Genomic DNA, 144,179 nt, shown 5'->3' on the forward strand with positions numbered 1-144,179 from the left:
AGAAAATCCGTGTACTTCTTTACACAGGAAAGGAAAATTTTGGAAATGTAATTATGCAGTGAGTTTTAGTGGCTTGAGGTAAATGAGATCAAATGATACTGTATGTGGCCTGCAAACTAAAATGGGACTAACACCCATCTAGACTGAAGTATTTCCCCCCTTAAAACAGTTTGCACAAGGAAGATTACCTCATTTCTAAATATGCAATCTCAAGAAACAGTCTACAAAATTTGTCTGTGGTAGTAAAGCATAATGAACTCTTGCAATTATTGTTTGTTGTTGTTTCCAAACTTAATATCAGAATGGCAAATCTTGCTAGAATGAAAAGATAAAACACCCTAAATAAATACAAATACAAGTTAGGTCCTGGAGTCACAATATACATTACAAAGTAAAAGTACTCATCTCTCTTGATAGGAGGAAACCTTTCTGCAAACACTTGCAGTTTGAAGTAACTCCTGTGTAAATGTGACAATTTCACTCTGCAGCAAAAAAACATACCTGACGAGAGTTAACTTGAGCTTATTGGATAAAACCGATATAGTTTAACTTTGAGGACATAACTTGCAGTTGAAAAAAAGTTATAAATAGCAGTATATGTTGTTGCAACACTCAGGATATTGGAAAATGTCAAAAAAAAAAATCACAATGATATATTGTGAGTGAAGTATTCTGGTCATATTTTGTGGGGTGACTGGTGACTCCCACATCTAGTGAAAATACTTTGCATTAAGCAGTGATAATGAACCGTCGTGGTGTGTAATCAGAGTGGTGAACCACATATGAAGCTGTATTTGAATTATCCAGCTCTAGTCTCTTTTTACACAGTGTGACATCATTTTATCAACCCTATGTAGTGATGTGTACACCACAGATGGCTGCTGACCCAGGACAAAGCCTAGGCTTCATTCCACAGTGAATGAATTGCCACCAAGTGGCCATTAGTTGCTATTGTCATTGCTGTTATCCTGTCCTTTTTTTTTTTTTTTTGCCATATTATCAGTGGATTGCCACTTCAGTTGATTGTTAGTCAGACCATGTGACATGCACAGAGGTGATGGATAACTAAAAAGAGACACCCCAAGTGCTTCATTTAATCTTGAATCAGGGAGTTTAAAGGAACAGACAGAACAATGCAGAGTTTAAGGAAAAAATATTGACTGTAGAGTTAGCTTGAAGATAGTTTATAGAATTAAATTATACTGAATGTGGTCCATGAACTAAATATACCTTTACATGTCCATGAATATGCCTTTATGGAGCTTACAGTAACTAATGCAATCTGAGATCATACAGTGTTTGTGACTCAGTAACAAACGACATTAGAGTAACCTGACTTTCCCTGAATATCTTCACAGTGAGCTCATGACATCCCAAACCACCCAAATTGTTTGGCCTCAGTAATTCGTGTCTTTCAGTAAGATTAAAAAAAGGTGCCTAGTTAAACTTTCTGTGCATGAGACAAAAGTAGTTTATATAGCTTTGCATGGCAGAGCCTCTTAGAAATGATTAGCTCCTTTCAATCCACATTGCACCGGCCTGAGAACATTAACTCTTTGTAAAGGCAACTTGCCACATTTTAGTTTTATTATTTAGGCACATTTTAAACATTAGTCGCTTCTTATAGATCATTTTATTTTCAAAATTTTCTCTTTTTATATTTGAAGTTTAGCTTCAGCTTGCTTCCAGCTTGCGCCTCTTTCCTTCTTTCTCTCTCTCTCTCTCTCTCTCTTTTATAAATGAAAACAATACAGGGAAATTAACTTTTCCACTGTTCCGCCATTAATGTGTTCTGACCAATAGGATGTCGTGCATTTCCACCTCGCCCGCCTCCCGCCACGTCTAATTGGCCACCTTGGTCCTCCGTTACCTTTCATCCGCTTCTCTCTCCAGGGAATAAGGTAAGCTGAGTGCGGACGGAGGAAAAGGAAAGCTCATTACCAGAGGTTGCGAGACACGCCAGCTAACCATATACAGGTGAGCCGTCCTTGTTAGTTAGTTAGTGTAACTATCACTGATAAACGAAGAGGAAACCCACTGAAGACAACAAACCAAGAGTAAAGCTACAGTTTGAGGACCGCGAAGGAAGCGGGAATCGGCAGGTACGTTGAGGGTAGTTTAGGGTGGCAGCAGGTGCATCCAGTATCGCTGTGGCTGCTCAGTTTCGGTTGTCAGCTGTTAACCTGTTGGTTTATTAGTGAAAATGTTCGCAGAATACCTGTATGACAGTGACACCTTACAGTCAGACCTCTTGTTGCTGTTGTACAAGTTGTTTTTCGTGTCTGTGGGAAGTTAAAGTGTCCACGAATAAGCTACAGCTGGTCTCAGTTCAGTTTTATTACTGGGAGGTGAGGTCAGTAGTAGGATCTGGTGGTATTTAGCAAAGCCCATCTAGGCTGCTCATATCGCTACTTATTTATTTTGTAATACTTAATAAATGTATTATATATGTATGTGTGTGTGTGTGTAAATTAGATGTAATTCTTAATCTATACCCTTAACCTTTAAAATCGCATAGTTTTCCTTAGTTTGTAATATGATGAGGTTTTATATGCGTTAATGTTAGCAGCTTATTATTAATAGACATTATTATTACTGTTCATGAATGTTAGGTAACAGTGGGAGATAATAAGCAATATCTGAGTTGACAGCTGACTGATAAGCTTGTAATAGATACTGAGGACTGGATAGAAACAACCCTAAACCCTAACTACTGTTATCACCATATTAAATTGCTGTGTTGTACCTTACTTACTCATGCTTTGGTTGTTGGTTGAAACAAATCAAAACAACTAAAAAAACATAGTACTGTCCTGCTCTAACCTCACTTCATTGCCTTAAATTGATACCTAGCGCTCAATTATGCACAAGGAGGGAGGAGTGGGGGGGCTTTTTAGCTAATGAGTGGAGTATGTTTTATTTAAAGGGAAACTAGACACTGGTGTTTTGTGTTGGAGCTGAAACTGAGGCACTTAGGCTGTGAGGTTGGTCAGATGGTGGGAGCACACTGGCCTCTCTGTGTGCTGCTGTTGCCACTGCTGGAGGATGCCATGCTTGGGGCTGCTGACCTGGCTCAACCCCAGCTACGTCCACAGAGCCTGACCTGACAGCAGCACGCACTCAGATATTTGGGTATAATTATGTAGGCGTAATGCATGCAGAGAGATGAGGGACTTAGCCCAGAGGTGCTTGCATAAACACCTGTTGATCCCAATCGGCAGCTAGCATGTGGCAATACAAATATTTGGTAATGGTTGCATACAGGTGGCGGCTTGGACTGTAGCCTGAGTAAGTGTTGTTTGCAGGAAGTATAAAGAAGAAAGAAAGCCGGAAACCAAAGATGGAAGCAAATAGCAGAAGGGTAGCGTTATAAATGAGAGTAGGGTCACAAAGCCATGGGGTGTAAATGTAAACTTAGACTGGGTTTTGAAACCTGATCTCAGTCTTCCCCTTGCTCTCTCTCTCTCCCTCTCTCTTTCTCTCTCTCCCTCTTTTTTTTAGGGAAAAAAAGTAAAGTATGTAATGTTGTAGGAATTCAACCCTGCATGCGGTATGTTTCTGTTCGACCTGTAGGACATGGTCATTTTTATGTTTATTTTTTTTCCTCGAGCGGTGGAAAATTACTCACACTGCAGCTGAACGTATGTAGTTTTGGATGTTTAAATTCTTTTTGTGACCTTTTATACAACCAACCACTGCAAGGTTGAAGCGACTGGCTTGGCTCTGGGCGTGAGGTTATAGTTCACATAGGTTTCAGATTATTTCTGTAGAAACTGAGGTTTTTGTGGTTGATCCAGATGAAATGGGATTACACAGAAAATCTCATTAAATTTCAGAGACAAAGCAGCTGAAAGTAACAGAAATCTTTAACACATTACTTAACAGCGCAGTAATTAAACCATTATCAGCCTCACTTTGAACTTTGCACGAGGCATCATAGTGAAATAATGGCGTAAGATGTAGCAGGAAGGTCTCTAAGTTGTAATTAAATGAGAAGCCTGTTAGTTTCTGTTAGCCTTAAGTGGATTGTTTACATGATGGAAGTGCAGGCTTGATGTAATATACCTTTTGCTTTGAACCTGAATGATGTGAGACTGATGTGTGAATGGCATTGTTGGTTCCGGGAAGATAAATGTATACCGCTGTGAAAGAAAAAAGTGATATCATGAATGAGTCATAGAATTAGGTGTTAAGTTCACTGGCGTCTTTTGATGAACGAAAGGATTGACGCAGGCATGCTGTAATCAGCTATAAGAAAGAAGTTTAAGAGCATACTAAGTGGCGATTTTTTTCTAGGGGTTTTTGGTCAGTAGGAACTTAAATATCACCATATTTTTTGCGAGAAAAAAAGTACTCTGAGATTTTATTGGAAGTATGTCACAGGTAATACTGCAGATAAAATGTGTGTTTGATTTGTGCCATATCGAACAAATTCACATTTTCTCTCAGGGAGAATTTGATCCCTTACAACTGTGTTTCGTGACATGTTTTGGTAAGCTGAGGTGGCCCGGTGGTTTCTTTTGTTTCCATTTCAACATCCATGTCTTTGTGTTCACAATAACGCAAACCGGTACCAATTATTTGACAATTCCAGGGTGGCTGCTTTCACCCCGTATAGAGTGATTTGTTTATCACAGAAGGAAAGATTTGGGAAAAGTGTAATCTGTGCAGTATCTCAAATTGTAGCGGTCCACGTCTGGAACGTAGTGACCAAGTATAAAAGCAGTGTGTCATTCATTTTAAAAATAAAATGAATCAGAATGTGTTTGTTTGAGGTAAAAGCGAAAACATGTTTGCTGACCAAAGTCCTCAGACACAATGTTATCAAGATTTTAGGGGTAATAAAGTCAGACTTTATTACCTTACAAACTGGACCACTAAAGTCTGACTTTATTACCCAGACTTTATATCTGACCTTATATCATCCAGAAAGAGGTTAGTCTTTCTTAAAGCGTGGGCACATTGTCGTGTTGATACTGTAACATATTAATTAAACCCTAGTTAGAGCTGATGTTAGGTGTTATAATGTTTAGTGGTCCAGTTCGTAAGGCTGTTGAAAGTCGTGCCCTTGGGAAGGTCGGTGTGATAATTGAAGAGGATTTTAGCGTGCCTCTGTGTTTTGTATACGTATTCAGATATGCTCACTTGCACTGGAGTGACTTTGATGAGGTCCTGATGAGGAAATCATGGCAGATCAGTTGATTTTTCTTTTATAGTTGCCTAAAGTAAGAGCACACAAGAGGAAGAGAAAAACCTGCTTGTAGGCTGTATTCAAGCCCAAATTGCCCTACATGATTAATAAGTAATAAACTAAACAAGGGAAGTCTGTAGGTGTTGTTATTAAGTTGCACCAGACGAGCTGCAAATGGAACATTTAGATACCAAGGTTAGATGCATAACTGGTGTTGACTTTTTTTTTTAAAGCATGCTATTATATGATAGACACTTAGGTGAAAATGTCCTTTTGCCTTTAGATGGTTTCTGTGATGTTGGGCAATATGAGGAAACTTAAGGACTCTTCATCATCATATACCTAGTCATAGTTTTGGATACCCTTTCTCCTTGTTTTGTATTGAATCATTTCTTTAGTATAAAGGGTATAACAATGGTAAAAATGATGGCTGATCACATGTAAGTCTTTATTTTAAATCATCACTGTCTATATGCATGCATACATAAAGATGAAGATCGTCTGAGCGCCCTTCACTTTGACCGTCATCTTCTCTCTCCTCATGCATGGATGGCCTTCCAGACATTTGAGGGGGTCCTTCACGCTCCGTGTTTGAGAAACAGGCAAGGCTGTCCCCATCACCATCCAGCAGACTTAAACAGATGGAACCTTTTCAGCTCTTTTTGCTTGCTTTTTTTCCCCTCCTCGTTTCCTGTCTTTTACTCCAGGGCTCTGTTCTGCAGGCAATGACGGGGGCTTATTTACAATGGCTTTGACAACTCACTTGTCTGTAGTTGTGAGCTATGGTCAGATCCTCCTTCTTTTGTCAGAGGAGCAGAAAACCCGTTAAAGTCCTACATAATGGACGGACATGAAGAAGAAAAATGGCTGCCAGGGGTTATTACTGGCTAGGGCGAGACCCCCCTTTGGGGAAGCTGAAAAGTGTGTTCGGTTATGTGTGTGCATTCCTACTCTGGTGCTCTTACAGGACCACTCCTGCTCTATTGTTTGGACCTATAAGCCCCTCATTGTTATATGGTAGTGTCATATGTCATGAGTGCATTTTCCATGTGTATGGTAAAACATAGAGTAACCTACTTGTATGGGCAGCTTTTAAAAATACATCCTTAATCTTTTTTTTCTGCTTTTTTTAGGAGCTGTGTAGATAGAATTGCAGCAGCACATTAGATAAAGGTCTTTTACACTCACAAAGTATTTAAAGGTGCCCCGTGGGGTTATCTTTTATACAAACAAAATCAAGGGGCATTTTTTGTTGTTTCAAAGTTGTGTTGCAGATTTCTTCCTCTCTGTCTCTAGATCATTGCTGGATTTTTTTAAATGAAAACCCTGAACTTGTTGATAGATTGAACATAGTTGCATGCATGTGCATCATTTTTAGCATACATGAGACAAATAAACACTACAAAAGTGCTGACATGATGACACACAAGGGCAAAAACTTCACTGGGTACTTTTAATTATAAGACATCGTGTTATTGCCTTTTCGAAAGTATATCCCAGCAGAACCTGGACTGTAAAAATATATTTTCTATACCATATCTTTTTAAAATCTTTTCTTATCTTATTGATTTCTTGTTGCTTATCCAACAACAAATTCAGTGCCCTACACATTCCACTCTTTTTGAAATAACTTAAGATTTACATGTGATTAAATATGCAATTTTTGTTTCTTTCTGCATGATATAAAAGCAGATTATTCTGTAAATATTTGAACTGACCAATTTAAATTCTGCATAAATAGAGAAAATAATGCATTGCGTTATTTGTCAAGAACAATACATGCAGTAAATCCATCAGGACAAATCCAAATCCAGCACAGCGCTGGACTTAGATGCTGCACACTGATCACGGATTATTACTTTACAGTTGTAAAATCTCTAATGAATAACACTGGGGATTACGCTATTGCTTTTTTCACTGTGGTTTTCACAGCAGAGTATTCAGTAAAAGGCAGGAAGGCGCACAGTCTGTGGGGTGTGTGCTTGGGTCTGTGCCATGCCTGCAGGTCTGCTTTAGGGTCCTCTCAGGTTTCATAGCCCCTGATGAAAAGGTGTGGGTGAGGGGTTGTCAGTGAGACCTGAGCTGGCCAGGGATGCATTAATGTGGCTGTGATATTGACTAATAAAAGAGGCCTTTACAGCTGTCCGACATGGCTGGAACTAACCGCTTGATGTCTTTTTTGTGTGTGTGGTTGTCCAGTCAGTGCTGACATAGCTTCAGCACGTTGCACACGTCAAAATGATAAATTAGTGTGGGCTAAAGTGATTGTACAGTGGATTGTTTAGTTGACATTCTGCAATAGAATTATGATTTCAGTCATTTGTCATGCAAAAATAAGCCTCTCTGATGACAAAATTTATTGCTGTTCTCTGTTTCATGCCAGTGTGAAATGAATATCTTTTTTTTACGTTTAAAATACTCATGATTAAAGTAAAAATTAGTATAATCGTGAGCTGCCCTTCTGAAGTAATTTAAGACAGATTTCTTTTTGATTTTTCTCTGCCAGAAATGGTCCTGTTTAATATTACATGCAATCTGTCATATTCCTTTGGACCTTTCAGACTATTAATATGCCATCTGACTAGAACAGGCCAAGCCACAAGACAAATATTAAAAAAAATGCAACCAAGACCTATAGTTATTATGTAATAGTATATATAACAGCACTGTGAAAAAATACTGTTTTAAGTATTTTTCCATCTTGAATAGCTTTTTTTTTTTTTTTTTTTTTTTTTTTAGAAAAGACATTAATGTTAACCCCTGTAGTCACTTCAGTGTTTCTACATCACTCTATTTTTCTGTAGCAGGTTACAAAGTCCAAATTGAGTTGCACTGTTTTCTAGTGAAGTTTAATCTCTGTGTGATTTGTTTTAAAGTCTCCACACCGTCCTCCTCCTTCTCCTTACCCCCTTGTTCATCCCCCGCTTTGAGGTAGGAAACCTGCACTGCCACTAGCAACATGAGCCCATTGTGATCAGTACCCCTAAAATTAACCAAGGTGGTAAACTTGGTGCTGAGAAAGACTATAGAAATTAGGAATCGCTTGACTCCTGAGCATGATAATCAGCACTATTAGGTTACTGTATGTGTTTCAAAAGCAGGATAATTAGAAGTTAATACCAAGTATTTCACCTTGGCAGAGGCGTTGGTATAATGTGAGGCGTATGCAGAGGTGTGGGTGGCACTCTGTAATTATCAGGACATTAGACACACATTTGTTCTTTTGATACACCTTTGTCATGTGCTCTGTCAGTGAAACTACTTAGGCAAAGGTGGGACGAATGCAGAAAACTCAGTTCATGTCGCAACAAAGAAATACTGTACTCCAGATAAAATAATAACTCTGCTTTTAGTTGTTTCTTTTTCGTTATATAGTTCTCTGCAGCATAAAGAAAACTTTTCAGAGCAAAAGCGCTTAGCCAAGATTACTTAGTTTGAGAGACTTATCAGCCTGTTGAGGGAACAAATTCTTTGCTTGTGATTGCATTATGATGGGAAGATTTTGTCTTCTTCTTCTTCAGCCTACACACCAACTGAGTAGTGGCGTGATACTCTATACTGTGTGTGTTGTACTGAGGGAAACTGTCACTGCAAAAAGTCACTGTCATTTCAAAAAGATAAATGATCTACTTCAGGCACACATCAAAACTGAGGAAGTAAGTATCACTGGAAGTGTTTGGTACTGGTTTGTTTACTATGTGGTCATGAAAAAATATGTGGAGCATGCTTAAAGCTGGGAATTAAGAATTTAAAAAAAAATCTGTCATTAAGCTGCCCACTAGATTAAATGTACTTTGTGTGCATGTAGAGTGGAAAGATGATTAGCAGGGGTGAGGAGGTCAACTTACAGCTTGCTAGATCTGTTGCAATAAAGTGTAGTAGCATCTGATCATGGGTCAGCTTGAGCATTTTAGCTTCTGTTCTTTTTGTTAACTACCTTGAGAGATGTGATCAAACTACTTGTTTGTTTTGTGTGCTTGTAGGCATTTTCAGTTAGCAAATTAGTATTTTAGGAAGCAGAAAGTTTATTTAGTGTGGTGGCTAAATTGCTCTAATCTTGGTGTCTCTGTACCTGCAATGTTTATGCACGAAAGTACTTCTTTAGATAAACGGGAATTTAAAGTCAGACACCAGATGGTTTCTGACAAGTAACTGCCAAACAGTGAGGTGGTTTCCAGTCATGTTTATGTTCCAGGCACTTTATTCACTTGGTTACTATAGCAGATGAAATGCATCCTTCTCAAAAGGAAATCTGCTGGAAACCCTCAGTTGTTTTACACTTTAAGAGGAATGAGTAGGAGACATGAGTGTAAATAAAGAAGAAAGAGACTGAGTGACATTAGAGCCTGGGATGCCAAGGCTAACAAATTATAGAAATTAAAGGAATAGTAGATTACAGGGATTAAAACAAGTGATTATGAAAAGAATAAGTTATCAATTTTTCAGTTTAACTGCTTGCAGCTCTGCCCGTTAGTCAGGCTCTGGTAAGGGGCCTTCATCTCTCCTTGGCTTAATCCGGTTGTTCTATCAGGGTGGGTAATCCTGATAATTTGCACTCATTGAGCGAAAACAAAAATGTGGAGAATGCTGGCCAATTTAATTTGCTCGATTTCATCTGCCATTTGGAGGGTGTTAAACTGAGCGGGGAGGTCACAGTGGCCAAGTGGGTTCTAGATTAAACATTCAAATCTCCTTCCTCAAAAATATGCTTTGGATCAGAACTGTTGTTCAGTGTCAAGTTGGAGGCAGAGGGAGAAGTGCATATTTACTGTTTGCCCACACAGACTGCCTCTATCTGCCTTCCCGGTTGTTTTGCAATTCAAATCTCCTAATGCAACACTGAGCAAATTTCCCCTTGTTGTCCTTGATGAAGCTGCTGCTCTGTATCTGGACTGTCCTTTTCATGCATCTAAAAGCATAGTACCAGGTAAAAAGAGGGAGATTAGAGGCATGTCTGCTACTTTCATCATGGCACTTTAGATAGTGATCAAACAGTTTCTTATACGTTTTCCTTTTTTATCCTCATGTTTGTTTTCTCCTTGGTCTCCTTCCTTTCCAGACTTAATGTCAATGACATGCCCAGCAGCAAAAGCTCCATGCGTGAATGACTCCTGTTGTCAGTAAGCTTTTGCCACTGACTGCAGTGACTCTGCATTTATGTGCTCTTTGTGGAAAGGAATTCAACAAAAGCAGGACAAAAACATGTTATTCTACTGGCAGAGTTTGTTTGTTAAATATTTTTTTTTGTGCCTGTGACTGGATGTAGGCTTAGTTTAATGGACCAACACAAGCACAGGTGTGCATTCAGGGTGGGTGGAGCCTGTTAGGTAACCAAACTAGGGCTGCAGCTGAATATTTGAATGTTGAGGTTCGTTCATTGCATAAGTGCATGGATGGAAGTTTCAGGATTTGCGTGTTTCTTCTTCTTTTTTTTCCTTCTTTTTTTATACATGTGGAGGTACATGCAGTCTTAACTCTGATGCCTTGCTCTCATCACTCTGGCATGAAGCCACGATCGTTCTTCTTCACTTCATGTCATAGTTACAAACTTAGCGACTTTTCATAGCGCTTTAGAAGCAAAAAGCTATCAAAGGCCTTTCTCACCCCAGGCACGCCTCTCTCTTTTCCTTTGTACAATTTAGAAAGCTGCAACACCCAAAATAAGTGTGTGAAAGAAGAAAATTACAAGCATCCTGTTGCTTTTAACTTTCTCCCTGAGCGATAATTTCACTTGTCCATTTAGCCAAAATCACAGCACAGCCATTATCTTTATATAACATGTGTACAGCGATTTTTTTCTTTCCTTTTTTTTGTGAGATGACAACGCAGTAAAAAAAACATGTGACCCGAGCAGGAAACCCACATTTATATTTGTCAGCTGGACAAGCTTCAATAGAAGTGAATGGGGAAACGTGGTAAATATTTATTACTTGAGAAACTGCTGTTACAACAACTCGTGGGAACACTTCTTGTTTTGGTGTGTTTGATTGACAATTGACAATCTTCCAAACTTGAGTTACTGAGTGAGCAAAAACCTTTGTAGGAGTGTGCAGTGCCCTTCCTTGATGCTTGGATCTCAGCAATGAGGGAGTGTATTTACTGTTAGAGTCTGGAATGCAGGTTTTCCCTCAAAACCGGTCTCTGAAATGCTTCTGTTATTTTCTGTGTTCTACGACTGTCCATTCACTACTGATAATTGCCTCACATTATATAGGTACAAGGGAGCAGTAAGACCTGACCAGGAATGCCGTTGGTCATTTAGTACTGTAACCTGACTTTAGCCACTCCAGGAGGTTGAACAATTATGAGAGGGGAAAACGCCCATTTCTACTTATGTCCTCGGAGCGTCTCAAAGGTAATAGGATAGTGTGTTGATGTGAAAATTTACGATCTGTGTGGCAGCAGATGGATGGGGATGAGATTTTGGATTTTCCATGACTGCAGTAACAAACCTTATAAACCTGAGGCTAGACCCGTAGTACGTCACTGTGTTGCTACTAAATGGCTGACATGGTTCTTAGAAGAAGGGTTAGTAAATTCTGATTAATCAAATAACTAAATCTAAAGTGTGCTTGGTCTCTGCGCTAACAGTCATAATTGGTGCTTAGGCATCTTTGCAAATATTCGCCATTGGCACATTGTTAACCTGGCACTTCTGCTCATGCATATTCCCTCAGTAGAGGATTAAATATTTAACGTCATTATGTAATCAGTATTGAAACGAAAACTTTGTCCTTATGATATAACAAAGCTTCACTACAGGCCTGTTTTTCCTGTCTGGAGGTGTCATGAGAACTTTTGGATTGCAAATCGAAATTAAGTTGCGTTGAGCACAGTGGATAGGAAAAAGGGCAGTCCCTTTTCAACGTGTTTGTCTCAGAGTATGCCAGACATAGATGGTCTAAACGTATCTTTTAAATCAAATAGTGACCTCATTGCTTTGCTGAGGGCTCACAGTTCTGTGATCTTCTCTTATGCACTTTTGTATTCGACCAGGAAGTGTCCCGCAGGCTGTCTCTTATCAGATGTTCACGTACTATCTACACAGGCCAACAGGTGAGCTCACTGCCAGTTTGATAGTATGAGTAATATTTAGATACAGCAGTTTAATTAACAACTTTTGTAAGAACCGTGTAGAAATTGAGAATTTCTTCCAGTGGACACTAGAGCACAAGAGACGCCATTGCGAACTAACCATTAACATAACTGATAACTGAATTCTCAGAGTGGCCTGAGGTCGGGATGTGATCTGAAAGAAACGACAAGTAAAATTGGGGTTTTGTGTAATGATTATAACAGCCTGTTTGCTTTTACCTGCAGTACATGTTCTCGCTGCTTATCAAGCACATTCCTTGTGCTTCTGCCAAGCTCCCAATCCAGCCAATCAGCCTGCGATAACGCACTAAGTGCCATGTCACCATAAAGGGTCAGGTGTTTGCCCCGCTGATCAATATTGTCATGAGTGTAAAGTCAGCTATAAGAAAAGAATCTACTTACGTTTGCTAATTGGCACTACACGCACGTAGTAAAGCTGAGACTCATGGGAATGACCAGTATTTAGTTGTAAACCAAAGCACTGGATTTAACTTTAAGGTAATCATGGCAGTTCACTTGTAGTCATTTAAAGGTAGCCCAGCTAGTAGTTGATGAGACATTTTGCTGACATCATGATGACTTGAGCACAGTGTGTTAGAGATTAGATTTCATAATCAGGGTTTTTGCCCCAGTCCATTCAACAGAAGAAACTTACCCTTAATAATAACTATATGAAATAAGTAGTATTTCTAATGCTCAATCTTTTAAAGTTTAATTATAGAAGCAGATATGTGAGTTAGGCTGAGGCTACTACTACATCTGACATGTTCTGCAGTAAGGATTACTACAGGAATACACACCTAAATTAAAAGTAAGCTCCATGCTTTAAAATCAGAGTTAATTAGCTTCTTAATAACGACCAGGAAACGGGTTACACTGATTTCCATTGTAAACCCTCAGAGAGCGTTAGACTGCAGCTGCTTTTGAAAAACCTGAGAACCAGGTCATATCATGTAGCCTTTGTGCTATAGGGAAGCCCATTAACAGCTTTACCCTGGGTTTACCAGCATTAATGCATTTTATGAGTAGTGTATTATATACTGTCTAGGTGCAGATGCATAGCGTCTTGCATGAGCATTTCCAAATCCTCTGCACTATCTCTGTGATTATTTTTAGTTTTTGTTTTCTTGTTTACTTCTTTTATGTTGTTCATTAGTAACACATGTCCTCACGTGGTCTTTCCTGAAGATAGTATTTACTCTTATATTGGCATATATTCTTATTTGCTCTTTTTGGTTTGAAGTCGGTGTTCATACCTTGTCCATGACATTGATAGTGTAAGATTAGGGATTGGTCTTACAAGAACAATACATGCTCTGTAAAGTCACTTTCTCTCCAGGAAGTCTCCACCTCTGCGAATTCACGTCCTCATGGTGAAGCCACGTGGTGTTGTAGCCCCAGCAGCAATGCCACCATGTGTGATATCCAGTGTTTGTTATGTGTCTATAGTCAGACCACAGCTCGTTATGTAACATGGCAGAGATGGTCACTGCCACCAGGCGACACTGAGCTCACTGGTAGAGAATGTCAGCTGAAGACGTGAAAGTGGTCAGTAAAACGTGGCTACATTGTTACTGGATTTTTCGATACTCAATGTAAAGCTATTTAGGTTTCAGCATATGTGATCTTTTATATGTGTGTATATCATAAACAGAAGATGTAAGCATGCATGTCTTAATAATAGTTGTGGTGTATGTATTGGCACCAACAAATCTGGTTGTCAGAAGTGAGTGTTTGTGTTTGATTTTGGGATGGAGAAAACAAAGATGAAGGGAAACTGAGTCCCCCCCCCCCCTATTTTTCTACACTTTATAGATAGAAGTTAATAAATATAATAAATAATAATAAAAATAAAATAATTGGTACCCTGCTTGACGAGTTGAGCGACACGTAGTGCTTAAAGAAAAGACAGAGCTGAGCTGGATGAAGATCAAATGGAGCACATTATCCTCCCTGTTTAGACTGCTAACAGTGTCTTCAGTGACAGCTGAGAGATCAGGGCTGAGCTGTGAGGGCTGACACTCAGGACCCAAGAAGAATAGACAACTTTTTTATTTAAAGATAACTTTTTTCTGTAATGAAGGAGTCATTGAGACTTTCCCCACCTCTAACCAGGAAGTGGGTCATTTGTTATTGTGCTTTTTTGTGGTGTTTGTCTCAGCTTCCTGTAGGGACCAGTCTCTTCTTTCTCACTTGCTGTCGCCATGGCTCCTTTGTTGTTGATGGTATCACGCATTTACAATCACTTTTTATCTGCTGCCCTGCAGTGGTGTCTTCTGAATATTCTGAATATCTTCTGAATATTCTACAAATTAATTCCAAAATATTCAAAGTGGCATGCCCAAACAAAGATTGTCGTCTGCTTAACTGTGATGAAGGTAGGGTCATAATTGTTATTCAGCAACAACATGAAAGCATGCTAAAAGCATCCTGCCTTGTATCGGTGGTTCAGGCTGGTGATGGTGGTGTAATAGTGTGGGGGATATGTCCGTGCCACACAAGCGTTTTTTTAAACACCACAACCTACATTGAGTATTGTTGCTGACCATGTCCGTCCCTTCATTAGCATAATGCACACATCTTCTGATGGCTGCTTCTGGGAGGTTAATGTGTCATGTCAACTCAGATAATCTCAAACTGCTTTCTTGAACATGACAATGAGGTCACTGTACTGAAATGGTTTTTAACAGTCACCAGATCTCAATCCAATTGAACACCTTTACAGTGGAAATTGGATTCATGGATGTGCAGTTGACACATCTGGAGCAACTGTGTGATGTTGTCATATCAATATGGAGTAAAATCTCTGCAGAATGTTTCTGCCACCTTTTTGAATCAGTGTCATAAAGACTTAAGGAGATTCTGAAGAAAAAAGGTGGTCCGACCTGGTAGTAGCATAGGACACCTAATAAAGTCTGTATCTAAATGATCAGATTATCTTATCAGGCCACAGGCCAACATTTAGTTTATTGAGATATATTTGTAATTGGCTGTTTACTATCTTTTTACATCTGGATTTTGACCTAGGTCAGTATGTTCTCAGATTTTATTACACATACCAAAGACTGAAAAGGATATGGAGCCGAAATTATGAATTTGCACGGCCCATTTTTAGACTGAGGCTCCATGCAGACTCGCCTTCACACAAGTAAAACCCAATAGTCTGTAGGCTCTTACTATTCTAGTGCAGTGGAATTCCTACAGTATCCAGTTAAACTGACCATGACTAGATCACATTGCAAAGCCCTGGGGGGTCTTAAATACAAAAGTAATTGTCTTCTCAGAGGCCAGTTGAGAATAGTTTATCATTCTTAGAGGCCTGTACTCATTTTTGAGCCAAGTGCTGCGAGGCACGATGCAGTTCCTGGTTAATCATTGACCAGGAAGGATACAAAATAACTTTGGTGCATGTTATTAATATACGCTTATTGCCCTTGTTGGGTTTTCTGTGTGTCTCATCTTTGGCGTTTACGTAAGCACAGCTAAACTAAAGGGATGTTAGTAATTTGCATCTATGCAAACACAAAAGGAGTGTCATAGTTGCACAAACATGCATTCAGTGTTTGGCGTTGCAAACATATTGCTTTCTTTTTTTCTATACTTTCTTTTTGTTAAAACAACAACAACAACATGAAGTGGACTCAGTGTTGATATTGTCAAGTATTTAGGCCAGATCAGGGCAGGAATGCAGAGCTTATTAGAGTGTGACAGCTTGTCTTGGTCAGCTAGAGATTTTAGCCACTGATGTGAGCACTGCCCAGCAACAGTTTCACAGTTTCTCTCCGCAGCTCTCACTGTTTAATCATTGTGGTTCATACATATGTGTGTCTGACACACGCATACACAAAGAAGTACACTGCTGGTGCTAATGATAACACTGCATGGCAAGCCCCTTTCCTTTTCCCGCAACCAGCCGCTTTGCTCTGTCAGAGCTCAACATACATCCACTTCCACCTTTTCAAATACGGCTTCCTCCCTGCTTCTGTTTGATTGAGGACAATAGAATGATGCCCTGTTGGTCCTCTGGGAGGCTCTTGTCCAGAAGTGAAGTCATGTTTCTAACTTTTATTTTAATTTGAGCTTGTGTTGAGTCTCTTTTGCCTCCCTGGTAGTTAGGTTTTGTGGATTTCAGTGAAAGGGAATGTAGGTTAAAGCACTATGTTTCTATTTCACTGAGAGTAAGTGAAGAATATCACGGCTCGTAGGCTTGATGAAGGCCTTCATGAGCCAAAAAGTTCTTTGGCTTCTAATTTTGCACATTGAGTCAAAGCTTTGCTCTGTGAGTCTTGGTCTGCTTCTCATCAACTTAAATATCTGTCATTTCTATTTGCTGTGGTTGAACTTTTCTCAGACGGAGTGAATGTTCTGCTCTGCAGGAAGGCTCCGCTCAGTGCTGCAGCTGATATATATCCAAACACAGTGGGAGTTGTGGGCAGTAGTGTCCACATACAGCCCAGGATTGGTTTTCAAACTGCCAATCTGGTGTGCCTTTCTTTTTGTTTTTGTCAAAAGGATCACAAATGTGTAATTAGTATAATCACCAAAGTCAGAAGAAAAAAAAATGATGATAATAATAAGATGTAATGATTTACTGTTTGTGATGGAAAAATCTTTTTCACCAACAGCAAGACAGCAGAGCAGGAAAATCGCTTTCCGTAGTCCTTTATCACCCAAGTATCATACAAGCCGCCTGGACTTATTTTTGTAATTTTGTAATTTGCAAAATAATTAGGTGCTTATCGTTCAGGAGAATACTGCAGTGACTTCCTGCGTGTTAACTGCAGGCATATATAAAAGTGACTGTGTGATGTTTTAGTGGTGGTGAGAGAAACAGCCAATGTGGCAGGCATACTGGCGCTTTTACAGTCATTTAAAGAGCACTTCTAAAGTGGGGCCCACCACCAGGAGGGTCAACAGAAATCTTGACGTGTCTACAAAGGTTCAGAGGTTTTGTTGACTTTACCAAGATAAACCTTTTGAATATGGCTTAGCTATGAGCCATATCTGTTATAGAAAGCTGTTAAGTTCATGACAGTGTTAAATAGGACTAATTTGCGGTGGATTCTGGGTAAACTAAGTCCTTTTTCAAAGTTAAAAACTATGCAGACACATGTCATTACTCTGCTTTGAGGACTGTAGCAGAAAATGCTTGCCTTCTGGAAAAATGATACAGCTGCAGTGACATGGTGCTGGAAAAACACTTATTCAGTATTCTAATTAAGAGCAACAGTACCAACAATAGTTTGTGGGCTCATAACAGAAGCATTTGTTGCGGTCTGTCTGGGAGGGTGTCCATCAACCAACCTGTTGTCATTTTTCTCAGAAGATGTAGCAGGGCCAGCAGGATTAACCGTTTTAATAGTTTCTCCCTGCATATTTGTCTTTCTTTCTTTTGATCTTCTTGGCATCCTCTCTTTTTCTATTTCTGCCTTCTGAGAGTCATATCTGTTTCTCAGAGACTTGGTGGTCCAGTCTCGTGGCTTAATGGTGAAGGTCACGCTGGAACACGTAATCACCAATAAAAGACATTAAAAAAAGAAAGAATTTAACACCCCCCTCCCATACTTCATTCCTCCCTCTCTAGATCAGCCTAACCTCTCTTCCTCTCATTTGTTGGTTTTATGAATCCCGTCTTCCTAACAAATTAAAAACAAGCTCCTCCTGTGACCATTTCTTTTAAACATAAAAAAAATCTGCTTTTTGAATAGCCTGCAGTTCTTAATTTTTTTACTCTCCCCTCCATCTGCCATGATATAGTCCTTAGCTCAGTTGCCAGGCAGAAAGTGGTCATGAGCTTATCCTTGTTTATGCGTAACCTCAATATTTAAGGTCAACCCCTCTCATGGATTTCTTTTGTAATCACGTGTGGAAATTGCTTTAAGCTCAAATCTAGCTCAACAATTGACCATTCAACATACTTGAAGCCAACTTTGCTTGCCTGTTTGTTTTTTTAAGTGTTATTATAGTCAATTTTCTCAGTGATAATGCTACAGTTTTACATGCTAATGTTTCTTTCCTTCTCTCAGCATGATCATAAACAAAAGTTAGAGTACATTTACAACAGGTGGAGTCAGCCAGCAGTGAAATCACTAGAACATCGTGGATGTGGCTGACAGTAACAAAGATCCCGCATAGCGGAGCACTAGTGGTGCCAGCCTCAATAGAAAACAACAGTGAAAGCAACAAGGCTCTTTGTACAACACTACACAATCACGCAGGAGTTTTGAAAGATGAGGTTATTGTTGACTCGTGTGACTGACTGATCAGTGTCGTGTTTAAGTCTTCTTTTAATATTGTGCCTTTTGTGCCCATTTGGGGTTTAATAAAACTAACCTGTTAATTCAAAGTGTATTATTGACATGGTGAACATGCTTTACATTTGTAGGTTTAAAAAGAGGCCACTTATCTCAAACCAACACAAATACTGCAGTACTGCTGTGTGATACTTTTGTTTGTGTGATGCCCAGTTTATGAGTTTATTAAGAAATACAGAGGAGACTTGTAGAAATTGTGGAAAGAGGAAAATTAGGATGAAAGTGGGGGATAGCTGTTCTTTGTGACTGGTTTTTTTTTTTCCCTCTGGGGTGGAGGCTGGGAGGTCACCCATACACCCACCCGACCCACCACCATTATCCCCTCCCTCCTGCCTTGGCTAGTCTCCATGTGCCGGGCTCAGGGCCTTGGGAATGAATGCCGCCCGGGCTGTGCTCCGTCTTTGAAGCCAGCCAGGAATGCGAGGCCTCTTTTTTTTTCCTCCCCTCTCTCGCTCTCTGTTGTTTAGGCGGCCGGCAGCACTAGCAGCTATCTGCAGCAGTGAAATATTCCCTCCGCTGCGCTCATTGTGCATCGGAGAGCCGGACGTCATCGGCTAGCCAATCAGTGGTCCCCGCTAGGCAGCCTCGGGTCTCAGTGGGGGGAGAAGGAACCCGCTAGAAGTCTTCTCTCTAATATCTGGCTCTCCTGGTTACTTGGTCTGGTCCCTCTTTAGAAGCCGAACAATGTTCTGAATTAGAAACAAGCATGGAAATCAATTGGCAGATCTTTATTTCAGATTAAACTTAGGAAACACTCTCTTTTTCAGATGGAAATCAGGAAGGGCAGTGACTTTGACTCAGACTTCTGGTGAGTTTTTCTTTTTCCTTTCTTTCTGATGGTGTTCCCTAAAGTTTATACATTTTCAATCCAATCTGAACACAGTAGAGCTCCAGATTAGTTCCCTCTCCGTTTTGCTACTGTGACACTTGGTCTGTTTTTCTAACTTGTGTTCAGCTTTCCTGTTGTCATTGTTCACTTCTCTTGTCTCTTGTTGTTGTGGTTTGCGTGTGAGAGTATTTGTCTGGGCCGGTCACCCTCTGCCTTACCCTCCCTCCTTCTCTCCCCTCTGTACATTTTGTCACTGCCTGTCCCCTCCATCACTTCCACTTCAGCGCTCCCCTGTTTGGGAGCCTCTCTCTGTTCACAGTGGAAATAGGATGGCTAGAAAACACACACACACACAAAGGCACACGCAGAGTAACACACTACAGATCAGAAGGCCCTTCATAAACACATGGGATACCCCCCTTAATACTGTAGTTTAGCTGTGAATGGCTCCTGGGAGGTGGGTTTTGTGTATATGCAAAACGGCCACCTCGGATTATCTGTAATGCAGTTTTTTTAATACCAGGCAAAAAACCTGGAAACACTGGGAAAAAAATAAATTTTGAAAGCGACTGTAAGGAATTTCAAGTCATCATTGTGGTTTGTGAATGAAATAATTCCCGATTACACAGGAAACAAAATCAGTTAAGCAAAATCTGGTCGCTGGTGAGCCCTAAAACTGGGCTGGTTGGCTTGACTCTGTTATATTAGTAGCATTTGCTTTTGTGTATGCATGACAGGTGTGTGACTATAAACTTTGATGACATAGTGAAAGAAATGCATGCAGGTCATGGGAGAGTCGACTGTAACGCTCAAACGCCGCAGTCACTTGCGAGAGCTGGTTTTTCTATGAGAATGAACTGCAGTGACTATATGAACAAATATCCACTGCAGAACTTAAAATGCAGTAAATAAGTATATAAAATCTAAATTTGATTGTTTCTATTCAGTTCCTGATCAAACAGGAAACTGGCAGAATCTGTTTGTTAGCAGCACATCACTCACATAGGCACGTGGCCTCAACATTAAATAGTATATTGTATATACATGTCAGAACAGTTACCTTTAGAGTGGAGCAATTGCTCCACTCTAAAGGTTTCCATAATGTTCCATAATGTTCCATAAGGTTTCCATAATGTTGCAGATAAAAAGTGTCATTTGAAATGGTGTGACACTAGCGGTGCAAAGCATCTTCCAGTCACGGGGTCAGGTGGTGAACTTGATAAAATCTGAAAATTTTACATATTTGCAGATATTGCTTCTGAAACATTTAGATTTACATTGAAGGAGAGGATAGTGATCTTTTTTATAATTAAATAGTGCATTGATCATTGATTATTATGTTGCTCTTAACATATCATATTTTAGACAGTCATTTGACAAAACAAATACATAGATCAAATACTGCGGTGTGCAGTGAATAAGAGGAAAACAAATGTTTTTATGAGCCACTTGTGTATAACAATGCATTATACACCTGTCACATGACTAATCCTCAGGTGCTTCTGTTCTTCTATATGAAATTCCTGACATTTTTTCACGAGTGTGCTGCAACGTGCTCTGCTAGTCTCAGGGAACTTAATTAGAGGTCTTATTGATGCAAAACGGCAGACCCCTTCAACAGGTGGTTAACTGCACTGACCCACAAAACCAAGCTGGCGTGAACTGTAAGAACCCTAAAACAAAAAAAATGGCATGAAACTTGTCTTGCTCACATAATAGTATTAATTTTGAGTACATGTTGAGGCAGACAAAGGTGTAATTGTGTTAAAGGGACTGTACTTTAACTATCTAAACCTATTTGATTGATACTGTTTTATTTTGCTTTTGATTACAAAATACTATCTCACATGCATTAATAAGAAAAAAATATTAATGTTATTTGCCTGTAAGCCTAATGTGAACAACATGAACAAAGTCATTTGTACCATGTTTGTCCTGAAAAATTAAGCCTAAGTTGAGTTTTCAGGCCTGTGCTGTGTTTGTGTTTTCTTCCCCAGGAGCAGACTGTTTCATGGGGCTCTGACTGCAGAAAAAGAAGGCAGGAAAATGACCTAAATAGTAACCAACGTGACGGACAACCTGGTGCAGATGTGTTTGTGGTAATTTTCCCAGTTTCAACCACAAGGAAGACACATGCATCAGCGCTCATACACGTACACCATATCTACAGATTCTGCCCTTCCCTTCCTGCCATTCGCCCCAGTCCTCCATGGATTCCTACAACTTCCACTTTGAGAGAATGAGCAACGTGGATCTGCATCCTCTGAGCATGCCTGTCAGCCGGCTTTCCCCAGCCAAGTCCAGCAGTAGCATCGTCGACCAACTTGCACACCACCAACACGGCAAAGGAGACTCTGCCTATAGCTCCTTCTCTGGTGGTTCCACTGCCCCAGACTATCCATCTCCCTTTCTTCCAGAGGACCTTCAGCCAAACTCCTTCAGCCACTATGCTGATCTTAAGTATATAAAGTCCATTTACCATCCGACCCAGGTTCTGCAGTCTGACTCAAAGACCATGGACCAGCTCTATCGCTCAGTTGAATCTATCACCCAGGAGTACCGCAACAAAACTAACACTAATGTAAACCACCTTAACTACAATGGCAGTAACAGTGTCCATACCAACAACAAAGCACTCTCAAAAAGAGAGATGCATTTGGGGAATTCAGCCCAAAGTGCTGTCCCTCCTGTCCGTCCTCCTCCAGTTCCAGCACGCCTGGATAGTTTTATAGCTACTAAAAACTTTGAAAACATCCATCATAATAATGCTGAATTTCAGCTCCAGCAGCCTTATCAGAAGGCCAGACCCCAAGTTCGGCAGCACCATGATCTAAATGCCACAAAACCTGAGACAGCTAATGCTGATACAAGCAACTCGGACTTCACTTCTGACCCAGTATACCCAGTTTGGAGAGGCTCTCAACAGCAGCAGCCACAGGCACAGGTGCCACCAAACTACCGACCCCACTTCCAGCCTAATGATCAGACCAGGCTGCCTCTGAACCCAGAATACCTATCCATCAAAGAGAACAAAGCTGCCTCTGAGCAGCAGAAGTCAGCAAACAATCTAAGCCGATCTATTCCTCGAGGCACAAGTCAGCCTGACCACCTGCCAGCCAAAAAGCCCCCGAGCACTGGTGGATGTAATGGAGACCATTATAGCAAAGCTAGTAAGCGCCATCTTGAAAGTCAGCGCAAAAGGGCACATTCTGCTTACGACTGGCTTGGTTCAGAGCCAGCCCGAGCTGCCAACCCCTGGGGGAGTAATGATCAGAGTCTTATCAGCGGCAGCAGCATTCAGCACAAGGGTCAATACTACTTTGTCACTGGAGTGTGTAAGCTGTCTGAGTCTGGTTTGAAGACACACTCTCTTTCTGTTTGTGGTTCTGAGGCTGGAAGTGAAGTCTCTACTGTGTTGGAGACGCACAAGCTAAGAGAAAGATGCCACAGCACAATGGACAATTTGTTTAGACCTCTCCAAGAGACTTCTCGCTCTTTCAGTGGTACAATTCTAGATGAAAATGATGTTTTCACTTCTGTTACCCCAGGAAAAGATATGATCTCTGAGAGTCGGGAGCAACTTAAACCGTCCTTTAAGCTGACGCAGTCCTCACGAAGCTTCGATGCCTTAGAAGAAATCGACACAGTGCAGAATCGAGAAATTGGCCGCCACACTGCCAGCAACCCTATATTTTATTGTGGTCCCGAAAGAAGCTGCTCACAATCAGCCTCACCAACAATGGAGGATACATCACTGATTAGCAATGAGCAGTCCAACCACCACAAGAGAGACGATCATGCAAAGAGAGGGAAATGGCAGCCCTTAGGGGATGTTGCAAGTGAGAGGATAAACAAGGAAACAACCCCGCTTCTGTACCACCTCACTGGTGCCAGCAGAGCAGCATTACAGCCCAAGAATGAGCCTGGGATCAGTGTAAAAGGCAAGGAAACAGTCTTAAACAAAACAGGCCAAGGTGATGTGCCAGTAAATGACAGTGAGACACCTCCACAGGGTGACATTAGCAAGAATAATAGAGGTGATGATATTTCAGTTGCCTGTAACACCTTGGATGACTCATTTAAAAAGTACTACAAAGAGAAGCTGAAGGATGCTCAGTCAAAAGTTCTGAGGGAGACGTCATTTAAAAGGAGGGACCTGCAGCTGTCGTGGCCACACCGGATCAGGGAAAAGCCAGAGCTGAGACCTGGAGTGATTCATCGTTTCTCTTCATCACAGGACTCAGAGACTTCTAGCGACACGCTTACTCCTTCTGTCACTTCAGAAGGGATGGAGAAGGGGAGCATAAAAGAAGAAGACATCAGCGATCACATGGAGATTGGCAAAAAGCATGAAAATGAAAGTGGGAGGCCAACAAATGTTGCCCAGCCACAGGTGGCACGAATTGGAAGCAGAAAGAGACTGACTCCTGAGCAGAAGAAGATGTCTTACTCGGAGCCAGAGAAACTCAACCACCTCGGCGGTGGCCCACACCACTCAGCCTGCCGTTCATTTGGCAATGAAAGCGACGACCTGTTTTTGGATCAAAATGAGGGAGAGGAGCAGGTGCCGCAAGAAGAGCAGGGATTGGTTGAAGCACGGAGGAAGATGTTTGAGACAAGAGGTCGAGCTCTTTCAACCTCGAGCACCTCGAAGACAAACCTAAAACATCTGCGACATCAGGCTCTGGTGGATTACATGGAGCGTAAGACGGGCCATAAAGCGACCGAACCCCAGCAACCAACGTCTCAGATACCACCTCCACCCAGACAGAGGCACTCTCTTGGGGAGAAACCATTTGACTGGCCAGGTCCCAGGTCTCTATGGGGGAATTATGAAGCTAAAAATACAAAGAAGAAGCTTAACAGACCCCACTCTGCAGGCCGAATCCTCGATTCCTCCACCAGCTCGATCAGGTACAGCTGAGAAGCTTCTTTTGGTTCTGCCTTTGTAGTGTGTAGTGTGGATAAATCAAGCATTTAAAGTATTCTGTTTAATTTTCACAAAACAGGTATGCACAGTTCTTCTCAGCACAGTCCTGTTCAGGCCAATATAGTGGCCAGCAAAATCAGTCCAGATGGAGAGAGAGCCAAGGTCCTTCTCAGGGAAAGTCTGCATCAGCGGAGAGTCTCTTGGACCAGCCAGAACCACCCAGTTTCCTTAGGAACCGTTCCACATCCACACCGCACACACTTGAGGTAAAGTAGGCCAAATTAGTGGCAATATCATTAAAAAGCCCTTAGATGTATCCTTAATATGACATTCCTTACTAAAGTCACCTGTAGATTTCCTTTCACAGATATAGTTAATTAATTTAGAGTCTGTATTGCATTTAAAAAGCAGCAACGTAAATAATACAAAATTAAAATAAAAGCGAAATATTTCAGGTCATGTTCACTTGGCAGTGTAGTAATTTCTGACACCAGTACAAATTAAATTCAGTGTTTTTGTTCTTTTTTTGGGTCTGCAGGCAAATGAATATGAGGAGGATCTACTACCAGCTAATACTATGGAGACCAGCAGGTATGTACCAGTGCTGCAGATAATTTGGGACACTTTTATTGGGTTTTAGGTCAGAGAAGTATTAGGTCAGTGATGTGTGCACTGTGGTACAGACTATAAAGTTCAACTTGTTTCATTGTGGTGCTGGAAAGTCAACACCAACTTCCTCCAGCAAACCGACATTCCTTTCAAAAGATTTACACATGGACCGTAAAAGAAGAGTAATGGACTGAACCAGTTTCAATGAGTTAGCCTACTTCTTGAAATTATGTTGATTTCGACTTTGAGTCTCCTGTTTTGAACATTGATATTTTTATTTTCTAGAAATGATTCATGTTCAGGTAAAATAGTGGCACAGTGGCTAGGACTTTTGCGAGAGGTTCGAATCAGACATCCCCATGTCTGCGTGGGTTCTCTTTGGGTACTGCAGCTGGTAGGGTTAGGTTAATTGGTGATTCAAAATTACTTTAGGTGTGAATGGTTGCTCTTCTCTCTTTGTGTTGGCCCCTGCGGGGTACACGTCATTGCAAGGGTTTCTGCTCCAAAGTAACTTACAGTTGCCATGAATCTTTATGTCTGATTCTGTTCTTATTTTAGTTCTGAGAAGATTGCCATTAAGGAATCCTCGAGAAAGTCAGCTCCTGTGGACCATCACCAGGTCCGTGTACCGTCACAGAGGGGAAAATCCATGGAAGAGCTTGGGGTATCCCAGGTGACAAAGGTGTCAGCCCTGAGTAAAAGTTCTGAACAGCTGGATCATCTGCGGAGGTATTCGAGTGAGATGGGACGACCAGACTTTTCTGATGAAAGAGAAGCCCAGGGGCAGGAAAGAAGGAGGAAGAAACTAAGTGTTTCGGAGAAAACAGGAAAAGAGCCAGAGATTGTTGGTCAGAAGCACACTCAGGGACAGTCACAAAACCAAACCCAGAGGAAAGCCCTGTTGAAGGACAACTCAAAGGAGGATGCTACAGTCAGATCAAGGAACTCAAGTGGATCAATCTCCCCTATCTCCTCCTCTTCCCCTTCTCAGGCCAAGGTTCATCCTGTGAGTCCTGGATCTCATGGCCCTGTCACAGATGAATGCAGGTCTAGCAGATCGCCTAGTGAGACTTCCTCAAACCCACCGTCCACTGGAGGTGAAGAGATCACTGAGAGGGAGATTAAATCCACTGTGTCCACCCCCACTCAGACAAAGCTTCCTTTTGAAAACAGATCCAGGTAAGATTAGACCCCATGTTAAAATGTGCCATACCAGTTTCTTCCTCATTTGAATTAATCAGTAACAGGAAACATTACATCAAAAAAAGATTTTGCAAATTTCATCAGGTGTAAATCTTTATCATGATTTTTTTTGACTTCCAGCAGAGGCAGCACATCTTCTGTGACTGAATCAGAGAGGGAGCAGTCGGTGAATGAACCAAGCAGTAATGGCCAGCCACCTGATTCAAACCATGAGGTGTCTCTGAGCTGTGGCGTCACCACAGATCCTTTGCTCTGGATTCTGTCACCAGAAGAAGAGGTCAAAGAGGAAGTCAAGACTACACCTCTGACTGACAGTGTTTTTGACTCCACTAGTGCAGTCCCTCTAAAGCAGATGAGTGAAACCTCTGTGTCTCCCTGCACGTCGGTCTCCGACGAAGACATCAGTCATCAGGTGGATGAGGAGAAAGATCTGGTAATGGAAGATGAGAATGTGGGAGAAAACCAGGAGATGGAGGAAAGGGGAACACCAGAGGGAGAGACGGAGGGCCAGGAGACACCTGCTGAGAGACCTAAGTGGGAGGAGCTTGTAGAAGCAGTTGTCGGAGCCGACCAGACGTTAGCTAGAGTGCTCTACCCACTGACCAATCGTAAGACAGCACTCATGCTGATGGAGCAGCTGCTGTCGGAGGACACACTGCTCATGGAGGAGCACTACAAGAAGAAACAAGAGCAGAATGGAGCAGCAGAAAGGTAAATGTTCATGTGCCAGAAGAAAACACTTCAGGTAAACTCAGCAGTGGTAAACAAAGCAGATGGAATGACTATTTTTCAGTTTACACTCGTGGAAAATAGAAATTGTGCTGGAGGTCTTCTTCACTCCTGAAGAAGTAGTTAACGTAAAGAATGGATAATAACAGCCAAGCTAGAGTTTCCAATGGTGTGCAGCACTCAGGTAATTAGGATTTCTAGTTTGATGGGTTTCCATGAAATTTGACACTAGTTTAAACTGGCTAACGAACTGAGCTCCACTGGTGCTTCTGTTATCTTGTGTAACATCTCATGCACGGACACACCTGTATATTTGCTTACTGCTGTGCCTGCACTTCTATTTCTGCTAATGTAAGCACACTTCAGATACAAAGAGAATGTGCAGATGCATTTCAGAGTATTTAAATATGCAGAAAACATTTGGACTTTGCTCAGTTAACTCTGTGTTGCTGTTAAAATGTGGCCTGCCTGAAACAAACATGTCATTTGAGCATGTCTATATTGTGACAGCAGGAATCAAGTTGTTTTAACATAACCAAATTTCATTGCAGTGCTGAAACAGTGGAAGGGTCGGAAGCCTCTCCCTGTCCCCCTGCTCCCGACAGTGAGAAATCAGCAGACCTGCAAAGCAAAACTGACATCACAGAGAAGAAGGTAATCATCATTTTATGCAAATAGTGAGTAGTTTAGTTCAGCGTGCATTACAGAGCAAGTATAGCTTAATCGTTTTTTCAACATTAAAATTCCTCACGACAAGTAAGAAGAAATAATTCATTAGTTGAAAAACATTCAAGACATCCCTATGAGACCAAAGGTCTGTCTGCTTTATGGGTAAAAATACTCTGTATGTCTCAAATCACTGCTTTGTTAAATGAGTGAAAGCCAGACAGAATGAGCACTGCTTTTATGTGAACAGTTTGAACTGTGGCCTCATTCAGTTTTAATTTTTAAACCAGAGCCTCTGGTGATTTCATATTGATACCATCTGTAAGCTATTTGGCCTTAAGTGGACTATTCAAGCAGCAATAGTTCTGTCTCTTATCACATGATATGCCGTCTGCCTCTTATCAGTGTCTCCCTCTTGTCTAATGTTTGGCTTAGCAAGTAACTCCCCCCTGTTTCTTGCTGCCATGCACACTCACTGCTAGTACAGTGGTATGGTTCCACGGCAGCAAATGTAAAAAAACATATTTTTAACTGGTTTATATCCATCCTTTTTTCACCACATCTCATTTATCTAAAGCGTCTCAAACTCTTCTCTTTGTTCCTTTCAGCGTTTGTTGGCTTCGTACATCGAGGACCGTCTGCGCTCGTATGAAGAGACGCGTGGAGCCCTCCAGGTAGAGGTTCAGGAGAACACAGCCCGCGGGGAAGCGCTACAGGTGCTGGTCCGTGAGCGTTGTCTCCCTGTGGAACTGGAGAGGTACAACCTGTTCATAGGTGACCTGGAGCGGGTGGTCAGTCTGCTGCTGTGCCTGTCTGCTCGGCTGGCCAGGGTACAGAACGCCCTGAGCACCGTGGATGAGAACACTGATGCTGAGGAGAAGGTGGGGAACCAGAAACATTGACTCTGACTGACTGATTCTGCATGCCAACTATTGTGAAAATAACGCTGAATAATTAATTTAGTATTTTTAATTAGCGTTACATAATTGTTTACCAGGGATTGTTTTGAAAACTCTCCAAAATTCTCCAAGTTTCTGCAAAGAAAACCCACAATCACTCAATCCTTCTTGCCTTTGTTTTGACTCAGATTTGGATTTTCATGAACACATAACAGTCAGTCACATTACATAACACATATAATTTAATAAAAATTAAAAGCATTTTAGATCAAATGATCTGATAATAATTTTTTAATGAACTCTCTCAAATACACCAGCATGTGCTCAATGTATTTTGATGCCATTCACACGCTGATGCTGTTTACACATAAACACTAAATCATGTGAGTAAAAGCATACTGTCAGCGAGTGCTCCTGGGAGAAATGCTACGTCACTAAGCTTAAGGATCTCAATATACACTGTGGCTCATTAGGAGCTCCTGGCAAAAAGACCACGGAGAGCAAGTGTTAGAAGTGTGCAGCTGCTCCCATGCCCTCAGCTATACTCTTATTCTGTTTACTTTAGAACAGCAAACACGCCACTTGGGGGAAAGTTGAAGGGCAGCTGTAATGGAGTCAAGGTTTCTCACTTTGTGGAATTTAAAAAATGCTGCTGGGTTTATCTGGGCTTAATTGACACTTTTCAGCTTATCAAATGTTTGAAGATTAATTTGATTAATCGATAGGGGCTTCACTTAAAAGAGTTTTCATGTTGCTAATTTCTTCTCCTAAATAATTTCCGCGCTCTCTTAATTAATCATTAATCCAGTGGCCACGTCACAGGCGTAACACGAGTTCTGGCTGTGCTTTCTTGCGCTTTCTGAATAACCTGTTTCAGTGTTTCCAGCATAATTTTTTGTATGTTTGCATGGATGCATTAGACCTCCAGATTTTCCCCTGAAAAGACCCTTTGTTAGCCCTGTGCTCTGTAATAGCAGCGCTGAGCGTGCTGCATACTGAGGGCTTGTTAGAGGGCTCATTTGTTTTCTCGCTGTTATCAGCAACACTGGTATTTACACTGACTCATCGAAACTCCAACCCAGTTTCGATGACATTTGTAACTACCCTGCCCTCTGTTGACACAAGGAAACACTGCACCCTCTGTCCTGTAGCTGTTTGAAACATAATCGTGCAACTTTCACTCCTCTTTATTTCCTGTCACTTATAAAAACACCCCAAAATATGAGACAAAATGTCACATGATTGTTTTAGGGATTTATTTTGGTTATCAACATGTGTCTAATAGAGAGGAAATGTAGCCTTATAACTCTGTCACTTAGAATTGATCATTTTTTCTCTTTGCGTTTCCATGCAGCAATCTCTGGACAGTCGCCATCGTCTGCTATGCAAACAGAGGGAGGATGCCAAAGATCTGAAGGATAACTTGGATCGCAGAGAAAACCTCGTCTCCACCTTCCTGTCACGCCAGCTGTCCGCCGAACAGCTACAGGACTACCGGCGCTTCGTCCAGACCAAGGCGTCGCTGCTCATCCGGCAAAAGGACCTGGAGGAGAAGCAGAGGCTGGGAGAGGAGCAGCTGGAGGCCCTTACCGGCAGCCTGGATCTGTGAGGGGGAAATTTTGGATTTGCTTCGCTTACCTAAAATGAGGATGGCTTCTTCAAAATGAGACATGTAGAGACATGTTGGCTTTGTAGAGGTCCAGCTGGTCTCTGCAACCCTTTGCACTCTGTCATGACTGTTTTGGTCATTGAAAAGAGTTTAGCAGAGTTACACCAAGACCCACGATACCCCTCTTCTATTTGTTTATATAGGCAGTGCATGAGGTGAGCAGTAATGACTGAAGTTGCTTACCTTCCTGTCATCTGCTGAGACTCATAAATGCTCACTGACTCCGCCCACCACTGTTTCCAGGCTTGTCCCACTACGGTACATCTTTTACTTCGAACAGGAGTGAACTGTTTTTGTTTGGGGGGTTTTCTGTGTGCCTTGATGATAGCTGAAGCTGTGGAACATTTTCCATTAGAGCTGCTGTGGGGACACTTTTTTAGCAATGCAGAAACCCTCCCTTCACTTTTCATTAGTGCTTCAGCCCTGTATCTGCACCTGTGGAAACCTACTATAAGCTTTAAGATTGTATTTGAGCAGCGGGAGGACGCCAGTGAAAGAAAGCAGTCTGAAAGAGAGCGATGTACTGTATCATATCAGTAAAAATGTACAATAGATGTAGAAGATTTAATCTTTTTTTAATGTTCTTATTTTTAAATGTGTTTCAAATGAAGGCACTAAAAACCAAAAAAAAAAATAGGTGAATGGAAAAAAGCACTTTGTAAAAAAAAAAACCTAAATGCACATTTCTTCAAATCAGATTCAAGATCATTTCAAGTGGAAGCCTTACTCCATCCATTTAAACAATATTTCTTCCTGTTTCAGGTTCGTTTTAAATAGGAATGTTGAGGTGATCTTTTTTAAAAGGTACACGAGCGCATCAATCAGCATGAAAAATTGTGTACAAATTTTTTTCCAGTTAATTTCATTAAAGCCTTGATGATTTATACTGGAATAGTTCTTCATACGGAGGTGCTAAGCCTCATAAAAGCAGATTACACATAAGCAACAATTATATCACTGAGTACTTTGTTCCCCAATATCCTTTTGTCGCATAGCCGATTCTTGATACTTGAAATGCCTTTTGTTTTAAGTTTTTTAATGAGAAAAATTCGCAATCTTCAATTCAGGCGTCTTAGACTGGTTTCCTGTTCTCTACCTCCACAGAGTAGCCCCCTCTAGAAACACGTGATGCTTGTTTCATTTTACACACTTCTCTTAAGTTAAAGGCTGTTTCTGAAAGTACAAACACACTTTACCCGCACATCCACTCACCTTTAACTGCACCACTGTTTCCCCATTAAAATCTGTCAGCTAGTTTTCATAGTTTTATACATTTCTGTTCTCACAGAACCTTCAGTCCAACACTTTTGAGAGCTGTTTAATGTTGCTGTTCGTCACTGTGTGCGCGCGTGCTTGTGGTGTGTGTGTGTGTGGTTGAACAGAAAGACAGAACTCCTTTTGGTATTTGCCATGTTAACTTTCAGCAAAACTCCTGTGAAGGTGATTGAAATGTCATCGTCTCTCAGGAATCTACACCTGCTGGCTAATATATATATATATATATATATATATATATATATATATATATATATATATATATATATATATAAAAACACCCAGCACGCCCCTGCGGGCGGTTTATCCTTCAAGCTCGGGTCCTCTACCAGAGGCCTGGGAGCTTGAGGGTCCTGCGCAGTATCTTAGCTGTTCCCAGGACTGCGCTCTTCTGGACAGAGATCTCCGATGTTATTCCCGGGATCTGCTGGAGCCACTCGCCTAGCTTGGGAGTCACCGCACCTAGTGCTCCGATTACCACGGGGACCACCATATATATATATATATATATATATATATATATATATATATATATATATATATATATATATATATATATATATATAAGCAATACAGTGTGGATATATATATATATATATATATATATATATATATATCTATATCCACACTGTATTGCTTGTGGGTTATGTATGTTATATTTATGGAATAACGACCACAAAGACGCAGTGGCAGTCTCAAAAATTTAAAAAAGTAAATAAATTGTGATTAACAATAAATCAGTTTTTCTTAGTAACTACGTGCCCTTTTACCTTGGATAAATATTTCCATGTTTTTGTGGTAAACAGTTTTTCCACCTTGGCCACCACCCCTGAAACATTTCTCTGGAGATTTATGACTCTGACCGCTTCAGTTTGCTAAACAAACGTATGCTTGTTTTGGCCTTTGTGCTGACGCAAGGCTGGAGTGTTAGAGAGGCTGAATGCCGTTCCGTTCAGCCTGCTGGAATTCCTAAAGAATCCAAAAGACCGGCATTTTTGGAGAAACAGAAGACCCTTGGCTGCACGCGGATAAATGTTGGTTTTTGCTACTGTACGTGTGCGCGGTTTCCTGAGTCACTGCTTGTTTCTCTCTTTCAATCACAGCTGTGTTTAGCTGAAGGAAAAGGCGGGTTTGATCCAAAAACTGCAGATTTGTGACACTGATACATGGAGAATTTGTGTTAAAGCCAAGAGAAGCAAAGACATTTCAGTGAGTCCCGACTGCCAGCAGCAGACATTTGTAAACCCACCTCTTCTGGCATGTCTCACACCTGTTTTCTGTCAAGAGTTGTTGTTTTGTGCCTGTTTGGAGTTCCAAATTCCATCATGTTTGTAATATTGTGAATAAATTAAGCTCACACTCATTCCTCCTTTGTTTTTTTTCCCCTCAAAGCAAATAATGGCATATTTGTCTAGGATTTAAGGTTGGTGCTACCATTGCAGGATTCACTGTGGGAGACCAGTACAGACATAACATTTTATCTCATTATTTCACAAATGGGAGATCCTGTTTGGGCTTTCAAATCAGAGCTCGCCTCTGCCCTCTACAGGCAGATCAACACATTGTTTCTGAAAGTCCAAATTTTCCTAGCAGAGAACTTCCTGTGAGCCTGTTTTGTTCTTAATCTGCATTTTTTTAAATTAAAAAATGACATTGTGGAGATAATACATACATCATCTATGCATGTAAACTAAATATTTTTTAAAATACATTTTTTTATTAATGTGGACTACACTCGACACTTTATTTGTTGTTAGTAGCAGGTTGGCCCCCTGTTGCCTTTCAGAACTGCTTTAATTCTTTGTGGAATAATTTCAGCATGGTCAGCTATAATACTGTGCCAAAAATATCCCCCACACCTTTAAACCACCACTAGCAGCCTGAACCTTTGATACAAAGCAGGATTTATTCATGCTTTTATGGCCTTTACACCAACTTCTGATTACACTATCTGAATGAAATTGATGCTCATCGGACCACGTGGCATTTTTCCAGTGAGGCTGGGATTTGAAGCCTCAGTGTTTGTTTTTAGCTGATAACAGTGGCAACTGGTGTGACCTTCTTCTGCTATAATGCAGTTGCTTCAAGGCTGGACATACTGTGCATTCAGAGATGCTCTTCTCCATAACTGCCTTCCTATCAGCTCGAAGGCCATTCTCTAAACTATGGCATCAACAAGATATTTTCACCTAGTATTTTCTGTTAAATCACCTAAATCACTTATATCACCTTTCTTCGTCATTCTGATGCTCAGTTTGAACTTCAGCTGGTCTGCTTGATCATATCTAAATGCACTGAGGTTGTGTCGTGTATCTCACTTTGATTATATAATCGTGTTAACAAACAGATATAAGGTATACCAAATGACATGAAAGTCTGGACCAAAATCAATAGGAAGATTAACAGAAATATTATCCTATTTAACTGATGGAAAAAAGACTGTGTGGTCTCAAAGTAACACTAACTGATGCTGTCGTCCGCCTCTCGTGTCTTTCAGGCCTCGCTGCTCCCATTTGTTTAGTCAGTGGGATGCCTTCGAGGATGTCAGCACATGCTTATTAAGAGACACAAAATGAAATGAGCAAAGAAATGGTTGGTTTTGTTTTGGAAAGTGGCAGAGAAATCCCCAGGTGGACGAGAAGAGACGCCACGCAGCACTTGGAGTACTTTGCAAACCAACAAAAACAAAACAAAACAGATTCCCAGAGAAGCAGCGGTGTCATACAACTCAACTCTGAGCATCCTAAACAAGCGAGATCTTGTTTCCAAGACACTGATTGCATGGCAATTTGGTTTAGCATCATTACAGAGACAGTATAAAGATATACTCCAGACAGCAAACGGGAGGATATAGCATGGCGAAGCACAGCTGCAGCAGCAGTTCTGTCACAGCGCCAGATAATGAAGAGCTTTGCTGCTGATAATCACCGACTGTATCCACGGCAATGTGGGGAAACAGAAAACTCAAGCATATATTCCACAACCCCCCCTTTATGTAACCATATAACTGTGTTAAAATGACCAGAAGACACAGTGCCTGCAGGAGGTGAGGAGGATTCTTTATCAAAGTGGGTGACTCAGTGATGTCTCTGCCAGGAGCTCAGATTAGTGGTTTTAAAGCTTACTTTTCAACCTGAACTCTGAACCCTCTGCCCTTAGGAATGTCAGCACACCTTGTGTTGGCCTCCACCTTCTGGCAGTCATTACTCACCTCGGTTATGAAAACTAACAAAGGCTTGGTCTCAGTCTAACTAGGCTGCGGTAAAATGGTATATGGCTATGATTTATTGCCACTATATATTCCTGCTGAACAGTGTACAATATGAATGCCAGGCCTTTCTCAATATACTCAGTATCCACTTTATTAGGTACACCTGGTCCGCCATAAATGCTTTAATGATATCTATAAATACATTACGTTGACACCGTCACAGAGGTGTTCATTCATTTATATGTTTTAGCATTGAGGTCAGTATTACTGGACTGCTGAGAGGTGGTTCGATCTACAGAGCACCTTATAGACAGCTCTCAGCATAATGTTACATAACTATGATTTTACCAGGATTTACACATTTCCAACAATGCAATGAAAAAAGTCAAACATTATGGGCCATAATAAATATTGCAAGACTGCCGTGGTGCACTGCCTTACATTGTTAGGAATCATTACATAATGCAGAGAAATAAATGTGCACTTTATGTGACTAAGGGGGGTGTTGGCAGGTGTCATTTGTAATAATAATAATAATGATGGATTGCATTTATATAGCGCTTTTTGAGAACTTCAAAGCGCTGTACCATTCCAGTATTCATTCACTCTCACATTCACACACTGATGGAGGCAAGCTACAGTTGTAGCCACAGCTGCCCTGGGGCAGACTGACAGACTGAATTGTGTTGTTTTATTAAATTTACTGCTAAAATTACAGACATTAGAAATGTGGGTTGTGTGCAATACACCTACTAGAACTAGGCTGGACTCCCTATTTGCCTTTAGAGCTGCCTTGGTCTCCATGGCACAGATTCAACAAGGTGCTGGAAACATTGCTCACAGATTTTAGTTTATGTTGACACAATAGCATCACACACTTACTGCAGATTTAACAGCTGCACATCTATGATGTGAATTTCCTGATCTGCCACACCTCACAGGTGCTCTGTTGGATTGAAATCTAGTGAGTGGACACCAGTACAGTCAAGTCGTTGTCATGTTCATCAAACCAGTTTGAGATTATTTGAATTTTTTGACATGGTGCACTATCCCGCATCAGCCACAGCTGATGGCCGCCCCTCCCTCAGCCTGGTTCTGCTGGAGGTTCCTTCCTGTTAAAAGTTCGTTTTTCCTTCCCACTGTCGCCAAACCATTTGCTCATAGGGGGTCATATGATTGTTTTCGCTGTCATATTATTATAGAGTCTACCTTACAATATAAGGTAGGGTGAATAACCTATTAAAGCACACTTAAAGAAGTGTGATTATTACCTGGGAATACCTGGTAGTTTCTATGTAATAAGCAGGAAACAGAGCTGCAAAGTGGCCTGTTTCCATTTAATAACACATTGATAACCTATTAAAGCTAACTTAAAGAAATGTGGTAGTTTCTAAGAGGCCCAAAGTGTGCCAAGAAAATATCTCCTGCACCATTACATCATTACCACCAGCAGCCTCAACTGCTGATACAAGGCAGGATGGATCCATGCTTTCATGCTGTTTACACTGATCTTATTATCCAGTTTTGGTGAGCCCACACGCATTGTAGATAAGTTTCCTGTTCTTATCTGAAAAAGCGTCACACAGTGTGCTCTTCTGCTTTGATGTTTGACATGTCGTGCTTTCAGAGATGCTCCCCTGCATACTTTGGTTCTTAAGAGTGGTCATTTCAGTTACTGTTTCCTTCTCATCAGCTTGAAGCAGTCTGGCCATTCCCCTCTGACTTCTGGCATCAGTGAGATATTTTCACCCAGAGAACTGCTGCTCACTGGATGTTTTCTCTTTTTTTCCATTGCCATTCTCCATAAACATGGTAGTGTGGCTAAAATACCAGAAGATCAGGAGTTTTTTTTAATACTTGAAACATCCATAACCACGCTTTGTTCAAAGTCACTCGCATAAATCACCTTTCTACTCCATTCTGATGCTCCGTTTGAACCTTGGCAGGTCCTCTTGAACCGTGTCTACATGCCTAAAAACACTGAGTTGCAGCCAAATGATTGGCTAATTAGACATTTGTGTTAATGCTTGTTTACATTAAAAACATGTAAAAAGTTAACAAGGATTTGAACAGGATTTCCGTTATGAATTTGCTGTCAGATAGTGCTTTTTTTTCCTTTATGGTTTGCTACAGTAGTGCACTTTTAGGCTTGTAGCAGTATAACATTACTAGGACAACGTTTAATTATGGATTGCTCTGATTGCTCTCTATGGTACAGTTTAATCCTTAAACACTCATATGTTTATGTGCATTAACAGTTTGACATCAGCTCTATGTGCTGACTCTCCTAGCTCTCTGAACCCGTGTTGGGTTTCCTCCCCGCAGCAGCCACAGAAAAGAACATTTGCTTAATAAAGCCCAGAGGCTCTGAGATGAAACATCATCTTGACGTACAAACAATGTACGCTTCTGGGAAAGTGACATAACGAGACACGCAAGAAGCAGAGGGAGACGAGTCAAGGGCAGGCGAACGGCGGGATAGTGAGCTGGCCTACTATTTCTAAATGTTGCTATTTCTTACCGGTCTCTCCTGCCTCTCGTTTACCTCCAGTTTTCAGCACACACTGAGTTAAGTGTATGCAAAGCTCGTTCTGATCTTTCAGCCACGCACATTCAATGCCAGATGCTTACCTGGCTTAATCACAGCTGTCTCGACAAGTCAGGAGATGTAGCCAAGCCTGGAGAATTACTTGGCAAATACAGGGGCATTAATGATTTATGGAGCACCTGTGCGGCCTTAATGAATGATACAAGTTGTACCCCCCCCCCTTTTTTTTTTTTGTTGTAAATTTGATTATGTTACAGTGAAATCCAGAGTCGGCTTCCTTCGGGGGAATTTTTTAATGCTTTACAGCCTTTAATAATTAATCTATTTTAAAGTGAAGCAGTGAATAGCTTAGTCTTCTAAACCTGCCCTCAGAGGCACAAATATTTAAGTCTCTTCTTTCCAAAACAATTATATTTTTCTCTACTGGAAGTTTAATTCCCCTATAAATTAACACCTCCTCGTTTTTTTCCCCTGTTTGCGCATGCCTGCTTTGTGAGATCACTGCACTGCATTTCTTGCTCATAAATGAAAACACAGAGCAAGTCAAGTCTTGATCTCAGTAAATGAGTAACAGAATGTCTTTATTCTGCATTCACTTCCTGTCAGTATGTACGCTTTAGCTTGAAATCAAAAGAAGAATAAGAATGGGTACTTTGACAAAAACAAAAAAAGATCAACCAGATTAAAGTCTGTGGTTAAAAGAAAAACAGCCCGTTCGACATCACAGTGGAAGAGAATTCATGGCACGACTTATCGGACATGGAAGCTCGATTACATAAAGAGACACCTTAATTTTTTTAATGGCATGAACTGGAAAACTGGTCTAAACCACTACATTTATTTTCCCTGGAGGGTCTTGGGTCGATTTGTGGCTCTAGGTCCGATAGTGTATGCATTTTTCTAGGACCCTCCAGGGGTTAATTCTGGCTATAGTATTCATATAAAAAACATAAACAGAAGAAAAAACAAGGAAACCATCCTAACACTCCATGTGTGATATATAAACACAATATGAAATCATCTTAAATTTTACATACTATATACATACTACACCTCAACGGGTGTATTTAGAAGTTAAACACTTATTGAGACCTACTCCTTTTTTACAAAAAAAGAGGGTTATTCTCACCTTAAACAACAAAAATGAAGACAAGGCTTCATAAGAACACAATGAAACAACTCAATCACCGAGAGGAACATTTCCTATATTCATTCAGTTTGTTGTTTTTCAGCTGGTCTGTGAAGTTATGTAGTGATGTACTACTTTTTTCCACTTTGTCTGTACAATTGTTCCACATGCTAACTTCTGTGACTGTAATGCTGTGATATTATACATTAGTCCTTATTACCAGTTTGCTGAACACGCAGATTCCTCTCAGGTGATGATGCTTTGGTCTTAATTGAAATGACTCAGTAGAAAATTCTCTGTACAACTTTAAAGCTCAGTTCAATTGAAAACAGACAGACTAAAGGGGCCACACCTACAAAAGCCCACACTTGTGTGAGTAATAAGACGACTCACAGGAGCCACCATTGTCTGACATTCACCTCATGCAGGTAACGTCACACACAGCGTCTGCTGACCTCGAGGTTTTTTAAATCTTTTCTCTTTGATCTTAACCACTTAAATTGTGTTTCTATAGAATCCCTCCACATGTTTTTTGTATCATTATCTCCAATAATAACTGCAGAAAGTAGGCTAAAAATAAAAAAAGAGAGCATTAACCAAATCCTTTTAAGGTCATTGGTGTGTTTTCCGTCAGGGAAGAGCTTTGCTTTCACATAAAAACATCTGACATGGGCCTGTGCCTGAAGCCGGTGCCGCTGTCTTCTCCCTCTTCGATGGGGTCGTTGTTCAGGGAGTACAGGCCCGGCCGCTGCTTGTGCTTCTTTTTGTGGCCTGTCACGTTTGGTTGAAAGAGGCGGCTTATTGAATGCAGGCCCTTGGAGAGATCCGGGAACAAATCCAGCTCCTCTTTCTCATGCAGGGCCCTGTCCTCTGCCGGCTGGGGTTTGGGCTTACAAAGCATCTCTCTCACAGACTCAGAAACGTCTTTGTGGAGATAGTGGTAGGCCTTCTTGCCATAGTTGTCCCTGATGCTTATGTTGGCTTCGTACTCCTTCACCAGTATGCCAATGATATATTGCTTGTCATGCAATGCAGCAATGTGCAAAGGAGTGTATCCCCCGTGTGTTTTTGCATTGATGTCAACGTGAACCCCTCCTTGCCTGGCTTTTTCGATAATCTTCACAAGCATGTCGCTGTTCCCAGTTTTGGCTGCCCAGTGCAGAGCAGTGAACCCTGACATGAAGTCCTTCTTCTCGGCCAGCTGGTTGTCTCTGAGCAGCAGGCCGTAAGCCTGGCTCCAGTGGCCGGCGGCACAATTGACGAGCCACTGATGCTCTGAGTGCTCCAGGGGAAACATAGAGGGAATCCTGGTGTCTTTGTGCTCCTCTGATGCCTTGGTGCTCTTCGCTGCCCTCCTTAGTTGGGGTGAGCCGGTGCTGCTCTCCGCCGAAGGCATCCTTCTCTTGTCCCTGAAAGCATCCGTTTTTGGGTGTTCTTCGGGTTCATCTGGGTCAGGCTTAAGTTTGTTTCTCTTGTCCCTGAAAGCATCTGTTTTTAGTTGTTCTTCGGGTTCATCTGGGTCAGGCTTAAGTTTGTGGATCTCCACTTTAGTGGCGCTGGGGGGCATCCTCAGAGGCAAGGCATATGGCTTGGTCTTTACAGGCGCATTTGAGCAGTTAATTCCCTTTCTATCCTGCAGCTGGACATCAACATTCAGCGACCTTTTAAGTCGTACACTTGCAAATTTACTCCTTTGCAGTGCCATCTGTATGGGAGAAAGCAGTTCTGTGGGATGGTCACTACTTTCACTTGCCTCTTCCTGATCAGGTTCAGTAACAGCTGATTGAACACCTCCCTGATCCTCAGAGCTTCCAGCCTGCGCAGGTGGGCGCTGCTGCTCACCTGTCAGCGGGATCTTTTCATTTTCAGGCTTTTCCACATGGATCTTTGGACCTTCCAACAAATGCTGATAGGTTTTCCGCAGGACAACATACCGTTCGCCGTCGATTTCTTTCACAAACGCTACATTGTTGACAAAAGTCTTGAAAAGCTCCCTATTCCGTTCTCTTTCTTCGGGATCCGCGGTGTCCACCGACTCTCTGAACTTATCAACCAGGTCGGATTTCTTCACTCTTCCACCCTCCGCTACCAGCAAAGACAGGATGGATTCTTGTGTCAAAATCATTATTAAAGCTGTAAAAGAAAAAAGCGAAAGCTCCTTACAGCTGCGCGGTGTGTTACACCTTTATCCGTGTGACGGTACAGACCGCTTTACCTGGACGCTCCCTCTCCTCCCCACACCTGGAGGAGGCTCTTTCCGGGGAAAGTGAGGACGTGGACAATTTGAATAATGTATGTACATATTTTACTATGAGCAAAGTAGTTCAACATTCTTATGCTCAAAAATTTCGGTAAATCAACAAAGTAGACCTCAGTAAAATAAAACAAAAAGCATCACTTTGTTCCTATTCGTAGGCTACAAGTACATATAAATGATAAGGAGAAAATATTTGGTAATTAGGCTAAAAATGTTGGATTAGGCTCACATGAGGTGTTGAAATGTAGGTACTGTACTCACAAACATGAAATGTTTGTAATAAGGATTATACTTTATATGCAAGGGTTATACTTCAACACTGAAAATATTACACTTTAAATAATATTAATCATAATAATGATAATAAAGTAATAAAGTAATAAATAAATAAATAATAATAATATACAAACTAATGCAGCCACATTAAAAAAAGTAATTTCCCCCTTTTCAAGAAAAGCAAACAAACAAAATAAGTTGTTGTAAACAATGGTGACAATGGAATTTAAAGATTAAAAATAATAAATAAATAAATTAATAAATCATTGTGGTTACAATCTAGTTACATATATTTTATAATGAAATGTGGGCTCATTATTTCTTTTTTGTATTTTGAAAATGTCATATAGGTTATATAATCTGTTACCATCACTGACTGTAAATAAAAGATGGACATAGCAACGTGACCTCACCCATCTGATTGGAAGCATCATTGTTGTGGCTGTTGTGGCCATCCTATCTTGTTGACTGCATTGGGCTAATAAATTGCTGCAATTTTACTCCACAAAACTGAACCAAAGACTTCTTTGATAGTCTGTACCTCGCAGCGAGCCATAGTATTTGTCAGATAATTTCACCACATACGATTTGATATCGCCAGGTTAGTTTTGTTCCTATCTTATATATCTTATATCTTCATCATAATGTTGTTCCAGAATAAACATTACAACTGGTCAGTCATGTTGTGTGAGCATTCAGTTAGCATTAACCAAGAAGTTAACTAAAGCAATGAAAAACTATCCCAAGCAAACCAGGATGAGGAACCTAAATGTGGCTAACAGCAAACCTAACTTTATTATTTAATTGCATTAATTAATAAGGAAAACACTTGAAATGCTTAACATTTGTTTCAGAAGAGATTTTTATATAAACAAATGGATTTTTTTGTCCTTTCTCATCACAGTCATCAAGCTATGACATCACATCAGCATTGTGGACCAACATTATTATAATGATGCAGGAACACCACCAACATGGCCATACAACACATCACTATCACGGCAGACTGTGCCTGTCAATCAGACAGCCACACACCCAACTCCAGTACACTCTTAGAAGGGATGTGTTAAAATTGACACATCATGTGTTAAATTTTAACACATGTGCTGCATCAGATTAGGGACAACACATGATGTGTCAGTTTTAACACAATTAATGTGTCTGCTCCTTTAACACATCTTCTGTGTTAAAAAATGTAAACACAAAGATGTGTTATTTTGACACAAAGATGTGTTAAAATGTGTACATTTCAATTTTTTTTAAAAAAGGAGAAAAAAGATGGGTATATATTATACATTTATTGAATTCCATTTTTTATTTGGCATATTATAAATCATTACAAAATGAATGAACAACAGCTGTCAGAATCTTTTCAATTAAAATGCTTTAAATTCAATTTTAGCCAAAGCTATATCACAATTTTTACTTTACAAAATCAAACAAAATTCATATCTGACTAGCTTTCTATCTCTCTAGATCATTAAAATGTCAAAAAAATTTGAATAAAGGGCAATCATATATATGATTGCCCTTTTTTCAATTTTTCAATTTTTTCAATATATATATATAATGTTCTGATATAATCCAGACAATACATGAATTAAAATTTTTAAAGGTAACAATTGTCATCTTCAACAAATTGTCAACATTTAACAAATGTGCAGTTGCATGCAAACAGAAAAACATACATTTTGGCGAATATAGCATCCAGGTTATACAATTTTGTACCTTGGGTTTAAATACGAAAATCAAAAATTTCAGCCAATCAGTTCATATTGTCTGACCTTTCCACTGCATAGGCATAAAAATGGTCAGTCCTGATAAGCAGTGTATTTGACAAAGATGCCAAATGAGGTTTCTCACCTCTGTGAACAGAGACTCTACATTTTGGACAGGTGAACATTTTACTTGCATCCTTTAATCTGTGCAATCAGCTCCAGTACTTTGGTTTTCCTTTGGGTGGACAGCGGCAGGTCATAGACAAACTCAAAGAAGGTGAAGACGGAGCCAAGTGGTGCTGGATAGGACAAGTTACATACCCAGTACAGTTTGAAAAGCTTATCCACAGCACACGTCAGGCCATCATTCAGAGAAATGGTTACTCTGTCATTCTTAGCAACAATGATGTACTGCCTGGTTGCCCTCTTTAGATCACCGATGCATATCAGCTGGGGTTGGTGTGTTGTGGATGATGCTTCAGGATCACTGCAAAGCGATGCAATACTTGTTCCAGGCTTGGAGATGGGGAAGATAAAGATAGTATTCAGTGAGGTGTAGACAAATGCTTTCCTCAGGTAAATACCGTGAGAACTTTACTGAATACATACCAGTGCAAAAAAGGCTGCAACGACTGGCACCAACTGGTGGGAGTAGGTGTGTTAACACATGGCGGGGGGGGTTCTTGTTTCCAGGGCAGCTACTGATTTGAGCTTCGGAATGATACTGGCTTCCCATTTTCGCAAAAAGAGGTCCACCTTTCCTCCTGTAAGATTGCCAAACTCCAAGTCCAGCCTACGGAAATAAAAGAAGTGTTTAAGTTTAAAATGAAGCATTAAATACATTAAATCAAAAGTACATTCTGTCCATTTGGTAGCTGTATGGCTAAAATCAAACTTTACAGTATCACATTTCTGTTACCCATTCCACATCAAGCTTACCTACACAGTGAAACAACAATTTACTTGGAGTGGTATTTGAATACAAGTCCATTATTCCTTAATTTTAGCTATGATTTGGGTCCCATCAGACCCTGAGAAAAAATTAGGACTTTTTAGCTGATGTTCAACTTTCTAGCAGACAATTTCTTATGTTGTCTGTCTGCGGTTTGTCCTGTAGAGCTTTTTTGTTGAAAATAGTGCTGCTGAAAGCAGAGTTTCATACAGATTTAGGTGATTTTTTGTAGGGTTTTCACTTCCACGAGCAGCACTTTCTGCATTGTCATTTGATGTCCCTACTATTAGATAGTCATTTGGTGGTACGACTAAGATTTTGGACCATGTGAAAAGTGATGCTCATTGTAATCAGTGCGCAGGGAGTAATGATCAAACTCTGAAGTTATAAAACTTTCAAAATATTCACTAGGAGCTCATAAACATACCTCCAATGTATCGACTCCTGTTACATACTTTGTATGCAAAACACAACTGAGTGGAGAAGGAGTACATAAACCATTACCAGAGAACCAAGCAACTTACCAGACTTGGCATGTCCAAAAACCGTGGGTACTCTCAGAATATTCCAGGCTCTGAGACTGGTGTATGTTTCCTCCATGCCTGACATGATAATTGGAAGGTTCTCAGCTGAGGGCCGCAATAACTTGGGTGACCCACTCATCTGTGCTGCTGGTATTCCCATCCTCTCGCCTGAGCTTCTTGTCTTCACCACAGTCATCTGTCACTTTTCGCTTCTTATAATGTCTCTGCCCCTGGTCGAGATTCCGTCTAAGGTTGCGCAGTTTAGTCTCTAGGAATCCACAATGAGAGACTGGATCATAATAATGCTCCTGAGGAAGAAAGGACAGAGGTATATGGGTAACAGCTGAGCAATTTTAACTGAGAAAAAAAGCTCTAATAAATAATTAGATAAAGGTTAAACGATACACAGTAAGTGGGAACAAGTGCAATTTACAGTATGTAGTGGAATTTACATTATTAAAATGCTAAATTTACTTACAAATCCTTCCCCCTGTCCTGCCACTTAAGGGTGGAAAAGTGGTGAGGATGCTTTTTGCTACAGTTAGCTTCTCTGCACTAAGAGGGTAACTGGAAAACAAAGGTAAACTTTTTTACTTCTGTGCACTTCAACATTTTTAAAGGAAAACATTCAATGCAAAATTTTAACAAAGTACAGTAAAGTGCTATACTTACTAACCACACCTCTCCACCAAATCCCCAATGCAAGTCTTCACAAGGAGCCTCCTCGATGGCACCAACAGGTTTCATACTCCTTAAGAATCTGTGGGGCTTTCCTGAGTGACTTCAGGGGTTGACTTTGTTCTTCTGTGGTAATGGTAGACTGTGTAAAGGCAACACCAGACACTTTACCTCTCTGCAATAATCTTCAAAGTCATGACAGCAAATTTCCACAGAGCATAAAAGCACGAGTTTACTCAAAAAGCTGCAGCAGAAGAAGGCGGTTTCTTAACTACGTGATTATAACGCAATGACTAAAAGAAATTCTGAATAATAAATAAATTGATTTTATCTTCTAGTTGCTACTTGGTGAATAAATCTGATCCTGACTAATAGTGATGTCTGATGTCTGTGGCACTGCTGACAATAAGAATTTTTTTTTTTTTACAAATTTCTTTCTCATCTATAAAAGTGGTTACAAGGACTTTGACAGATTCTAAGTTGTCATATGTGTGCTGAAAAAATGAAACACATGGCTAAATAAGTAAGATAATTTGCATGGTCAAGTTGCTGTTGTTTGCTTTTTTAAATAACACTGACTATTACTTCCTCAGAAGTTCTGCATAAAAAAGAAACTATATCAGAGCATGTTTCCAGCAATAAGCCTTAAAAAAGAATGTGCACATACTTTAGTTAATCATACTAGATGCAAAAACTGCTTTAACTGCTTGAAAAAATAATCATCTCTGTCAATATGAGGTATATTTCATGTTAAAGTTACTCAGTCTTTATTCCTATTCTCTGCTAGTAAACGAATGGTCGCGGTGATAACTACATTTGCTATATTCAGAGCTAAGGACAATATTGTCATTTTACTCAACACTGCTACGGTTAGGTGCTGACTCTGGCGTTGCTCATAGACAACATAATGCCTGTCGGAGCCGCTAGCCAACTACCACACTGGTTCTAAGAGCAATTTCTGAATACTCTAATACATAAATAAAGTAAATAGATAAATACATGAATAAAGTAATACATAAAAATACTACCAAAACACATTAACTCTAATGGAGTATGGCACGAAATCCAAGAACTAATAATAAAATTAAGAGTAGGATATGTTAGCAAGACTGTTACATTAAGGTTAGCTAGGTATAGTTAAGCAGTAATTAACTTAAACTCTAAACTCCTACATAACTCCTATATTTTATATAAATTCACATTCTTCCAGAAACCCGGCATATTTTCAGTACATTAAGATAAACTGGTAAATGATACTTACTGTAAGGTCTGACAACATACTAGGCGACGTAACCTCCATCTTTGTCTCCTTTGTCTCAGTGGCGCGAAAGATAGCGCCCCCTTCCCGCCGCCGGTATGTCATGTTGCTGGGCAGAATTTGTTTCAATTTTAAGCATGTGTGTTCTTACTCATTTCATTTTCTACTTTTGCTTCAATTATATTCACATGTTACGGTCAAAATTAAGCCTGTTCTTTGTGGATACTTATGCTTATCCGGTTGTTCAGTCTGACGTCACTAGCCGTGTCTGGGTCTAAACTCCGCTGCAGGTCCATATATCAAACGATCACTATGGGATTACTGAGAGTTGAAAAACTGTCTAAAGTCTTTCATCTTTAATAAAATGATCAGCGTTCTGCTCTACCAGGTGTAACAATTGAGTTTAACATCCAGGCATCCATGAAAACGGAATTTATGACATTTAACGGAGTTAGAAGTTAGCAGGGAGTTAGCTCGCTAGCTTCTATCTAAATACAATATAGCATGTCCTGACTGCGGGGTTTTGGAAACAAATTAAAACGTACAGCTCTGCTATCACTTCCAGCATAAATGAAGACAGAAAACTAAACAGCAGTGACGTTTGTAGGGTTACTGAAGTTGGGCTAGCTGGTATATAATGATGTGCTACGTGACCGCTAGCGACACAGCTATGTTAGCATAATATAAACAAGCTAACTTTTTTTCCACTCGATAAAAGTTAATGTGAGTGTTCTCGGTGGTCAGGAACAAATGTAATCGCATGGCAGGATGCTGTAAAAGGACCAAACTTCAGCCAGGAGAACAACTGAGATAATCCATCCACAATACGAGGTTAGTCATTCATATACTGCTGCATGGGCTGGGCTGTAGTTACATCGTAAGGTTTTAAAAACTGAGCTTAAATAAATGATTAGCGGTAATAAAAGCCGAGGGAGGTCAACAGTGGTCGCTGACTGTTTTAGGAGCTTTTTGAGATCAAATAGAAGAAAATACATAACATTAAACATGTTAACAACACAAAAGCCATATTAAACGCAGACTACTTTAGACCCGGAAGTAGGATTCGTCGCGTCATCACTGAACAACCGGATTGTATAGCCATGGCCATTAATTGGTATGCCATACATATTGAGAAATAAAAAATTAATCCTCTTTCAGAATTTTAGTACACCATACACACCTTGGTCCACATTACATTATAAAATGTTTTATTTGTTGAAAGTAATGAGGAAAGGATTAAGGAAAACAAACAATAACTAAACATTTTATTTATTCAGTTAATATAGTTATAATACATTGTTAATCTACAATTTATTTCACTAAACACAGGGCCAGCATCAAATTACTGAGCTGCTAATTTTAGGTCCTGTTGTTAGATTCTGAAAATAACACACAAAATGTGTTAAACTGTGCAACACATCAAGTGTGTTAAGCGTTTTACACATTTTTTCAATGTTTACACATTTTCTTACACATGTTATGTTAAAATTTACACAAAATGTGTTAATAGTGTAACAACACATTTTTTGTGTCATTTTTTAACACATCCTTTCTAAGAGTGTATCCACATGGATGAGTTATGCATCTCCCCAATGAAGGGGGGCACTATCCATAGAGGCCAAAAGCCTTTTTGTACCAGCCTTTTAAAATGCCACTTAGTCACTTTAACTTCTTTTAATTCTTCCAGTATGTGCTCTTGAGATCCTCAAAGACGCAGTGCAACTCTTTCCGACCTTCCTTCTATTTCTCCTGATAAAGTTGGGCACTTTAACATCAACATTGTAATTAATACAGACTGACTTACTCATCGAGCAGGCTGCAAGTGGACATTAGAAGAACTGCAGTTTGTGGCATGTGCGAGCTTGACTTTTGAGTACTGGAGGTTTGCCACTTAGTTCTTTGGAAATCCTAATTATTGCAACGGTATCTTATAACTTAACCACTGCTCTTACTCATGATAGTAATACCATTCATTTATCTGGAATAAAGCCAGTTTGGTATACACACATACAAGATACAAATTCTATTTTTTTGCGTGACAGATAACAGAAAAATATTGAAAATCGCGACATCACGTGACGGATTGCTCCAACTCTCTGATTGGCTGATCTGCATTCTAGTAAACTCAATCTCTGACCTAATTAGCTTAATTTTAATATGAATGCCATGTTTTGACTGGCATCCAAATGATTAGGTATTTTTTTTAAATGATATCCATCTCTGACTGACACATATCTCTGCTGCTCGCTCCTGTCCTGGCTTGCAGAGTGTGCAACATGACATTCCTGCAGCGATTGAGAAAGCTGGCCATATTGAAAAAGTATATGTCACAACCAAAGATGTCAACTATACTTGGGATAGTTCACGCTCGACTTTAACTTAGGTATAAATATTTATTCTTATATCGCCTGGAAACTCTTTAGTGCTTAATAAAAACTACATAGCAACCATCTTTTGTAGTTCACTTTGATAATCAATATAATGAAAAGCTACTTAAAAATAGCTTTCTTCATGTGAAAACAGCAAAAATGTATAAAAATGTGGAATGTGCGTACGCATGCGCAAACAGTGCTCCGTCAAACAGCCGTTAAGTACCGACTCTCTCACCCTTTCCCTTATATATAATCAGTTTATAAAAAATAAGAAAATAACTGTTGTTCTTTTACACTAGTACCGTTTTAAAAGCAAATGAAAAACTGTAGCGTGTCTGAGCGAAGCAGAACCGAAGTAGCAGGGAGTCCTCTCGTCACCTAGCTTAGCGCCCTCCCTGCCCAGTTCAGCAGCTCCTCTCCGCCTTGTGTCCCTCTCTTCCTATCACTGTCAGCTCAGCTCAGTCAGTAGTTTAGCAGGCTAGTACGGAGACACAAGGGCTGCTCCCTTTCGCCTCTGCTCGGTCTGCTTCAGCACACCAACACCATACATTCCGCACCATGGCTGCCACGGACGTTGACGTGTTTTCGGTAAGCAAATGCTATCCGGAGCTCCTTGTTTTTTCCCCTCTCTGTTTTCTAGGAGCAGTAAACATTGCAAGTGCAGCTACGGGCACACTTGGCTGTGATTAGTAAAAGTGTGTGTTAGCTGCTGTCTATGTGTGGGTATGTATGTAGCTAAGCCTCCCCCGCTTTTGGAGCCTGGACTGTGGGCTCAGGCGAGATGGTGGGAGTGATTTCGGTGATGGTGACTGTGTTTTTCCCAGTTATGGGGAAATTAAGTACGCTACAGTAGCTGACTATTTTTAATGTCGTGCCGTGTAATGCATTTTTTTCTCTTCGGTTGCGTTTACACGCGTGGACGCGTTGCTGAAAATATGGGTGTAGCGTATGGAAACATTAAACTATTTACTGTTGAGATTGTTAGAAATTAAGGAAACAAACATTGCAACCGCCATGGAGAATCACAGTAAGGCATGTACACTGGCTAGCCAGTGGATAAAATTACCACTTGAAGACTCCTTTAGGTGTATTAATCGCAGTGATGAGTGATAAATACACTTGTGTTTTTCTTCCTTAGACTCAAAATGTTATGTTTACAGCCATGGGTATGTCAGTTCATGATACTGCTTTGTACAGTGGCACAGTAGCAGGCTGGGCAGAGTAGTATCAGTTGAGGGTGGAATGCATCCTGGATTACATCCATAGTAACATGCCATGTTGTCATTCAGGTGTGACTCTGTAGGTACAGTGAAGTGTCGCAAAACATACCTGAAAATTCTCTGTAAATTCCCACAAAGTCACATGACAAAGAATAGGTGAGTGTATGAATGATGTTAGTAATAATGGTGATGATGATGTTGTAGTAAAGTGGCAAATGAATGGGAGAAGGTGATTAACTTTTTTGGCAGATGCTTGAAAAGATCTCTGTGTTAGGCTGTAAGCAGAGCTGACTTGCAGGGATAAAGAGATTAAGGACACACTCCCGGCCACTCCTACCACTTATTGATGCAACACATGTCTGCGAAGAAAAGGAGAGGATCCAGAAATAAAGAGAGGATATTGCACTCCTCGCATTTCTTAAATTAGGAAGGTATCCAGGAATGGGGGCTCAGAGCCCAGTGGAAGTTTCCAAAATGTCTCATTTGGAATACGAAATTTAGAGGATTGATTGATTAATGAGAAAAATGCTGAGAATGCAGCGAAACAGGCCGGCGTTGGCAGCAACGCAGCTGTCTAACATCCTGAACTAAGTGAGACCACATTGAACAAACTGACCTGCTGGCCTGGCAGTTTGTGTAAAGGGAGTACTGTTTAATTACACCCAGCTATTGATAGAGATGTGTGCTTGGTTGGATTGTTTTTCCACGTCAGCCCCATCCGGTGGAGCCTGTAGCGCTGGGATAACTTTCTAGGCCGGATCCACATGAAGTGATCAATACAAGCCAACTGCCTAACAATGTGTGTCGTTCTCGATTATTGATTGCATTAGAGTGTGTAGCATAAAAATAATGATGTTCATTTTAATTTGGATGCAATTAAAAAAAAAAAGCAAAAAAAAAAGCCCGAGCACATTCAGGAGGCACAGTGCTTACTGACCCTGAAGAGTATTGTCTCTCCTGTGAGGACTGCATGCGTGAAATGAAATTAGCTCCATAAAGTGCTTAAAGCCAAGAGATGTGGAGTAAGGACTCAAGCAGGCGAGCAGGCAGGTCCTTGCTCTTTTAAAAGCTTATTTAACTTGTGCTTACAATGTCTTCATACAGCTGGTGCTCTAGTTGCACATGTATTTGTTAATGAAACATCCTGGAACAAGAAGGAACACGCCTGTATCACATTGTTTAGGTCAAAGTGTGGCTCAAGTTTACCGCCATCAGCGTTGTAAGCTGTATATAGAACTTGTGGGGCTTAAACGGCCTTCGGGCGAGCTTGTCAAACCTGGTGAATCGGATGAATCATGACATCCAAGCTGCAGCCTCAGCTGTGATGAGTCAATATCTGTCTCCCAATTCTTTATATACTGAGGTTAAATTTGCAAAATAATGTCAGCATAGGCTGAATGAGGATTACCATGTATGTAGCTCAGTTATTTTCTTAGATATCAGTGAAATGTAACAAAGTGTGGTCCACAATGAACAGCTGAACCGGATAGACTGGCGGCTAGACACGCTCCCATACCTACAGCCGATCTGATATATGAAACTGTACGCTGATATGTCTGGATGTAGAAAAAGATTCTCTGGCTAAGTTGTGCACCCTGCAGCACATGGAGCAGGGTGCACACCACAGCTGAGCAGGCAGCGTGGAGATGAGCAGTGTGTTCGTGTTTAGATGCTAACGGGTTAGTAAACCACTTTGCTGCGAAGTTATTTTCCTTTTCTAGTGTAACTCACATATTGTATTTGAGTAGCGGTTTAAACATTCGCAGGACAAGCGAAAGATCCCAAGTTCCATCCCAGGAGGAAACGCAAATGCCTTTGGGCTTGTGTCAGGAAGGATGTCCGGTGTTAAAACTCTGCCAAATTAAACGTGCGGAGCTACCCGCTGTGGTGATCCCTTGTGAATAGGGGAGCAGCAAAAAGTAGCTGTTGCATGTATACGTTATGATGTCCAGTACATCAATATTGTGATATTTATTCCTTAAAAATTCAAATTGGCATCAGCTCCAAACATCATGTTTTCTAAATCAAACTTTTGCTCTTCTCTATGGAATTTGCTCCAGATGAATATTTGTGTTCTTTAAAATTAAGTCAACCATCAGCTCATTAACCCAGAACTGATTTGGCCATTTTTGGCAAAGTGGACGGTAAAACAGAAGGTAGGGTCCCTCCAGTTTCATCAGTAAATACCAATAAGAAGGGCAGAAGAGAAAACTGCGTTAGGTAGATTCTTAAGTCAAAATCATATTTATGTATGGACTATGGACTGTGCAGTTGGTTGCTCCTTTTCCTTTTATATGACTAGCCAAATCAAGCTCTTACTTCATTCAAAATTAGCACACAAAGAAAATTACATATTTTACGTTCTGGAGTTTTTCTTCCCTGGGATCCACATTTTTGAATTAAATCAACTTTGAAGTATCAACCAGAAGTATTCAACATCGTGTTTGCTAGTTAGTATAAGATCTTAAAACAAGAAGGCTTATATTGTACTTAGCATGCATGGGTGAGAGTAAAGCTAATCCAATCTATTCCACTTTTACCTTTGACCTACAAAACATTGCTTTTGTGGCTGATAGGATAAGTTAAAAACAAAAACATACTTTCTTCTTTTCTAATGGTAAGGAACCCCCATAAAGATAAGTATGCTGTCCATCTGTCTTGTAAAATGGTTCCTGTCTCAACTTCCCATCTGTCACTCCTTTTTTTCCCTTTTGTCTTTCCTGTTCGGCATGGATGGTGTTACTACTGGTGAGGCTCATTAGTAATGTAAGCATGTTCATGAGCGTGGGGCAGGTTATAATAGCATAAAAGACAAGAGGAGGCACACGTCATTCAAATTTCAACCGTCAACATTTTTACCATTACAACATCGCTGCCAGCATGGGCAGCTGCTGAGAACCGGTGGAGCAGAAGTCTGTAGGTGTGGTTCGACCTGACAGTAACGCAAAAACACCTCACTCAGCATTTCATGCTTGTTGACGTGGAATAAGATGCAAAAATATTTGTAACGTAATTTATAAAGTACGTTATTGATTTCAAAAGTGTAACATGTTAGTACTGTGTACTGGCAGTTTGAAAGTAGAGTTACACTTTCATGAACTTACACATTGGACAGGAAACACCAGTCAGCAGCCACTTCAGCTAAAGAGTGATAAATGTGTGCGTGTGTGGGTTTGTCACTGAGGCTGTCCTGTGGTCTCCTCCCTTCACAGATGCTAAGTCAAATCAAACCCAAAGTGTGACAAGAAGCCCCCAAAATGTCATTTGCACTTTCATTACCTGCAAAAGCTTAATACAGTATATGCAGTTTGAATCACAATAAAAGTAATTTCATTTCATGCCACATTCAAGTGGATGAATTCTGTCTTTGCTAACAGACAAACTATATCTAAACAAATTTTACATCAAGATGTTAAAGTAGTAGTAGTAATGTGTGAAGTTTTCTTGCCCACAAACACACAAACACGAGCTGCAACTGTGTGTTTGTGCGTGGTTGCTGCTGTCTGTCAGGTGGAGGTTCACTGAGGCAGACACAAGCTGCAGACACCAGTCAGGCGGGGATGTAGGCCAGAAGGCTGGAAGACAGCTGAAAAGAAGATGGCTAGAGAGGGAGGGGCCGACTGATGGCCGGTGGCCGAGTGTTTCTGTGGACTGATGGGCACATGAAACAGAGCTTGGTTTTTGCCTGAGTTTATATCAGGTCAGATCCGAATCACATATTTATTAGAATGTTTGAAAAAATGATCTCACGGCTTGCTTGGTTAGAGCCCAGAAATTCACTGAATATCCACAGCTTTGTAGCACTGAGTTGCATTTCTAAAGAAAGAACTAGCTTGGATAAGAGCGGCAGACGAGCAGTATTTCGGTCCCTGATTAAGTGATCCCGTGCAGAGGTTCATTATTTTGTAGCTTAAACAATCATAACTAAACATGTGGCAGAATATACAATGAAAATGGTTACATGTTTCACTGACTTTAGGGTTGCAGTGCAGGATACACATACTACAGAACAAACTGAGATTAGAGCTTTTCTTTTAGTTTTTGCACAGGTTTTATTAAAAAACAAAACAAAAAAATGTATCACAACTCTTTTTGGGTGACCCAGTAGACCATGCAGATGTGACGGTGAGGACCTTGAAACTGATTACCTTTAATTACCTTTACTTGTGCCATTCTTTTTGTTTCACATCGGATTTTCATCTGCAACAATAATAAAAGGCTTTAGTAACTCGGCTAGTTTCAAGCGAGCAGCATTGTGACCTAGCCCATATTGTTTGTGGCTCATTTCACTTGGAGCCACCTGGGGCCTCTTCTGTGCAACCATTTCCTGGTGGCCTGGGAACTGTGTTGTCTCTTCACCCTGAGACAGTTAACCAGAAGCTTTTCATTCCTGACATACTTTGTGCCGCTGCTTTTCTCTTCTTCCGAGCTAGCTCGGGTGGGTTGGTGGACAGTCAGATACCTCATAGTTTCCCTAACTGTTCTTGTCTGTTGGTTATACATCCTGTATTTGCTGATGGGTGTTATTATGTTCTCGACATCAAATCTAAATGGACCAGAAAGCAAAAAAAACGGGCAGGTTTATTTTTAGATTTGTCATGTTGTTAAAGAAATCCAGTTGGCTTGAATTACATAGGGTGAAAAGAATGTATAGTGAACTAGGCAATCCTTTAATGCCTCCCTGAAAAATACCAAAGATGGAGAAATGTTTAACATAATATTATTTTTTGGCTGTACGTCACACTTTGCTTAAGTGAAATCTATCTTAAATCTATAATCTCTAAAATAAATCTATATTAACAATATAATGTGCAGTGTTTTGGCAGCTGAAATTAAAGTGCTTTATTTAACACATTTAGTTCTGCAACATCTTGCACTCATTGCAATGAATGAGTTTCTTATCAACTCTCAACTCTCTGTCTGAACTATTTCTGCACTGTTTTTCTTTTTGAGAAATGAAATGTCATTGCAGTCCATTTTTATTTTTCCAACTTCTTTGATTCGTTAAGTTTTTACTTAAAGTGGAGTACTTGCACATGGCTGGATAGCCATTTTACTGCACTAAGGACACTAAGGAAACTGAGTGCTTCCTCCTGCAGTCAGTCCAGTGCATACACTTACACATTCAGCCAGTCGAGTGACAGCTTGGGGAGTTTGTGTCCACGTCTGCAGTTCTGTGCTGTCTTCTCCTAAAAGATAACACTCTTGGTCAGGCCTGGGCGCTCATTTTGCAGCAGCCGTTCACGGGCTCCATCTGCTTCTTATGTGTCACTCACTTACACACAAAAATCATGCGCTACTGACAGCGTGATTAGGTTCAGTGTAGGAGGTCAACCCAAAATGATCTAGAGTGAGTCAGAATCCCTGTTGTTTTTCTGAATTTTTGTTTCACCATTGTGGTTTAGTAAGTTTGGAGGAATATCCACAGAAGCAGGTTTACAAGTAAAAAAAAACCCTCCTTAAGCTTAGCTATGCTCTAAATGTCTAGAAAAGTATTAAATAGGAACTGTGAGCTTGAAGAAGTACATTTACAAACTAAAGTACACATTTTCAGAGTTTAAAGTACAAAAATGTTTATGGAAAAGCAGCACGCAAGCCTTTATTTATAATTTCCTGGATAAATACAGGCTTATGTAAATTTTTAACTCCTATTTTAAAACCTACTCAGGAATCCAGAGTTTAGTTTCGCTTACAGGCACAATATCATAGTCTGCTCCCTTCCCTCTATCTCAGTGGTTCTTAACCTTTTTGGAGGTACCGAACCCCACCAGTTTCATATGCGCATTCACTGAACCCCTCTTTAGTGAAAAATAAAATAAGATTTTTTTCAAATTCAAGACATGCATATGTTTTTTACTGGTGCACAAAATGAGCCGTACATGTCACGGCGGAGGCTCTGCCGAACCCCTGAGACCGACTCACCGAACCCCTAGGGTTCAGTCGAACCCAGGTTAAGAACCACTGCTCTATCTGAACATCTCTACCCGGCTTCATTCATTCAGCAGGCTGACTACCAATGCTGACTAGCAGGCCGACTAATGTTGTTTGACAAGGTCTGAGTTTACAGCGAATAACAAAGAAAGAATGGCCACAGCCTCTTCCTCTCATTCATCTCAGTGAACCTGAAACCGACTCCTGCAAACGTTGCAGTTATTCATTGCTTTTTCCTTTCAAAGCGACTTACAATATACGTATTCAGACTTAAGAACAAGAGCTGTATAAACTGCTCGAACTGGAAATCGAGGATGATTATGGAGCTACAGTGCACACAACTGAAACCGGCCTTATCCCTTGTTTTAGCATACTAATATATTCAGTCTGTCATGCACCTATTACAATGCACAATTATTGTGTTATTGCTCCTTTCACATTTATAAATACAATGTTCATTAAGAAATTCAGAACGATATGTAATGAAGGGAGTTTCTGTCTGTTGTTGTGGGGTTTGCAGTGAAATTGATGTCTTTGTTTAAATAATATTCATATTATCAATGCATATAGGATATTTATTACTTTTAACACATGTTAGTGTAGTATAGTAATCTCCCCAATGTGCTGCAGCTCAGCTCAGTATTGCCTATCTCAGCTCATGTTGGATTACTCCAGCTGTGTTGCCTGACACATTAAGCCCTGTTTTCTCGTTCACCTCCCGAAACCCCTGAACACACACACACACACACACACACACACACACACACACACACACACACACACACTTTCCAGCCTGTATTATGCAGTTCAGTTAGGTTTAAAAGTCATCTTCTGTGTATTCGGAGCCTGCCTCCACCTCTCAGTTCTGTATTGTTGGCTGTGCTCTGCTCTCAGCTGCCTGTGCTTGGTGACTTCAGCTTTCAAGTATGCAGTCCTTCGTGGCTCAGCCAGATGAGATCGGGTGGCCCTATTCATCTCAAGGTGCTGGCCCTCTTGTACAGCTTTAACTCTCTTCTTTGGCTGAGATTGGTTAAATGAGCTAGATCAAATGTGAAAAAAGGTTACAACCCTCCTGATTTGTTGTTGTTGTTGTTTTTTTTTCTGGTGGTTTTTAGTTTGTCGTGCATTGCTAACTTTTGTGTTTTAGGTTAAATACTTCCGTGGCCGTTTCTTTGGACATCTGTGGGCATCTTACTTCACCTCAGCAGTGGGGAAAGAATTTAATCAGAAGTCAAAGCACTCGATTTACTGTTCGATCTATGTCACCGATGGTCATGAGCTTTGAGAAACGACTGAAAGAGCAAGATCACTGATACAACCTGCTGAAATATCCCTGTGATCCTAAACGGTGAGACGAGTCAGTTGAGCTGATTTAGCCTTCTCATAAGGATGCCCTGTGGGTGCTCCTTTTTTTAGAGGTGCACAATGCACCTCCAGCAGGGCGGAGGTTCGAAGTAGAGGGATTAAATCTCCCAGCTGCTCTTGAAGTGGCAGGGGATCCCACAGATCAAACCTGACGAAGGTGTTGCAGATAAGGCAGCCTGGGTGCCTCTTCTGTACCTGCTGTTATCATCCCACTATTAACGATATATTTCTATTATAGTGTGTAATAACTGATAAATTGATCATGAGCTTGTTTGGAGAATAGGTGGACTGGTGGAGTTCTGAAATGTCCACACTGGGGTTTTCTATAAAACAAGCTGCTAACTTGCATCTTGCATGTTTTCAAGTGCCTTATTCCATTTTCCATACAAATATAATCACTTCCTTCCTCTGTCTGTTAAAGCATGTCTTTCTTCTTTGTGCTTCTGAGTGATTATTCTTGAAGCTCATCCTCACTGCAGGCCCCGATTACCTAAATCATAATGTGATGGATTTTACATGTGCAGAATGAGCAGAAGGTCTTTGATGTTTCCACGCATTGGAATGTGAGCGCTTCAGTATCTGTGCCATCCTCTTCTGAATAATGACTCGGCCATGTGTTTTCCTGACATCCGCCACACTTCTGATGTTTTTTTTTTTTTGTGTGTGTCCTGTAGAATGAAGAGAAGCGTAACCTCAGTTTGGGTGGCCATGTTGGGTTTGACAGCCTCCCTGAGCAGCTGGTCAGCAAATCGGTCACGCAGGGTTTTTGTTTCAACATCCTATGTGTAGGTGAGTATCGGACAGAGAATGTGTAACTACTGTACATTTCTCCAGAGTCCCTCTGGCCCTCGTGTTGATTTACTTTGCACTGAGTGACATGTTTAGCTACAAAGATAAATAACAAACAGCAGCACTGTGTTGTATTTCTTGACATGAACGTAATACACTGGCTTACACTTCTGTTACAGCAATAAAAATCGATGTCTGAAAGCTGATGAAGTACTCCCAAGTGATGCTAACGCACTCTCTCTTTCTCCATCTCCCTCTCTGCTTCCGACCGTTCACAGGGGAGACTGGTATCGGAAAGTCGACGTTAATGAACACGCTCTTTAACACCATGTTTGAGAACGAAGAGGCGAGCCATTACCAGAACGGCGTGTATCTGCGGCCTCGAACATACGACCTGCAAGAAACCAACGTCCGCCTCAAACTGACCATTGTTGACACGGTTGGCTTCGGCGATCAGATCAACAAAGAGGATAGGTGAGCTAAGTGCACATACATACAGCCCAGAGTGCCTCACAAAGTATCCAGACCTGCTTGGTAACCAGCAACAAAAACTAACAATGATGATCACAAATATATCTCTGCATTATCCCATAAGCCAAAAGCAGAAGTAAAAAAAACGAATTTGTGATTTCCTTTGGTCTGTTGTAAAAGCAGATTTCCCTGTAAGTATTTCCCCAAAAATCGGCAAGCTCCAAAATGACATTGACACATTTTTAATGAAAAGATGCTTACGTAGGCAAACGAGTGACCCAGACACACAAACCACTGTCAGTCCAGACTTCTGCATCTTTTATGGTGTCTCCGAAGGCTGAAATTGAAGGAAGTTGGAGAAATAAAGAGGAAATTGTTGATTTGTTTATTTTAACATTCAGCTGTGGAATGAAGTGTACTTGTTGTGGCCTAGCCAGGAAGCAGCACTCTCACGCTCTTTGATAGCAGCTTTCTCCGTAGACCGTTTAAACCAACATGGCGAAGGACAGAGCCTGCAGCGGAGTGTAACGGCACACTGAGAGAGCTTCAAAAGGTCACAGTTTGTGCATTCCTCAGAGAAGATTGAAGATGGATGTGAAGTGAGAGGACAGATGACTGTAAACATGTTGCAAGCTGAGGGAATGGAATACATTTTTTTCCTGTTCTACTTATGTGTCACTTTTGAGTTGTAAAACATCAGTGAAGTGGCACATCCGGAGTTGAACAGTGGACAAGATGATGTAATTTTCAGTTATTTGTCATGTTTAGAAAAGATGGAAGTAGTGTATGGTGATGGTTAACAGGAAAAACTTGGAATTACTGGCTTTAGGTCAGAGAGTTTGTAGAAATCACATTCAAGCTCTTAGATTAAACGTAACAGGACTGTGTCACTATTTTCCATCTTTAGTGTTAAACTGCATCTTTCCAGAGCACACAAGGGAACTGCTTCCTATTAATTCTAAAAGAAACAAAACAGCTATGTCCTTGTAGCCCTGTTTTTTGGGCTTGTTTCTCAGAGTTCGTTGTTTTCTAAAGACAAAATGTCATCATTATCACTTTTACTTTTGCAGACGCATGTTAAACATGAGCATCTGGGTTGCATTTTGGTCACTCCGAGGCACTTTGAAGTCTATGTGACTGAATATGGATTCAGGAGGTGTTAAAGATGTTTGACACTGGTTGCAGTTGTTTTCAAGCCTTTCTACTATCCACAGCAAGAAAAACATACAGTGTTTGAGTTGGTTGTGCAGTGTCCAAATATAACAGCATGAGATAAACGAAGGAATTCGTCTGGAGACATCTGTTCAATACAAACAAATTTACTGAACATCTCATATGTAGATGATCAGAATTGTAGAGATATATAGCCAGAAAATGACAAGTGTTGATGTGAGAACCAGACTATGACTGTGTGACGTTATCTACTATGACTAATGAACCAACAGTTCGCTTAGTTTTTTATTTAAGCATGTGGCTTCCTTCTAATGGTTTTCTTCTCATCTTCCCAAATGAAACGAGTTAAAGCTGCAGACTCAAATAAACAAGTCTGGTGTGAATGTGATTCAAAACATCCCAATGAGGCTGGTCACCGGCTTTTGTGGTTAAAAGATTGAAAACAGCTTATAGAAACCAACTGTACTGGAGCAATAACCAACAGAAATGTGTTATTTTAATGCAATGTAAGTAACATTTTCTGACATTTAGCTGTATAGTCAAGTAGCTGTGAGCGAGTGGTGTAGCATTAAAGGCACTCCCCATCTCTCCTGTCCTTTCTCGCAAATGCTCGAGGAGAAAAGGCTGTAAAGACGACGATGTGTTACTTTGTGTTCGTGCCCTTCACTGATTTACTGGTGACACTTAAAGGCTCCGAAAGCGGTCACAGCTCTGTGACAGAGAGGACGCGTTGTTTTCTGCAGCCTCTTTGATTGGACCTTCCATAAGCTGAACACAAATTTCATGCAGCACTAAGCTGTGCAATTCTAAGCTGAGATCTTGGCATTGAATCAGATCACACAGTTACTGAAAACATATCTGTGTCTTTTCCTTTCCCTGTGAAAAGTCCCCTTTCCCTTTTCATATTCATTACCAGCGCATGAATAAGAAGACAAATATTTAGCTTTGACCCACAGACATAAATCCTAACGGTTTCTCTCTTCTCCCTTCCTCTCTCCACAGTTACAAACCCATTGTTGACTACATTGACACTCAGTTTGAAAACTATCTCCAGGAAGAGCTGAAGATCAAACGCTCGCTGTTTAACTACCACGACACCAGGATCCACATCTGCCTTTATTTCATTGCCCCGACAGGACACTCCCTCAAGTCCCTGGACCTCGTTACTATGAAAAAACTGGACAGCAAGGTACGCACATGTGACACACAAGCATGCATTTATATTTTCCCTCTGGAAAAATGCAAGTGTGTTTGAATAATATTAGTCTGAAGTCAGACTTCCCTTTCCGTGTGACTGGTTTGAATTTCACTGAAACGAGGGCATCCCTGATCTTCCTACCAGGGTGTGGACTCTGTGTCCCAAAAGAGAAGAGTAAAGTTGAAACAAAAATGTTCCAGTGACTATGCAAGTTTCCATTTCATCTTTTAGGATTTCAAGAAGAGTTCACATGGCAGTGTTTAGGCTGAACTTATTTGGCTATTTCTGTGGAAAAGGATTAATGGTTTGAACTGTAATAGTTGTGATTTGGGGAAAAGAGAACCTCTCCATGACTAGTTTTACACCTAAAAAGCCAGCATAGTGAAAAAATTTGATTTGGTGTTTTAAGGGAGAGGTTCTTATTTATAAAAAGATATTTATGTCAGTTTAAACTACTCTGCTTCCAATACATCAGCATCACAACCCTCTAATTCACTCTGAGATTGAGTTTGGTATATGTTTGCAGGTCAGCACACAGTCAATAGTCAGATTCAGGAACACATTGATTTGTGGCTCTTTCATTGTTGTTGTGAGTATTACTGCACAGATTATTGCTCCATGGATCTATGATTTGCTGTATGTGATGAGTGTATCTCACTGGAGATGCAGTCGTTGGGATTGCCTTCATTAAATAACAAATGGAAAAAAAATCTCATCAAAACAGCACTTGGGGCAAAGAAAGGGAAAGGGGCGGAGTCACTGTGGTGTACATAGTTAGACAAGCCAGATAAGTCAGTTTGGAGCCATTAAGTTGGAGCCATTTGTATTTATTATTTTATTATTTATATTTTCATTGTATTAAGTGGGCATTGCCTGTTTATTATCTGTTTATTTTGTCATTTTATTCCTGTTTTCACAGTTTAATAAAAGAAATTATTAAAAGCCAGGGAGGTGAGCTGTAAGACATTATGAAGCCGACAAAACCCAGAGGAGAGTGAATGACGGTGAAAGAGGAGATTTGTATTTTCAGCTCTGCAGGAGCTCGTTTAACTTTAAAGCTGTGAGGCAGTAAACTCACACAGGAGTTGTCACATTTCACTTACAAAGCTTTATGTGGAAGCCATAAGCCAATTTTTGTGAATTTGTATGAGATTATACCAAAACAATACACTGTAAGGTTCAGCAATCAAATTTTATTCGATCATTCAGATTGATCTGCAGTGGTTGCGATTAGTTTTTCAGTCTATTTAACTTCTAATAGCACTGCTGTAGAGCTGATGAAGTGGTAGCTTTGTCTCTGTTTGTTTCTGTTGGTGCAGTAATAATAAATCCAGAATAAAGCAGATGGTCAGCTTGTGACCAACCCTGCTGGCTTTCCCCTGCCAACAATCAAGCCATCTCTGCCAGAAGTCTCTCGATACTCTTCATAATAAAAACTAGATACCTCAGCCAAATGCCGCTCTACAGGGACACTTAATAGTTTTATGGCATCAGAAAAAGTGTATAAATAATTTATGCAACGGCTCTTAACTCAGTCCTCAGCTTTCAGGAACAAATTTGATTCAGTATATTAAACCCTTTCTTAAAAACCCAAGGGTTTATTCTTTTCTTTTCAAAGTACTTTTTTAATACAAAATTAAACCAGTGCTTCTGGTATTTTTACTAAAACTGTCCTTTAGGGATACAGGAGTTCTAACCTAACCTGTGAAGGAACCTATACGAACTTTAGAAAAGGACAGAAATCCAAATTTAGGACTCTCCTTGCTGTGAAACGATGGCGCTGACCACCAAGCCCGTGTGCTGTCTTGATGTGCCAACAGAACGATCAAAACCTGGCATGCTATGTTTGCCAACTGTCTCCTTATACCACCCAAATGAGCACAGTGAACACAGCCAAGCCATGGCCTCTGCTTTGACTCATCCAACTTACCTGAGCTAAATATACTGTAGCAGAGCAGCTACCACAGCCTAAACTTTATGTAGATCCATATGATTAACATTTTTTTTCTTTTGATGTAACAATCAGAGACATTTTATATATACACCTTTTAAGCATTTTTTTGCACACATTCACAAAGTGTTTCCGGATTAAACCGGAAGAAATGTAGGCTTTATTTTTTATCCTTAAAGATTTACACAATTCAGAACCCACCAGTGAGGCTGCGGGTGTTCACGATGAGTACCACTCTGATCTCAGTGGATCTGTCCCAGCAATTTTTCCACAATGTGCAGTGTGTTTGCTGTTGTATCTGAAAACAAGCCAGTGTTGAGTAACTGCAATGTAGAAGTGACACTGCTGTGTTTTACAGGGCAGATGGACTTTGTGTGTGCAGGGTTCTCTTTCTAGATAGATTTGGAGGCAACATTTAAGACCCTTGCAAACCAAACAATATTCAACCTTTGCACATTTATGAGATTTCTGTCTTATTTCATGTTTATGGGCTCTGGATATCTGGAGGGTGACCACAGAAAGTGCCTACTTTGTTTTGCATAAACCAAGACAATAAACCAAATAGCTTTAACAAAGTTATTTTATGTTTTTGCATTCAGTTTTTTATACCAGTTAGTTTTCAACAGATTACAGACGCGTTTACAGCCTGAAATCTAATTCTTAAACATGCAGAACCAAGAAAATTGCTTTAAAAAAACAAACAAAAAAAACCCCCCATCCCAGTAGCTGGAAATCGTTATGTTTTTTCATGGCTCGATAAATCAGGGCTATGTGTTTTTGATATCAAATTTAATGCAGAGACATATCCTTGTCAGAGAAAGCATCATTACATTGTGTGTAAATCTTAAGTTGTATCTGGAAATGAAACAGATAAATGAACAGATCTGTCCCCTCTGACAGAAAAACCAGGGAAAGAGACCAGAAACAGCTTTTCCCTCAGTCTGTGTATTTTTTTTCTGTCTAACCCAGACAATGGTGTTTTTCTTGTTAACGAATCAGCCCTCCCCACACAAGGCCCGTAAAGTAAAATGTGGTTTTTAGTAAATGAAGGCAGGAAGAGAGATAGGAGTCTGAAAGGAGTGTCGTTTGTTTTAAATGAAGGTTTTAAGTCTTTTTGTTAACGGATGGGAAACATTTCTACTTAACTTTATAAATTAAAGAATGTAAAAGAGTGAGTTTATTGAGGTTATTCGGCGAAAGGATTCATGCCTCCTGCTTAACTTTAAGAATACCTTTTTAATTTGTGATGTAATCCACTGTCACATGGCTGGGTTAGGTTCCATTTTGCTGTTTTTGGTTATACCGTTTTTCCTGTTTGTGGCAGATGAGATGTTTTCCAAAGTAAAAATAGAGGGAGAGGCTTGAAGCAGCATTACTGAAAGGACACATTACATGCTGGGGTTCTAAAAGTAATAAGGAGTCTGCTTCCTGACTCCTGTAGTGCTGTTTTTTCACATGAGCTTTGAACAGTGTTGGCACAATCAGGTCAGGGCATTGTCCGCTCCCTACATATAGCACACAGTGGTACTGAAAATACTCGGTTTGGTTCAAGAGAAGCTGCTGCCTGAGTAGACTGTGCATGGGACAGGACACGTCATGCTGCCCACTTACCATGAGACCATGCCTACGCTGTTCTCACATCAGTGCTGTGTGACGTTATCCACAGTCAGTGGCAGCTTGCAGGTTTGAGATCTTTTAAACCCTTATCTAAGTCTGTGAGACATTTGTTGTGTTCCTGCTTTTATTGCCATCAGGTATTATTTAGGCTTCCAAGGCGTGCTTGAAAACATCTTGCTAAACATCTATTTTTATATTTGTAGATTTATTGCGACTTTCCCAGAATCTTCTTATCCAGCAGCGTCCATAAATCAGATAAAAAAAAATCAGGAAATACTCCAGAGCGTCCCCAAGAGTCATCATGTGTTTATTTTTTCTTGAAAAAATAAACACATGATGATTCAAACTAATCTATTACGAGCGGCATGCAATAAGTAATTTATCATAGCAGTGTTATATCAATAAATAAATCCAGCCTTTAAAAAAGGTGAGTAATTGACTCCACAGCAGTGTTGTACATCAATTTCTTGTTCACCAAAGCCCAGAAATTACAGGAACTTCATTATGAAAACTGAGTTAAGCAGCTCATTATCCAGATAATTATGTAACACAAACGATAATAATGGGATCCATTCATATTAGGTGTTTTTATATTGTTGTGTAAGCGTTTTCATTATTAAGGCTCAGACTGTATCAGCGTGGTCTCACCTGCACACTCAGAGATATTTCCCTGTATAACATTAAATGACAAAGTGCCAAAAATATTGGGCTGTTTTTTCAGGGATTATCTTTCCTGTGAACTGCTTTAATGTGGTCACAGCTGGCGCTCCTGGTCCCTCAGAACAAACATTAACTGTTTGGGAATGATCTTTGGTCAGCTGGGAAAACTCAGTTGTGGGAAGCGAGCAAATATAACACCGAGATTAGTTAAATTAGTTTGTTATATTAGGGTTAAAACCTGATACTGGCCACCCCGCTGCAAATTAACGAGCCAACAAAGTATGATGAGATTCAAATTTGATTTTTAACAAGCTCTGACTCATACTCTAAGGCACGCTGTGGAATTGCTGTGTGGATCTGTGGGAGTCCTGCCATCTTCCCAGTTGGTGATCTGGGAAATGCAGCCGTACAGAGGAATGCAGACAAACTGTGCGTTTATTTCTTCACATCTGCTGCTGATTGTAGATGGAGCCGAGTTTGTTTTCATAATCACTGTTTGTTTTATTTATCAGTCGGGGTTCTGATTGGGCTTATTTGCTATTCAGTTAACTGTGCATGGTCTTATAGATGCGCTACACAGCTGTTTAAAACCTCAACATATTTAATGTAGCTTTAATTTTTTTTTAAGCAGTGTTTGCTCATGATGGTTAGATGGCAATTGCTGTAATCTGTCATGATCTGAAAACATTCAGGTGTTTCCTGTGCATCCTTTTGTTTTGTCATGTCAACGTTTAAACCAGGCTAAACCAAATGCTTCCATAATGTAACACAAAACGTCTTTGCATTATCATTTTTGGAAGACTCCACCACATTAGCAACAACAGTGCAGTGCACCGCATATTTAATAACTATCTCACTTTTTTTTTGTCATTATTTCCGCAGGTCAACATAATTCCCATCATTGCCAAAGCGGACACAATCTCCAAGAGCGAGCTTCATAAATTCAAAATAAAGATAATGAGCGAGCTGGTGAGCAACGGCGTCCAGATATATCAGTTCCCAACAGATGACGAAACTGTCAGTGAGATCAATGCCTCCATGAATGTAAGTAATATTTTTGGCACAAAAACATTTAAAAAGTCAAAACATTCTTTGTTTTAATGACGGTAACACATGCTTTGACTAAAACACCATAAATAAAGAGTCAGTGTTTCAATGCAGATGAATTACAGTCTCACAATTTTGACTGTATACTTTGTAAAATATTTATAATATTTGCAAACACTAGCTAACCGTGGGTATGTAGCTATATACAAGGATCATATGTCGTTGGACCCACTGATTGCACTGATTGGCACTTTTCTATTCTTCTTTTTAGTTCGTAACAAGAACTAAAAAGAAGTTCTGCACTAGTCTGCCTATGCAAGCATAACCATAACAGGCACTCTGAGTGCACAAACCTGTGCCATGGGAGCTCACTCTCTGGGCCTTATTTACTTTTAAGGGAGCAGTATTGTATTTTGTATATAAACTTAATGGAGGAGTAGGTAATTGAATTATAAATAACTGGGTATGAATAACTTCTGCGTATTATATAATATTTTACTGAAGTATACTTCTATATAACCAGTCAGCTCATTTTCTTTCTCTTCATAAAGCTTTCTTTAAAGATATAAGGTGAGAGGTCAAATGTTACATGATATTTGGATGCAAACTATTATGTGATATTTGGAATCCCCATATACAGTGGGATGCAAAAGTTTGGGCAACCTTGTTAATAGTCTTTATTTTCCTGTATAAATCGTTGGTTGTTACGATTAAAAAAAAAAAGTCAGTTAAATATATCACATAGGAGACACACACAGTGATATTTGAGAAGTGAAAAGAAGTTTATTGGATTTACAGAAAGTGTGCAATAATTGTTTAAACAAAATCAGACAGGTGCATAAATTTGGGCGCCACAAAAAAAGAAATGAAATCAATATTTAGTAGATCCGCCTTTTGCAGAAATTACAGCCTCTAAATGCTTCCTGTTGGTTCCAATGAGAGTCTGGATTGTGGTTGAAGGTCTTTTGGACCATTCCTCTTTACAAAACATCTCTCGTTTATTCAGGTTTGATGGCTTCCGAGCACGGACAGCTCTCTTTAACTCACACCACAGATTTTCAATAATATTCACGTCTGGGGACTGAGATGATCATTCCAGAACGTTGTACTTGTTCCTCTGCATGAATGCCTTAGTGGATTTTGAGCAGTGTTTCGGGTCACTGTCTTGTTGAAAGATCCAGCCCCGGTGCAGCTTCAGCTTTGTCTCTGATTCCTGGACATTGGTCTCCAGAATCTGCTGATACTGAGTGGAATCCATGTGTCCCTCAACTTTGACAAGATTCCCAGTCCCTGCACTGGCCACACAGCCCCACAGCATGATGGAACCACCACCATATTTTACTGTAGGTAGCAGGTGTTTTTCTTGGAATGCTGTGTTCTTTTTCCTCCATGCATAATGCCTTGTTATGCCCAAATAACTCAGTTTTTGTTTCATCAGTCCCCAGCACCTTATTCCAGAATGAAGTTGGCTTGTCCAAATGTGCTTTAGCAAACCTCAAGGGGCTCTGTTTGTGCTGTGGGCAGAGAAAAGGCTTCCTCTGCATCACTCTCACATACAGAATCTCCTTGTGTAAAGTGCGCCGAATGGTTGAACGATGCACAGTGACTCCATCTGCTGCAAGATGATGTTGTAGGTCTTTGGTGCTGGTCTGTGGGTTAACTCTGACTGTTCTCACCAGTGGTCGCTTCTGTCTGTCCGAGTTTTTCTTGGTCTGCCACTTCGAGCCTTAACTTGAACTGAGCCTGTGGTCTTCCATTTTCTCAATATGTTCCTAACTGTGGAAACAGACAGCTTACATCTCTGAGACAGCTTTCTGTATCCTTCCCCTAAACCATGATGGTGAACAATCTTTGTCTTCAGGTCATTTGAGAGTTGTTTTGAGACCCCCCGTGTTGCTACTCTTCAGAGGAAATTAAAAGAGGAGGGAAAGTTACAATTGACCCCCTTAAATACTCTTTCTCATTATTGGATTCACCTGTGTATGTAGGTCAGGGGTCACTGAGCTTCCCAAGCCAATTTGAGTTCCAATAATTAGTTCTAAAGGTTTTGGAATCAATAAAATGACAACAGTGCCCAAATTTATGCACCTGCCTGATTAAGTTAAAAAAATTATTGCACACTTTCTGTAAATCCAATAAACTTCATTTCACTTCTCAACTATCACTGTGTCTCCTATGTGATATATTTAACTGACAATTTTTTTTATTGTAACAACCAACGATTTATACAGGAAAATAAAGACTATTAACAAGGTTGCCCAAACTTTTGCATCCCACTGTATCAGTATCACTTGTCAATACAGACAAAGACAGTACATTTTAAGCGTAGTTTAAAAGATAAAAAGCATTTTATGAACGTTTGACCTTACTTGACCTTGAAGAAGAGGCCCAAAGTGACGTGATATTTAGATTCACCCTATATCATTACCTATACAAAATAATACAAACAGTAGCAGTAAGAAACATAATTTTAAATGGCTCTGTCTAGCATTATTATCACTTTGACCTTCACAACTCGACTCTACAGTCCTACAAAGTTTGATCAGAATTCATGCAAGACTTTTATATGCAAGTGTGTTTGCAGACAGAATGACAAAATTGAATGCACACACACGCAAGCGCTACCAAAAATGTAACCTCCTTGGTTTAGGTAAAAAATTTAAAAAGTGCATAAACTTTATGATATTACTCCAACTTAAGTTTCATCTTACAAGTAGGATTATAATTAAACGTATGCTACAGACCTTTGCTGAAGCATCAGGCACAAGTGCATTTTCATGATAATATCTGTCTATTTTTAGATCAGAATTTATTATGCCTCTCATGTATAATCATAATGTTTAAACACACACCCACGCATGTACAAAAATGGTGAACAAGACAGCATTTGGTTCTCCGAGGCACTGTCCTTGTACAGTATCCCAGTCTATTCATAGTTGGTTACATCAGCACCCACACTCGCCAGCTTGCTGGTTCCTCTGAGCTGTAACCAGCCAGCTGGTTTCAACTCGCCATCTAATTTTTGAGGTAGCGTGTCAGGCATGTTTCCCCTGCGATGCCTCCTCACTGTTGGTCTTAATGAAGCATAGTAGCTCCAAGAGCAATAATAAAGCGTGTGTGTTTAATCACTTCAACTAAATAGGTCTCCCATCTGAGCCGCAGTTGGGAGACCCATTTTGTTTTAAAACGTGAAACCGATCACTGGTGCAGCTCATATGTAAACATGGTTACGCTTTGCACTGGTGTGGTTTGGTTGTGAAGGATAAGAGAGCAGACAAACACAGTGAAACGGCTTATCCGTCCTGTTCGTTTTAGTACAGTTTACACCACAGCCTACTGAAAATTGACTTGTTCTGTGAAGAATAAAAAAAAAAATCTCCTTAGGGCAGTGTACCCTGGTCCCCTGCTTATTGCACCAGTAAGAACTTTTTTTTTGTAAAAACCTTTTTGACACTAACCTGTTTTTCTGTGCAGGCCCATCTGCCATTTGCTGTAGTCGGGAGTGTGGAAGAAGTCAAAGTGGGGAACAAAGCAGTGAGGGCCAGACAGTACCCCTGGGGTGTCGTTCAAGGTGAGAGATGCTGACAAGAAATTTAACCACAATATGTTGTGTTTGTATTTTACAATCAAATAGCTGGTTTATTAACCCTTTATTGATCATGGGCCCAACGGCGGGCCCATTTTACAGGTAAATTTGAAGGGCCGGTCAATAAAGGGTTAAAGGATCATTTCTTGTTTGATTAATTTTTCAGGACTACTACAAAAAGAAAGTGTTTTTTTTCTTGTAAAATACCACATATTATATATCCTCAGTTAGAGAAAATGGTTATACTCCATAAAGTACTAGTCACAACCGGCAATGTTTTTTTTTACGGTCCATTGTCCAGTGTTGGTGAGCCTGTGCAGATTAATATCTGACAGGAGTGGCACCCTGTGTGCTCTTCTGCTGCTTCAAGGTTTCAGGGTGTTCAGAGATGCTCTTCTGCATACCTTGGTTGTAGTGAATGATTATTAGTTTTGCCTTGCTATCAGTTCAAAGAAGTCTGGTCACTCCCCTCTGACTTCGGACATCAGCAAGGTCTTTTCTTCTAGAGCACTGCTAGTCATCAGATATTTCCTCTTTTTTGAACCATCAGTAGTTTCTGAATTACTCAGCACAACCACTCTGGCACCAAAAACCATGCCACATTCAAAGTTGCCTAAGTGACCTTTCTTCCCCTTTCTAATGCATCTTGACCTTGTCTCTTTACTTAAAAGTACTAAGTTGTAATTGGCTAATTAGGCATTTGCATTATTGAGCGTTTGAATAGGCGTACCTAATGTGTGACAGGTGACTGTTTGGGATATTGGCACAAACGCTGAACTGTTGTACAGTTGCTGTTATGCCGTTTTATAAGTTTGCTTGATTTTCTTGTTTTTGCTGTGCTGTGAATGTGGCTGAAATCGGTCATGTGGGATTTTTATCTTTTGTTTATTTTTATATATCTGAGGAAGTAGGTGACTCAGTGTCCTTGTGCCTGTGTTTGGGTGTTCATGTGGATGTTTTGCAATATTAAAAGTCATACCAGGCAGTAACTCTGTATTTGAGAAAGTAGAATGAGAAAAACAATAAAGCCAGTGGAAGAAAAGTAACCTGCAGGAATCATAAAAAATAATATATGACTGACAAAGCTCTGAATCATATGATTCATTTTTAAATAAAAAAAACAAACAAACTAGTAGCTGGACTCCCTATTTTATTTTTTTTTGTTCTTGTTTTTTTAATTTGTTTTTTGTTCGTTAAGGACGTTTTACTCAGTTAAGTATCCTTGGTGAAGGATGTTTCCTGCACGTGGCAGAGTGGCGAGTGCATCCCATAGTTTTCCTGTTTATTTTTACCCGTTAATGCAGAATGCCCTCCACAGCTGACAGTGTCACTTTATGCGGAGTGACACTAAAATGAAGTATGGAGATCGTTTTGACAGTGTCTCTGTGCGCACGCAGACAGTTTATCGTTAACGATGTCTCGTCTTTAGCTTCATGCATTGTGTTTGTAGGCGTGCAGAGCCTGGATGTATGCCTGGATATTGGCATGAATGCGTTGCCCGTGGAGACGTCGGGTTTCTTGGGAGTTTTTGTTTCCCACAGCTCATTCCTCTGTGTTTGTCAATGATGGTAAACAGTTTAATTTAATAATGTCACACACACACACACACACACACACACACACACACACACACACACACACAGATTTGCTGTGAGAATATTGCTGCTCATGTGGGAGTCATCCTCTCAGAGAACCTCGCTCACTCCCTTCCACTCTCCCTCCATCTCTCGCTTCCTTCCTTCCTTTTTCGTTTACTGCTCCCTCCCTCACCCATCCTCTCTTCCTCTCCTCTCTCCATTATCTAGTGGCCACTCATTCTCCAACCCTCAGAGGACACTGTGGTTATTTCTAAAGCCTGCTGCGTGTCTCCTGTGGGATGGATTCCTCTGGACTTATCAGTCACTGTGCTGCTCTAGTCCAGTCATCCGACAGACTGGTGCTTACTGCAAAAAAGTTTTGTCAGCCCTGCTGTAAGCTCATTTCTTTCCTGGTTGCTTTTCTTATTTTTTTTTTTACAAGTGTTCTTATATATTACACAACACACAATAATGTATTATAGTTGCAAGCAGGTATGTAGTATTTGTTTATTTTTGTATTTAGAAACAACTATAACTTGTGCAGTAGACTCTTGAAGCTTGTTGTTGTCTGCATGGTTATGTCTCATCCGTAAAGTCCATCAATGTCTGGCATCAAAAGTCTAAATTGATGGGATATAATAGAGCAAAGCTGCTTCCATTTTGACTCAGCCCTGCTTTCACACTGATTGCTCATCATTCATACAACACACTTGTCACAGTATCTGAGCACAGAGGTCTCTGTGTTTTATAACATGCAGCTAACTGAAGGGAGGCTCTCAATCTGTGGAAACAGTTTGTAGATGCCAGATGTCATATAGATGGGTTATGGTAACCTCTTAAAGAGTCATGAGAAATTTCCATGAGCTTGAAGAAAGACAGACGAGGGCTGTCTGCTGACTAAAAGAGCTATTCAGGGGGTCTTTGTGTGTGTGTGTATTTAATCTTCCCCAAGATCTCATTGTGCTGTTATCTCTGAACTCCAGACATCTGTGACACGTAGCAGACCTTCTCTGCAGCTTTCTATGTGTTACTATTCACACAGATAGAAAACGACACAAAATTAAGAATATTTTTCTGGCATCAAATTACACATCCCTAATCACATAAACAGTAAATCCTGAGAATGTGTAGATTTATGTAAGTTCAGAAACGTACATTTGTTCTTGATTTAAAAAAATGTATTATTCAGCATTAATCTACTCAGTAAAAGTATCACTAAAAGCTACTAAATAATCACATAGATCAAGTTTTTCGCAGACTTATTTTCTTCTGAGAATGTAATCCGTCCATTGATATTTCGTTGGTTTTAATATTTCAGCAGAAAGCAGAAATAAACAGTGACCCTGGATTTTTAAATTCAGAACTTCCACCAAACACGCCTGAAGACTCGTCACCACCCAAACAGCCTCACTGTACAAGGGCATTATTTGAACACAATTTATTAATGTTCTCTTATACAAACAAGTAAAAAGAAAGAAAGAAGAAGAGTCTAGACACGGCCCCAGAGGAAATGATCATGCACTGAAGTAATATGAGGTGAGATCACGTCTTTATACTGTAAAAGACAGCACTGCTGGTTCCCACATCCCTGCATGAAGTACGGCATGTACTTTACAACATGACTCGCTTTTATTACCATTTAAATATCGTAATAGTATATACACATAGTATGTATATAAGCCCACAGCAAGACAGTGAGAGATTAGCAAATTGTGAATATTTCCATCTGTCCATCTTAAAATTCTTGAAGAAAGCATAAATGACCCAGATCATTGTACATGTGCCCAAATTGTTTTGTATTTAAATGGTTATAACCCATTACTGTACTGTAATAAAATTAAAGGGTTAGGGTTAATGTTCCATGCCAATATTTTCTTGCCAGTGTGAAAAACTGTTGTCAATTTTTGTCAATATTTGCACAATAAGTCAGTGAGTTGACCTTGAAGACCTTGGTGGATGTAAGCCAGATTTTAATGGATTGTTAACATGACCCCACTCTACACCTCTACTAAGTTTTATCAGAATTGTTTCAAAACAGTTTGAGCTATGGTGTTTACAGATAGAATGACACTATCAAAATCCTACCTACCTCCTTGGCGCAGGGAATAAATATTTGGAAAGCAGTAAGGAATTCAAGGATTCAGCAGAGACTGAAGGATGTATATGATGAGGCAAAGCTTTCCCTAATCTGTAATATTTATCTTTGAAACTCCAAACATCTGGAAGCCTTTCCAAAGACTCACGGAGCTGTTAATCAACCCAGTAAAAACCGATCATTCTAGATTTTTAATTGCATGAATGTTTACTTTTGATAACTTTATTTGGAGCCACATCTCTCTTGCTTGCTTGCTTCTGTATTTCTGTGCATGTGTCTGTGTACCAGCAGAGCCATGTGCTTCTGTATCTTGAGGGCTCAGTGCTGCAGGCAGTTGGAGAGTTGGCCTTCATTCAGTCCTCACGGGGGTGTGGTGGTAGTGTGCAGAAGAGAGGCTATTAGATGCCAAATGAACAATAATTTTCTGTAGCCTGGATGCAGCCCCAGTAAACGGCTAGTTTCTTTTTTTTAAACCCATGTTTTTTCCACTAATGATGTGCGGTTAGCCAGCAAATTTGAGCAAAAAATACACGAGTGATTGAGTCATGCAGCTGAATGACTGCTGATTTTTGAAATTAATTTTGGTTTCAAAAGAATTTGTTAGTTTATTTTGTGTTTTGTCCAAGTCTAATAAAGGAATGCCTTCTTTTTTTTTTTTTAAAGTTACCCTTTGTTGTTTTGTTTAAATATTTATGTTGCATTGTTATATTTTAACGTCATCCTCTGCAGACTTTCACATCTGTGTCCACCTGGAAAAGCTAATTGCCATGCTAATTGTGCTTTTTGAATGCCACCACTGTTGTTTATTCATCCTTAGAGCTTCTGGTGGTATTTAAACATAATGCCTTTGTATTTTCTCACCACGGTGACCTTTCTTCACAAATCGGGTCTGAAGCAACCAAAGTAATCTTAAGGGGTTGCTGAGTTTTGCCAGTAGGTTGATGAACTTGACTTTCAACAAATTTTTTTAATGAGTTATGCTTTTATTTTTTTTAGTTTAGTCAAACATTCTATTAAGATATCCTTGGGATCTACTAATACTCCATTCATTGTTCTCCAAATCGTCTCCTGTTATTTAAAAGCAAAACAAAAAAAGCTTACTGAAGATGTTGTTCAAGTTAGTTTCCAATATAGACAAAAAGAGATCGAATGAACTCAGAAGGTATTAAAAGTTTTTATTTAATATACTGAAGTCTTGCCTTGCATGTTTGATCCGAACAAATGATGTTGCACACAAGTTAAACCCTTTTTGTTTTTATTTTATTTTAATAAGATTTCTCTCAGCAACAGCAGATCTGTAGCAAGCATTCTCGCTAGCTATAGTTGAATGGAAGATCATCGTTTTATGGTGGGAAACTGTCAGTATTAGCTAAAATACAAAACTCGCGTCAGAACTTCAGTAAATAATGGCAAATGGACTGCATTTATATAGCTGGTTTATAGTACTTCCTGATCTACAGTCCCCCAAAGTGCTTGTTTGACTTTTCTTTCTGCCTGTATTAGCTCTTTATGACTCACTTGTTTTACCTTAACTTTGAGATTGTTTTACTGTACAAAATGGTTCAGTCATCTTAGGGTTTCCTGCCATTACAGATCTTAGCTTTGGCCTCAAAATGAAACACATTTTATTATCAGAACAGTCCTTATTGTTTTGATGGGGTGAGGTGACCTGTGACTGAAGGCTTCAACAGAGTGGATGCCCAGGGCACCCATCATCCCCTCTCCCCTCCTCTGCTGTCAGTCTGTGAGGCAGGAAACACTTCCTGCCCTTTCGTCACCATGAAGGCATTTAAGTGTGAGACTCACTCAAACGTGAAACTAAAGTGAAAGTTCTCTCCAGTTGAACAAAGTGAGCACGAAAAGTGCAGAATATGAAGTCTGCTGGAAAAAAAAATTGATTTGGTTTAATTTAATCACTCAGGATGGCGTATATGTAGATGCCGAATTATCTGTTTCCTGTGGAGGCTTCACATTCCTGCTTTTAAGAGGAAGAGAGGCTGAGGGAGTGACAGATGGCATGTTAAAGTCATTTGAAAATGATGGCCAGGCACTGAATGAAGGCGTGAAGCAAGGACTGAAAACAACATTATTTGGACACCAGAAGAGTCTAATGTGGAGGGAATAACTAAAAGGGCCTCCTGAGTCTCTGCTGCTGTACTCATGGCGTTCTGTATTTGTCCTTTTAGTTGAGAACGAGAGCCACTGCGACTTTGTAAAGCTCAGAGAGATGCTGATCAGAGTCAACATGGAGGATCTGAGGGAGCAGACACATGCCCGCCATTATGAGCTGTACCGGCGCTGCAAGCTCGAGGAGATGGGTTTCAAAGATACAGATCCTGACAGCGAGCCATTCAGGTAGATGGTGGACACACCCAGTGCAACACAGACAATGCGTTTATTGAAAGGCTCACACAGTCAACCAACTGTCAACAGCAATGAAAGGAAACGATTATCTTTTGAAGACTGTGCCTAATCTTTCTTTGTTTCTGTTCTCTGTCCTGGCTTTACTGCTCTGCAGCCTTCAGGAGACGTATGAGGCTAAGAGGAAAGAGTTCTTGGGGGATCTGCAGCGCAAAGAGGAAGAAATGCGGCAAATGTTTGTCAACAAAGTAAAAGAGACGGAAGCAGAACTTAAAGACAAGGAGAGAGAGGTCAGTCTGGAAAAGCCGAGCTGTCGTTTATTTGATAGTCAATTGCACCTGACATGTCCACACATCAACTTCAGGTGCTTTTTTGTCAGAAGATCAGAAATATTGTGCACACAGTTTTGCATGGCATCTGTAAAACCTGTTGAGTTCAGCACATTTTAAGATATGACAAAGTGTCTGCACATGTGAATGACCGACTCTGTTTGTATTGGTTTATCCTAATCACTCATATCTGGCACCACTGTGAGAAAGTACCAAGACCCTCATCACACGATTTCCCTACAGTGAGGCTCAAAGTTATGACTCAGTGTCAGTTTAGGAAGCTGTGACTACACAGAAAGAAATGCACAGATCAAACACTTTAAATTATTGTTTGTAACTTGACTGTATGTCTGATCTAAGAAAGTTTGTCTTGGCATTTTTAAATTTTGTGCAGTTTCTACAGTTTACCACCAACTTTCTCAGTGTTGGAAAGAGATGAGTTTTCACCTCCCATCATAGTATTACGATTGAAATCTACAAAAGTGCATTATTTCCTTGTTGTACTTGAGGAGTGCATAAAATGTTGCTAAGGGCTCCCAGTAACCATAAAAGCCACACTTTAGGTCTTTAACACCTGCATTTAATAGTTTCTATTTTGTTTGAGTGTCTACTTGTCAACTATACAGGGCCCTCAAAAACACTTTGAGCAGCTCTGCAGTGCATCCAGTGTTATACATACCAAAGTGTTGCACACTGCAATAGCATATGATGGTGTGTTGTCGATCACAAGGGAAGCAGTGTATGACTAAACAGGGGGATTCCCTGTTTTTCACTGCACTTCATAATATGGTTATTTAACCTGCTCTTAGTAATATAACCATGCAAGACAAAATTATATACACTGAAAAAATATAGGAAAAGCCAATGTTCAGTTCAGTTTGAGTATAAAAATATTAGTCAGACAAACTCTTCCTAAACTGCCCTTTCTTCTAAAGTTTCGTCTCTCTTGTCCTCATCCCATTTGTCCGTCTCCACACTCGTCTTCTCCCCCTCAGTTGCACGAAAAGTTCGAGCAGCTGAAACGGATGCACCAGGAGGAGAAGAAGAAGGTGGAGGATAAGCGAGGATACCTGGAGGAGGAGATGAACGCCTTTAACAAGAGGAAGGCGGCAGCCGAGACACTGTCCTTATCTCAGCCCGTCAAGAAAGACAAGGACAAGAAAAAGTAAGGCAGTCCCTCTAAGTCACTCAATCGTGTCATTCTTCTCTCAGTAACAGGAAGCTGCTTCTTTTTTAAACCCTACTCCTTTCTTTAAGTAATCCTCTTGCCTTTCACTGTGTGCCTTCAGAACCTGAAATGATTTCCCCGCTGCTCTTGTCTCTTCTTGTTTTGCTGAGTAACACTGATACACGAGGTTAGCATTCTGCTAATTCCCTTGGATTTATGGAGCCTTGAATAGAGCGTGTTTTGCTGCTTTAGACCTGTTGTCGACCTGTCTCCAATACACAAGCATTTCAACCATTATAAAGGCCTGGCATGCGTTAAGGAAACTTCCTCTCCTTTTTGTCCTGCCCAAGCTTAACATTTCCTGTGCTTTCACTCTTTCCTTTCGCCTCGCTCTAATTATTCAGGATACTCAGTCAGGAGGTAGTGAAAACCTCAGAAAGGGCAAAACTGATGTTTCAATAGGGGTGTGCTCATCGTTGTTAAATCTTCCACTTTATACCTGATGCTTTCTTCTTAAGTACGGTATTGGACTGACATGCATAGCGATCTATAGCTCACCCATCACAGCAGGGATCAAGGTGCTGTGGTTGTTTCAAAGCCCAGTCAGCATTGTTTTGAAATTCCTTCGTTTAAAGCTGCATTCTAGGAGCCTTCAGCTTGTTTTGTCTTTAGACCAACTTGTTCACATACTGTTGATAAGAGGCTGCTTTTTTCTGGTTTAGTCTTGGTCAAGTACAACTTGACTGTAGAAGCTATAAAATGAGTTTGATCTTAGACCAACATTTTTGCTCAACCTCCATAAAACTCATGTAGTAAAACAGAAGTTTAGCTTGAAGTTTCTTGAAGCTGATAACGTTTTGAAATCCTTATTAGGAGCTACAAAATGCAAGTTCAGTACTTGGATTCAACTTTTATCTGCTCAGTTTTTCATGAAATGACCTGGTCACGAACAGTGTTGGTCAAGTTACTTGAAAAAAGTAATCAGTAACTAATTACTGATTACTTCCCCAAAAAGTAATCCCGTTACTTTACTGATTACTTATTTTCAAAAGTAATTAATTACTTAGTTACTTAGTTACTTTTTAAAAACACGATTTACAACCTGAATAGGTGATAAAGCGATAGATCTTTCAGCCCAATTCTACTTTTTCTACATAATCCATCATACAAAATGTAATCAAATGGAAAAGTCTCTTTTTTTAACTTGTTTTATCAGTTTTAATCTTTTAACTTTATGCATCAAGCAAAAATTTAATTATATGCAACATTCTCTGACTTGAATAAATTAGTTTAACATTTAAACCTATTTTCTACACATTCCAGCACATAAAATAAAATATTTTTTGTGTTTACACTCACTCTTTCAAATAGATGCAAGTAAAACACAGCAGAAAATAAATAAAGTCAAAGACTCAGCGGTCCTGTTGCTCTATTTTCACCTGTAAAGCAGGCCTGGGGGTAGGTGGAGGTTTACCCTGGTGCACGTGTGCCGCGGTCAGTTGAAGAATCCGCGAGTTTCTCTGTGTACGTCGTTGTGCACTCGGTGCTTGCTCGGAAGTTTAGGGGTTTTTTTCGCTGTAAAAAGAAGTTTTCTTCCCACGCACGATGGACGCTAATGTTTTTGTCACTTTTTATGGAATCAAACTCAAAGTAAGGTCAGTACTTCCACGCTTTAAACGCTGCGTGCTCATACTCTCTCCCACAATCGATATGTGAGCCATTGTTGATCTGCACACAGCTGTTGTAAGCGAGTGTGACGTTTGTGACGTCACTGTCATGAGACATTCTCGCAAAAAATCACGGTTTTAGTAACGCAGTAACGCAGCGTTCCTACCGGAAAGTAACGGTAATCTAATTACCGATTTTGCAATAGTAATCCCTTACTTTACTCGTTACTTGAAAAAAGTAATCAGATTACAGTAACGCGTTACAAGTAACGCGTTACTGCCCATCTCTGGTCACGAACCTTCTACCTGCCAGTCACTTGTCCTGTGAATATGGGGCACATATATCAACAAATAGCAGTAATTCCTGCACATTCATTCAGGATTTTGAGTTAAAGCTGAAAGTCTGCACTTTAATCTCATATTGATGATTTCAAGGCCATTTCAGACAGTCAAACGTGTACAATGTTCAGGTTTCACTTTACTTCAGTCTGTCGTGTAGCTCCTTTTCAGTTCTTTATCTGTGTTTTGTTTTGTTGGCTGGCGGTCCCTTACACACTGTATCACAATCAGAGCTGGCTTTGAGTGAAGCAAGCATCTCTGTGTGTATGCCAAGCTTTGGTCATAGGTGAACGGCAGTGAAGTCTTCATGGTCATTCCCACCAAGTTGACCAGGCATATGGCTCCATCTTGTGGCCGCTCACGTGCATTACTCTTGTTCCTGTTGCAGATCTTCCATTTTGTGCGTTTCCGAACATCATTTTTGGCCGTTTCACTCAGGACTGGTGTTCGAAGTAATCATCATACAGAGTGTAGTTTAAAAGGTTCACACCTCATTCACCAGCACACGCGCTACGATTTTATCTGAGCTTCCTAACTTCTTTGCTTCAGTGCTGCTTTTCTGATCCCTCTCTTTTATTTCACTTATTATTTCAGTAAAGTCGCTGTTTGTTCATTCGATTTATTTTGTTTATTGTTTGTCGTTGTTTTTCAGTTAATTTTTGGGCGCTGTATACCCTTCCTCACACGGCCATGGATTTGTCCTCCATCACCATAGCAGCGACAACATCTGTTTTTTGTTGGTTTGTTTGTTTTCGTTTGTTTGTTCCGACATTCCATCTTGATATTGTGCACACGGACCAAAGACACTGAGGATGATGATGATGATGATGATGATGATGATGGTGAAGCCACAGGGAAGAAAAGAGTGAAAGATGGTGCGAGATGATGAGCAAAAATATTCACGTTCCATCAGAGGCCATCTCATTTATTCAGGATCTTTGTTTGTTTGTTTTGCTTCCCCCCCTTTGGACACTTTTTAAAATAAATATGTATGTATATGCGTTTTGTTTTGCTTAATTGTGATTTAAATATTTTGTTGTTTTCTTTTTGTTTCTTCATTAACTATCCACACAAGAAATAAGAGCTTAAAACCATTCGAACCTTTGACTGTTTGGTACTACAACGTAACACCTGGGCAACATTTTTTAAACTCTTCAGCAAGTATTACAAAAATAATAAAAGAAGATATCAGTAAAGATTTTTGTCTTTAAATACATGATCTTTCTGAAAAATTGCCCAGATAAAATGTGTCGGTTAAACTTGGTTAAAGTTAAAGTCGGTTAAAGTTGTTTTTTTTGTTTTTTTTAATCAATTAAGCCCAAATAATATACTTAAATAGCAATAACTGAGTACCTGTGTACTGCATATTGCATACACATAGGTGCTGACAACCTAAACCTAATAATCTTAAGTGTTTTTTTTAAAGAAATGTATGCAATATTCTGGTGCTGTTTCAGTTTAACTCATTAAATGTATGTGAATATTTTCTAGAGCTTACCAAGCTTAATATGCAAAATGTACTAGTTTTTAAATCTGATATTGTTATAAGAAGCACATATGATTGTGTACATTGTCCGTAAGTGATTTAACTTTATTGTAAACGGTGAGTTGATCGTCTCGATGTGACTGTTATGACAGTGGACGCAAACACAAAGCCAGTATATCGACGTAAACCCAGGATTCAGGAAACTATTCAGCTTGATGTAGACGCGTTTACACTCAGATGTAGAAGAGAGCAGCTGTATTTACTGTGTGTCTTTTGGAAATAAATGCAACCCCCCCACCCCACACCCTTCCACTCCTGACTTTGATGCGTCTCTGCCATGATTTGTTTGTCTATATTTACCCAGCGTGGAGCTGAAAGTGAAGCACAGGCAAGTGAAGACTCTCATTCCCTCAGGTGTGCATTAAGACAACACACAGAGGCTGACGGCCCCTCGCTGTAACCAAACAGCTGTCAGCTTGAGGCAGCGTTTCCTGTGTAGCGATCTCTAACTGAAGAACAAAGTGCTGTGTGCTCGGCACACAATCCTCCCTGCTTTCACCATCGCTGCTCACCTCTGTTGGGTGTGGCTGTGTGTTTTTCAAAGGAGTGAGAGGTGGAAAGGTGTGTCCTTCCTTCACTTTGCATTTCAGCTTTTTCATCATTCCAGTATGAAAATATAAACTATGGTAACTGGGAACAGAGTGGCTTGAATTGACCCAATTCCTGTCCAGGACTATCTAAATGGAAGAAAAAAAAATGACAAACTATTAAAGTAAACTCACCCTACTAAACCCGTACGACCTGACGCCGGCCACATCCTACCCAGTTCCTTCCCCACTTCAGTTTAAGTTCTTTCATTGTTTAGAATTTCTCCAGATTTCTTTTCTGGACACTCCATCGGTAACTTCTTCGCCAAAGGGATCCCTGACCACCCGATTGATGTCATGCGCCATAAAAGGTGGATCTTCATCGACCTCAGTCATCAGTGCTGCTTTCTGTGAGCGTCTTCTGGGCCACCAACTGGGCTCATAAAAGTGAGCGGGATCTTTGTTCACTCCGTCCACCATTCTCTTTCAATAAATAACATTTTCTAATTGAATGCAACCTAATTTACAGAGGTGCTTGCTCGTATTGAATATGACCAAAATATCAGATAGATGAGGTATATAGTATTTTTACTGGACAAAACACTCACTTTGTGTGTTTTTTTTTTTTTTTTTGTTTTTCTATGCTAGACTGTGATGTCAGTGAAGGCAGAAATCCTAATATGGTCATGTCATGAATACAGATCTGGCTATGAGCCCAGGGGCATCCCCCTTTTTCCTGTTACCAGTGTTAACTAGCTGCTGTATGATATAACAGGTAAAGGTATAAGTGCATTTCTTTTCTAAATTTATATAACATGTATATAAATGCTATATTTATTATCAATGAAAAACTACACAAGACTATAATAATCTGTGAGATATTTTATTGGGTAATTGAGACTGTTTTCCATTTACTGTGAAGGATCTGCCAGCATTGGTATTATTCTGTCTACCACCTGCAGAGTTCACTGGACCTCATTCAGCCCTACAATATGTTCAGAGCTCTCTCTGTGCTGTAGTACACTAACACTGCCAACAAAGCTGCCTGCTAATCACCCTGAGAGCCTCCATGTACATACTTGGACTGAGACACAACATCAAAGCCAGTGACAGATAAGTGATAGCTGCTGAGATGCATGACGTATTTCAGGGGTTTGACTAGATAAGTTTTTTTTTTTAACCTACTTACGACTGATTGTGAGCTCAGATTTTGTGGATGGACAAACTACAAGCAAACTCCCTTGCGCACAGAGATTTCTCCAGATTCTCTAAATCCTTTGATAATATATACTGTAGGCGATGAAATATTTGCAATTTTATGTTGAGGAACATTATTCCACAGTTTGTAGATGCAGTTATATTAGCTATAAAATGTTTCACCACCTGTTTCTTTTTAGTGTCACTGACTTTTCCGATTTTTTGTTGACCCCCCCCATCCCAACTACTTGATCCTCGTATGCAGTAATTGACAAAACCTCTAAATATCAAGCAAAAATTGAGTAAAAACCAAAAACATTCAAAATATCAGGAAATGAATTTTTATTTGTTGAAATCATAGCTTTATTTCTATGGTAGACAATAAGATATAGCTGCCTCAGTATCTGAAGGAATGTGTTGCTTGGTTCAGATCGACTTGATGAATCAAAGCAGGCTTTACAAATGAGAAAATAACCTGTTCACATTAGAAGTCATGTTACTGAGACTGAACACAATTTGAGCCACCTAAACAAAAATAAATATATAAAAATCAAAGATCAGTCTCTCCAGCATTGGTAGAGCGGTGGAGGTAAAGTTCCTCAAGAGACGCTGCGTTCCCATCCATCAGCCTTCATCAGTTTACACATCAGAGGAAAGAATCCCATAGGTCAACCTCAGATTATCATACAGTACATAATTTAAAAAAATATTGCTAATTTATCACTGATGCTGCATCATCAATCAGATAATCTCATGCCGTCAAAAATCACCATTGTTTTATTATTCTGCTCTAGTGTTGAATCAATCTCCCAAAGGTACTCAGATATGATATGTAACAGCTGCATAATTTAAACCAACTCAGGCTGCAACTTAATTTAATAAAAACATTTGCATAATTAAGTCATGAAATAAAGCTTTTAAGTAAAAATGTAACTTTTCTAAATAAAAGGGTAAATAAACATTTAACAAAATTGGAAAACTTTAGTAGAGTTAAGATTAAAATAATAAAAAGAGGTTAAAAATATATAATTATTTGTATAAAAAAGAAAAAAAAGCTTTTTTTTAATATCAAAGTGCTATGTGGCTCGGGAGGGGGGGCACCGTCAAACTTGGAAAAGAAGCAAATAAACAGGCCTTAAAAAAAACAAAAAAAAAAACAAAAAAAAAAAACAACCCCAAAACAAACACCCCCCAAAAAATCTGGAGTTGATGTGAACCAAAAGAAGGTTGTAAAGTAAGGGGAAGAAGGCCTTTACAGGTAGAACAGTAACTTTGCACTAAAGAGAAACATTCAAATCTAATTTTGGTAACGTAAGTGATTCCCCACAGCTTCAGCTCAGCCGCCAAGAACAAGCCACAAGATCAGAATAAGACCCCCCAAAAAATCCTGACACCTTCAGAGTCAATGAGGACAAGTGCAAAGAAGAAACTAAAATAATACTAAATTTTACATTAGCCAAATCTTTTAGGAAAAACAAAATCTTGAAATGTTATGGTTAGCGAGGAGCATCTGGGTCCCACAATGTCCTTTTAGACGAAAGGTGGACGGTGTGAATAAAATGTCCTCCTAGTTGACAGCAGGGTGCAGTGGGGGGCACGACGAGATGTCCTCCTGCTCAAACGAATCATCGCGATTGCTCCCCTCTGCCCCGGGAGTCGCTTCCTCGTTATAGAGATTTCTGAATCCGTCGTAATACTCGTCCGAGTCCTCCTGGTCCCTCCCGGACTCTCGTAAGTGCCGCGTGGGGCTTTGGGCTCGCTCTTCCTCCTGGATCTGAGTGCTGTTGAAAATGTAGACTGCGTTGGTTGTCAGGGAGAACTCCAGGCTGTGCAGGTACTCGTCCACCACCTCTTTGCAATGGATGAACTCCGCACTGTCAACCTGGGAGATGGGAACAAGAAGAAGCATGATAATGTGTGTGAGATGAACAAGAAAAAGAAGAGACAAGCATGATGTAAATGATGGCCTACAGACTATATTGTTGATTCTACTTTAGTCTATTATACTTCAGATGGTCCCACTGCCAGAGTAGGAAAGTCTTTCTTGTGACTTTGGTGTGTTAGTGTGCTTTTAAATGGAAATTGCAACAGAACACAAACAATGAAGACACATAGTGTTTAAACAACATTTTGTTAGTTACTTCCTGTACAGGCTTGTTGCCAGGGTCACTGCTAATAAGTTACTTTTCTAATTAAAGATTTGACATGGCAGCAAATAAGAGTTCAATCCAATACTCTAGGACAGCGGTCCCCAACCCCCGGGCTGGTATCGGTCCGCGAGTCGTTTGGTACCGGGCCGCGAGAGTTGAGGCTTAGGTGTGAAATGTATGGTTTTCAGGGTTTTTATTGGTTTTCAGCGTTATTCTGTTATCATTTTTATCGTTAACTTTGTTTTCCTGGGTCTTTTCACGTGTGTTATGAATAAATATTTTTTCGGTACCGGTACTAGTTTTATTTTGTTGTATTTATCCACGACACCTTAAAGGCCGGTCCGTGAAAATATTGTTGGGCATAAACCGGTCCGTGGCACAAAAAAGGTTGGGGACCACTGCTCTAGGATTTAAAGCATCTCGAGGCTAAGCTTTTTGTGAATTGGTGGTATACAAATAGAAATACCTGACGTGCAACAGTTTCTACAATCAAATGTTTGTCATTATGGCTGTGTCCTATGGCCTCAGCTTTATTTCTTACGCATAGATGAGAAGCTGAGAGCACAGTGGACATCAGTGACTGACATGACATTGATTCGATCAGGGAAAAAAACCAAAACAAAAACAGGGTTGCAAAGCAGCTTGCAGATTTACAGCTATGGGCAAGCTTTTGGGATTTTTCCAGTTGGATTTTGAGAGACTGCTTTGCTACGACTCATGGAGTGCCTGGACTGAAAGTGCTAGATTTTCAACATATATTACATTTCTCTGCATGAGTTCAACAAACCTGTCAAAATACTGTCCAAGTTTTTGCCCATGTTTTCCATTATCACGTTTGCGGTAAAATCTACTTGAGCTAAAAATCAACCACTAATTGCAGAATACATGAAACTGTTGGTTGGGCTGTAGTATGTGTTAATCCCTGAATATCTTACGTTAAACATCTTAACGCGACCAGAGAAAGTAGTAGGCGCTTTTTCTTACTTGTGCTTTCTTCAGCAGATCTGTTAACATGGAGAACCAGTCGGGTGTGAGTGCCTCCAGCTCCAAAGTGATGATGGCCAAAGCCAATGTGGAGCCCTTGAACTGCCAAAGCTGGTGGCAAGCCATACAGTGTTGCACCTGCCTGGTCCACAACGCCACCTGGAGGCCGGGAGGTCTCTTCTGATTCCCCAGCCCAACGGGGGGGACACCGGGGTCCGTTGCAGGGTACCAGCCGACACCGGATCCGAGACCGATGGACGGAATGAGGTGGGGGTGGCTGGAGACGAGCATGGCGTGGAACTAGGATGGACCAACGGGGGGGGGGAAAGAACATAATCGAGACCAAAATGTTACCATAACGATGTCATTGTTATCTCATTGTCTGTCCACCCATTGCCCACTCCTAACCTGCTAGATTTATATCAAGTATACCAGTGCATTTAACTGCACATCATTCATCCCTTTTACACAAATTTCTCACCAACAAAGACGTGATCAATCTGCCGATTGATCATCCACTCTTCAAAGGTGAGTGTAGAGGTCCAAACCTGAAGCTCTAGCAGTGCAGGTTTTGCTAATGAAGCCCGCCAAACCCCCCTCCTCTTTGTCCGACTGCTTATTGTAATCTCGTTTGTATCGTATTGTACGTGCAGTGCTTTTCTGTGTTACCGTTTGTGGGAGGTAACTGACAAACCTGAGTTGGGGCTCAGTGGAAAAAGAAGGTGGTTTCAGTTTTTCCAAATAGCAACATAAACTAATTAATCTGCTTCACTTTTAAAACCAGTGAGTACAGGCTGAATAAGCTGGCTCAGTCTTTTGGTTTAGATGAACATCCTGAGAATCAAAAAAAGGAATGCATTCATCCAGCTTTTGTTTCAAACCCCGTCATTCATTTAGTCACATAGCGTTTGGTTCATCTGCTTTATTTCGTCTTTTACGCCGTAGCAAATATAAGCCATGGGATTTAAAGAAAGTGGGATGTTCCTGGAGCTGCAGATTCAGCGGTGTGGCGCTAAAGTCAATATAATTTCTTGAGTCCCCCCCTCACCACTACACTTCTTTCTGGAGTCCTTTTCAGGGTAATGTAGCAGTAAAGATGGTTTTTACCATCACACAGCTGATAGTGCTTCTCCAGGAGTTTCACATGGATGTTGAACGACGAGAGGTAACACGAAGAAAACTCTGTAAATCCTCTTATTTATTCATATCAAAGTGTCATGGTGGAGCGTCTGTGACAAATTAATCGATAGAGTCTATTGTTAGCCGTTTTGTAGACAACGGTAGAATACAGTTTTATTTAGTGAAGGGAAACTTCTTCAGGGCCGGGGGAATGTAATTGTGACATACTTAAAAGTATAGTTAAAGTATTTATTTGAATAGTACAAAGAGAGAAAATGTCTTTATTTTATTATAGTTTTTATTAATACATCATGTCTTTATTTTAAAAGTCTTGGATTTTGTAATACCTGAAAAGTCGAGCGCTAGGACAATAATAGAGCCACAATAAGAACTGCACTCGGTAAACCTGTGACATAAATATCAGCCTGGAGGGGAAGTGCCATTTTTTTCTTTTTCTTGTAAGTTTAGTGGGGATTCAGCCTGAATGTGCCAAGCTGCTTTTTGGGGGGGGGGACAGTTTATGGTTGGTGGCTTTAAGAAGCAGTCCTACACTGCTCTCAGAATCACAACGATGTTATTTATACATTTGTTGGGAATGTTGGTGGTCGTTGAGGTGTGGGTTGAGACAGAATCCATGAGAAGACAAAAATAAAAATATTTAACTTTTCTAAAAAGTCAGATGCATTTGAAAGTGTGCATCACGAGTCGTAGGTAAAACTCGTAAAGCATGTGGCTGAATTCAGTTTAACCATTTGTCAAGGCTGTATTCATAAAGCTTCCAGCTTCTGGCCTACAATCTGCTTTATTTCTATCACATGGATAAAGATTTTTCTTTAGAGCACCTTCACAGGCGAGACGTTTACCTCAGTCCCGTGAATTTTTGCTCTTTGACTTTCACTTAAAAGCATTATGAATACAGCCCGAGGCCCAACTGCACGAGGGGGGATCCAAATAATGTGTGTGTGTGTGTTTGTTGACAGCTCAGTGAGCGGTTACCTCCTCAGGCAATGACTTGGGAAGATTTAACAAGTAGTGCCACAGATCCAAGCCGTAAACACAACACGGAGATTTTGAGCGGTTACCCCAGATATAATTTTAGAGATCCTTGATCTTTATACCCTCCTGGCCGCTCATCTTTTAGGTCTCCACAGCGAGGCTGCAGGGTTAGTCAGAAGTGCCTTGGCCTGATATGCAACGTATGTTACTTTGCTTGCAGCTTGCACATGCAGCCTTCTGTGTTAGAGAAGCCTCATAATGCTTGACTTATTGCTTAAAAAACACAAAAACTTGATTTTGTCCACTATGGAGATCTGCAAGTCAAATCTTTAGATCACAAAGTGGCACTAAAGCTTTATTTTAATGTCAAGTTTAATTCTTTCATCTGTTTACTCTGCAATGGACAAATTTAATAGTCTATGAATCACTAAATGTCATCTTTGCCAATGAATTAGAAGGAAAGTGAGAAAAAAAAAAAGTCTGGATTAAATCTTTGGAGGATTTATTTAAAATCTGCATTTAAGAACCTGAAAAACAAAATATTTGGAATTTTTGCTCATTAAAAATAAAGAAATCAAATCTGATTTCTAAAACAGTGGCATGAAGAAAAACACAATCCAGCTTTCCAGATATGCTTTTAGTGAAATCCAGGATTTCTTTATCAACTGAATGGAGTTTGTTATATTAATATAGATAACTGTAGCCACATTGAGTCATATCAAATAAATGCACAATCACTACAAGGACCAATTCTTTTCTTTAGGGGGAGGTGAAGGTGTGAGGGTTTGTGAATGCCATCTTGAAGCAAACATGATGCAAGCATGACAGTTTTATGTGCGCTTTTGTACCACGTGTGTTTTTATGCAAGACCAGGAGCTGAATTCATGAAGCATTTCGAGTTCAGGTCCAGATTACAAAAAAGAAAGAAAAAAAAAAAAAAATTCTGTCTGCTTGTCAATCTGCTGAATTCTCTCTTACTATGTGAACGAAGTCGATGGGTGTTGCGGTGTACAAGTCCCAGTGCAGCTTGTCTAGAATGATCCTCTCCATGCGAAGAATCTCCGCTGTTGAAAAGTTGCATCCACTCTGCACAACCAGGCCTTTAACAGAGCCTATAACCTGTTAAACACACACAGACAAAAAGGGAAATTAATAAACAATGTTTTGAAAAATGCACTGAAGTCGGAGGTGTTTATTTTTTTATTTATTTCTATTTTTAAAAATCATTATTAGTGATCATGTGCAACAAACTTGTGATTTTGTCGCCTTTGCCTTGAAACTGCAATAAGTCGGAGTCAGTCTGCAATCAGTTTGCAACTGGTTGGCAACTACATACAGTTTGTATTAACATTGCAATTAACTGATAAATCGGTGAACATCCAATTCTGTTGCCATCTACTTGCTAAATTAAGTGTCCAGTCAGAACCTCAGTTTTGAAAATTCCATAAATAGTGACGTAGTTGCTGCCAGAATATTACCAGAATACATACAGTTAACTAGTCTCCTGCTGAAAAGAGATGTGTTGCAGAGGAGTTGCAGTAATTTTCGTAGACTGTATCAGATTGATTGCAAGGTTTTGGAAATCTGGACGTTTATAAATCAGTTTAACAGTCAGTCTGAGAGTGATTGCAGTGAGTCCGAGTCACACCATGATTGTCTGGAGACAGGTTGCCTCACATCAGGCAACCTGTGCAATCACCTTGCAATCCAATGTGGAGGGTGAGGATATCACACGCTCAAGTAGTTGTGTGAAAAAAAAAAAACCAAAAAAAAAACCCCAACCCAATAATCAGAGTACATAAATTCACTGCAGTCACCTGGCAACCACTGATTTCCCCCCCACAGTCGCAAGGAGGCTGCCCTCCAATTTTACTCTACTGTGACTGAGCCTTAAACTCTTGGTTTCCTTTTTGCATTGCAGCTTAAAGCTTGCTCTTACCTCATCTTCCTCGTTGATTTTGGCAGCCAGAACCAGTGAGGTAAAAGCGATGCATTTCAGGTACTTTGTTTGAGCCTATAAAACACAAAAGGATTTGTTTAGTTTGCCTCCATAAAGAAAGACCCGCGGAAATTAAATCAAACATCACAACTGATAACTTTTAAGTACATGATATGTTGCAACAGTAAAGATCTGCCTCGCTCTCACCTCTTTGTTCCTGCAGCACTGGATAAACTAACAGGGTGTGCATACAGAATATTAGCTGTGAAATGTGCGCAATGCAACTTTGAATTTTTGGTTGCATATGCAGTTTAATTTAGAACTACAGAATCTATTATTCTAAAGTGTAAACCTTAGTTACTGGGCAAATTAAGCTGTAAACCAAAACAAAAGCCGGACACCACCACCATCACGTGTTGTTGTCTACCTTCACAGTAGACAGCAGACGGTTGAGGACACACACTCCCAGTGCAAAGGTCTCTGGACAGAAACGAAACAGCCTGTTCATTTCTCCAAGCCAAAGGATCATTTCTTGGTGTTGGGATGAAGAGATGTCAGCGCCCTGAGCGGACAAAGGATAAAACAGATTAATGATTTACATGTGCAAAGAACTACATTTTAGATGAAAGAATAAAATGCAACCAGGCGCAAACCAGAACCTGTAAGGTTTTCTGCTGTGGTTATTGCTTTAAGAGGTACAATGACAGCAACATAAAAACCAGATGACAGGCTGCCTTTCTATAATACCAGCTGAACTACTTTGAGATGAAGAGATTTATTGGTTCCTGTCATAAGAATGGCTCCTTTTACTGACCGAATCAAAATTGATTTTCCTGTTGGCATCATTCCATTTTTTATATCATAAAAAAGGTTTGAGCTGCCTATAAAATGTCTGTGCTTTATAAACATTAAAAAACACCTTTACTCAAGTTGAAAATGCAAAAATGACACCCTACATTTATGCATCCCCTAACAACTATGGGCTCACCTGGATGCATCCATTCTTGAAGACTGGTACCTTCCAGAGGCGAGCCTCTCGGACCAGAGCGGCCTCCAGCAGGCCGTCCAGCCGACGGCTCTCCGCGGCTCCTGGGTTCTTCATCACATCCACAGCACAGGCCAGGCTGCACCCAGGGCACACACACCTGATGGTGGGGGGGAGGGTTGGGTGAGACAAGAAGCTATCACATTCTTTTTCTTCTATTAATTTAATTAATAGAAGAAAAATGATAGCAGCTTAGTAAAGTTCAGGGAGATGAAACGTTTCGTAGAAACAGCAATTTGAGCAGCTTCTTTAAATACAAACCAGTTTTGTGCAAAAATGTGATTTCCACGATCCACAGTAGAGATGAGTCAATCGATCCAAGTATCGACAGTAATGCTAGTATTGGTATTGGATTGATACTTGACCTTGTTTCTACCCCCCAAGTTCAATATATTTCTCCTATTAATCAGAAAGGACACATTTGTCTAAATGCCGCTATTTAATGCAGTATTTTCATAGGATATATAGGTTTTCCTAATAAAGACCTCAGCAGTGGGGTCACATAACATGTTTAATTACAACTATTAAATAACAAAATTTCCTGTTTTTCTGCTTCTACTTTAGAATTTGTTTTTTTAAAAATTGTTTCATAGTAAGAAAAAGAAAGTTTTATAATTAGAGGGAAGTCTGGGCAACAAGCTACCAGAGTTTAATCTGTAATTTTACACATTCATTTCTTACAGTTTAAACCCTGAGAGTCGTGTTTACAGATGGATTTCTTTTACTACAGGGGCATTTCTTCATCACGCAGAAAAACTGAGATGTACTTTTGAGATTGCCTACAGAAGGTTAAAGCATCAGTGTCGGTAACACTGGGCCTGCGCTCACTTGGTATTGGCTCGAAACCGAAATTTGCAGCGGCGATTTTTAGTCTGCTTTGGTAAACAATCTGCTCTACTCAGAAAAAGAAGCGAAGCAGGAAATGAACTGCGCGCTCAAGTCTGCTCGACAACAATAACGCCATTTCCCCAGACTTCCACACTGCTGACAAAATGCAAATTCAAAATCATTTGAAAGTATGGACTTTGTTCTGATGTGCAGTACGTGCAGCACAACGCAGACGGGCTCCAGGCGGGATAATGCCCCGCAGCTGCTCCTGCAGCCTCTTGCACAGTTGCTGCTGCTGCAAACAAAAACATTTGTTCCCGTTAACCCTCCGCTTTAGCTCTCGCACAGTCTTACCTCTGCGATTTTAAAAGCCGAGTGTCTCTCCGACGGCAGGTGCATTTATACGGCTTTTAAATTAATCCATATCCATCGAAAGCATCCAGAAAACAAACAACAGAGGATGATGCTGTTCGTGAAGTCAATCTCGGAAGAAAAACCAGGTCGGAAAGAATACACGGAGATCCACCGCATTATATACGAAGAGCAGATAAAAATTTTAAAAAGTAAAAAAGGCGCCGAGTACCGAAAAAGCTGAGGGAGGCTGTAAAATGAGAGCAAAATTTAAAATAAAAAAAAGGTGGGAATCGTAAAAAAATCTGGGAGGATTTGAAGGCAGGCTGTGTTTTGAACGACTAGACTCCGCCCACTGGCGTGACGTAACGCCGCCTGATAAACGGAAATGTGTTAGTGGGTCAGACATACGGGACCCGTCACACAAAATGGGCGAGCGAGCTCTGGAAATGGAAGATTTGTGCTGTGTGCAGCAAGAAAGTGATGGTGTTTGCTGAAATATAAGGAGCTGCTCTCGGTTTATCCTGTGTGGGAATCATTCCTGCACAGAGGCAGAAGGATGAACAGCAGCTGCCCTTTCTACCTGAAAAATATTTCCATTTGCGCAGGGTATTTGAGTCCCATCCATCCCTCTTCTCACTGCTGGGATGCTAGATTCCTGGTCCTGTCCCTTTTCTTTCCCCTCCCCTCCCCTCCCCTCCAAAGTCCTTTGATACAGCTCATTCCCCACAGGGCTGTGAGATCCTGCAGCCGCACAACTCTGTGGCTGTGTCTGATTTTACAATTGGACCTTTTCAGTTTGATGAGGTGGTTCAGGGACCTGTTTAAGATGCCTCCTAGGTGAGGTGTTTCAGGCATGTCCTACTGAGGACAGGCCTCAGGGAAGACCTCTCTCTTGGCAGACTGTGGGACACCTTGGTGTCCCCCCTCCTGGATGAGGTGGAGGAGGTGGCCAGCAAGATAAAGACAAGGAGGTCTCAGTGTGTGAAAATGGATAGATGGACCTTTTCAGGTAGATCTTTTGTATAGTTGTGGGATAGAAAGCACACGTGTAATATGTATGCCTGCAAGTAAGGGGAAATCTTTAGTTTGACAGTGGTGTGGCTGGAGAGTCTCAGGGCTGATTTGCAAGAGAAGGTTAGCAGTAAGATTAAAAGGGAAGGTTTATATTATGGTGGTGAGACCTGCTACGATGTATTGTTCGCCCACAACTGGTGCAAAACACTGCAGCTAGATTTTAATCTGATGCAACCAACCAGAGCATGTCATCCCAATTTTAGCTTCCCTTAACTGTCTTCCAGTTCATTTACTAATCTATTTAAAAAAAAATAATAATAATATGTCTTTAAGTCTCTTAGTGGTTGTGCCCCCTTTTATCTGTCTTAGATGGTGCACCCATATGTCTTGCCTTTTTGTCTCAGGTCAGGCAGAGGTGCTGAATATGGAGCTGCCAGGCAGGAGGAAAAGAGGAAGACCATAGAGAAGTGGCGAGAAGGAGGAGGACACTAGCGATTGGGTGAGATGGTTGACCCCTAAAGAGAGCAGCCAGATGAAGAAGAAGAGTTTTGTTAACCTTTCTCTCACTGACATCAAAGTTCACCTGAACAACAAACATTAAGTTTAGTGTGCAGCAGTCTTGATGTGGTAATTTCTTTGTGTTAAGTTTTCTTTGGTAATACTGTGGATAATGTACCGCTAAGACACTGTTTACCTTTAGGACTACTCCTGCATTCTTAATCTGTAAACCTGAAATCGTATCTGCCTGAAATTCTTTCCACAAGCCCGAAACCTGCAGTTCTCTGTAGCATTTAACATTTTGTGATGGCTGAAATGAATGTTAGTTCATGTACCACGGAGAGAAATGTGCATCTAGAATTGTAATTTCCCTCAATCGCATTACTCTGGCGAACTAGCTACAGGTTTTATATCAGCTCTGTAGACATGCGTAGTCTTACTGTTTGCTTTGAAGTTGTGTGCATAGAGGCAACGTGTTGGGGGTGGTCAACAGGGGCCATTAGCTGAGTTTAACACTGTTTAATCTGGTGCTGTCTGAGCTTATAGTTTAGCTGTTTTAGCCTAATGGAGGAGAGTCTGAAATTGCGATCTTAAACATAAACCACTTCTACGAACAGCATTGGCAGCAGTATTAGCTTGCCTATCAAGTATTAGCTTGATAGGCAGTGGACCACCATATAGTAGAGCTGAATTTGATCTCTCTGTATCAAAAACACAGAGCCCAGCCATCACTGGATTGTTTTTAAAGCCTATGCAACTTTTAATACACAAAAATACTATATATGGAAGATGGAAGCCTTATTTGGTATGCATCCAAATGAAAAGATGGCTTAGCCAATGATATTACAAATATATACATGCTTTAGTGTATACTGACTGCTATGCTATGCCTTTCAACATAAATACACTGCTCAAAAAATTAAAGGAACATTTATTCAAAGTACAGCATCAAGTCAGTTAAACTTCTGGCATATTGATCTGGGCAGTTAGTAGCAGAGGGGGTTGTTAGTTTCAGCTGCTTTAGTGTCAATGAAATTAACAACAGGTGCACTAAAGGGGCAACAAAGAGATAGCCACCAAAAACAGAAATGCTTTTAGACTTGGCGGCTGCTGACGTTTTTGTTGTGTTTTTTTCACTACTTTTGCATTTGACTAGGGTCAGTATCATTACTGGTAGTATGATGTGATCCTACAGAGATTGCACAGATAGTCCAGCTCCTCCAGGATGCCACGTCATTACGTGCCATTGCCAGAATGTTTGCTGTCTCCCAGCACAGTCTCAAGAGCATGGAGGAGATTCCAGGAGACAGGCAGTTACTCTATGAGAAGACCATGGAAGGCATTCCTTAACCCATCAGCACGCCTGATATCTGCTCTTTTGTGCAAGGAGGAACAGGATGACCTCTGCCCTCTACAGACTGATAATTTTCATTTCTGTCCAATGATGTGGCATCCTTTCTTTCCCGACCCAGTTCATATCCAGCATGGTAATTTTTTCCCCATTTTTTTTTTTTGAAAATGTTGTTTTATTTTTTGAGCAGTCTATTTAGGAATGCACTTGTATTTAAAACAAATTCAAGAGTTTGATTTAGATGCATAAAGGTGCTCAAGAATGTATATACACACACATATTATTACCGTATCATGCACCATAGCAGGAAAACATAGAAAAACAACAACTTGACTTTCTATGCAACTTGCGCGGATCTGCTGCATGCGATAGCCTGAATGCAGGTATCAAAATGCCACACATTCAAATGAAATTTCCTGTTACATAATTTTTTTGCCAACCTCAGAAAAACAAATGAAACCCCATCGTTGGTATTGCAACACCGCAGGATGTTGCAATCCATACTAAGTATTGCTCAATAAAGCATTTTTATTTTATTTTATTTTATTTTATTTTATTTTTTCTTTTTTTTTTAAATGACATCAGAAACAGCAGTATGCGACATTACGTGATGGCAGAGCTTCAGTTCATCCTTTGTCATTTTTTTTTTTTTTTTTAATAAATAGGACAGGGGGAATGAATGAGAGAGAGGGGGGGAGAGAAAGAAAGAAAACCAAAGGGGAGAAGAGACGGTGAGAAGGGGGGGGAAGAGAGACAAAAAAAAAAAAAAAACTCCTGGGTCACCTGTATGGAGAAAAAAAAAACAACAAACAAACAAACAAACAGAGGAGACAGCAAACAACAAAGAGCAACATAATAATAGAGAAAACAAAGCACCATCACAATAAACTAGCTAGTCATAGATATCAGTATTTACTAAGTAATAAACGATATTGTGCAGCACGCAAGATAGACAGCGCACAGTGTGCTTTGAGGCAGCAGCCAAGAAAGCTTTAGTCCGCGTCTGTGAATACCCATGTGTGCATACCTGTGTGGATCAGCATGCTTGCATTCCAAAGGTTTCTCCATGTAATGATCTGCTAGGGAGTGTGGGGGGGCCACAGCCCCGTCCTCCAGGGTGTGAAGCGGGTATGGAGGAGATCAAAACTCCAGACATCCAGAGGCCCCCAGAACACAAGAGACCATGGAAGACCAACAGAGGGGCAGCCGCGCCACTGTCCCAGTAAGAGCTGAGGAGAGTCCCAGATGAGGGCTCGCCCAGCAGCCGCGGAGCAGAAGTCAGGGGGAGTTGCAGTGACGCGCCCGTGAGCTCCGCCGGCCCCCAGCTGCGCCTGAGTGACCGAGCCCTAGGCCGAGAGGCCGGGGGCACCCCACCTCCAAAGGGGCCCGAGCGAGCCCCAGGCCCCAGGCCCCGACAAGCGGCCGCCAAGGAGTGAGCCGGTGTGTACCCGGACGCCCACCCCCAGACACAAAGAACCACCAACACACCGACACCTGAGGGAGTCCGCCACCGGCAGGGGAAGTGGTGGTGGGTGGAGATAGGCCTCCAAACCTTGGAGGGCCTGAGGTGTCCCCAGAGAGGTGGCGTCTGATACCCAACCTGACATATAGACACAGACATACAGGCACACACAGACACAAACATCCATTCCCACCCTCATGCTCTCATATGCACTCACTCCACACTCAACCAACGTGGAGACAGACATAAAGAGACGCTGTACACACAATCACACTCCCCAAGCGTACTCTACAAACCGGGTCTAGGTACCCTTGCCCCTGGAGGGGGGAATTGCACCCAGACCCAGGTGGTGTTTTTATTTTTACAGCAGGTTGTTTACCTCAGTCGCCCTCAGAATCTGCAGAATACTTGATTATAAGAATTCATGAAAGCTCACCTCTAGTTTTATCCGGTTATGATGAATCACACCTATGTGGGGCTTTTTACAGTAAAACAAGCACTTAATAAGAAACAAAAAATGTCTGAATAAATCAACACAAGGTTCTCAGAGTCTCTAGAAGTATAAAGATGTATGTTTTGTTTGTGTGACAGTAAGAAATCACACAGAAATGTGCTTCTTTTGTTTCCACCTTTGTCTTTAACCAGTAAAAACATGGGAGCATTCATCAATGTGTCACCACTGGCAGCAGAATTTGATTAATTGCACCCAAGATGCATTTCATACAGTCTCCCAACCATGGATGGATGATAAGACTATTATTTGGAGTGACTGTTTTCTGACCCTTTTGCTCCCATTTAGTCAGATCTGGGAGTGATGTCTCTGAACAGGAAGATTACCTTGTGTGGCCTTTAGAAAAGTGAAATTAAGATGCTGTGCAACAAAAACCACGACACCAAACACTGAAAACAGTAAAAGGTGTTTTTGTTGCTTGGTTCTTTAATCCAGCAGCCTGCTTTTGATATGAAACCCTGACAAGCAGTTTGAAGTAGTGCTTGCCCTCACATGAAGAAATAAAATACTTGCTATGTGCTTTAAGTTATTGTTTAAACGCACTTCAGCGTTTAACCAGCCACATGTCATTCTTTTTATTTGCTACTCTGTTGCTACGTTCAGCTGCCATAAAGGCAAACACCTGTGTTTAATGACAGGTTAAATTTAAAATCTGTTTTTTAGCCAATAACTAATGGTACTGTGAGAGGCTGTGCTGCAGTTATCTTTATTTAACACTTGTATCAGCAGCCTTTCTGCCTTCAGACTGATCTTCAAATGAAACTTTAATACATTTTTAACAGCTAACTGTTTAAATCATTTAGATACAACTACAATACAATTTGATGGAAAACACAAAATCCCCTATTTCACAAATTCTTTTATTTCAGCAGTTGAATAATGATACAATACCAACAACCAACAGCAACAGCTGGCATCAATCACCACCAATAACAACTGACGAACAGCAGAAACCAACAATAATAACAACTAACAATAAACAACCAGCAACCAACTACAACAACCAACCACTACAACTACCAATGACAACTACCAAAAATCACTACAAACACCAACCAACAGTCAATTACAGAGTCAGCCTTCCTGTTCTGTTTATTTAGTCTGTTGGTGTCTCCAGCTAGTTAAAGTAAAGTTTTAGTAAACTAAAACTAAACCCTAAAATCATGCTATTCTTATATACTTATATCTTTGTTGGTCTGCCAGTTTTCTCCTCCATCACATAAGCACACTCTCCCAAGATAGAGTCATAAAAGGAATATTTCAAACATGAGGTAAAATTACACTCACATTTAGAGAAAATCAAACAACACAACGGCTCTAGGAGAGAACACATTTGTGTCTCACAGTTTCCTGACTGCTTCTGTGCTTGTGGTTCCTGTCAGGAAAACCTCAGAAATGAAGCGTTAGACCTTCTCTGTCTATTTATACACCAGGCAAACCTTACCTTACATTAGTCAACAAACCACGGGCAGCAAGTGTTTGTATTCTCCTCTCAGTCGTCTCAAAGTTGACCAATGTGTCTGAACCAAGGTCAAGACAGGAATGTTGATAAGAAACAACAGTCACAGCAAGCAGCATATCTGCATGTTGACAGAGTGTAACTAGCAGAGTGAACACAGTATGTAGTGTATCAAGTCAGGTGTTTGTCTCATATATCTCTTGCTTGTCCTCATTCTCTGAATGTTTAAACTGAGACTAGTTTGAGTTTGTGCAAAGATCTAGAGGTTATGCACACATATATTCTGGGGGTGCACATATCAGTACTTTTTTATATCTCCCTCATATGGTGTAATTCTCTTTATTTACCCAATTATCTTCACTTCCTAGAATCTGAAAGCTACCATTCTTTTTCAGTGCTTCTCTTGATTGGACACTTTGTGTTTTATCATAGTTTTGCATGTAAAACTGGTCAAGGCAGCAAAATAAACCTCTGCACTACGCAGAAAATGATATTTAAAATCAGTTTTTCTTTTTATATGCAGTCATTTATGTTTGGCAGCATATCTCCTTTCTTGGACCTCCAGCATTGTTTCACATTAATTCATAGAGGACATAAGACTGGAGAAAGGTAAAAGAGCATGCATCAGCAAGAACAGATAGGACAGATTTAAGCATGGAGGAGGCTTGCAAAGAGGCTTGCAAATGCATACTAACTATAGGCTGGCTACAGCAGCGTAAATATCATAGGCTCTATATGAATCAGCTAAACTATCAGCTGATATGGGCTTGAACTCCTTTTTAACACTTGTTAAGTTACTAAAACATGATGCCTGACTGATTTTTTGCAAGGTTTGTTTCAAAAGGTTTGTTTCTTGTATTAGCCAAGTTAATATGTAAATTCAGGAATCGATGTCAAACTAATGAAGTTTAATTTCTTTTGTGCAAAATTCCTTTCCTTTACCCTTCATCGGTCACAGCTCAGTAAGCGAACAATGGAGCTTTAATCACTTCACATACAGTGGGGCAAAAAAGTATTTAGTCAGCCACCGATTGTGCAAGTTCCCCCACCTAAAATGATGACAGAGGTCAGTAATTTGCACCAGAGGTACACTTCAACTGTGAGAGACAGAATGTGAAAAAAAAAAATCCATGAATCCACATGGTAGGATTTGTAAAGAATTTATTGGTAAATCAGGGTGGAAAATAAGTATTTGGTCAATAACAAAAATACAACTCAATACTTTGTAACATAACCTTTGTTGGCAATAACAGAGGTCAAACGTTTACTATAGGTCTTTACCAGGTTTGCACACACAGTAGCTGGTATTTTGGCCCATTCCTCCATGCAGATCTTCTCGAGAGCAGTGATGTTTTGGAGCTGTCGCCGAGCAACACGGACTTTCAACTCCCGCCACAGATTTTCTATGGGGTTGAGGTCTGGAGACTGGCTAGGCCACTCCAGGACTTTCAAATGCTTCTTACGGAGCCACTCCTTTGTTGCCCGGGCGGTGTGTTTTGGATCATTGTCATGTTGGAAGACCCAGCCTCGTTTCATCTTCAAAGTTCTCACTGATGGAAGGAGGTTTTGGCTCAAAATCTCACGATACATGGCCCCATTCATTCTGTCCTTAACACGGATCAGTCGTCCTGTCCCCTTGGCAGAAAAACAGCCCCATAGCATGATGTTTCCACCCCCATGCTTCACAGTAGGTATGGTGTTCTTGGGATGCAACTCAGTATTCTTCTTCCTCCAAACACGACGAGTTGAGTTTATACCAAAAAGTTCTACTTTGGCTTCATCTGACCACATGACATTCTCCCAATCCTCTGCTGTATCATCCATGTGCTCTCTGGCAAACTTCAGACGGGCCTGGACATGCACTGGCTTCAGCAGCGGAACACGTCTGGCACTGCGGGATTTGATTCCCTGCCGTTGTAGTGTGTTACTGATGGTGACCTTTGTTACTTTGGTCCCAGCTCTCTGCAGGTCATTCACCAGGTCCCCCCGTGTGGTTCTGGGATCTTTGCTCACCGTTCTCATGATCATTTTGACCCCACGGGATGAGAGCTTGCGTGGAGCCCCAGATCGAGGGAGATTATCAGTGGTCTTGTATGTCTTCCATTTTCTGATGATTGCTCCCACAGTTGATTTTTTCACACCAAGCTGCTTGCCTATTGTAGATTCACTCTTCCCAGTCTGGTGCAGGTCTACAATACTTTTCCTGGTGTCCTTCGAAAGCTCTTTGGTCTTGGCCATGGCGGGGTTTGGAGTCTGACTGTTTGAGGCTGTGGACAGGTGTCTTTTATACAGATGATGAGTTCAAACAGGTGCCATTCATACAGGTAACGAGTGGGGGACAGAAAAGCTTCTTACAGAAGACGTTACAGGTCTGTGAGAGCCAGAGATTTTCCTTGTTTGAGGTGACCAAATACTTATTTTCCACCCTAATTTACGAATAAATTCTTTACAAATCCTACCATGTGAATTCATGGATTTTTTTTTCACATTCTGTCTCTCACAGTTGAAGTGTACCTCTGGTGCAAATTACTGACCTCTGTCATCATTTTAAGTGGGGGAACTTGCACAATCGGTGGCTGACTAAATACTTTTTTGCCCCACTGTAACTTGTGACACTCACTTGATTTCACAGTTTCAGACTGCTTGAACTTTTGCACTTTATTACTTTTTTTTAAAGACCTGTCTGGAAGGAGGTGTCTTTTTTTTTAACAGCCTGCATATAAAAGAGCCAATAATTTCTTTCGGGCATGTGAAAATCATTTCTAGATGGACTTTAAAAAATATCTGTGCTTATTTATTTTCCTGTTTCTTGCAACAGACTATAGATTCACTTCATAAATAAATAAATAAAATAGATTAGATTTACCCAATAATCCCAAATTGTCAAGTGACAATTTTTTTCCCCTAGACCACATCAGTATTTACCTTAGGCTATCTGAGTAACCCAGTAAAATATTTTTTTTGCCTTTAACACAGTTTTATTTAACGGAACGTATGTAATTATGCAGTGCTATAGTAAAATCACAAGGGAGTTAAGCCGGAGTGCTTGTACAAGAGTTGAAAACACTTACAGAGCCTCAGGGGTACGCTGGCTTCAGCTTCTTGGATCTTAAGTGGGAAGCAGAGGAGACTCTACATGTTTAGCTTGATGTTTCGGTGATGTTTGAGTGCTGTCTGCTCTGATCAGTTTAACAAGAATTTACAGTGCGTCTGCAGACCTCCTATGTCTCCTGTCTACCCTCGTAGGCGAAGAATGCTCCACACCACACCGTAAATCATTGTCAATGCCGAGCCATCTCTGTCCTGTCAGGAAGGCTTTGTGCACTTGGCTGAGCACATTATATGCCTAAAGTCACATCTGATCTCTGACTTTGATCACTGCTGGGGCCAAACTGAGATGGCTGATCTTTTTGAGGCCCCTCTAGAGCAACGTCACCTCCACATTACAGCTCACATAGGCATGCCCAGATTTTTGGGAATTCCCTTTTTGGACATAATGTACAAAAAAAAGTCCCCATAGATGACAGCTGTTATCAGACAGCGGCTGATAATGAGAAAATAATTGATCACTGATTATCAGATCTCATCCTGCAGTAGTTTCATACCATGAGTTTTAAGTATATAACCAGACTGTTGTTACTAAGGCCAATATTTTGTTCCAAAGTAAAATCTCTTAAAAACTAATGAATGCACGACCCAGACAGAGCCTCCAGAGGCTGAATTATACTGACCTTGGTGGTACTCTGATTTTTTTTTGCCTTTAAGTGAAGACATAAATGTCCTCTTGAGAATGAATTGCAAAACATTTTATAATCCCTTAACATTTAAAGTTCAGTACCTACAAATCTAATTACCTTCACGCTGGCCTCAACTGTTCTTTGAGATTAGTGATAAGCAGCGAACGTTAGCTTTCTAGCATGGTTCACAGTACCCCCTTCTAGTGCTGTCATCCTGGGCTTGTTGGTTTGCTGACATTATGTCTTCAACGTCATGTTTTATTTTATTCATTGCACTCATAAATGTTGAAGGGATAGGATTTTTCATGCTTTATTGATCCCACAAGGGAAACTATTGTCTTACAGCAGCAGGATAAAAAATAAAAACAGTGTATTCTAAAATAAGTAAAGTGCCACAGATGCATAGTAAGGGCCTTATACTATGAGATAGTGGAAAAATAGTCCTTTATATATACCACAGTGATAAAGAGTGAAGAAAATAAAACATAAATGTGAGGTAAAGTAAAAAAAGAGAGGAAAAAGTAATACTGAGATTGTGGAAGATAGGAATGGAAATCATATTAATAAAAACAAATTGTTTTTATCCACCTAGTGACCGAGGTGATCATTTGGTCCATATGAAGTCCATCTCAATGCCAAGAACTCAAGGTGTTATTGGTAGGACAGCAAGGTTAAAGCATATAAAATTTACAGAGACATAAAGGTGATAAAAGTATAAAATCTTCACATTTGAGAGGCTTAAACAAGAAAATATTTGATTTGTTTGTTATAATGTCGTCCACTTTTTTCCACCTGGGGCTGGGTATACCAGGGTGAGAGGCAGGGTATACTCTGGACAGGTCCCCAGTCTATTACAGGCCTCAGTCAGCTTTTTAACTAGCTTTTTAACCAACGTTAGTCTCATGTTTAATGGTTTGCTCATAAATGGACCCGGTTAATCCTTTGATGACATATTTTATGACTTATTATGAATATTGATGTCATATAAGTCCATAATCTCAACATCATTATATGTTCATTTCACTTTAATTGAAGTTATATGACATAACAAAAACAAGAGGCGTTAGTTAAATAAGATCTTCAAGAGGAAAAATGTGCATTAATGATGTTTAAACGCTAACATCTGACATTTTGCTCTGCTGCAGAATGTATTCAAAGTCTGACTGTACTATTAATCTATAGAACACTTCCCATAGTGCACATGCGTACAGTAAAGCAGTTCAAGCCGAATATTTAATGCTTCCAGTAAAATAGACCAGACTGTGTATTCTGCACTTATTCATCGACTTTTCATAGTGCAGATACGAGAAGGGTAAATGGAAGCTGGCCATCGAAATGCTGCTGGAATCACTAAAGGCAAATAGGCTTACTTCCTGCCAGCTGACATAAAATTAACTTGAGCCATCAAACATCGCTGCATTTTCCCTCCACCACTGGGGGGAGACAGAGGCCAGCTCATAGGTGTTCCAAGCAGTCTCACCATTCAGCTGGTTTTCATTAACCTCAGTCATGTTTTCTTTCATTTTCTTCATCATCTCTGTGATACGAAGATCAAATGCCGAACTGAACACCCATTCCATGAACCTTTTTTAATAAAAGTACATTCCTTTCTTTGTTCCTCCTCCGGAGCACCTTACTGTCATTGGCTCTCTGATGTACGGTTTCACCCCAGCTTTAATGCATAACTTCAAGAGGGCAATACTTCATATAGTTAGAGAAGCGTTAGAGAAGAAAGGGTTGAAGACAGCCTGACCATCATCTCCATCTGAATAATAAAAACCCCCCACTGTGTTACTTTCTCCCCTGCCTTTACGCCTTTATTAAAGGTTGTACGCTGAAGATGGAAAACATCGAGGTAATAACATTGAGGCCAGCTCAATCAATTTCATGGGCTGTTTAATGGAGAGGTGGCAGGTTGTCCCATTACTTTGTACAGTCAGTGTGTCTGATGAGACATAATGGACGGAAATAAAACAGTGGAAGGTTACATCACCTGTCCGTGTCTTCTTAAATCCAAAGACGGCAAATAGAATCTCTTTTCTTTGAGTGACGATCGTTAATTTTGTTGCTCAAAAAGGAAAAAAAAAAGCAGGAGGTAATCACTAGAGACTGAGTCACCGTCTTTTCTATTATTGCTACATAAATATATGCAGGAACTCAGCATATGCAAATGAGTCAAGCATCTTGACTGATAAATAAATTGTGCAGAGCTGTTTCCGTGCACTCCCACTGCAGTATAACCAGAGTGCAGTTTTATGCAGAATACTTTTGCAGAGTGCATACAAGTTTTCTGTTTGAACTTGCATATTATCTAGTCTTTACTATTATGTCCTCCGGTGGGCTCTCACTTTGTCCTTTTACAGAGGTAAGCGTGAGTCACATTTCCTTTTGTGGAAGTAAAACACTGGAGAGGAGAAAGTTGCTTCACAGAAAGCAGTTTTGTTATTCATCACAGAGCACCAAGTGTTGATGCCGGGGCTGGTTTTGATCAATAGGGGGCAGTGTGGGTTCACAGAGGCTGCGCTGCTTTAAGTGAAAAGGGATAGTGAACAAAAGCTCTCTTGAGTACAAAGAGAGGAAAATATTATATAATAAAATCATCTTGGAAGCAGAGCGGCGGTCGCCTAGGAATTTCTGGAAACTCAATAGCTTTCATTGTTGAAGTATGAGTTTTCTATCCCCGATTCTTCTGGTGCCTTTCACCTTTTAGGCTTATGTTAAAACAACCTTGATCCAGCTCAAACCTTTTCATTTTAGCATGTGTGCTCAGTTTAGTTTGTGTTTGCTCTGTGTCTCTCTCTCGGCATTAGCTTCTGTGACTGGAGTGCCAGCCGTGGATTTTATTTTACCTTTTATATTTTGATTGTCGCGTCCTTAACTCTCAAGTGCATCTCGCTGGTAAATCTGAAAGCAAAGAGTCAATGATTTACTCAGTGAGAGCAGTTTATTTAGGTTTACCTAATCAGACAAATCAAGCATCACGCTCACTCATTTGAATAATTTCAGTGTGAGTGACTTGGTTCCAGTCTCTTTCTGACTGGCTGAGGCGCTTGTGGAACCCTTTGTTGAATGCCAGTTAACTTTAAAATTAAATTCTAATCACTAGTCTCATGCAAGTTAAAATGGAATAAGCAAATTTCCATTTAAATCGTTTTTTTTCTGTTGCATAGCACCTCGGGTGAAGAATTAAATGTTGGTGTGATCTGTATTGAGTGCGGGTTTACTTCAGGCATTAAACAAATTAAAATTTATGGCTCAAGATTGCTTGGCTGAAACCACCCACTGTATAATAATCATTATTGCACAGCTAATTGTCCACCACTGTACATATCATTATGTAGTAGTACCTGCAAGGGCATTCTTTACAGTTATCTAGAATTCAGTGGAGATTAGGCAGAACAATTGTGTTCATTATGGGAATTATTAGCAATTTTATAAAGTACCCTAAACAATAAAACCGTGCGATCAGAATGATCCATTCATATATGATATCTGCATTGTTGCACCCCCACGCAACTTCTATGCATAATGTAGTTTGGGTTTATGAAAGCAGCTGTACATCCATTTCGAAATATCAAAATGCCTTCTGATCTAATTTCGCCGAAGTGAAGGAGGAGTTGCAGCTGCTGAGTTTTCATGCTGCACCACAAACCCCTCCAACTGTTTCTCATCTGCTTGCTTCGCCTCATCATCTTATATAAGGAGTCGACTGCACTCATTCACAACCCCGAAAATGTGAGGCACAGCTCTTTCGAAGTAGAATCTCATGACTTTCTAGCCATGTAAGCAGCAAAGCTCCTGGGAAAGTAGCACTTGTATGTCAGTCAGTTCACCAATTTGGATTGTCATAAAATTTACAGGCCAGTGGCGATTCTAGAGTCGCCATTGCCCTGGGCAAGAAATTCACAGAGCTCATTGCCATTATTGTTATAAATAATGTGACACCAACTGGAAAAGCAGTCCAATAAAATGACTGTTAAATCATTACCCTGGATTGGTTAGGTTGGTTGGTAACTATGCTCTGCTAAACATGTCGACTCACCTGGACATGCTAGGCTGCTCTCCTAGCTAGGCTATGTTATTCAAGTGTCTCTCCTCTACAGTTGGGGTGGCGAAACCTTAGGAGCTGAAAGTAGTTTCTACTTTTATCTGCTCCACTTGTCTTGTGAATTTTTCTCCTCTTAGTTCCTCTTTCAGAAGCCTGACTTCACCGCATATTTGTTTAGTGGCTTTCCTTGTTGTCATTGAGTTTATTTAAACAGAAACCTGCATGACGTTTGCAACCATAGTGAGGGTCAGGCAGGCTGCGTACCCACAGGAAGTGATTCGCTCATCTCACATTGTTTTGCAGTCGACGGCCGGTCACTTAAGGACATTCTAGGCTACATAGCTGGCTAGATGTTTGTTGGTGATTACAATGGATGAAATGATAACTAGTATAGGGAACCAAAGTTTGCTAACTTGCACTACTATGGGAATAATTACCCAGTAATAATGGGCATTTAATGGGGTATATAAAACCTGGAAAAATTTGTACATCCACACCAAAAAAGAAACAAGCTGTGCGGTAAAAGAAAAAAAGAAAAAGAAAGAAAAGAAAACAGAAGGGGCTCTGAATTTGATGATGTTGCTCCAGTTTAATATCAGAATGTGAACATGTCAGGAGGCTGATTTTTGAATTTATTCCAAAATTCGTTCCATATTAAATCAGTCAAATCAGTGACCAGTCCCCACCTGATCCCACAAAGTCAAGTGATTTTTCTTGTACATTCACTTTAGCGCATCCAGTGAAGCCATGCAAAGCTTTACCTTCGTACTAGGAAAATCGTCTATGCTGCAGGGCCAGACAGGATTGAAATTTGCTGCTTTTTAAATCGTAATTATTTTATATCTTATTTTTGAGTCTTCACAATTTCTGAAGTACATTTGATACCCACGTGAAATATTCAGGGCTGGGAAAAAAAACAAAACACTCACATTTGAGCTCAGTTAAGAACCAACCAAATCATTTTTATACAGGCTCGGGGGGCCACAATCTAAAGCTACATCTTTCTATTTGTGTAGCCAACTTTGAGTATCAGTTTCAATAGTAAAACTCTACCAACTCTGAGTATTTTATCAATTTTCTGATAGTTTGGTGAAGAAAACTTACAAAATAAAGTTTTTACTGAACTTTGTGCAAAACCTACGATACTCACTGCTGGACTAGGAATAAAAAAAATCAAGTAGCAGCCAGGTGCTGCTAACCATATGGTCTTAATCATCTGCAAGTGTGAGCATCCCTATAAACAGGGGTTTGGGCCTGCATGGGCATGTTTGCTGGGTCAGAGACTTAAGTATCAAGGCATTTTAGTTTCAGTCACACTGAGTTGTCAGCACAGAAGGACTAAACTGTATTCTAATTATTTTTGTTCTTTCCTATGATTAAACTATGTTTAGAAAGTCTTTTTGACCCCTGGGGAACTACAATGTTTTACTCTTGATGAATGTCTGAAGGCATTCTCACTACTCAGAATACACAATGCACAAACATCCTCCCACGTGTATTTTAAAGAATAGATTAAACAGCATTTCACCAAGTCTTGTTGGTGGAGTTGAAAACCATAACAACTGTTTATTGATGCTATTTCTTCTCGGGGAGTGACTGAGGGAGCTGCAGCGGCTACTGTGTAGGTGGAGGAGGGAGGCACGCGGCATTCCGACATTTCTGAGGAAGCAAAACGCACAGAAGACAAAGAATGAAAATTACAGGAAAAATCTGTCTTGCCTCCTCTGAGGTATTAAGCTGTGAGAGACATATGAACGGCTGGTTTGTTAGACCCACTTTATAATTAGACTTTGGGCTGCCACCATCATTTCTCATCTCTGTGGAAAGGAGAGCACCTCCTCATCACAGCAACCTGCCTGGAAGGTGCTCATTAATGTAGTGATGGACACACACACTTAGAAAATACTGAAATCTACAGTAAGCAGACCTTTCTTCTTTATTTACTTCAACATATCAAATAATTGTTATTCAACCGATTTTTAAATGAAGACAAGTTGTTTTGTTAACAGCTGTGCAATAATGCCTGCCCCAACAATCAGGATCCTAATTATCACACTAAAGTCAGTTTATGCTAACATCTGTTTCGCCTGCATCTTTTTATCATCTTGGAGTCTCTCAAAGATAAAGTCAGTATTAAGAAAACAAACAGCAGTCATGTTTTATTACTGTAATATTTTACTGTCAGTCATAGAAACACAGCAAAGCAAATTCATTAAACAGAGGACTGTTCCAGACCAGAAGCTTCCTTCAGCAGCTGTTGAGTTAGTGTCTGGTCCTCCACCCCTTTGTAAAATAAACTTACTTATAACATCAGCATAACTTTGCTTCAGAAATCCTCTGTTCTCCACCCTGAGCTTAAACTGATTAGATAACGGTGTCGTCCTTTTTGTTTGAATGACTCATGTTAGGTTGATTCGATTTTAAGGTTGTTTTGTTGAAGTGCACGGCAAAGGCAAAGCTTCAGAGTACTAAATACTTTGTGAGCTTAATTCACTTGTTGCTGCTGGTGCAAGAAGTAAAAAATGAAAAATATACTAAATATAAAGCATTTTATAAAACTTATTGCAGTACTGTAAAGGGCTTTGCATTGCATGTGCGAATGGCAATATTGGGTGTAACATGTTAAAAAGTTCAACCCCAATTGGTCGCAGTAGATGGGTGCCCCTCCCTGAGCCTGGTTAAAAGGGAGTTTTTCCTCCCCACTGTCACCAACCGATTTATGGGGTTTTCTCTCTGTTATTGTAGGATCTTCACCTTACAATATAAAGCGTCTTGAGTTAACTGTTGTTTTGATTTGCCACTATGTAAATAAAATTGAATTGAATTGAAAACGTATCTCTCAACAATGGTCTACAATTTGAGTGCAAACAGCATTCAGGACAGAAACAACTCCATTATAAAACTATTGATGACCCAAATTATTGCAAATGTCTGCAATCTTGTTGCCCTTGAAATGGCCTAAAACATGGGGAACAGATTTGTGACGTTCAAAACCACTCTGGTGTGTCCAGATGGTGATAAAATGGAAATGTGGTTGACTCGGTCTGCAAACAGTCTTCAACTGAATGAGTTCTGACTGCGACGATGCTGGTGAGGAATGATACTAAAGCAGAGTTTATGTTGACCCCAGCCCAACAGCCAGATTTTCTACAGGTGATGAGCTCTCAGGCTTGTAGCATTGTAGCCTCCATTTCTACCTATACATGCTTCTATAGTAGAAACACAATAGTCATTGGACTGAAGTCTGCTTAGGCCAGTCTTCAAAGTTAAAGGCTAAAAGAAAACCCATATGTCTATCATCATTATTACAGATATTTATGTCAACGTACGCGAGTGTAGCCTCGGGTTTTATGTTGTAACGACTTACTTTCTCCAGAGAGTGATTAAATTACATTTTAAAATGACTGAGCATTATATAATTCATAACTTTTGATGAGTTTTGTTGAGTAACACCGGCCAATGGGTGAATGAAAAACTGCAATTCAGAGTTTGGAATTCAAGGACGACTAGGGTAACACACTCGGAGAAGCCGGTCACCCTGAAACTCCACCACCACAGCCACCACCAGGTGTTTGATCTAGCTGCAGCCAACTACGCAATGAACCACAACAAAGGCACCAAAGTGTATAAACTACAACTGAAGGCACCCACCACCTTGACTACACACCTCATCATTATACAGGGACTGTTTCAAGTTTGACTTTCATCCCGTGTCAATAGAAAGCTTTTTGAAGAAGAAACAGAAACAGTACTGTAGGAGCTTCAATCATCACAATGCATTTTCAACTATTTATATATGCTGGATAAATAGATGGGAAGTATGAAATTATGCTTGAGGTCATGCTAAGACCTGTATAGTAAAATGCATCTTATTATGCTGCCTGTACAAACAGCTGTACTGATACGTAGAAAAGCATATCTGTGGCTCGCATGAGGGAAATTACTGAAATATGTGTCTAAACCTCCCCCTGGTATTTAAGTCAAACACTATCTGTACCGCAACAGCTTTGAATATGAAAATGTTCCATCAGACAGATACACAACTGTATCGTCTGCACGCACACCTGAATACCTGCTCTGTGACAAAATCACGCTGAATGACCATGAACTGAAAAGACACGAAGCAACGAGCCACAGCTGTGAGATAACCATATTTTTCACCTGCCAAAAAACCAACAAAATAAACATCTTCCACTCAAAATAACACAGCTACTGTTTTCTGCTTGCATATATTATATAAAACTTTAGTTAGAATATTTAAAAAACTGTCGAATCTGGCAGTGAAAATATAATTTGAGCTGCTAGACTGTGTGGGGTTAGTTGTAATATCAGGATTATGTTGTTTTCTGCGAGAAAATTCATCGACAGATGTAACAAAATGCATGTTATCTGTTCCAGCTGCGTAGCTTACTCCAGTAATTACACCGTAGTGCACTTTATCTGTGATACATTGTGTCTACATGAAAATTTTATTTTTATTTGTTTTTGTGACTTAATGAGATGGGATTTTACCCCCATTCTTCAGAATTATTTTATAGCTGACTTTATTAGATCTTTATACAACGTCTTTTTATTGTTGGAATGGCTTATGTGTACAGTTTTAAGCAGACAACTGCTTTATTAGATTTACTAACCACTTTGCCTACAGGATATTTCTCTGTTTTATTGCTTAATGTTAAAATTACTATTTCATATTCGGAGGTTAATCCAGCATTAATATTGTACGTTTTCTCGGAGTTGTCGGTTTAAGTGCTAATAGAATTTTGTAACTTGGCATGTTAAATCTTGCTTGTTGTACAGTTACTGAGCAAAGTATGCTGTACATTGTTAGTACTTACCCTCAGCTTAAAACACACCCTGCACATACTGTCAAGTGATGTATGGGTGGACAGTGTTGTGGCCTCTAACAGCACTTTAACAGCTCTCGTCCACGCTAAATTGATTCCTGCCTCAGCTTTTTTTCAGCTTGCTTCTGTTATCATTCATTCACTCACAGAGCTGGTAAATGAGAATGAAGGAAGAAAATACCATCTACTGTATTTAATAGATTTTAAAAGTCATTCAAAGTGAATTTTGAATGACTTAAAAAAATCTTTTGGAGGATAATGTGTTTTTGGATGAAGGGTTGGATATCAGTTTTAATTGATGTGTATATAGTGTATATGTTGAGCCTATAATAAGTAAACATAATACTAAAAGATCTTCAAACTCAACTTTAAATTGTGAATAAAAAGTGAACGGGTTTGAACCTGACTTATATCTGCATAAGCTGTTACTGGGCAACATTTTAATGTAATCTCTACATTTTTATTTAGCTTTCCTGGGTTAGTTGAGGGGAAGAAAAAAAGGCTGTGAAACCCTGTGTATGCAGTCCCTTTAAAAAGAAACATTTAATAAGCAGGGTAGCATAAATCCTCACACGAACTGCAAACATGTAGATTTATTTAGGCCTGCATGAATGAAAATCAATCAGATGATTTGTAAGTTTATTTCACACAGTGAAATGATTGGAAGTAATTACACAAATCATTTGAATTTTATAGATATAACTTTCTAACAGATGTGTTGTTTCATTCAAACTGCAGCTCATTAAAGACTTCATTGATTTTGCTGTAACTGTGTCATCTTTTTGGAGTCCCACCAGATCACCTCCTGCATCCAGTTACTGGATACAGATTTCATTCGCACAGGCCAGCTGAGACTTTCAGCGGGTCATAAAACACATGTGGTCCAACAGAAGCGTAAGTGATGGTTATGGTTTTTCAAAGCTAAATCATTCCTTTCCAAAACATTGATCACCTGTAAAATATAAATAAAGACATAAAGGTTTCCTGCTGCAGACAGAAGTCAAAGAGAATCCATAACATGTTTTCACCGCTTGCCCTGCAAGTAGAGCTCTTTGAAAAGTCTCTAAAGTTTATGAATAAACACAGCAGACTTTTAAAGCGAGTACTCCAGTGGTGCAGTAACTTGCAGAGACACGTTTAAAAAGCACAGTTGAAACCATTGAAGCTCAAGCTCCAAAAAATTGGGTCTTAAACTTTCCATAATGTAACATGATGACATCTTTTGTCAGGCGTCATGACTCCTACATCTTACAACATTATTGAAATGACTTTTCAAAGCTCCTCCAAAGCAACCAGACACATTATACAACACATTTCACAGGTTGTGTAACACTGTGTGACTACTTGATTGTGATTCTTTACGTGTGTTATATATAAACCTCCTGTGAGATGCTCCTTTCTTGCCTTCCCTCTGAGCAGTATTTTATTTAATGTAATTTCTTTAAAGGACCTCTATTGATGTCGGTGTCATGTGTTGGACTACAAAGTAAAAAGAGATGGGGATGCATTAGTAGGAAAGAACTGAGCCCAACAGTTAGAGAGACATGGAAATGAGTGTGAGTGGGGATAACAGAGAGCTGGGACATGTGTTTGATGTGGTCTAATAAGACCTCCATTTCAGTATAAAGGCAGACAAGTGAGGAGAGCAATGCAGCACAAACCAAACTTGGAAGCCTTATATGTCTTCAACTTTATGTTATGGGGAATTTTGCTCACTGATAGTGTTCCATTGTGTGTATTTCTATCCAGGTGCATGTTTAATGCATTGGCAGTGTATCTGGTATCATTGTCATGCTGACAAATGAAGCCGTTGCCAATCCGAGGTGGTTTTTGCATAGTGGATCAAAATCTGATGGTTCTTTTATGCATTCATAATTCCATCAGTTTTGACGATCCCTAACACAACTGGCTGAAATACTGTTTCAGACAGCCTCCACTAAGCTGTGAATGCTCTCTCCTGACCTTCTGGATACATATTGAGGAGAATTTGAACCAAAAATTTCACATTTGGATTTATCACTCCATAAGACATGTGGCCACTCACAACCACAACCACCCACACATGCAGGACCTTGGAGTAGGGGTATGTCACCAGGGTGCAGAGGAGGCTACCCCCCCCTCTGTCCCCTTCTGGCTGCCTCTGCCTCAATTTTATCCCACAACTTAGACATTCACATTACTCACACTCTCATTACACATACATATAGGATCTTGGGGGTGGGCACGATACACGGAATCCAAAGTACCATCAGGGTGTACACCCCACCCCTGGCGTCGTTGCCCACCTCTCAATTTTAAATACACGTAGACATTGAGGGCTAACAGGAGGGACCATGCGCTTACCTGCTGCTCTCTGGCAGGTAGCTCCATGCCCTCCTGGGTTTTAAATGCACCTTAGAACACACATGCATCAACACTACAATGAGCGGGTGGAGGGAGGTTTGGAGTCTTCTCTCACCCCCATTCTCTGCGACCTGCTGGAGCAGGGGGGCTAGGAGGAGGAGTTGGCCGTCCGACTGTGGTCTGGAGTGTGGGGCCTTCCTGCTGCTGCGGAGTCGGGGCGGTCTGCCTCCCCCCACCGCAGGGAAAAGGGTAACACCACCTGGGTCTGGGTGCAGTTCCCCCCTCCAGGGGCAAGGGTACCTAGACCCGGTTTGTAGAGTACGCTTGGGGAGTGTGATCGTGTGTACAGCGTCTCTTTATGTCTGTCTCCACGTTGGTTGAGTGTGGAGTAAGTGCATATGAGAGCATGAGGGTGGGAATGGATGTTTGTATCTGTGTGTGCCTGTTTGTCTGTGTCTATATGTCAGGTTGGGTGTCAGGCGCCACCTCTCTGGGGACATCTCAGGCCCTCCAAGGTTTGGAGGCCTATCTCCCCCTACCACCACTTCCCCTGCCAGTGGCGGACTCCCTCAGACATCGGTGCGTTGGTGGTTCTTTGTGTCCGGGGATGGGCGTCCAGGTACACACCGGCTCACTCCTTGGCGGCCGCTCATCGGGGCCTGGAGCCTGGGGCTCGCTTGGGCCACTTCGGAGGTGGGGTGCCCCCGGCCTCTCGGCCTGGGGCTCGGTCACTCAGGCGCGGCTGGCTGCCGGCGGAGCTCACTGCAACTCCCCCTGGCTTCTGCTCCGCGGCTGCTGAGTGAGCCCTCATCTGGGACTCTCCTCAGCTCTCTCTGGGACAGTGGCGCAGCTGCCCCTCTGTTGGTCTTCCTTGGTCTCTTGTGTTCTGGGGGCCTCTGGATGTCTGGAGTTTTGATCTCCTCCATACCTGCTTCATGCCCTGGAGGACGGGGCTGTGGCCCCCCCACACCCTCTAGCAGATCATTACATGAAGGAACCTTTTAAAAAACAAAAAACAAGCGCGTCCATGCTCACAGGTGTACACACGGGTGATCACACCCACAAACTACACCCTTTTTGGCTCCTACCTCAAAGCACACTGTGTTCTGTTGATCTTATGTGCTGCACAATAATGTTTAATATTTAGTATTTACTGTCATATTCCCATATATCATTGTGATGTTGTTTATTCTATTACTCTTGTTCTCTTCTGCTTGTTTTCTTTTTTCTTTCTCAGCAGGTGACCCAGGTGATTGATATATGCATTTTTTTTCTTTTTTTCTTCTTTTTTTTCTTTTTCTGCTCATTCTGTTGGTTTTTGGTTTTTGCCCTTCTCCCCCGTCCCTCTTCTCAGCTGTTTCTCTTTCCCTCTTTCTTTCTCCCCTTCTTTCCCCCAGTCAAGTATGTCCCGTATTCAGTAAGTGAAAATAAAATAAACAATAAAAGGTGAATCAAATGGACCATTACGGCAAGGCTGGGATGGTCAGTTTGGTAAAGTAAATCCGTTGGGCATCTTTGTTTGCCTTTAGACAACAATTCTGAGGGCAAAAGAGCCAAACGGGACAGGCAAAAAAAAAAAAAAAAAGAAAAAGAAAAAAAAAAGACACGTGGCCACTAATTTTCAATTCAATTCAATTAAATTCAATTAAATTCAATTTTATTTATATAGCGCCAAATCACAACAAAAGTTGCCTCAAGGCGCTTCATAGATACAGAGAAAAACCCAACAATCATACGACCCCCTATGAGCAAGCACTTTGGCGACAGTGGGAAGGAAAAACTCCCTTTTAACAGGAAGAAACGTCCGGCAGAACCAGGCTCAGGGAGGGGCGGCCATCTGCTGCGACCGGTTGGGGTGAGAGAAGGAAGACAGGATAAAAGACATGCTGTGGAAGAGAGACAGAGGTTAATAACAGATATGATTCAATGCAGAGAGGTCTGTTAACACATAGTGAGTGAGAAAGGTGACTGGAAAGGAAAAACTCAATGCATCATGGGAATCCCCGGCAGCCTACGTCTATTGCAGCATAACTAAGGGAGGATCCAGGGTCACCTGGTCCAGCCCTAACTATATGCTTTAGCAAAAAGGAAAGATTTAAGTCTAATCTTGAAAGTAGAGATAGTGTCTGTCTCCCGAATCCAAAATGGAAGCTGGTTCCACAGAAGAGGGGCCTGAAAACTTTTAAATACTCTAGGAACAACAAGTAGGCCTGCAGTGCGAGAGCGAAGTGCTCTAATAGGGTGATATGGTACTACAAGGTCATTAAGATAAGATGGTGCCTGAATTTTCAGTCCAGTTCTTGTGTAATTTGGCATACCTCTACCTTTTCTCCCCTGCTTCTTTACAGCACATCTTTCCTCTAAAACCATTTTCGATGAGGCTTCTTTGACAGTAGATGAATCAACTAAAGAGACATTTGCAGCTCCCAGGTTCTGTTTCAGGTCTTGCTGATATTTCTTTCCTCCTATGTCTTAGGGTCATGATTTTCAGATACTGTTCACCTGCTGTAGTTTTTGGCCATCTACTTATCTGGTTTCCTCACATTTGTAGGAACACACTGTACACCACCCTCAGATGTGCCAAGTTGTTGTTCTGCTAGTAACAAAGTGCGTAAAGACAAAGTTTGAATCGATTCTTTGCTAAGTTGTCTGTTATGTGTAGACACAATGTTGGTTCAACCCTTGAATTAGATGACTTTTCATGCTTGTGAATGTTAAATGGCTTATCAAACAAACATTCCTCTGAAAGTGCTCCGGCACAAGGACTGAAATGAAAATGATTGAAAAAGCAGCCAATGTGTCAGAAGCCTTGGAGGACTATTGCACCTTGGAGGCAAAATATGAAGAGTTGAGGTATGGTGGGTGGCATAATCACATGACTTACAACCAGAAGGCTCGAATCCAGACTAGACTGTTTTTTTCACACTTGATTTCATTTTATATTTTGTTTTAAATTTCTCATTAGTCTTAGCTTTTCACTAACACTTTTATTTAATATACTCCTCTTCACACCATTAAGCACCTTTTACAAGGTTACTTGCTCTCATTTGCAAATGGTCTTAAAGAACTATCCAGTGTATTCAAATGTGCTTCCTACTGGTTCTGACCAACATCAATATATGATGGACTTGAGGCAAAAACAGTTGGCCACAGTGATGCAGAGTATAGAGGCTATGTCCACACAGCTTGTGTTCAGTCTGTGGCATAATGTGTACATTAGAATTAAAAGACTCCAGCATTACTGTTTAATGGCCCTGAACCAAATTAAACATTTAAAAGGCTCCACCATCAAAGTGATGTAAAGGGAAATAAATATTAATGAATGAACCAACGTTTGGTTCAAAGGGTTGGAAGCAGGGAAAATTAAAAGGGAGCAGAGGTCTGCGTAAGGAAGGATGCTCAGTGGGGGAAGAGCTTAATACGAAAGGAGTGTTATTCCCTGGAGACCACGCATATAACCAAATAAATGACAGTCACTGCAAGAAATCCAAGTTCAAAGCACATCTATTATTGCACCAAACTTCAGTTACTGTATGTATATATATAGACATATATCTATATCTATATAGATAGATATCTATATAGATATAGATATAGATATAGATATATATCTATATATAATCAGCATCAGCACAGGTGGAGTGAAAATGTACCACAGCGTTTCTTATATTTTGGCACCAAGAGTAATGGCCACATCAAAAATGGAACGCGGCGAGGAACACGTGTCTCTCATGTTCCTCGCTGCAGTAAACAACAGATGCTCTTGATGGGGTTGTGTTTGATGGTAAAAGGCTGTAGCGAAGTAAGCAGTGCATGCTGAAAATAGAGTTCATCACAGTGCATCAGGACAAATTAAGACTTTGTCTGTGGACATTCATCTACGCTCCGCATCAAAACAGCGTCCCAGTACATCTCTTAAGTGTTTTTTTTTTAAACTTTCAAATCCATTTTGCTTAAGCTTTAATTCATCCATCCAATGTTTCTGGCCCACTTGAACAGATAAGGGACTTCTCTGCCCATTAACTCAATATGGCCTTCTGCTGGATTTGTCCTCACGCTAACCCCAGTAGGATTGTGGGAAAATAACAGTTTCAAGATATATTCTCCAATTAACCTTTTGTTTTGCTTCCATCTTAGCTTGAGCAAAAAGCTTGTCTACATTGGCGTCTTCCTGTACTCTTCCTTAAGCACACTTTCTTATACAGCTTTCTGTCAGTTATAGAGGATCCTTTATTTCCCTAACATCGTATCAATCACCCAATGTATAAATCTCATAGCCATATTTAACAAAAAGGCTTTATGAGTATTTTCTTCCCCTTTTCTCTGAAGCATTTTATACCATCCTTTTAATGCTCAAAATTGACCTTGAAGCATGAACGTATTCAGCAAAAGAAAAGCTGGTTGTATGTAACTCGGTAGAGTTTGAGATTCATCTTTGACAAATGAAGCGACGATGTGAATTTTAAATGGAGGAGATGTCGGCAGCTAAGAGTGGAAGGACGACCAAACAGTGGCTATTGTATTTATTATGATATTAGTATTTTAAGCATTGTAAAGAAAATGCATGCATAAACAGCCATGTGTTTGTGCTCCTAGCCACTGTAAACCAAGTGCATTTATTGCCTTTATATAACTGAGTGCATTGCGCTGTAGTTACAGCAAAAGAAGACAGCGTGAGGAAAACAAATGAAATACATGGTGGGCTAACATGTAGCTGATAATTTGACTGTGAACTCTTTATAGCTTTGCAGAAATGTTAATTAAAATCATGTCATTATTCACGAGTCAGTGAATATTTGGGTGACACATTTATCTGTTGTTGCAATGATAATTATAGAGCCTGTTTCTGTTCTGATTGGGAAGGATGTTTTGTTGTGTTTTAGGAAAGCACATGCAAGGTCAAAGTTCACGCTGACATTAAAAAAACATGACCAATTCAGTTTCACGAGCCAGAATCCGTTATTCAACAACGCTGACTGAACGTGTCAGTGGAACCGCGTTTGTCCTTTGCACACTTGTTTGAGAATTTACTCACTTGCTACTGGCTTGTTGGTTGGCCACATCTGCAGCCCGTCCATGCATAGAAATCCAGCTTGTACAGAGGGTGGGGGAGGTGGGAGTTGCGTGTGGTGGTTTTGACCCAAGAACCGAATAAACAGATGTGCTTTTGCTGATGTTGTCAGGTTGAAGTGAGAAGGTATTTCATGTGTAAAATCTATATATTCATTGACTTCAGCAACTGGATTTTTTTTATGTTCAAACTGTTCTTCTTGAATGCTCGGAAAGCTCCCGGCCCAGACGGTGTGTCTCCTGCCACCCTCAGACACTGTGCAAACGAGCTGGCCCCAGTGTTTTCTGGCATCTTCAACTCCTCACTGCAGGCATGTCATGTGCCTGCCTGCTTCAAGTCCTCTACCATAATCCCTGTCCCCAAGAAACCTAGGATCACTGGACTAAATGACTACAGACCCGTGGCTCTGACATCTGTGGTCATGAAGTCTTTTGAGCGCCTAGTTCTCTCCCATCTCAAGACCCTCACGGCCCCCCTCCTGGACCCCCTGCAGTTTGCATATAGAGCCAACAGGTCTGTAGACGACGCCATCAACATGGCCCTACACTTCATCCTGCAGCATCTGGACTCCCCAGGAACCTACGCCAGGATCCTGTTTGTGGACTTCAGCTCTGCCTTCAACACCATCCTTCCAGACCATCTCCGAGACAAGCTTTCCCAGATGAATGTGCCTGATCCCATCTGCCGGTGGATCACTGACTTCCTGACGGACAGGAAGCAGCACGTGAGGCTGGGGAAGAATGTCTCGGACTCCCGGACCATCAGCACCGGCTCCCCTCAGGGCTGTGTTCTTTCTCCTCTGCTCTTCTCCCTGTACACCAACTGCTGCACCTCCACCCACCAGTCTGTCAAGCTAATCAAGTTCGCAGATGACACCACCGTCATTGGGCTCATCTCTGACGGGGATGAGTCTGCCTACAGGAGGGAGGTTGAACGTCTGGTGTCCTGGTGCAGCCACAACAACCTGGTGCTGAATGCCCAGAAGACAGTGGAGATTATTGTGGACTTCAGGAAGCACACAGCTCCACTCCCCCCCATCATCCTGACTGACACCCCCATCACCTCTGTGGACTCATTCCGCTTCCTGGGTACCACCATCACCCAGGACCTGAAGTGGGAGCCCACCATCACCTCCGTCATCAAGAAAGCCCAGCAGAGGATGTACTTCCTGAGGCAGCTGAAGAAATTCAACCTGCCAACACGGACGATGATGCAATTCTACACTGCAATCATCGAGTCCATCCTCACCTCCTCCATCACCGTGTGGTACGCTGGAGCCACTATCAGGGACAAACAGAGACTGCAGCGTGTTGTGCGCTCTGCTGAGAAGGTGATTGGCTGCAGACTCCCATCTCTGCAGGACCTGTACACCTCCAGGACACTGCGGCGTGCAGCCCGGATCTCAGCTGACCCTTCTCACCCTGGACACAGTCTGTTTGACCTGCTCCCCTCAGGCAGGAGGCTCCGGTCCATTCGCACCAGAACCTCTCGCCACAAGAACAGTTTCTTCCCCTCTGCTGTTGGACACATGAACAATAACCACATGACTGTACCCACCACTAACACATGACCCTACGCTGTGTCACTGCATCATTTCATGTCTGGCACTGATCACCACCTGCACTCATGTATATATCTTTCTACGTAGCACTCTTAATTCTTATTCTCATGTATATATCTCATGTATATCTCATGCACATATCTTTCTTTCTACATAGCACTTTAATTCTTATTGTCTGCACTGAAGCACCGCAGCAAATTCCTAATGTTGTAAACCTCAACATCTGGCAATAAACCCATTCTGATTCTGATTCTGATTCTGATTCTGATTCTGTTCATTTCTTGTGGTGGGTTTTTTTTTCTTCAAAACACTCAAATAAGACTTTTTCCAGACAAGATGTCGTTTAAGACACAAATTGTAGATCACAATAATGAGATAATGTCGAGTGTGAGGAATATAAGACCCTAAAGCGAATTATTACACTGCAGACCTCCAACATTACATTTTGCTGTGATAAAATAAATTAGATTTCTTAATTATGGGCACATTTCCCATGTTTGGCTGGTTGGCGGATCCCTATTTTGTTCTCATCTCATTTTTATTCTCTTTCATTCCTTCTGGCTTCCTCCCCAAGCTCACTGTTGTCATTGCTTAAGATTTAGAAAATATTTGTCAACTATCCAGCGAGCGAGCTCCAGCCTGCCTCCTATGTGCCTATGTTTTAAATAGACCATGATTTAAACGACTCCCTCCCTTGGTGTCCACGGCCCCAGGGAGGTGGCTGCAGAGATGCTGTGGTACTCTAAAAAAGCAACCAGGGAGTATTTGCGTTGATGTAATGCTTTGCTGCCAGTTAATGAAAATTTAGATCATGACAGAGTTTAAAAAAAAAATCCACATTTCATTCTAATTTGCAAATGAAATCACAAGCAATAGCTGTGTAACAGGCTTTTTAGATGGAACATTCATGTTTTTGTATTGTCTGAATTGGAATTTAATAGCATTTACAGGCTTTCAGTCAGTATTTGACTGGCAAGTTGCTGTTTATCCACTGATGGGAGCGCATTTGTTATTGTATTCAAAAGTGTTTGCCATCACAGCAATTTTTTTTCCAATTACTAGCTAGAACAATTGAAAACAGATAAATATGAATAAGAAATTAATGAATGGCCTGGGCTGCGATAATAATGTTTGTTTGTTTGAAATCATTCAATTCCAGCACCGGCGCTGTCATTAAAGTGACGCAGGGAGAGAATAAAAAGCTATGGGAAGATCTTAGAATATTAAAACAGATGAGCACATTTCAATGAATAATGCAAAAAGGACAAATGTGTGACGCACGAGCAAACTGCTCTTGTGGATGGATATGTGTTGTGGAGGACCGAAACTGTTACTGCTGTGAGAGTGGATGGGCCGCGCTGCTTCATTCACCTTCGTCTGATGTGTGAATGTGTGTGCGTGTCTCCTAGTTTTACTCTAAACCTTGTGAATAAGTGAACACTCTCTCCACTCTCTTAATATTAAGTTGCCTTGTCACAGAATAGACCTGTTCAGCAGGGAAAACAATTGCCCTGTGGCTGACAGTCCAAAATTAATGAGGCTTAAGAAGCAACTGTCCTTGAAACATTACGCGTATGATTAAAAAAAAGAAAACAGGTGACAGAAACGTCTTTACTGCTGCACCCTCATGAAGCTGTAAGCTGGCAGAGAAACAATGAAGCCATAATTTCACTTGAGATGTACTTGCAACAGTGCTCTACTAATTAAGCTAACTATCATCGGCATTATAGTTGTGGACAGTTATTGATCAATTATACAGATCATTATACTAATGTTAATATCCATAGTGACTTTTTAAAATTGTTCTTATACAAGCCAGGCTTTAATAATGGCTAGCCTCATTTCTATCAAAGGGAAATTATGACTTAAATTATGACTTGGCCTTTTGGTATATATGATAAGGTTCATTTGCCTAGGACACTGATGGCAAAGATGTAAACTTCCTGATACTTAAATTCTAATTTGGTTGCTTTTCTTGCTCAGATATACTAGACTAAAAACAGGACAACAGCCTCCTTGCAACTAGGAAAAAAATGGTTTGAAAGTGATTGCTTTCAATTTTTTTGCTGTTGGAGACAAATTGCAAGTAGTTGCAGTGATCGACTGGGTGCCCATAGGCTGAACGTTGTGCATGCTCAACCTCTGTGAAACCACTTTTGATCAGAAGTTGATTACACAGGCTTCCTGGTGGAAGAAGGCCTGTCTCAAAATGATCACAATCCAACTCAGACTGACCGCAATTAATCTCAGTGAGAGTGGCGAAGGTTTTCAAATAATTGCAATCTAATTTATAAAAGCATACAGCCAACATTTTACAGTTATTCTGAGCACAAATCATCTGCAACATCTCTCTTTGTAATAGGAAACTTGATTCAACTGGTTGCCAACTGGTTGTACTCCGGTTATATTCCTATCTAAAACCAAGGTTGCTTTGTCATTTTGCCATTGAACTGCTGTCCTACAAAAACTATGCCATTATTTGTGGAAGAATTTAAACCAGAGCCTTCTGAGGTTGTTTTTTTTAGAGATTGGGTTTGGCCTCTTAGTTCCAGTACAATGAACTTAATGCTTCAGCTTCTTCTGTACCAAGACATTTTGAGCAATTTCATGCTCCCGACTTTGTGGAAACAGTTTGGGGATGACAAGGTCCATAAAGACATGGATGAGCAGGTTTAGTGTGGAAAAACCTGACTGGCCTCACCCTCAACTCGTTGGAGTTGAGGTCAGGACTCAACTCGATAGAACACCTTTGGGATGAATTAGAGCTGAGACTGCGTTCTTTGCCTTCTCATCCATCATCATTGTCTGACCACAAATGTGCTTCTGGAAGAATGGTCAGAAATTCCCATAAACATGCTCCTAAACCTTGTGGAAAGCCTTCTCAGAAGAGTTGTAACTGTTATAGCTGAAAGGGTGGGATGACATCATATTAAACTCTATGGATTAAGAATGGGATGTACGTCAAGTTCATATGCATGCGAAGGCAGACGAGCAAATACTTTTGGAAAAATAGTGTAAAATTGTGTGTCAATCAATCAAAAACAACATGACGTGCAATCCAAGTGTGCTGTGTAGTTCAGTCTGAGGCCCCCCAATCTGCCCTACAATCTCTTACAATCCCTTCTTTTACATGAAAAAAGGGATTTTAGTATTATTGAACCTGGAAGAGGATTGTGTGAGCGACAGTGCAATGTACAGATTACTATAGTCAGATATAAATCACAGACAGTGAGCAAAAACTCACGTTGCAATGTTACAAATGTATTAATAATTTAGCTGCAGCATGCAGAAACCATGCAACAAGCACTTTCTGTCAACATAAATGTGTGTGGTAAATTCTGCACACCATTTCTTTCTCTTTTTGCATAGCAGTCCATGAGGAAGCCATGATAGAAGCCCCTCCCTCCTTGCAACCATCATTCGCCAGCATTTCCCTTCCTCGTCGTTTACATATGTTCCTTATACACTTAACAAGCGTGAGCCACGCTGTGAAGTATTAACAATTAAAAGCAGGATCATTAAGTTATGAGCTGCTTTATGACAATAGATGCACTACACAGCAAGTAGATTTGATACCCTCCCCCGCCAAAAAATAAAATAAATAAATCTGAGAGATGAAAGTGTTAACAGCACTGGACTGAGTTTGAAGCACGCAATTGCTGTGCAAGATAATAATCCTTGTCAGAGTCCAGCAGTGAGAGTGGAGCTGTGCAGACTGATGACCACTGGGAGGAAGGATCTCCTGTAGTGTTCAGTGTTGCCCTTTAATGGTAACAGTCTGACGCCAAAGTTACTCCTGTGTTCATCCAGAGAGGCTTAAAAAAGATGAGAGGCATTGGTCTCCCAGGTATCTAAGTCCTCAAGCACCTCTGCATCCGTTCCTTTCATGAAGTCAGGTGCAAAGGGGGTCTCCTTTCTCCTAAACTCCACTCCAGCTTTTTTTTTCTTTTTTCTCAGAGATGCTGAGCTGTAGGTGGTTCAGCCGACATCACTCGACAAAGCCGGGTCCCCGCTGATACAGCCCATGATAGCAGTCAGCCATAAACTGTCTGAAGTCTAAGGTGTGGAGGGAAACAGGATAGAAAACAAGACTGTCCCCGAGGGGCTATTGTGCTCCTTCCTGCATGTCTGACATACATGCATGACACTCTGAGGCTGACCAGTCAAGTCTGAGAGCAGGTGCTCTACTGAAAAATGGACCTGCATCCTTAAAACAAAAAGAAGAAAAACAAACATGTTGGATATACATTTAAGCTTTTTTCTGACTGGAATTCACATCTACAGTATATAATTTCAATATCATGAAGTCTTTAGACCTACAGTATTGAAATGAAATAAGACAGATTATCACTTTGTGGTTTACCTACTGAGAGCCCCTCTGCATGTGTTTGACTATGAAAGGTGACAATCCAAAAGCACCGGAAAAAACTTTTAGATGATGCCAGTTAATTCAGCTTTCTGGGGTGTGCATGCTGATAATATTGCATGGGATTTCCATTTATTTCCTTTTTGAAAGGGTTCCTAAGTCTTGTATAACATGGTGGATTTAGTCTCCATAAATAAAATCCTCGGGCTTTAGGGTTGCTGCTGTGCATTTGTTTTCATCTTCATAATGAGAGATTTTAAAGCAACACTAAAATAGATTAATTATAGCTTCACTGACACAGTTAATGCTTCCGCATCCCACCTGCGTCATCGCCGTTCACGTTTCTGTTGCATCACACACTCCCCCTCTGCAGTTTTGTGTTTTCTAAAACTGAACCTTTTTCCTAAATCATTGTGATATAGTCCCATGTGTGAAATATTGGGGAGCTTGGTGCCTCAGGAGTACAGTACTTTGCAAATGAAAGATATGCTAATTGACAGTGCATAAATATAGTTCTACACTAAATGAAACACACAAATACGTGCATGAACTCACACACACACACAGAAATCGGCCATTCACACAGTGTAAATGTACACAGAACAGTTTTTGTCATGCTGACAATTCAGGATTAATCGAATAAGGCCCCCGAGCTAAGAGACTGGTCTGTGATATCTGGCAACCACCAATCGCGAAGGAAAAATTAATATTCCCCATCTGGTTACAGGTGGTTGCTGTAAGTCGATGGCACCTCCAAGGAAAATGATTGTTAGTCCCAATCTCACAGGGCTACAGAATGGTCAGTGACCCCCATTTTCTCCCATTGACCCACTTGTTGCTAGGGAAAAATGTGTATTCCCTAACCAGTGGGCAAAAACCTCCTTGTGGTTACTCTGGTCACTAGAAAATGTCTGCAGTCACCTGTAGTTTGCATGGAAGTGACAGGTTTATCTAAAAAACACCAACCAGCTACTTACCAAGGTATAATGAATAGAAAAGAAAAGGCAAAAGCCAGTTTGTTTCCTAAATGCTACGATTTACTCATCACATTTGTAAGTAAATAATATGAACATATGAGAAAAATTAGAAATCGGTTCAAACATTTACTATTTTAGTAAACAGGAAATTTATTTCTTTTCATTTCCTTGTGGGTATTTACACATCCTTACAGAGTGGGAAGTCAATTGTTTAGCAGCAGGTCTAGGGATCAAGCTATGTTTCCACCCTGTGAATATGCTTAAGGGAATGAATCTAGTGTGGTTATAAATAAACTCTCCTAAGTTGCAGGGGGCACCATTTTCAAACTGAATGTATGTGCTTTCCCTATGAAGCCAATAAGTGGTGGAAAAAAGTATAGAAAATAGGCAATCAATAGAAAAGCACACGGGCTCTTCACCCCTTACATGATTGAACAGTAACTCTGTGAAGAGAGGATTTTTCTTCACTGTTCCAAAAAAGGCATCGTTTCACCTGTTTTTCTATGGGTGCAGCAAAGACAACAGTGGTACCAGTGGTATTTATCTCTATCTAGGATGCTTAAATAAATCAGTTGATATGGGAGAAAGCAAAGTTTCCACATGAAGCACTTGGAAGAAAAACTCTTACAATTATCTAATGCTCTGCAAAGCGAGGTAAGCTGCCAAATGTCTTCCACCATTCATTTCGCTAAACCATTTTGTCTACTAACTGTGGGTTTTATTCAATTTGATTCAAATAAAACGCCAAAGTAAAAATTTCTTATAAGCTTTTTGTATAATGTAAGAGCTTCTTTGAGCTATTTCATTAATTACATAATTTATCTGATTTATTTATTAAACTTTCTTGGCCTTCAAATACATTTTAAATCAAATAATTGGACACACTTGTCTGGCTTCAGAAGTTCTAAAAAACCAAAGGATGTTAAAAATAGAGATGTACGATCCTATTTAGACCTTTCATTTTTTGTGCAACAATAAAAACACAAAATTATAAAGATGAGAAATGAAAAGAGACCCACAAGTACTTGGATCAGTGTAGTGGCTGCTAATAAAAGTGTTGCTGGCAGTGCAACAATGCAGCCACTGCCACAATTTTACTTGAGTTGTACTTGCAACAGTGCTCACCTAATTACTCTAAGTATCATTAATTACGTAGTAGTGCACATTTATTTAGCAGTTATATGACTATTATCATTATACTAATGTTGATATCCATATCTACTGTAGCATTTAATTGTTCTCATACTAACCCAGCTTTAATAGTGACTAACCCAATTTCTGTGAAGCCAAATTATAACTTCTTGTAAAAGTTGAATTGTTGGTATTTATTACTGGCCACTTAATATATAATGTATGTATGTATGATTAGGTAGGGATTATATGACATTATATGTCTAAGGTATTGATGATTAAGATTTAAAGCTCCTAATGCTCAAATTCTAATTTGATTGCTTTAGGGCTCAGTCATACTTGAATAATGCGAAATGATTGCACTGATTAATTTTGCTGTTGGAGATTGATTGCAAGTAGATGTGGCACACGACTATCCATCACTCTCAGAGAGAGGGGGCAATGCTTGCAAATAATTGGCATTTTATTTATAATTGCAGAGAGATTGTCAGAACATTGCAATCACTCTGAGCTCGCCTGTCTTGATGAATGCAACTGGTCTGTGATGTGTCTCTTTGCAGTAGGGGACTCCATGCAACTGGTCTCCAACTGGTTGTATTCTGGTTATACAGCAGTGTAGTTACTGCTAGTGACAATCTTTCTTGGTAAAGCTCTAAAATAGGACTGCAGTGAACTTTTAGAGACTGAAAATGTTCAGTTAAGGATTTTTGTCAACATCTATTGTTGAAAAACAATTCCAAAATTAAAGTTAAAGCCAGGGCAGCACGGTGGCATGGTGGTTAGCACTGTTGCCTCACAGCAATTCAATTCCACCAATAGGCTGGGGTCTTTTTGTGTGGAGTTTACATGTTCTTCCTGTGTCTGCTTGGGTTCTCTCCAGATACACCTGCTTCCTCCCATAGTCCAAAGATATGCAGTTAGTGAGGTTAGGTTAAGTGGTAACTCTAAATTGCCCATAGTGCAAATGGTTGTCTGTCTCTATGTGTTAGACTGGCGACCTGTCCAGGGTGTTTGCCTCTCGCCCTAAGACAGCTGGGACAGGCTCCAGCCCCCCTGTGACCATGACAAGGAGAAGCGGAAGAGAATAGCTGGATGGAAAGTTAATGCCACGGTCCTCCAGCCCTCCTGTGTTGGCTCAATCTTTCTATCAGTCTCGCTCTCCTCTCCTCTGTCTGTGTATTAAGGTGTGTATGTGTGTGTGTTTGGATTAACCACACTTTCTGTAGCAGGGGCGGGTCCTTTTGCCTCCTGCCCTTCAGTCCAGCACACCTCTGACAATTAACTCAGCTGGCTGCTACCTAAGGAGAGGGATCACATTCAATTTATGCTGCATCGTTAAGCAGGAAACAGTCAGTGTTGTTGCCGCCCCACTCTTCATAGTGTTTGCTTATACTCCTTTCTTACCCATTTGTTCTCATCTGTGCATCTGATGAAGGTGACCCCGCAAAAGTTATTGAGAGGGGGAGAGAATATTTTTCTGTGGAACTGCCTGATCTGGAGCCCAATGATCTGCTGACTCACAATTCCGTCATTTGCATTCATTGTTGCACATTCAGTGTAAGTAAACACACTGAAGTTGATCCCCTGAGTCTGCATCTTGAGTCTACCTGCCTTATCTATGACAGTTAAACAACGTTGCTACTGGTTCGAGGTACTTGGTGATTTTATAAAAAATCAAATCAAATAAAAATGAAATAAACAAAATATTTGTGATCTCAGGCTTTTGAGCCTACTGAGATACTTGACTTTACATCAATATTAACATTTTAGTTGTGTCCCTGGCAGGGCTGGACAAAGAAATCAGCCATGGCATTGTTGATCCAGGCAGCCCACCATAATTGCTCAAAAAAATAAATAAAAATAAAGCTACCCAGTATACCTGATTACCAGTTCAGTCCTGGTCCCTGGGTGTAAGCTACATTATGCTGATGTTGGGGACAGCAGACAATAGGGAACAAATGAGACAGAAATCCTGTGTACATAACTGCAAATGGCTTAATTTAAATGTAAATGTAAAACATTGTCTGACTAGACCTCATTGCAAAACGATGTCAACATCGCTCAGATATGTTTCAGCAGTTGCACCCTGGGAGATGATATTGGGGTTTCAGCCATGTTTTCTGGGATATCCAACAAAGCCCATCAAACCACAATATGATTTATTACATGAATGAAAAACGCAATTATTGTGTATTGAGTTCACTAATTATTTGATGCCAGCAGTGATCATTTTACACCCATGCCTACGCTGAACTTACAGTGTTCATACAAACTGCTTGAAACCATGTTGTTTACCACCATTAAATAAATAATAAAAATGAGCATATAAATACAGAGGTTTAAAAAAGTAGCCCTTGGATTGTTTGCTCCATCCATTGGCCAGCCACTGAAAAAAACAAAGGCTATCAAACGTTAGAGTAAAATGAACTTCCGACCTTGTCAGCACTCTGTCCAGACTTTTCCTCTCATAGTTTGTTGCCTTCCACTTAATTAGCTAGGTAAAGTAGGGGTGAATATCTTATTAGTTGTCAGTGCTTCAGCGTTTTCTTTATGTTTCTGGGCAGGATCTCTTTCCAAAGAAGGATTTATTATTGGTTGAGACGACAGTAATCATCCCATCACTGCCTACTGCTTGGCGTTAGTTGCCTCTTGTGCTAACAGGTTCACAAGCTGCCTTCTAATTAATGTATTTTGTGACATGTATATTTATAATGCCAGCAAATTGTCTTTCTCACTTCAGGCATGTTGACTTACAGCAGGAAAAGAGCAGATGTAATTAATAACCACAATGATGTTTATTATTCTGTGTGTGCCAGTGTAGAAGTACAGCCGCCGAGGCCCTATTAATTACACCGCTGCTTTTCCTGCTACAACATGTCAGGGTGTCTGATGCGAGCCTGGCCAATTAAGTCCTTGTAGCGGCTTAGCTAACTTTTGTTTTAGCGATGGTTTGACAACTGTGTTATGATGCTTTCATAGTTTTAAAACTGAACTGACAGCTAAACACTTGTAAAAAATAATGTTAGCTCTATGGTTGTTGCGCTTATTTTTAATGGATGGTTTCCTGTTTGACAATGTATCTGAGGATTCACACAGGCTTTAGGTTAATCACGTGACACACGTGATCATTTCTTCATAGGAAGTCTCTGGAAAAATCAGCTCTCTTTAGTAAGTGGCCATTTTATTAGTCGTACATTGAAAATATGGCATATCCACAATACGATATGAAATGAATGCTGTGCATTCATAGATGCTCTTTTGCATACCTTGATTGTAAAGAATAGTTATTTGAAGTTTCCTTTGGCAGTTCAGCCTTTTCTAAAATACTCAGACTGGGCCGTCTAGCACAAACAACCACACGCCATGTTCAAAATCACTTAAATCACTTTTCTTCCCCTATTCTGACGCTCGGTTTGTACATGTCTGCTTGCCAGCATTGAACACTACACATTACTTAATGTTTCCGCAGCACAATGTCTCTATTTACACTATACAGATGAATCGAGCTAAGAGAGATTTGACCAAAATTTTTACTTCAATGCTTTCACAAGGGTGGAGTTTCTTTCTTTGATTGAGAAAGATTGATTTCCACAGCCTTGATGAACAAATTAAAAAATATGGAGGGTTATATGGTTATTATTTTGTAAATATAAATCACCAAAACAGATTTTACCAAGACATTTAAGGTATAAAAGCGCAAGTAAAAAGGTTACGCTCTGCTGTTGCTGACTGTGAGGCATTAGGAATAGACTGCCATTTCTTTTGAAAGTTAGGAAACTGTTTATAGTTCAAACTCTAAATGTATTCAGCATTTGTTTTTGGACAACATATCGGACACTGGCACTAGAACCAGATTGTTTCGACAGGTAATCATGCATTATGACCTCCTCAGTTGTGGTTCAACATGCAACCCTGCACTAAAATTGGGTTAAAATGAGATTGGGAACGGGGAATAGTTTGGGTTTGAAATTGGGTTTAATTTATACATAGTCATCCCGGTGCAGGCCTCCTGCTGCATATCTCTGTTCACTATACCACACTATCATTGGAGGCTGTTTGGCTCTGACAATATACTGTGCTTTTAGTCATGGATTTATATATGTTCCTCAGTTTATCTCAGTTGCTGTGTCACAGTGCTCTGTCAGAAACTGAATGCCAAATGTGAACCTGCTGCATTTTAATATTCACCTAATAAAAGATTAAATTTCAATGATTTGGATGAATTGAATAGTAATGGATGGGTAGATTGACATACTAATTGATGCTTGTAATTTAACTATTATAGACTGCCTGACTTTGTAGGTGAACCTAATCAGCAATGCTGTTTTTGTGGGGGGATTTATGTTTGTGTAGCAGGTTGGAAAAGGCTACATGTTTAGTTTTGTAAGGAAACCAAATACCCCCTTATTTTTTGGTTTATTATTGTGACTTATTTTGACATTGTTATGCGTTGCCAGACCAAGGTTATATCTCATTATGCCAGTAGATGGTGCTCTTGCACTGCTGTGGAACTACCAGAGACTCGCTATAGGCTCTGCGCATGCGCAGCTCAGGAATAAGTGAGCTCCGTCCTGAGCAAGACGCTAACTTCGGTGTCCTCTCTATTAAAACACAAGTACTGACAAACAAACTTTTATGTTACCGAACTGGTTCTGAATGTCATGTAAGTTGAGTAACAACTGTTCGGCCATATTTTGAGATGATTGTGATGATGTCGTTTTGTGGTATTTTGTTGTAATGAGCATTAGTGTATCATCGGCATAATGCTATTATGTTACGTAGCACTATAAGTATATGCTATGACAGTGGCAACCTGCGACTTCAGAAAATGTGTTGTAGTGTTTGTTTTAGTGTTAGCCAAGCAGTACTGAGTACATGTGTTAAGGGGAAAGTTGTAAGTTGATGAAACAACATTTGCAGTCGTCTGCCGCTATGTTGTGCTGCGTTCGGGGGACGCCATGTTCAAAAGTATATGGCGCGAATGTGGGGAAAGGTTGTGTGAAGGTGGGTTATTTTGGTATGTTGTTATGCTTTAGCCGTAAGTGTTTCGATTAAGTTGTATGTAAAGTTATTTTGAATTAGTTTGTATTTATTTTGCTTTTGAGAGGATACCTTTTGTAACTTTATTTTTGTTTATGAAATATGTTATTTTATGGGAAGAATCCATGGTTTAGTGTGATTTGTATTGTGTATATGTTGCAGAAATAAATGAACTGCGGCCTGAGCAAGACGCTTACTTCGGTGTTTTCTCTGTTAATCCAGTTTGTTTGCTCTCTAGCCTGTGTGCCACTTGCTGCCGGTCCAGATTCCCGTAGGTCTGATGCCGGTAACATTTGGGAAGTTTAGAAAATTCTTGAGAATGCTGTGATTTGTTCAAAATGAATGAAGCTCAGTTATGACTGTTGCATTAATAAGGGAGGAACTGTTTGTGATTGGAGAGGCTATGATGATAAGAAAAAAAAAATGGAGTGAATACTGCATGATTATGTGCCATTCTTTAGCACACCTGAACTTATTTTAGAGAGGTACAGCTTCAGTGGGAGAGAATAATTCACACAAATTTTATTAGCGCCTCATAATAGGTGACAGATGTGACATTTCCTGTCACTGCCCATAAACAATGATGAACACAATAAAGACAGCACAGGGCCTGTGATGTGATGATAACAGCAAGAAAAAATAATTAATTGCTCTGGGGCTTATTAAATAATAGGTTAGAAGGAGAATTCAGCATGTCCCTTTAACATATTCGTCATGCATTTCTAGCTCCATGGTTTGATGAAACTGTACAAATAAGATTATTATAGGAGAAGAAACTGATTGGTTGCAAGTGTAAACAACTAAAAAATGACTTAAATTTGACCATTATTTTATTTTTTCATTCATAGGAATTTTATTGTCTTGTGATCAAATATAATCAATTGTCTTTATTCTGCATTACAGTTTCCTGACTTTCTTGCTGTATCAGACTATACGATCTTGGATGTGGTTTGTTTCTTTATGACTGTTGTGCTGTAACAGCAAAACTGCATGAATTTCAGTGGAGGACTACTCTGTTTTTGTTTTGTCTACTTTAGTATGAATTATTTTAGTAAATTTCTCATAGCCCCATAACAGAAGCTGTTGCTTGCATTTGTTACAAATTTTGCATCCCCTGTTGCTGTTCCCTTGTGCACCTTAACGTCTGACAGAAAGGCTACCAGTTACTGGAAAATATACAGTTTTTGGCTGCTGTCCGACTGCTTGTTAGCAGAAATAGACTGGGTCAAGATGACCTGCTGAAGTTCAAATCAAGCATTAGATTCGGGAAGAAAGGTGATTTGAGTGACACTGAACAAGGCATGATTGCATCTCTGAGCAACACTTCAAACCTTGATGCAGATGGGAGCAGAAGACTACACTCAATGTCACTCCACACAGCCAAGAACAGGAAACTAAAGCTACAGTTTACGAGCTCATGAAAATTGAAGAAGAGAAGATTGAAAAAAACATTGCCTGGTTTGACAACTCGGAGCATTAGGATGGTAGGGTCAGAATTTGGTGTGAAAGCATGGATTTGTTCTGGTTGCTGGTGTCGGTGTAATGGTGCAGGTGATATTTCTTTGGGTAAGGCCCTTAGCACCAAATGAGCATCAATTAAATCAGGGAACTCCAGTCCTCGAGGGACAGTGTCCTGAGACTTTTCCACATGTCCCTGTTGCAACACACCTGAATAAAATTAGGTCATTAGCAAGCGTGTAGAACTTGACTGCATGCTGAAGTGGCAACCACTAACGCTACTTCAGTAAATTTAAGTGGAAAAATGTACTTCTAAAAGTACTTTTATTGCACCATGTTCATTCACTCATGAGCTGCTATAACATGAATCCAATGGCTGAATTGCCACCTCAGCATGCATTCAACTTCTATACAGTCTCACTAATGACCTACTAATTGTATTGCAACAGAGACACACGGGAAAAGTTTCAGGACACCGGCCCTGGAGGACTGGAGTTTGAGACCCCTGGATTAAATACTACGACCTAGCTGAGTGTTGTTCATCTCCATTCAGCAGAGCACCTTTGAATGTGGTGAGGAGAATCTGCAGCAACTGTGTGATGCTATTACATCAATATGGATTCAAATCTATAAGGAATATTTCCAGCATGTCATTGAACCTAAATCATAAAGAATTAAGAGAGTACTCACAGCAAAAGAGGTGCCAACTGTTTTTAGTAATTGCAGACCCCCCAGCCTATCCATTTAATACTAGCCTAGTCTACCTTACAGCAGTTAGAAACATAAATACTCCATTTTGCTATTATTGAATAAATATTGTCATATGCTGTATTTCAAATTTGTTAGTTAATGCTCACTCCAAACTTAATGTTGAAATATCTATCGATCTATCTAGCAAATATCAAGTCTTTAGTCACCGTCAGCCTTTGTAAAGTAAGACCGCATGAAAGGTTAATAAATAAATGCTGTAGCAAAACTGAACGCGGGCTGCACCAGTGTCACCACTGGAAAGGTTATTGTGGCGCAATGTCACAAAATCTCTGAATACCTACATGTACAAGCCAATATGAGACAAATAATCTCAGCTTTTTGAATTCAGCTGGTCCAGATCACAAAATTTAAATGTTTCTCTAGTTTTTGTAGACAATTAAATAAAAAGGTTTCCACTCCCAAGGCCATTTAACCAAATTACATGACTAATGAAAAGTAATTGAGCATCCTGTAATTAATCCCAAGACAAACGGGCTTGTCATCTCCACTTTTATTCAGCATTTGGCCATATTTAAGTTTTAATTCCTCCATTTGTCAAACCTTCGAGGCCAGCGTAGAATTTGGAATATGTAGAAGCTGTAAAGAAGTTACGGATCTCAATTATTGTCATCGATTAAATGGATGTCTGGAGGGCTAATTTAGGAAATCACTGTCTACTTGATTAACATAATTGATTTCCGCATGTTTCTCTTTATATTTTTGTTAACTCATTATTCACTTTTTGCATTGGTTTGTTTTGTGGCACTGCTCAGTCTTGTGTGCCGACTTGGCACTTTACTGACCTGATTTATTTATTTATTTATTTTTTGGGCTGGCTTCCCGGCAGTTTATCCTTCTAAATGACTGACTGCCTGATTGACTGATTGGCATGATCAATTCAATTTAAGTGTGTGCGTGACAGATGTGGCAGTTAGCAGTGACAAAATACGGCTTAATTTTGACAGCTACACTCACATATGCTAACACATCCCGCTGTGACCTGCATATCATTGAGCAACTCTGTAACAATTGCTTATAATATTCTAACAGCTTAAATGTGATTGATTGCAGGCTGTTGGAGTGTGACAGTTGTATATTTATGATTGTCTGAATATAATGGACTGAAAGCTGACAATTTAGTGTCCTATCACTGTCTCTGTGGAGCTGTTTAGCTGAGCGGTGTGTGTTTTTTGCCTCTTGGACAGTCTGAGAGAAAAACAAACACTTCTCTCCACTTAAGATTGAGATGAATTCCCTGTGCTCTGATTAGGCTGAGATGGTTTGACTGGCCATTGCACACGAAGGACAATGGGCCCTAATAGGCTTTGCTAATTGGCCAGAACTTGGTCAATGGGGGAGAAACTCATGGTAGGGGAAAAGCCTGTCATAAACAAGAGTGTTAGAGAGAGCAAGAGAGTTAGTGAGTCAGTGGCGGAGTGCGGTACACCCGAGATGGAGAGAAAGTGAGGGAGCGGTTTCCTGCACTAAGTGGCTCTAAATGGCTATGGAATACAGTTAACGAGTCTGACCTGGCGGGGAACCACAGGGTAGGCGGCTGTCAGGTCAGGCCCGGCAGTCTGGGCATGTGTGAGTGTGCGTGCTTGCCTGTGTGCGCCTTGTATTTATTTGTTCGACTCCAGTAGCCAGCAGTCAAAATAATAAAGAATTCACCTGTCGAGTCAGCCTCCAAACACAAGCACCACCGTGCCACTCGCAACTGGGCCATAATAACCTTCATAATTGCTTCGGGCAGCACTGCTGATGGTAAAACCGTGGGTTTGTTTTTGTGTGCGTGTCTACTTGCAGGAGAAGAACATACACTTAGATGTCAGGTTTACTTCCAACTGGATATTAATTGTGATGGTGATTTAGTGTGACACTCATACACCCAAAAACACACGCACACAAAATTGCAACCTGCAAGACATCGCTGTTACAAAACCACTTGTGCCTTCCCTGGATTGCAATTAACCTTCAGCAGTACAAATGCAACGTGGATGTGTAGCAACACACATGGAATATAGAGCTGTTTTACACTCAGTTATTACCTTTTGCTCTGTAGTTCAACAAATTCTGCTTTTTCCATCACAGAAATAATCTTGTTCTTGTTCACAGTGAACCACAAGGCAGCATTGCAAATGTGAAAACTTTTGTTCCACTAACTGGCAAAATGAGGCAGGGATGGGGTTTGGTTCCCCCTTTTTTCCTTCTTTCTCTCCTCCTTTAATCTTCCTCTTTAAGTCTCAGGTGGAGTCGTTTGCAGGCCCACCTTCTGGTGGAGGCTTCCAGCTCGGGCTGTCCTTTCCACAGCTGTTCCGAGTTGACTAATCAAGCTCTGGGTATTTAAAGGCTGGATGTTGCAGCTGTTCTCTGCCACATCATTTTCACTATCATGGTGGTAATCAGGCCCTCCTTGTTATCTGCTAGTTTTACTACATAACCCAGTTTGTCCATCACCTTCCTATTTATGTGTTTGGAGGCCGTCCTATAAACACGGTCGCCTAGATCCCAACTTGCAAACACATTCAGCCGCTCTAACCTGCGTCAATCCGTCAGTCACTCAATCACCTTTGCTCCCTGCAAAGAAAATGACTTATCTGTGCTTCACTGAAGTCTCTGTTCATGAGACAAATATGCAAGACAGTTAAAACAACAGCTGATGGTTTTGTTGAGTTTGCTCCTTGAGTTTGATTTAAGCAAAAATATAACATGCAGAGGTGTAAAAACAGGCGTAAAATGTCTGTTTTCTAAAAGCAAATCTTGCACAACTTCTGTGTCTGTGTCAAACTCAGCTGGGTTTCCCATGGCAGCAATCATTGTCATGACAACCTGCTCTTCAGCTATGACTCGCCATCCAAACAGCGGTTTTCAGCTGTCTACAGTGTCCAAGATGAAAGTTGGTGCTTGGTCAGGAGTACAATCAGAAATACGTTTGTTGTTTTTTCTTTTTTCCGGATTCAAAGGGTTTTGCACAGTAAAGTGACCTCCATAGTCAGATTAACAATGCAGATGTCTACTGGAAGGATATTGTTCAGTTGAGATCAAGGGCACTACATATGCACAACTGCGATTGGTCAGAACAAGACTTTATCGAGCGAAAAGGTAGCAGCTGTTTGTCCAAGGAGACTCACGGAAAGAGGAGTTCTGCAAAATTCAGATCTGCTGTTATGCCTCATATACATCTTATCAGTTTTTTTTTTAGCTTACCCAAACTCAAAACTCTACATTTTCTTGTATCATTTTAAAACAATAAAATAATAAAATATAAATATTCTTACTATAAAAAGCCTAGTATACGCATTCATTATTCACTGCTCAGTAATTCCAGGGACTACAAGAACCAAGAATGCATAGACAGATGTTTGCTAGTTAAGATTTTATGTTTCATAAAAATAATTTAATGTGCCAGGTAGGCTGTTAGGTCACTGAGTGGGCAAACTGCCACCTCATAATTTGGACCTTAACCTTGAAATTCTCATCACTGGTTTCACAGTGACATAACCCCTCCTGATTTGCGCTTGTGCTTCTTTTTTTTTTTTTCTTCTTGTTTGTGCAGATATGTGAGTGGCTGACATGGATGATTGTTTATTCACGTGAAAACACAGCTGGGCATCTACTTAGGTTTATTTATTTTTTGCCACATATTATATATATTCATAAGAGATGGGTAAACATATGCATGTCTGTTTATTCACAATTGCTTGTTAATTGTGATGCTAAATCATTCTGACACTGGTGCACATGGAAATGTGCATCACACAAACCCAAACATGTACCAACAGCTGCATGAACATGCTACTTACAAGTCATTTGTGTTTCCCCTAGAAAACAATTAACCTTGAGCACAATGAATGAAATCTGGTAGCCAAGCACTGAACGGTGCATACAGAGTAGGGGGGTCCTGCTGTTGCTCGTTAGTGACGTGTATATAATGTATAGATATGAAGCTGTGCCACATGTTTGCATAAATATCAAGGCTTTAACTGTTCCAGAAAGTATTCAGTGCTTCTATTCTCAGCCAGGATTTATGTATGAGTCATATGCTGATTGCTGACCTCGATCACTGCGTTTTGTATCAGATGAATATGCTGTACATCACACTAGCTATATTTATGCTTTGTTAATTATATTTTGAACTTAAATAACTGATTGTGATCTGTGCTTCAAGTCAAATGAAGATTAAAAAATTATATTAGGTGGAAAGCATTATGGATTTAGATTAATAACATCAAACTCGATTGTCAGATTAAAGTGAGTTTTTGTGGCCTGGGTAGAGGAACAGAAGTTGAACTCTGAGGGATGAGACAGGGCGGTGTCATTGTCACTTTAAGCTTCATCAGCTCCCCATGAGATGCTTAAAGAAAAAACAAAGGGACAGAGGTGAAACAGGAGACAAGTGCAGATGTGGGGAAAAAAGGGGTGGAGGAGGAACTGTCAGCTCGACGCAAGAAAAATAGAGTTGGTTTTTTTTAAACTGGATGGTTTGAAAGCAAAAAAGTCAGCTCCTGTAAGCCATCCATTTAATATGGACCATGTTGCATCCTAACAAGCTAATACCCCAATGAATAACTTGTTGGCAGTGTAAACAAGAGCACAACTCCACCTGAAGGGCAAGGGTTATACTAAAACTTTGATGTTTTGATTGCAACATGCTGATGTCAGCCTGTTATGGTGTCACTGTGACCCTGGAGAAAAAAAAGTGTTGCACAGCTCTCTCCATCCTCTTTCATATGACATATTACTCAATATGATTTCTCGAAAAAAAAAAAAAATCAAGGTCAAAGGTCAAGGTCAAATGGTTAGCCAACCTAGGTACTCGTGTCCCCCGAGGTCTAGTAGTCTTCTTTTTAAATTGTAAGTCATTGTTCATGGAAAACTTCATATTGAAATCAATAAATATTGCAAATATCAAGTTTTGAGTCACTTTGTAAAGTAAGAAATTATGGAAGGCTGATAAATGCATTAGGAAAACTGAAATTTGGTTGCACAATGGTACTAGTGCAAAAGCTGAAGAGTTGTATTACAAAATGTCTAAATGCCTTGACCTATCAGTCATTATAAGACTAACTTCAGCTTAATGGGCTCAGTTGATCCAAATCATCCACGAGATGTAAACGTTACTGTAGTTTTTGTAGATAAAACAAAACAAGAAAAGAAAAATGCAGAGAGACGAAGATGAAATGAGAGACAAGTGGGTAGCTGTGGGGAAAAAGGGGGGAGGAGAAACTGTCAGCCTGACACAAGAAAAATAGTTAGGTTGGTCTAAACAGGATGGTGTGAAAATTGTCTTTTTTTTTTTTTTTTTTATCTTCCCAAGGAAGCTGGAAACCATCACTTTAATATGGAACGGTGTTTTATACCAGCAAGTTATTGTGCGTCATACCCCAATGACTCACATTAGCTTGTTGATAGTGTGAAAGCTTGCGTTCAAAATGTTTTGTGTAATAATGTGCTGCGTCAATTCATTGATTTGACGGGGCATCCTGCCCTGCAGATGGAACCCACTCATATTTTAGTAACGTCGAATGACGACAGTGTGTTCGTCTACTGTGAAGTGGATCCAAGTGATTTGAATAAGTGTGAATTGGTCTTAAACTAAACATGGACATTAAAACTGTCCTGAAGTTACTGGAAGCAACTTACATTATGTGAAATGTGCCAGAAAAGTGAAAACATTCTCTGCCCACATGGTTATTTGCACTTACATCGCTTAACATACCTTCTTTGAGATACAATTTTTCAATAAACATACTTTTTAATTTTTTGTTTATAAATTATGAGCTTTTCTGTGGTGTGTGTATATAGCATGTGTGCTAATATAGGGTGAAGAATACCAGTTAAGGACTAAGTTAGCTGAATGATACTTAGCCAAAATATAAGTATTATTAGTTTTATATTTTTTTAATGCCCAATGCCCTTCATTATGGAACTGCATGATGGGTTTGTCTCCTAAAGCAAAACAACTTAAGAAACCCAAGCAAACAAAAACAAAACCGACTGAATCAAACCGTAGATTTGGAGAACCATTACATTCCCGGTAGGTGATAATATAAACTGAGACTTATTAAGTGTTATTAAGGGATTTGCCGGTAATTTGCTCTCTTACATCTGCGTGACCATGCATGTTTGGTTGAGTGTGTTTTGCTGTTGTGCTCGGGACTCGGGAGCATCATTAAAAATGTGGTTTAGATCTGGCTTTTACCGAAGGAGCAACAGGAGCCGTTTAATTGCAGTTTTAACTCTCAACTTTGTCACGGTGGTTTCTTCACTGAAGTGTTCGTCCCACAGATTTAATTGCTCACAGGTGTGAATGGGGTTTCTAAATGTGTTGCCCCTGCTGCCTGCCCACAGTGGGAACATGATTTTCTCTCAGTTTATGCAGAAATATACCTGAGCTTGAAAAGAATGAAGAGAATTAAATTGCTAAAAAATAGAAATCTTATATAATAACTTATATAAACACGCATAATGAATAGGAATGGGAAAAAATATATCTGCAGTTATGCAACTGCTTTTAGCAAAGAATATTTTGGTCTAAACAACCAAACTCGTTTTATATTGGTCGGTGCAATCTGGCCAAAATTACTCCAAAATCGTAGCAGTATGTTCAATGTCAGCATTGTTTGTACATCTATTTATTTAGAAGCAATTCAAGCTGTGCTTTCCTGGCCCTGCTGTAACAAGCTTAGTCACTTTCAAAGAGCCGATAAAAGCTCCATGCAGCTGCCTACTCTTGTTCCTCTTCTGCAAACATGGAGATTAGGCATGAGTGAATGTGTAGGTGAAGTTAAGCGCCTGGATCAGATTAACATTCAGCAGCAGTTGTGACTTGATTTCTCATTATTCGTTATGCATTATCGTTTGTTCACTGCTCTTGTAATTATCTCTAAATGCAAAGAAAAATTTCATGCCTCACAATCGTGAATGACACAGTGCCATGTAATTATCTCAGTATTATAGACATAAACATCATATTAAATCACCAGAGCTGCTGAATTGTTGATAGCTGTTTGAAAAGGATTTCCTTTATTTTGTTGGCCTGAGTCAATTGTGTAAGCACGTGTTAAGCCAAACCCTGACTGCTTTCAGTTTTCAATAATCAGCAGTAACACCAGTGTTATCCCAATGAATGTCTCATAGAAAGGTAGTTCTCAAATTCGAGTAATTCGAATGCCTGCTGCATTTTCTTGGTTTTCTACAGGGGTCCAGGTATTGGTGTGCAACCTGAGGATCTTGTGATTGATATTAATTTGGCATATAATCTACTTTCCTGTCTCATCATTTCCTGTCTCACATTTCTGTTTACCTGCTGCCAATCCAGTGCGGCGTTATAAAATCTTGTCAACGTCATTTAGATGCCTCTTCACAGTACAGCATGGGCTTGACTGTAGTACCGTGGAAGCAGACTGGAACAGCTTAAAACAACTTGCTCAATCTGCACATTTGGAACAAATTGAGAGCAAGATTTTTCAGTGTAAAACATGAACCAGAGGAGAGGCAAAATTATAATGTATGCCAAAACCAACCTGCCAGTACAGACACAGGTGGGAGACAGTAACAGCACTCACTACCCATCCTTACAACCCATCCTCTGCCAGTGCTGTGATGCAACAGCTGTGCCAGGGGACAAAGACAGCACAGCGTAACCAGCACTTGAGTGGCTGAATAGAGCAGACATGAGTCTCAAGGCTCTCCTGTCTGCTGACCAACTTTCCTGCACAAAAATGTGAAGACACATGGAAGTGTGTTTGACATTACATTAATAGTGAGAGGATGTGATGTGTTACTGCTTTGCCAAACTGAGCTGTTGTACGCCACATCCATCATTCAGTTATTTAATAATTGACTTTTCCATCCATCCTGCGCTCCCAAAACTCATTTTCTAAAGAAATAGCCTGAGACCATACTATAAGAGCTGGCATTGCTATAATATGGTCTCAGCAGTGGATTTGACATTGTTTTTGTGGTTCCTTTACAGGTTAAGTGTGTCCAAAATAGTTTAATATGCATATCTTTTGGCTCATGAGTGTGTAGAGGGAAATTAAGTTTTTTTTATTTTTTATTTTTTTTATTTTTTTTTTCAGTAGATTCAGTCTTATCACCCTGCCTTGCTTGCTGAGAGTTGCCAGGTTACCAGACAGACATTGCTTTTTGCACTGCATGAATATGCTTTGGGGTTATGAAAGGTTGTTTTCGCATTGCAGGTTCAGTCTTTTGGGGAAAGTGTAGTTCAGACAGAAATTAAAAAGAGCACTCTGTGTGCCTTCTCTTTGTGTGCTTGTATGAATAAAAATATTCTGCCTTGCTGTCTGTGTCATATTTTCGTTACCTTCGTTAGAGCCATTTCTTTGCTACAAGCTGACTGATTGTATATTGTCATTAGTCACTGTGATGTGGCACCAAAATAAGTTTGTATTTAACATTCAAAAAATACTGGCTTCACACATAGCTCCATAGATAGATAGTCAATATCTTCACCATGTTTGAGACCCCATTCCTACAAGGCTACTCAAAAAAGTTTCTCCATTAGTTAACGCTTCAATTTTAAATGTGATTAATCTACCTTTCTTAAGGCACCATTACTTAAATGCACTTAACTGATCCAGCTGTGTCAACTGATTCTATACTGATTTCTAACTTTTGATTTATATTAAAAATGGGTGAAAGAGTAGCAGTCAAACAAACCAAACAAACATCAATGTATTTCACTTAAACAAGCAACTGTTTTTTATGTGCATTAAAGTTATATAAAAACTTAACAGTGCAAATGCAAATCCTTGCTGACAGTTTAACCAAAAGACATTTCCAGTGGAAATTGGCCGACATATCCTCAGCATAACCATGTATAATATCCACAAAACTTAAAAAGAGGTTATACACACACAATACGTAATATTATGTTGAAGCACAGTACGTATCACTCCACGAGGCTCCTGCCTACGATAGCCGTAATGCTCCGACAATCCATCAAGCGGTGCGGGTTCGTAGCTTAGCAAAGTCGTACTAAAACATATGACAGATTTTCGAGTGCTGTGTACCACATAAATCGTTTCGAGGTCAGTAAACAACCAGAATCCATACATAAGGCACACGGGATAATAAGGGGCACTGTCAAAGGATTGATTTTTAAGTGTTCCGTATTTTCCAAATAACGACAGCCCGCTAGCATGCGCTACCAAAAATAGTGCTTTATTGTGTATCTGATGGATAAAAGCCAAACCAGTTCCACACCACTGAAGTTGCAGCATTTTTACAAACCAATTCTGGTTCATCCGTTTCATTCAACGATCCGCTTTCGCTCTTCTCATTCTGCGTCGCTGCCATGCTTTTTCCGCCATGTGCGTATGAAAATAAAAGCACTGCGCATGCGCGTTTTACCAATATTCCATCGCGATATTTCATTTTCTAATCGTTGCCCAACATTATACCGGTATTACCGGGAACGGTATGATATGGCCCAGCCCTAGTTTGAACCATATCTGCTTCCAGTTTGTGCATGTTTGCACACAAGGGTTAGTCAGAGTTCCACAGGGTTCTGTGCAAGGACCAATACTTTTTACATTATACAAACATTCTTTAGACGATATTGTTAGAACACTGCATATATTGTCATTGCTATGCAGATGATACCCAGCTTGATTCATCTATGAAGCCAGACGATACTGATCAATGAGGTAATCTACATGCATGTCTTAAAGACATATTACTGGAAGCCATTACCTTGGCCTCCAGTAACAATGTGAGGAATCTTGGAGTCATTTTTAACCAGAATGTCAGTGTGCATATTAAACAAATATCTACGACTGGTTTCATTCATTGGGCACCCATTGTGTCAGCTGCACTGATAAAATGTAAGGAAATCTTTAATGAAGTGAAGAAAATTGGCCACACTTTCCATCCTGGATGTCCATATTGTTAGGGCATACTGTGATGATGGCATGGATGGCTCTTTTTAAAAGGCTTTTTGGATACTTTTATTCCAGAAAGAAAAGGTCCATTTAAGTTGGGAAAGTATACTCAGTTATATTTTCAGTGTTGTATGGTATGTCATTTTTATTGTCATCACACCACCAGGCATGCAGGTGGCATGGACACCCAAGTTTGTGAATGTGATAACATGAGAACAAAGCAACATAGGAGTTTCAAATGTATACCATATGTGCTAGGATGCTGAGGGGTAGCAGCTGATGGCTGTCAGTGTTGTTCTTTTTGTTCTCTTTAATTTTTTTGTTTCCACTTAACTCGGTTAATATCACGTGAATAAATCAGGTGTCCTCTGAACTTCAGTTCACCTCATGAAATATAAGAGGTTTAATCAAACTTGTCAAGCTAAAGCAATTCATGAGCAGAATAAGCCAACTAAATATTAAAATAATCTATCTCCAAGATACCCATCAGTAGAATGACGACGTGATGGTCGGACCAAGTATTCCCAGCTTCTTTTACGTTACACTCATGTGGGATAATTACTCTCATACATAACTCGCTACCGTTTCACCTTATCAGCATTAAGGAGAATTGATTTGGTAGTTATCTGATTATTCAGTGTGAAATTCTCTCAGGTTGAATCTGGTCAATATGTATAGACCTAATAAGACAACCCCTCCTTTTTCAAACAACTGTTCTTTTATCTCGCTACCTTGCCCCAAACTTTATTAAAGGGGACTATTTTAATCTAAGACTTCACTCTGATATAAAGCTACAGGAAAAGCAATTTTTTTTATCAGTAGACTTGAAACTAGTTAGTAAACTATATTAAGGAGTTAACTGATGCTTGGTGAGAGGAAAACCTTTCGTTATTACTCTCATTAATTACTATACATTTTCCAGAATTGACTAATGCCTGGTCACTTCAACCTTAATGTCTACAATTATACACTGCTGGTATGATAGTACAATGATTAAAGATGATTCCCTGGTTTCCCTCATTGTGAACATACCTATACCCTTGCATTATCCTCCAAGATGCCATCACCTACCACTCTGGCTTAAAA

The 144,179-nt window shown here is 40.3% G+C and overlaps 4 protein-coding genes and 1 pseudogene across 9 annotated transcripts; 2 read left to right on the forward strand and 3 right to left on the reverse strand.

The window, feature by feature from the left end:
• Positions 1–1,896: 1,896 nt before the first annotated feature.
• shroom1 (shroom family member 1) lies at positions 1,897–31,653 on the forward strand. Of its 4 annotated transcripts, none has more exons than XM_085470711.1 (10): positions 1,897–2,102; positions 19,368–19,408; positions 21,427–24,343; positions 24,439–24,625; positions 24,898–24,950; positions 25,527–26,147; positions 26,292–26,882; positions 27,452–27,554; positions 28,175–28,447; positions 29,820–31,653. In XM_085470711.1, the coding sequence occupies exons 3-10, from the start codon at positions 21,639–21,641 to the stop codon at positions 30,072–30,074; spliced, it is 4,788 nt and encodes a 1,595-aa protein (XP_085326837.1). In that variant the 5' UTR covers positions 1,897–2,102; positions 19,368–19,408; positions 21,427–21,638; the 3' UTR covers positions 30,075–31,653. The 4 variants fall into 4 exon arrangements, with proteins under 4 accessions (XP_085326837.1, XP_085326838.1, XP_085326839.1 ...); XM_085470712.1 differs by having other exon boundaries at positions 1,897–1,977; XM_085470713.1 differs by lacking the exon at positions 19,368–19,408.
• A 6,071-nt stretch (positions 31,654–37,724) lies between these two features.
• On the reverse strand, positions 37,725–40,533 carry sowahaa (sosondowah ankyrin repeat domain family member Aa). Its single transcript, XM_085470715.1, has one exon. It carries the CDS (start codon positions 40,420–40,422, stop codon positions 38,947–38,949), a length of 1,476 nt encoding a protein of 491 aa, XP_085326841.1. The 5' UTR covers positions 40,423–40,533; the 3' UTR covers positions 37,725–38,946.
• Positions 40,534–42,366: 1,833 nt separating this feature from the next.
• On the reverse strand, positions 42,367–47,041 carry LOC146700484 (uncharacterized; annotated as a pseudogene).
• Positions 47,042–48,531: 1,490 nt separating this feature from the next.
• Positions 48,532–88,569, forward strand: septin8a (septin 8a). Of its 3 annotated transcripts, none has more exons than XM_085470716.1 (10): positions 48,532–48,920; positions 57,523–57,637; positions 57,916–58,111; positions 60,284–60,470; positions 65,590–65,751; positions 69,229–69,325; positions 75,199–75,367; positions 75,531–75,663; positions 76,698–76,867; positions 85,296–88,569. In XM_085470716.1, exons 1-10 carry the CDS (start codon positions 48,891–48,893, stop codon positions 85,462–85,464), a joined length of 1,428 nt encoding a protein of 475 aa, XP_085326842.1. In that variant the 5' UTR covers positions 48,532–48,890; the 3' UTR covers positions 85,465–88,569. The 3 variants fall into 3 exon arrangements, with proteins under 3 accessions (XP_085326842.1, XP_085326843.1, XP_085326844.1); XM_085470717.1 differs by having other exon boundaries at positions 48,533–48,920; positions 85,299–88,569; XM_085470718.1 differs by lacking the exon at positions 85,296–88,569 and adding an exon at positions 79,529–80,664 and having other exon boundaries at positions 48,535–48,920.
• LOC146700486 (cyclin-I-like) lies at positions 88,163–92,055 on the reverse strand. Its single transcript, XM_085470719.1, has 5 exons — positions 91,562–92,055; positions 90,323–90,479; positions 89,762–89,896; positions 89,335–89,409; positions 88,163–88,514 (listed from the first exon to the last, which is right to left on the reverse strand). Exons 2-5 carry the CDS (start codon positions 90,434–90,436, stop codon positions 88,350–88,352), a joined length of 489 nt encoding a protein of 162 aa, XP_085326845.1. The 5' UTR covers positions 90,437–90,479; positions 91,562–92,055; the 3' UTR covers positions 88,163–88,349.
• Positions 92,056–144,179: the final 52,124 nt, after the last annotated feature.

This window comes from Copadichromis virginalis, linkage group LG10 (genome assembly GCF_057382275.1).
Source record: "Copadichromis virginalis isolate Kocher_CV1m ecotype Utaka linkage group LG10, C_Virginalis_male_GT1.1, whole genome shotgun sequence".
Lineage (NCBI taxonomy): Eukaryota > Metazoa > Chordata > Actinopteri > Cichliformes > Cichlidae > Copadichromis > Copadichromis virginalis.

Bases quoted from the DNA above. Each gene is read 5' to 3' on its own strand.
- shroom1 (XM_085470711.1), top strand. From the start codon at position 21,639: ATGGATTCCTACAACTTCCACTTTGAGAGAATGAGCAACGTGGATCTG. The intron at 24,344-24,438 runs GTACAGCTGAGA...TTCACAAAACAG, and splicing joins TCCTCCACCAGCTCGATCAG to GTATGCACAGTTCTTCTCAG. The intron at 24,626-24,897 runs GTAAAGTAGGCC...TTGGGTCTGCAG, and splicing joins CCACACCGCACACACTTGAG to GCAAATGAATATGAGGAGGA.
- sowahaa (XM_085470715.1), bottom strand. From the start codon at position 40,422: ATGATTTTGACACAAGAATCCATCCTGTCTTTGCTGGTAGCGGAGGGT.
- septin8a (XM_085470716.1), top strand. From the start codon at position 48,891: ATGGCTGCCACGGACGTTGACGTGTTTTCG. The intron at 48,921-57,522 runs GTAAGCAAATGC...TGTGTCCTGTAG, and splicing joins CGGACGTTGACGTGTTTTCG to AATGAAGAGAAGCGTAACCT. The intron at 65,752-69,228 runs GTAAGTAATATT...TTTTCTGTGCAG, and splicing joins AGATCAATGCCTCCATGAAT to GCCCATCTGCCATTTGCTGT.
- LOC146700486 (XM_085470719.1), bottom strand. From the start codon at position 90,436: ATGAAGAACCCAGGAGCCGCGGAGAGCCGTCGGCTGGACGGCCTGCTG. The intron at 89,410-89,761 runs GTAGACAACAAC...TGTGTTTTATAG, and splicing joins GTCTGCTGTCTACTGTGAAG to GCTCAAACAAAGTACCTGAA. The intron at 88,515-89,334 runs GTAAGAGCAAGC...TGTGTTTAACAG, and splicing joins AAATCAACGAGGAAGATGAG to GTTATAGGCTCTGTTAAAGG.